At 43.8% G+C, this 144,179-nt stretch overlaps 4 protein-coding genes across 4 annotated transcripts; 2 read left to right on the top strand and 2 right to left on the bottom strand.

Annotated features, from left to right (window-relative positions):
- Positions 1 to 32,908: 32,908 nt before the first annotated feature.
- Positions 32,909 to 57,901, bottom strand: LOC138584555 (uncharacterized). The gene is made up of 11 exons (XM_069656820.1): positions 57,753 to 57,901; positions 57,487 to 57,596; positions 57,228 to 57,378; positions 56,965 to 57,113; positions 55,556 to 55,665; positions 55,295 to 55,418; positions 54,004 to 54,096; positions 53,289 to 53,357; positions 47,387 to 47,440; positions 41,939 to 42,091; positions 32,909 to 33,246 (listed from the first exon to the last, which is right to left on the bottom strand). Exons 1-11 carry the CDS (start codon positions 57,817 to 57,819, stop codon positions 33,064 to 33,066), a joined length of 1,263 nt encoding a protein of 420 aa, XP_069512921.1. The 5' UTR covers positions 57,820 to 57,901; the 3' UTR covers positions 32,909 to 33,063.
- A 432-nt stretch (positions 57,902 to 58,333) lies between these two features.
- Positions 58,334 to 82,887, top strand: mindy3 (MINDY lysine 48 deubiquitinase 3). The gene is made up of 16 exons (XM_069656258.1): positions 58,334 to 58,415; positions 58,881 to 59,207; positions 59,471 to 59,550; positions 59,934 to 59,994; positions 60,083 to 60,289; positions 60,477 to 60,528; positions 61,240 to 61,354; positions 61,494 to 61,567; positions 61,723 to 61,802; positions 62,020 to 62,090; positions 64,644 to 64,724; positions 74,380 to 74,452; positions 77,191 to 77,263; positions 79,640 to 79,727; positions 80,515 to 80,586; positions 81,904 to 82,887. Exons 2-16 carry the CDS (start codon positions 59,114 to 59,116, stop codon positions 82,051 to 82,053), a joined length of 1,371 nt encoding a protein of 456 aa, XP_069512359.1. The 5' UTR covers positions 58,334 to 58,415; positions 58,881 to 59,113; the 3' UTR covers positions 82,054 to 82,887.
- A 2,114-nt stretch (positions 82,888 to 85,001) lies between these two features.
- itga8 (integrin, alpha 8) lies at positions 85,002 to 129,014 on the top strand. Its single transcript, XM_069655580.1, has 30 exons — positions 85,002 to 85,297; positions 85,588 to 85,718; positions 89,180 to 89,280; positions 89,430 to 89,553; positions 90,763 to 90,824; positions 91,228 to 91,273; positions 93,109 to 93,234; positions 93,372 to 93,416; positions 95,514 to 95,557; positions 96,827 to 96,883; positions 97,070 to 97,122; positions 97,211 to 97,416; positions 100,701 to 100,898; positions 105,394 to 105,439; positions 105,535 to 105,642; positions 112,155 to 112,210; positions 112,657 to 112,814; positions 112,908 to 113,039; positions 114,162 to 114,229; positions 114,716 to 114,863; positions 116,689 to 116,778; positions 119,889 to 119,968; positions 120,386 to 120,466; positions 122,319 to 122,424; positions 123,525 to 123,683; positions 126,194 to 126,313; positions 126,412 to 126,525; positions 127,751 to 127,852; positions 127,945 to 128,067; positions 128,150 to 129,014. The coding sequence occupies exons 1-30, from the start codon at positions 85,116 to 85,118 to the stop codon at positions 128,237 to 128,239; spliced, it is 3,156 nt and encodes a 1,051-aa protein (XP_069511681.1). The 5' UTR covers positions 85,002 to 85,115; the 3' UTR covers positions 128,240 to 129,014.
- Positions 129,015 to 130,552: 1,538 nt separating this feature from the next.
- Positions 130,553 to 143,586, bottom strand: LOC138584736 (ataxin-1-like). The gene is made up of 3 exons (XM_069657041.1): positions 143,180 to 143,586; positions 137,405 to 139,485; positions 130,553 to 135,592 (listed from the first exon to the last, which is right to left on the bottom strand). The coding sequence occupies exons 2-3, from the start codon at positions 139,205 to 139,207 to the stop codon at positions 134,903 to 134,905; spliced, it is 2,493 nt and encodes an 830-aa protein (XP_069513142.1). The 5' UTR covers positions 139,208 to 139,485; positions 143,180 to 143,586; the 3' UTR covers positions 130,553 to 134,902.
- Positions 143,587 to 144,179: the final 593 nt, after the last annotated feature.

Here is a 144,179-nt window from a genome sequence, read left to right as displayed (position 1 = left end):
TTTAACAGCAGAACAGCTTCTCTGTGTTGGTCTGAAGCAGACGTTCACAGATATGGGAACTTCAATGACTGTAGTGATTGTTTTAGTTACGTCTCCTCTCACCATTCCTCCTCTACTCTGTTAATCTGGAACCAATCTCGGACCCCATCGGCTATAGTCTGAGACGAGAGATGTAGCCTCTGGGGACAGTGGTGAACGTGCCGGGTGACAAGCGATAAACAACTTCCCATCAAGACTTCCTTTTCCACATGCTGCATTGTTACAGAAAGAGAAAACGTTTTCTTGTTATTTCCTTGTTATTAATGGATCTTACCTTTGCTGAAATTTGAACATCATGATGCAGATTTGTAAAAAGTAAAAATGAAGCTTTGTCAGGTCTGTCCTCAAGAAAAAACTTTTATAATGCTTGTTTGTTGAACGGAGGATCGGATCGATCTGATGCATTGAAGGAAGTCGGGAAATCTGAACGCTGAGCGGCTTTCGTGACACAGCGTCAAAGGCATTCACCACAAGTAAAATTTTTGATCTAAAGCATGCAGATGTCTGTTTATAGAGATTAATAAGAAGCTAATCATCATCAGATCACACTGATGGGAGCCGGGATGTCATTACGGCGTACTACGTTCAGCCTGCTTTTGCTCTCCTCACAGACTGTTTTTCCTGCATACGCCGCAGCCTGCTGATACGTGATTGGTCAATATTACTTGGACTACAAGCGTACTACAAACGGAAACCAGAACACTTGCCGCCCCAGACAATTCACGTCCCTGCCTACAGATTCTGCATTTCTGTTTAGAATCTGTAAATAGAGATTAATCCAGAACAGATCAGCCGCAGGAGCTATATTTCAACAGAGCTGTCAATCATCCTTTTAACAGCATCAAATAACTAATTAAAAATAAACTTCAGAAAAATGAACACTTGGACGTAAATCAGCATGATAATGCTAACTATAATGGGAGAAACCATGTTTGAGAAAAATGTATTTGATGTGTATTTTGATTTTATAGTTTGACTCATGTCCCATCTGTTAACATGGAGGAGGCGGGCTTTATGACCTATACTGCAGCCAGTCAGCAGGGGGCGCTCGAAAGGTTTTGGCTTCACTTTTAGTGAGCTGTCATGTCGTCCATCTTTATATACAGTCTATGGTCAGAACTGATATGAAATGTTTTCATCTCCACATAAGGCTTTCATGTTTTTGCTGTTTCAGCTACATCCTTGACCTTTCACCTTTCCCCTCTGACTGAGAAATAAAGGGATGCAAAGGTCAATGTTATAGGGTCAAGGATTCAGGGAATAGAAAAGGGGTTTAATGAACTATTACCTCATAATGCCTTAGTGTAGTGCTGGTATGTGGGAGTATATCATACAGTGGAATGTGCTTGTACATAGACACAGACAGCGAGGGAAACAAAGAAACACAGAGAGCTCAAGTGGGTCAAAAATCCATGTTTCATTATAATAACTCTGTGTGTGCTCTCATGTGTGCTCACTGGTGCGCTCTCATGTTTATGTATGGCAGCAGATAACACCAGCTAGGACATGCTGATAGCGCGGGGTCGGTCATGCATCAGTAACAATGCATCAAATTATATCAGACTTTACCTCCACCAGCCGCGCGGGCCATGATGCACACACTAATAATTCATGCCGTTTGCTTCGACCAGCGTTCACATCAGCAGCGATGGCAAGAACAACCCGCCGCAATTATCCCCGAGCAGCCGCATTCCTATGTTTAGCAGATTGGAGATGCCAGGCGCTCGGCTAAGCTCTATGCAGATATGCCCTGGCTGCGCGCTGCCAGGATGGCACGATCACAGTGGTCTGCGAGCAGCCTCAAGCTAGCCGCCACGAGGCCTTGGCTACCTCTTTTACATGGGCAGGCTGCCTGTTTCCTCTGTCTGTTTGTGTTTGTATGTTTGGCATGATCGTGTTTCTGCGTGAGTCGACTGTGGGGCCGTCTTACCCTTGCTGTGAGGTATATTCTTACCCTGTGGTACGGGATTAGTCACAAGCCTGAATGGGAAGACATGGAAGCAGCGGGAGGGGAGGAGAATAGAGGGAGAGGATGAGAGAAGACGAGAGGAGGGGAAACCCCCGGAAAGATGAGAAGAACTCTGTGGGAGGATTGTGCGAGTGCATGTGTGCCTGCATGCCACGGGTATTCATCAATTTCCCCAAGATTCCTCCACTTTTTCTCCGCCATAAAACCCGGAGGCATGAAGTAAACAGAAAGTCTGTAAGATCTGCTTCTCTCTGCCTCGTTTTGTTTCTCCCTCTGTCATCCGCCTCTCTCTCTCTTCTCTGCACATGTAGAGGTAGCCATCCTTTTGTGTGTGCGCGTGCAAGTTCTTGGATTACATATGCAAAACATGTCTGTCCCCTGGTAAAGGGGAGTTAACTCGTCTCTCCCAGGTGTCACAAGGATGCATAAAAAGTGTGAGTCATGCACGTCGCAAAGCCAAAATGTGCGAACTTTGTGCGCGTGGCTGGAGGAAGGTGTGTGTGTGTTTGTGTTTATGTGCGAGTATGTGAAAAACAGCAGCGTGTGATTTATGTAAATGAGTGTCATCGGCCGAGGAGGAGGCAGAATTCCCAGGCCTGATGAGTGGCTTAATGATTCATCAGCCTGGCTCAGGCAGGCATCAATAATGGATGACAGAGTGGGTCATGCAGGATTGCTCGCCCCTTGATTAAAGTGCTCCACAGCTAAACGCCTCACTTCCTCCCTCTTCTCACCCTACCTTCTGCGAGGATAAATACAGCAATGTGCCGTACACACACACACACACACATATTTGCACACGTGGTCACATATGCGCTCTTCATCTCTCCCCATACAGCTTTATGTCATCGCACCTCTCACATGCTTAATAAGCTCTCATCCCTTCTTCATCTCCTCACTCTGCTTCTTTGGTCTTAATCCAATCATGGCCAGTGAAAGAGGGAGGGAAAGGGGAGAGAGAAAGAGGGGAAAGACGAGGACGGAGAGCGTGGGAGAAAGGAGAGAAAGGCACAAATGAATGCTTTATAATGTGTCTGTACGGGAGTGGAACCTTTCTCTCAGGAGATAAGACAGCGACATAAATGTTCTTTCTCACACAGAGCGCTGGGACTCATTCTCTCTCTCTCTCTTTAAGCTGTACGTGGGTGTTGGTGTGACAGGACAAATCTCTGTCTATTAGGAGACATAAACCTCTAAACCCCGAGCTACACGGCCATACATACTAATGCAGCCGTACACAGGGCCCGGATAGAAGTTGGGAACGATAGCGAGGACACGGGGAGAAAGAAGGAGAGCAGAGAGATGGAAGGGATGTTGAAAGCAGACGGAGTCCTGGCGGGATTTCAATCCCCGGGACGGCACAGGGTGTTAACTGCTACACAATCTTTGAGCTCAGCGAAACCAGCTTTGGCAAAGTCGGACTGATGTGCAGCACAAAGATTTGTCCGTGTGTGTGTGTGTCCAATGCGTGAGTGCGATTACGTGAGAGCAAACAGTTCACTTCAGCGTCCTCGTCTGTAGTATCATTAGCCACACGCGGCCTCGCTCTCTAATGCGCCACAGAAAAGATCGCTCGCTCTCGTCAGACACGCGGGATGTTGTCACCCCTGACGGCGCAAACGAACCACGCGCGCGCTTCAAAGCTTCAAAAGAAACAGCAATCATAAACGCCTGAAAGAGAGCAATCACTCCTCAATTCAGCGACAACAGCAGCACGTTGCTCTCTCCCCCCCGAGCATCTCCCCCCAAGTTGCCAAGACTTAGGCGAGCGTTAAGAGTCTGGCGTCTAATCTGCAATTGTATTAATCCTGTTCTTTAAATCCGTCACTTCCCAAACTGATTACCTTCATCTTCTTAACTTGTCTCTCACTAATCTGTATCATCACACTGACAGATTACAGTCCCAGTTTGATCACTCTAACAGATAGAGACACAATCCTCTTTCAGGCAGTCAATCAAACAGATCCACCACTGTACGCTTCTGTGTGTTTGGCGTGTGTGCGCGCCAACTTAAACACACTGTACTCCCAATTTATAGACGCAGCATTTTCAAATTGTGTCTGTAATTTAAATGTCAAGAGTGTATGGTCCATGTAATTCCATTTTTCTGCCAGCTGGGAGAGAAAAGCATTTTAATACTGGAGATGACATTTAGCGCGGAGAGGAGAGGAGCTTCTGTAATAGGCACACAGATGGAAGGACACGTAACCGACAAGTGCTTTTAATGCATGGGAGAGGCACACAGACATGAGAGAGGAGCGGCGAATGTATCACAAAAGAAGGGGAAAGAAAATGATGAGAGGTGGTGTGATGGCGGAGGAGAGGGCGAAAGGATAAGAGAGGAGCACATCTCACCAATCAAGCACTCCAAGGCTCTTCTTACGTGGTTTAACCCCTGGCAGCAGCTGCGGAGAGAGCGTCAACAAAAGAGAAGAGTTACTGTTAATGCGTACATGTGGGCATTGCAGAGGATTTCTCCTTGTGTGAACTGAAAGAGAAGAGAAGGAAACCTCCAGCTTTTAGAGAAACAAATGCACGTCCCTGAAGAGCGCATTGAGTGAGCGGTAGGATCATAAAAAGACATTAACACACAAAGAGCAGGCCGCGGTTTGTGGAGCGCTCGGGTATTTTAGGAATTCGCACGCACGCTTTCATGCATTCCTGCTTCTGTCCTGATCCAAACAAACACAAATTTTATCCACAGAGTAGCTGCAAAACAGGGTCATGTTTGCTCAGAATGTTTTTAGATGTCCTCTGCCGTGTCTGCAGCCTCGGTGAATCAGTGAAACTCGTGCAGCACGAGCCGCAGCCTGAGCTCACATTGTATTCAGGAAGAACACCAACGCAGAGAGATTGAGAGGCGAGGAGGAAGGCTGTTGAGAAGTGGATAGATTTTAAATGTGGCCCCCGATAGGATCGATCAATGAAAGAACGCATGAATAACCACGCGTAAACAAGAAGGCCCGGCTGAATGGTGAGAGAGACGGAGAGAATGGAGAGAGGAGGGGAGGACAGATCAGCGGCGGAGGAGCTCCTTGGCCTTGCATCGTGATGGACAGGGAATTAAATGTTGATTGCTTGCTGAGCGATCGTTTGGTCGGGCCTTGTGACTTATCATAGATTTACGATTTTAACAGGAGAGCGCTGCGATTTGTCCGTGCCACAGGCTTCCTGCTGTCGCCGCCACACAAACACAGAACAGTTATTTTGAGGCGTCCAACCACAGCTCCCTCATTACTGTTCACCTTCTTTTATACCTGGATGTGTGTCACATGTTATGTAAGCAGTCAGAATGCTACCCCGTGGCTTTGTCTCTTTTTAACACAACTTTAGGCGCCTCAAAACTTCCTCTATCGCTTCCTCTATCAGCAGCCTGCAGGTGTGTTCAAAGCACATTTACACGTGTACAGAGCATGAAATCAGCAGCACTAACTGCAGGCGTATTTAGACTGTATTTTTGATGCACTTAGATGCACGGATCAAGTGCAGTCTTTCCGCCTCGAGTGTGTTCACATTCGTATTAAGTAAATCACTTAAAAAAGACGGGGCAGAGATCTTAAAGATACAGACAAAGAGGCCGAGATGTTTCTAAAAGGATGTGTTTCTGAGCTGATAAGTGATTGTTTCACGACAGGCCCGACAGAATATCAGCAGGGAAGGACTCAGGCCTCTGCTGATTTCTAAAAAGACTTCAAGCAGTGACTGGTTTCAAAGGATTTGTAAACACAGTTAGATATAATTGTAATAGTTACTTTTGCTTCCCTAGAATTAAGGATTAAGCTGGTTGCAAGTCTGAAACGTGACATTTGGATGTAAATGCCTTTGACTTAAAGGAGCCTGATGTTAACTTGTCATAACTGTATGATGTCTTCTGCAACTCAACAAACAGGTTTTATAGTATGGACGAACTTTGATGATGAGGGTCATAACAGAAACCAGGGAGTTTAAAGACAAGTGCATTTACCAAGCAAGGAGGGTCTGACCACACAGGCTATACAGAGGAAGTGGACGGAGCCAGCATAAACACACAAGCTGTGCCTCCATCCTTCGAAGGACGCGGCCTACGTAGGATAGGCCGAACTTAAATGAGACGGTCTGGTCTACAGAGGATTCCTGTTCGCGTCGCCGTCCTGTCGCCTAGCAACAGGTAGCTAGTTGGCTAACTAGCCAACATAACGTCACCTAACCTATTATTTTAAAGATTATTTGTTTTAAGGTCCCGTTCGTTTTTTTAACATTTGGTAGCTATTCGATTGAGTTGAAACCAAAAACTTACATTTAAAAGTGTATGCCTCGGCCGCCATCTAGTTTGAATTGGCACGTAATGAATCTCGGGGCATCATGGGCCATGAAGGATGCACTCGATGGATCCATCGTGGCCATGGAAAAGAGGACACATTTGTCAGCCGCATCTGAAGGAGCCTTCGACACTCCGCTGCGACGCAACCAGCCTTCAAATACGTCCTGCAAAGGATGCACCTTTTTCAACCAGTGGCGCACCCCCTGCTGGCCATTAGAAAGAATGCAGGTTTAAGACACTTCCGCATCTTCTTATATACAGTCATTGGGTCTAAGAGATTATGCAGTTGAGTTGCATTATGGGAAATTGTGGATCTAGGGACTAAAGATCAGTATATCTCAGCTTCTGCTTGAGCTGTCATTTTCCTGCCAGTCCCCACCGAGTTTATAGAAGTGCGGTGCTAAATCAATTCCCCTTTGAAGGCTGGAAGTTGGCACTTTAACTGATGGACATTGTCCCAATTTCACACTCCATATGCTTGAGTACAGAGCCAACACAATAACAAGAAAAAGATGTATATAAAGGTGGTGGAGGAATAAAGATGTTAAAATCCAGGGAAAACACTCCTTGTTTCAGAAAGGCAACAAAGGGCACGGGGCAAATTAGCAAATCTAATCTCTTCATCATTTATTTATTCAGTTTGTTACCTGCATGCTGCTCCACTCTAAAGGTCACACAGAGATGGAACGTTTTGTAATATTTTGAACCGAACACACAAAGGAATGGAGGCGAGGTAGACAAACACCGGTGATTCATGGTGGAGAGGCAGGTGCTTAAGATAGCGTACAGTTTATACAGAAACACGGTGAGTCATGACACACCTGAGTCTGGATCATTGGAGTACACTTTGTACCGCCATGTACTCTTTTACTCTGAATCATTCTAGCCTGTGTAGTGTCTCCTCCACAGAGCGGGTTGTTGGCAGCGCGTGAGATGACGAAGCTTACTGGTGCTCACACATCTGTGCTTTTGGCTGTAAGGAAACCCTAATGTGCGCATCTACGGTCAGCACAGCTGCGGTTTTGGCTACGGTTGCTCCGTGTACTTCTAACTGGCTTTAATGAACTGGGGCAAACAAAGATATACAAACAGGATCAGATGAGTCCACGCAGACAAAAACACACGCACATCAAATGAGTAAATGGGTGTGTACCTGCCACGGAGAGTTATTAAAGACAGTCAGGGGAGACGCATTAGGGCTGCAAATATCAGCTCATTAGCACTCAGCTATCTGGTTTGGCAGTCTGTCTTTGTGTGTGCGTGCGCGTGTGCAAAAGCGTGTCTGAAGCGGAGATCCACAGGTCATTACAGTAACAAGCATCTTAGCCCTCAGGTCAGCTGTCATTAGCTACAGAAGAATGGCCAGACTCTCACATTGCCAGACCGTGTCCACTCGTGCATGTGTGAACACACGTGTGTCAGAGGGACAGAATCACAGGAGCACTTCAGAGACGGGCGGAGAGGAACACAGAGCGACACATACGTGTAAATACACAGAGACGAGCGAGCGAGCGAGCAAGCGGGAGGCAAACAGATTTGCGGAATTAGTTTTTTTAGCTCAAATGGAATTGTTTCTATTCATTACAGTGGCCAAGTTATGGTGATAATTATAACAGAAGATAATTAAAGGCTTAATTGGGCTTGATAAACAGTTGTGAATTATTTATTGAATTGTTCTCAGAAGGCACAGCAGCAATTAGGAGTTATCTGAATTCATAAACGTCTACCGTTCATGGTTTGTCCCGGTGTCACTCTTCTTTACTCTCCTCTTCTCTTCTCTTCTGTTCTCTTCTTCTGCTGAAGGCCTAAAAACAAACAGACAATCCTTCAGTCAGACATAGTCAGAATATTTGACACATTTGAACATGTCCAAGATTAAATACATTTCTAAATGGGCAGGTCGCCTCCTTATTTGGCAGAAATCTTGTCTTAGAGTCTCCAAGTGTTGCAACACTATGCTCTTTTTTTTGGTAACTTAAATTCTGCACTTTAATATGTGAAAAGTGATATTTAGGCTGGTTTGGTGGCTTGTATTTAAATTTTTTTGACTTCTGGATGTGGTTTGTTTTCAAGCCATTTTCAGGTTTCTACCACATCCACACACACGCTTTTCTTCATGTGCTCTGTATCTTTTTTTATTCTTGTGTGAAACTAATAAACTAAACTAAATAGACTGTACTTATACTTTTCCAGTCTTGGGTGCTGGTTTAGCTGAGCGGTTACATCGTGTGTCCTGTGTACAGAGGCTACAGTCAGAGCGCGCTGACCCCAGGTTCGACTCCCACGCTCTCCTCCTCTGCTTCCGACACTATCCACTGTCCTCTCTCTCTCTCTCTCTCTCTCTCTCTCTCTCTCTCTCTCTCTATCGCTCTCTCTCTAAAGGCATAACATCTCCAGTCAGGATCTGTGCACATTCATTGTCGTGCCCAAGGACACTTCACCATGTGACTGTAGCACTATTTAATTATCTACACAACTAAGCAAACACGTGTGATTCCTCCTCTACACCTGATGCATTGTTTGATATTTCTTTAGCGTGTTAGATAAAAACGATGAAACCATTATACAGGCGATACACTCAGTAGCATGAAACACAGGCAGATGCTTGTTGAAGTCACTTGATACTCACTCAGCAGCGTTCCTCTGTACAAGAATCAATATGTTGATACAACAGTAGGTGTCATAGCAACATGACACAATTACCAGAGCTGCAAAGAAACAAAAGTAAGTCATGAAGTTTGTCCCCGTGCAGGAGAAGCTGATCTCAGTAGACGTTGATATATTTGAAAATAAAGAATCTGTTACTTGTTGTGCTCCTGCTTCAGGCCTCTCTCCCTCTCTCTCTCTCTCTCTCTCTCTCTCTCTCTCTCTCTCTCTCTCTCTCTCTCTCCCTCTCTCTCTCTCTCACTCACTCACTCACGCTGAATGTGATTATGGCCTTTTTTTTTTTTTGCTAAGTTTTGAATTTGATACTGAACCAAGATTGCAATTAAAACTTTGCGTTGCAATTCTGTTAACAATCATCACATCTGATCAGTGCCATCTCATTATGTCCAAAGCCGACAGAGTTAATAGGTCTGAGGAGGCACGCATGCACGCTCTGCTGCAAATAGTCTGTTAAAGGCACAAAGAAAAAAAAGACACATGGGGAAAGAAAAAGTGCACTTTATCTAATTTCCCACACTCGTTTAAAAATAAATACAAAAGCATTTGTTGTATTTCCAGATGAGGATCTCATATTTGGTGTATCTAGCAGTTATCCGATCATGAAGACGAAGGCAAAAGCTTGCTTTTATTCCGCCCCTCTGCTGCTTCTGTCAAATAAAAGGGCCTTTTTCTCCCACAGTGAAATCCCATTTGTTTAATAGTTTTAAAGATCTCCCCTCTGATATACGCCCCGTGCAGCCATCCCGCTCCTTCAACAATAAATACGTCAAATCTAGGAGGCAAAATGCTCTGAAAATGCTGCGTCAGAGTGACTGTACGGGAAAGTGTGCTGGCATCATAAGTCCTCCCTCACACTCTCTCTAGGTTGAGTCCGGCCATCCATGAAAATGCTGTTCAATATTTAATTACAACCAGCGCGAAAGTGACCAGCGAGACGAGTGGAGCAATTTAGCTCAAGTACAGTAAAGGTGGCTGAGCACGTTTTTAATGTAATCGCTGTAATCATAACAAATTATGTCAAACTTGAACAGCAATTAACATCAGCAAGTCACTATACATAAAGTTTACATGCAGATGCTAATTAAAGATGCTGTCTGATCTTTATAAGTGAAAATAAAAATAAGCTGAGTTAGTTATAGCCTTTTCTTCTCTATTTGCTCTTCTTTTTTTCCTCTTCATACTTTAACCAGCACAAAAGTTACTGTGTCGAAATCTAATATCACATCTACACACATTAAAACTAAAATATTAGAGAGCTGTCTTTTAAAGGAAAAGTTAAAGAGAAGGTATTATGCTGTTTCACGCTTTAAGACATATAAAGTTACGATGTTGGATGTCCAAACTAAACGTGGGTGTAGTTTCAAATCTGTAGGTAAAAGTATGTTGGAGTAATCCCCAGGCTTCTCAGCTCAGTCTGCAGGCTGCTGCGAACGCCAGGTTTTCAAACTGTTTTTTCTACACGCTGCACTTTGTGACATCACCAGGCTTTGGAGAGAGCTGGCCAATCAGAAGAAAGTGGGCTTGTAGGGGCGGGGTTTCTTAAAGGGACGGAGCTGACTGAGTTGTTTCAGACTGAGGCTGTATGAGGGCCTGCACAGACCACCATTTTTTTTTATCTGTAACTTATGCTAAGCTACTCCACAGTTATCAGGTTAAATATGAAGCTTGAAAGTAGCATTATACCCCCCCTTTAATTATTTCAAAGATGTGTTCCTTTTGTTTTCTAGTGAGGGTATGATAAAAAACTGAACTACAGATAAAAAGCCAACAGGCCTTTATTTTGAGTAAAAGTAAAAAGGCCAAAAAAGGAAATTGCACATTTCAAACCCATTATGTGTATAATTGTGCTGCAAACTGCTCTTTTGTGTGATTAAAAAGTAGTGTGTCGTATGCTCTGTGACCTATTCACAAGACTTAGTTCTGCTATGTGTCCCCATGTGCGTCTTGAAATAGGGAAAAGGTGTTTCAGGTACTGCGGCTTGGAGTCTGCTGCAGGAGGATTTGGGTCTGGGGGAGTTGATCTCTTTAAATCTTTTTTGAAGCAGATTGAAGGCGTTGGACGGAGATGCATCCGGTTGTAGATGCTTTGATTAATGACTTTCCGCTATGTGACTGAGGATGTGCAGACTTGTGTCTGTAATTGTTTTGTGTGGTATGTCTGAAAAATGTGCTGCAGCCTGTCTTGGCCAGGAAACTGTAAAAGAGATGGATAATGTCAATCAGGCTTTTCCTGGTTAAATACATTTAACATAAATAAATAAAATCTTTTGGGACGCGTTGCTCAGGGCCTGAAAGGCTCCTACATCAGAGTAGATCCATGTTGGTGACATGGAAACATTGTAGCCCTGAGCATATGCTGCATATAATGTGCTGAAACAATAAAAGCATTAATTATGCTAAATAAATGTCTGGTAATGAGTTCTATACAGTTTTATTTACACTTAAACTCAGGCATCATTGATGATGACAAAACTGTATTATGGGATATTCATGCTGCCGTAATGTCTCGTGCTGACATACTGGAGTATTTTATCAGAACTAGTCTGCAGTTTGAGTACTATTGGTTATATAGTAGGGTTTTGGAGATAACAGAATATCCAACATACTTTTTTTATTTTCGAAAAAAAAACAGCATGTAAGTCCAGAAGTTCTGATTCAGCTTGGCCACAAACACGGATTTTGAGGCACGTTCCTGTTTAGCCTGTGAGTGCTTAGTGTTACTGTCCTACTGTGTCAAATCATCAAGTGCTTGAGGGCTCTGATGCCGACTTTTCAACGCCAAATGACGGATTTTCCGTGACTCTGCAGACTTTCCTGTGGAACTTCCCCAGAGTTCATAGCGAACTTGGTGACGTAAACAAACGTCATTGTCCTGACTCGCACTAATGCGGCGTTCCAGACAACTGGGAACTCAAGAACTTTCTGAGTTCCATAGATGAATCTGCTCCGAGTTCACAAGTAGGAACACTGACAATTTTCCTAGACGTAGGTCAGAAAAACTTGACTCTTGAGTTGTCTGGAAGGTAGCATAAAAGTACACAAATGTTCGTACATTGAAGTGGTATTCAATAAAGTTTAAATTAAAAAAACTAAATGTAAACAAAGCAAGCATGGACGTGACATGGATGTGTAAGTGACAACAGTTAAACAATCGTAAAGGATTAAAAATAACACCTTTCTGACTTTTATAGTTTGTTAATATATGTGAATACTGTAAGACACACAATGACATGCTTAGATTCAACGGTGCATCTTGTTTCCAGGCAACGTGTGATGCCATGAAAGTGTGTCCCGTTCCTCATTTTTGTACAGTTCTCCAGCTCTCACGCCCTGGGCGCCTGCCGTCACGTAAGTCCATGAGGGTTCAGTGCTTTGGCTTTAGGGTGGAGATAGGGATCATAATGCCATAATGTCTCGATCTGACAGTCACCTTCCTGTCAAGATGTCAGCAGAGTTAAGTTAAAATGAGGTCAACACATTATGTAAAGGGTCTCTGATTTCCTGTGCAGATCAGCGGATCTAAACGTTAACATCATCAGACAAAGAATTATGTAAAACTCTTAACGTTTTCAAACTCTATGTGAGTCTCTGCACAATATGCTCGCAACTAACAAGGATAAAACTCTGGATTTTATGTGCTGTAAAAGTCAGACAGCCGAGAAACCAGGAGGCCAGCTGAATAGGTACACAGGCAGTGACAGGGTGATTGCATCAGAAAGGTGCCGCCACAGTTCCCTCCTGCAGGACTCACTATGATTTCTCAAAGGACCTATTTTTTCATCCTGAGGATTTTTACATGAGTGTGTCATTAGTTTCCTGTGCGCACATTCTCCAGCACGTGTGTAAAAACTCTTTAAGCGTGACCGGTTCATTCCCACACGAGCTTAAGACACTGAATTACACGCGTGTGTGTCTGAAACTCCGGTTATGGTCCGTAAACACTCTTATTTGTTGGCATAATTTCAGCTATGAAGAGGGATAACATGGCACTTCTCCCACAAATTGAGGATAAGCAGAGAGGAAGGGGGGGGGCAGCATTCACATTCCCCACCTCGCACAAACACTCACACACATAATCATGCAAACAATCACTGTCTATTCAGGGCTGCAGCAGATATCACTTGTGCTTTCTCTGCAAACAGATTTATGCTAGTGAGGTAAATTGAGGTCTAGATTAATTTAGCACTGCTATATCAGGTTGACAGACTGTGTGCGACTGTGCATGCATAAATGTGTGTAGCTTGGGCTGAATGGGATTGTGCAAAGGCGTCTATGCGTTCTGTGTCGGTGCATAAGGTATGAGGTGTGTACAAATGAAGGCTCTCATGTTTGATTCTCGCATTCTGCAGGAAAAATGGAGTCTCGCTTGTCAAGATGCCTCCGACATAAACAAACTCCTGCGTTCACACACACACAGGCGCGTGCGTTGTGCATTCATTTACACCTTTCCTCATGTATTCCTTCCTGTACGTCTTTTCCTTGTTCAAAATAATTACCTTGACAGACTCTGGAGAAGAAAGGGTTAGGGGGGGTAAAAAAAAAAAAAGCAATCGCACACCAAAATAAACACGTACACGCACTGTATAATGAGTGTACGCACTTACACAGCTCCTGTAATCTTGCATAAGCCCAAAGGTTGACAAATACACAGGATTCATTATCCCAATCTCATCACTCACAGGAAGGCCGCTCTCGCTGATTGGATCATTTCCTGGTCGTGACTTAAGCCCGCGAGGCCCGATCGATAACGTGCACACAAACACAGCAACACAAGATCAATGTATATTAGTAACCTTTCTGTTGATTTGGGCTTTAAGAGAGTCCTGTCAGCGTGCTCGTCCCTCTTCTTTACCCGCTTCGACTGCAGAACCCGCGTGTGAAAACTGACGGTACAACAGGGACTCTGTGGTGATAATAAAGCGAAGGCGCTTGTGTGTTTGTGTGTGTCTGCGAGGGCACACAGGGGTCACTTCTCCTCTTTTGCTGCGTTCCTATCCTCCCTCTCTTTTTTTTTTCTTCCTCCCACCTCTGTTCCCGTGTGCAGGCATATTACCGAAGCAAATTGAGGCCAATAGACTCTGTCACTGCATGACCCAGGGCTCACCAAACAGAAAAGGAGCACGCCAGAAAAGAGAGAGGGAAAAAGCCAAATGGAGGGGATAAAACGGGGAGATAAAGAAAAGGGAGTTGGAAGAGGAGGAAAGAAAGACCGGGACAGCAGGAGAGCTGGCGGAGAGAGAGAGGGAGAGAGAGGGGGAAAGAGGCAGGAGATGGACACACGGGGAAGGGAAAGAAACAGAGAGGGAGAGAAGGAGAGAAAGAAGTGACAACCTCAAATTAAATTCCCATCATGTCAGTGTAGAAACAGAATTCAATAGTGTTTATTGGCAGCCCCCAGCCTGAGGGAAATTACATTCTGAAGCAGAGCATGGCATGAATGCACACACACACACAAGCGGGGACACACATCTATTGTATACAACACTGTGCATGTCCTCGGACCAAACCCTCTGGCTGATGTGAGCATGCGGACAAGCGATTTATCCCCCGAGGACCATGTGCCATTTGCTCAGTGCATGTGTGTGTGCATCTGTCAGTCCTTGTGCTATATTTACACACCTTTATACGAGCGTAGGTGTGTGTGTGTGTTTCGGGAACTTTCTCAAATGCACAATTTGGCTGTTTCATAAAAGTCTAAGTTATACACTTTTTATGTCTGTCTGTCTGGCACAATTGCCGCTTTCTCTGCAGTCAAACTCAGACTATTTGCCATTACAGTACAAACGCAGGTTTTTATTATCGTGGATGTATTAAATGTGTCCCCAGGCTCAACTTGCCATGAGCACAGGGCTTCACTGCCTTTGTCCAACCTCCAGCAGCAGCAGAAAAGGCAGCGCGCTTTAATGGGATGCCGTTTAACAGTTTTATGCAGAGCACATGTAGAGGCCATTACCGCTGATGTCTCTGGGATGCAGATTTGCTCTAAATGGCTAACAATCTGCCATTCTTTCAACCCCCTCCTCCTGCTCTCCATCTCTGCCCCGCTAACCCTTTATGTCTCTGTCTCTTCATGCCTCTGTCTCCGCTCTCGCTCTCTCTCTCATTTCTGTCTCTTTCTGCAGGAGCGTGCCGAGAGGGCTTTGGGCTGCTCAGCGGAGGATCTGAAGGCTCTTTTCTACTGCGAGCTGTGTCACAAGCAGTACCTCAGACACCAGGAGTTTGACAACCACATCAATTCCTACGACCATGCGCACAAGCAGGTACATGGGACGCACCTGCACGCAAGCTACACACACACATACCGACATGCAAACACACACACACACTCCTCCTGTCATTGAATTTGGGTGTGTTAGTGATATGTGCGTTGATAGAAAGCTGCTTTAAACGTTCATGTCAATCTGCCCATTGGGTACAGTTTCCCAGCAGGTAACAGTAGGAGTGTGACAGCCACATCATCGCTTACAAGCACACACACAGCGGTTGAGCGCCTCATCTGGAGGCGGAAACACACACAAACACATACAACATATACACACACATACGGCAGCAGTGTTTATACTTTATATTTCCATTTTAACACGGTTAAGTCTTTAAATAATTTACATAAACTTTATCGAGGGAGATTTAAGTCACAGCAGCTGTAAAGTGGTAAAGATAATAAATCAGCCTTAGCTACTTAAATCATAAGACTGATATTCTTTATTTTTCATACTTTTAAGTATATTTTTATTGATAGAGAGGACAGAGGACAGTGTTGGAAACAGGGGAAGAGAGAATGGGGGGTGACACGCAGCAAAGGGCCGAGGGTGGGAGGCGAGCCCAGGGCCGCCACATCGAGGGCTACGGCTCTTCATAGGGCGCCGGTTTAACCGCTGAGCTAAAGCATACTTTTATATTTCTAATGAGACTGCGTTGCTTATTTTTCTGTTTTAATATATGATCCAAATTATCAATCAGTTTTTACTCTGATGCTTTGGCGAAATTGTTCCTAAAACTTGAAACATAGTATTTATAGTAAATACAATTAAGAATCAGTCCTTGTACGTTGTGATTGGATTTTCTTTTGGGGTCACTAATGTGTCATAATAAAAATGCAAAACCAGTTTTATTTGCTCAGAGCTCATTAAAACCAAATATGTAGAAAAACACTCATGTGATAAAGAATGTTTGCACATGGAGCGTGCTCGCTTTAATGACAAAAATACAGAAATCAAAAGTTTCTGTGATGTTAAATGTTTTGGGGGGCCGGGGCGCCGGCTCAGCTCAGCAGTTTAATCTCGCGTCCCATGTACAGAGGCTGCGGCGACCCTTTGCTGCATGTCATCCCCACTCTCTCTTCCCCTGTTTCCCTGATGCTTTCCACTGTCCTCTGTGTGTGTGTGTGTTTTGGGTCAGTTAGGTAAACCTATGAAGCATTATGAACTAAATGATCTTATTTGAGATGAGGTCTGGGAAAGTGCTGCACAGAAAGGACTATCAGCAACAAAAGCACACAGTCATTATGTTTGAAATGTGGAAACAGAAGTTTTCAGCAAAATATTAAAAGCAAATCAGCCGTCATTAAATTATTGAGAACGGTAAATGAAAGGAGAAATAATAAAACAATATAAAGTATACAAGTGTCCTGTCCTTAACCTTAGAGTATAAAAGACAGCAACAAAAACAACAGCAACAAAACAAAAGGGAAAAAAAGCTGTGAAAAATATTTGTCCTTCCTTTAAAAGAGAAATAAATATTCTGTACAAAACAAAACATGGAGCTATTAGTCACAGCTCAAGTATGATTCTATTATTCCGGTTTGGACAAGATGAGGCCAATGGACCATTAGGAAAAGGCCCGGCAGCAGGTTTCCTCCTGCGTTCTGCCTTCACATCCATTTTCATACACAACCTCTGCTGCGGACTAACAAGCTGAAGGTTCTGCTGATAGCACACTCTCCTACAGCTATCTCTTGTCATGCCAAGAGATACACTCACACAGAAAAACATACAGACATGCGGAACACACACTCTCCATCAAACACAGGCAACATCTCGACCGAGCCAAGGCGCTTCCCACTTCAGAACGCCCACACTGTGCAACATGAAATAAACATTAAATAAAACTGTTCCCTCACTGTCATTGTTCTTTGAAAATGAATTGAAGCAACTGCAGGCCAATGTTAATGCTTTGTTTTAGCCAGCGGCAGGCACATGAAATGAGCTGCATGAGGCACTGAGCTGACAGTAGCCACTGGCATTTGCAGGAACACACACACACACACAGACACACACAGACACAGAGGCATGCATGCACACGCAGCCCGCCGCGCAGACAACAGATGAAACTCGAGCTGAAGACAGCGTCCCTGCAGGAGTATTGGCTTTGGAAAATAGAAGCTGATTGCGTTTGCTCTGTCTCCTTTCCTTGTCATCGATTCAGGGATAAACATGTCTGAATGCAGCGCTTTATCAGCATTTACTGCTGATTACAGAAAATGCTCATTGCAACAGAATTACACTCCCTTTTTAAATAAAAAAACAATCAGGCCCAATAGCACGGCCACGCACATGCTACCCAAGAATACATCATCCCTCATTCGCAGGCCCCGGTGGATATGAATCAACTCTGACTCATCCATAGTTGCCTCAGCACCGAGCGCTCCTTAACACATCTAAAGGAATATTGATTGAAGCTTTGACAGACGGATTGAGCTTCACAGCACACAGCGAGACTGGCATGTTGGAGAGCGGGGAGTAATATCGCTTTCCCGCTGTTGGGGACATGACATCATGTTTGAAGACAAAAGTATTCTCACTTTAAAGCGCGAGCGGAAATATCTCTGCTCCGCGTGTGCTCAGCGAAAAATGGTTCAGCGTGCAATATTTTGTTTGGCTCTAAATATAGCTACAGGTTTGCCTGCAGTGGGACCTGTTTTTAAGAGAGAACAATAAGCTGGCAGAGTGCAAACGCAGGAGGAAGGAGGAAGGATTCATCTTCATGTATTCCATCTATTGTAGACCCCTCTCTCTCTCTCTCTGTCATTGCCACGGACAGCTACAGTACAACCACTGATCTTTTCTTCCTCCTCTCTCCTGGCGCTGTCCGCAGCAGTTCATTATGCATGCCTCTCTGCTTGAACATGATTAATATTTCCCATAGAATGACTTTGGCATCAAAAGGCCCTCAAAGCTCCACACACACACACCTACTACACAAGCACCTATACTGTACTGTCATGCATGTTTAAGGAATACAAATTGCAGGCACATACTTAATGCTGTCTCCAGCGCGCTGACAGAGGGATGGTAAGCATCGAGCGATAATGTAAAAAGACACACGATTGTGTTAGACTCAGCAGAGATTAACCTGAGGACTGTCAGCTGCAGCACGAGATCTGAGTGTGAAAGAGAGGGAGTGTATAAATAAATGTGATGTCTGAGGAGCTAATCTGATGTGTGCGCGTGTGTGTGTGTGTGTGTGTGTGTGTGTGTGATACATGCTGTATGGGTGGATCATAGCGTAACATAATCTAAAAGTGTGAGTGGTGTAATCCTGTTGCAATATACACTACAGTATAAGTTCACAAATGTATAAGATAAACAACAAACCCTGAATTCATCAGCAATGGGCGGATTCAGAAATGAGGCAGCTGCCGGGGAGTGAGAGAGAATAAGACGGGAGATAGGAGGGATGGTGGTGCACGATACTGCAGCTATTCCCAAACTCTTTAGTCCCTTCTTAGCCTTCAGACACACACACACACACACACACACACACACACACACACACACACACACACACCTGCCAAGCATGGATAAAGAAGGATTAAAGTGTGACAGAAAAGGAAACCGGAGAATGAGGCATGAATCATTGTTTCCCTGAGAGTATTGGCGCACCTATGGCTTTAGACACACAAATATATACGCATTGCACATTGGCACAACACGGCTAATTGTTTTCTTTTCTGCACTGCGATGCATCTGAGGCCCAGCAGTTTGCTCAATATGAAATCACGTAGTGTTTCCTGCGCTTTTGTTGCAAACACACACACACAATTATTTGGCATATTTCAAAACAAAAATCTCGCCTTCATAACTCGCCTTTAATAGTTTCTTCGCTGATGATAAGTGGCCGTGTCTTTGTCTTTGGTGGCATGTAATTTCAGCATCAGCGAATCAAGGCCTCAAAGGCTTAAAAGCAGATGTCACTGGATCACAACTTCTCTAAAACTGAGTCGTTACAGCCGACGAAGGACTGAATGTTTGAGACATTTGCGTGGAAGGAACATCATCATCATTAAATCACTTGTGTCACTCATCTCGACTGTGTCTGTAATCTGCTATTCACCAGTCTGGTTGTGTTTGCTCTCAAGCTGTGTGTTGGAGGAAAGACACTTTCTTCCAGGCTGAATGGAGTTAATTGGACATGAGCTTTGGAGGAGAACATCTGCAAACGCTGCTGACTGATGTGTGTGGTTTGAAAGACAGCTGCCTGCAGAGAGCTTTCTAACACTAATCTCTGCCTCTCTCTTCTTTTCTTTCCTTGCTACCCCCTGCCCTCCACATACTTTTTTCCCATCTCTCTCTCTCTCTCTCTCTCTCTATCCTGAACATAATTTTCATTTCATGCAGAGATTGAAGGAACTCAAGCACAGGGAGTTTGCTCGTAACGTCGCCTCAAAGTCATGGAAGGACCAACGCAAACAGGAGAAGGCTCTTAGACGTCTGCACCAGCTCGCACAGCTGCAACAGGAAACTCAGCGGTGAGTGACTGTGTGTGTGTGTGTTTGTGTGTGTCACCGTGTCTGTTGAGGCCAGGGGCATGATCCAGAGGGGTTAGAGTGCGTCACATCCAGTCAATGTTTCCAGGATGTGATGGATGCATCCAAAGATGTGAAAGCACTCAGTTGTCCTATGTAGGCCACAGGTGAAGTAAATATAACATGCTGACACATTCTTGCTTGAGTCGATGATTGCTTGGAGAAAGAGATAAAGTTTTGGAGAGGACTTAATAGTAGAACAAAGTTTTCTTTTATAAAAGAAATAAAAATAATAAAAGAAGACAAAATATTACGTTCGCACACCTAAAGCAATCAAAATGACAATACATTACTTAATAATCAACTTGATTGCACTTATTCCCTCTGCAATTAAATGTGTTTTCCTATAATCAGGCGATGTTATGTGCACAGCATTACTATGAGTACCAATATCATACCTCTGCCGTCTTTCTTTCTGTACTTTTTCTGATCCTTTCTTTCTTTTTTACTTTTCTCTCCGTCTTTCTTTCTTCTCCCTCTCATTAGCATACTTATTGTTTGATTAAAATAATCAGGTCGGTTCAATAATCTCCGTAGTATTACAAAATATTATACCCCTGTGTTATGACATACCTAACTACATGTATGTCAGCCTATATATCCATTAAATCTGCTTTAATTAAATTTTAATTCTATGCTATTTCAATTAAAACCTTCTGTATTGGCGTCATCTACATCGCCTGCTATGTGAATGTTTCATACTCAGCACCTCAATTTTCTGCTGCATGAAAAACTAAACCAAAAAAACAAGAGATATATTCATTTAATTTACCTACTAGTACAAATGAAAGTGTACAGACAGATAGAAGTATATTAAATATGGCTTTTTCTATTGTTTGAATCAATTTGTTTGATTTAGCTACTGTAATGAATTTAAAGTAAGAGAACTATTTCCCATTTGATTTAGTGTTTTACCTATATTACTGGGGCACATTTCCATGGTGGCATTAACTCTTAACTTAGTTTATCAATTTAAAGCTGAATTAAATGTTAGCTACATAAGCCATGCTTACGTGACGCCGAGTTAAATCAAAATATTTCCATTCCTTTCTGTCGCAGAGTCTCAGGAAGGACTTACGGACTAAGAAGTGCAGTCAGGGCTGTGAGCCAGCTACAAGATAAAGATGTGGACCAAAGAGACCACGGCCGTGAGGATAAACGTGAACCCCAGAGACCCCTTCCTTCACACCACAGGACTGTTCCTTTCAGACACCAGCCAGACGATCCATACCAATCTCCTACCAGAATACCGCTGTCTACTGCTCCCGCAGAGTCCCCAATAATCACACATGCAGCATCCATTGCAGACCCTCCTGCAGTGACTCACCAGTCTTGCCTGGGATTGTATCCCCAGATGCCTCTCTCTGGGCAGGGGAACGCGGGAGGCAGGCTTGGGGTGTCCTTCTGTTTCTCCCGCAGGGGGCCCAGACTTGAGCCTTCTGCTTCTGTCTTTTCTGACCTGGAGGAAGAGGAGAGAGAAAAGAGGGAACAAATGAAAGAAAGGATAAAGGGAATAATGGAAGATATTGACAGGGAAATTGGGGCAGCAGAAGAGAGGAAACACAGTGAGAGCGAAAAGTCCAACTCCGGCAGTGATGGACTAAGTGACATGGGGCGGATCCCCCGGGATTCTCCCAAAGAAGAAGAGGGAATTGAAAAACGAGACAGAGAGAAAGAAAAGTCTCCTATTTCCACAGAAACCCCTGATAATCAGAACCACAAATCACTGTTCTTGCCATCCAAGTCACAGGTGACCATATGGGGCACAAAAACAGGTACAGAGAGAAAGAAAGAAACAGAAGGGTTGAGAGAGGAGAGTCAATATATGTGGGTGATGGGGAAAGATGGCTCTACCTGTCTAAGATGGCCTGTCAGTTTGCTTAAGTTCACCAAGTCTCAACCAAACATCTGCTACAGCTGCAACCCACTCTGCTCCAATCCCCAACAACAAGATCAACTCACGGAGGATCTGCAGAAGTCACAACAAAATCAGTTGTGTGCTCGCTCAGATGAATCCAGTCCACGTGTGCCAGCTATTCTTACACCAGACTCTCATACCCATTTACAAAGACAGTCAAGACGAGAGCTGAGAGCACACAGGCAGGAAAATGCTGGGGAGAATCTCAAGGCAGAGCCACATATCGATGTTGAGACAGAAGCACACCTGTTCCTTGAACACACAAACCTTGCATCATCAGAAATACAACCAGACAGAGGCAGATGCACGCTAAGTATAGAGAACTGTGCGAGGGCAGCCTCCCATCCATTTGACCCCGCTCATAGTGACAGCTCTGACACAAACTCCCAGAATCCTCAGGGAGGAAGATTAGGGGGTGCGAGAGGGATCAGGGAGAAAGCTATCACAGCCCTGAGCTGTAAATCAGAGTCTGTCATCCAGCCTGGCACACAAGGGACATGCATCAGCCCATCCAGGTGTGAGTGTGGGAGTGAGACAATGTGCGAGTGTGCCAGCGCAGCACAGCCGTACGTGGGTGTCTCAAAAGTGTCGCGCAAAAAGAGAAAGAAAGCCAGAACAAAGAAACACAAGCTGGGGAAGAGGAAGAGGGGAGAGAAGGAAAAAGCGTTGAACAAGCGGCAATCAGTAAGGTGCAAAGTGAGAAGCGTTGTCTCTACTGTCTCCACCGGCAAAGAGAGGGGAGGAGAAGCTGAAGGGAGCTGGGGGAAGCAACAGAGGCAAAGGGAGACGAGGAAGAGGAGGATGCAGAGAGCAGGGAGCAGCTGTCTCCTGGGGAGATGTGAGACTGAGCCAGTATCTGTCTCTGTCAGGAAGAGGGGGCCTCACAGGAGCCACAGCACTGAATCCCAGTCACAGGCAGAGCACTGCAGTGCCTCCTCCCCGCTCAGCAGACACTCAGCAGACAAAAACACCAAGGGGGAGGGAAAGCGAGACAGAGACACAGCGACTTTCCCCTGGCGGTCTCACTTCTCCGTACACTCCTTCTCACCAGGATGTAACTCAAAGCTGTTTTGGGAAAGGGGTCACCATAGCAACCCCAGGAGTTTCATTGACTGCTGTTACCCTGACAACAGCTGTGGTTGCAGCCCGGCGAGAAAGAGAAAACTCCTCCACAGGGACAGGAAATTCATTCATAGTAAGAGGAAGAGTTTGAGGCATGGGGAAGTCTGGGAGGAGGCAGAGAGGGGCAGGAAATTAGGAGGGAGATCTAGTTGCAGAGACAGGAGCCTGATTTCAGAAACAGATCAGTGGGAGTGGATGGGAGGTAGCTTTCCTGGAGGTAGCGAGGAGGGTAGGTCAAGGAGTTGGTGGAGATCGAGATATGGAGCAGTTGAGTGGGATCGGGTGGCAAGGTTTAGTCCAAGTCCTAGCAGGTGGGGCAGGCAAAGCAGACATCCTAGCACAGAAGATATAGACTGGGACAGATGGACATGGGGCAGCAATGACAGCTGGGACGACTGGGGGACACACAGATCCACATCAGGATCATCCAGGACAGGGGCAGACAGCAGAGACACCTCGAGCTGTGTGTGGAAGAGTTCTGGCACCAGACGCTCAAGCTCGAGACACTTCTCAAGCCCCGAGTGGTGGACAAGTATGCAGGCTTACAGCCCCCAGAGTGTGGTCACCGCAAGGGCTAGCAGATGCCACAGCTCGCGATCCTGCAGCCCCTGCAGCAGCACCAGCATGTCAGAGCTCAGCGGGGAGTGGAGCCGGAGTAGTACCTGCTCAGGAGTCTCAGTGGATGGTTTTAGCTCTCGCAGGACTTCCTCAAGAGCTCAGGGACCCTCATCAGAGGAGTTAAAGAAGCAGACTAGCCCCATGTCCTCTTCTTCCAGCCTTACCTCTTGCTCCTTCTCTTATTCATCACCCCACAGGTCCTCTTTAGCTCCCATAATCCAAAGCCTCAAAACAAACCCTTGTGACACAAGTTCCTCTGAACTAAAGGTGCCACATTCACAGTATACCCTTGGCAATGGACCCTCTGCCCAAAGCGGACCAGGTACTACTCTTCCAGGACTATCCCAGAGTAAGCCACCTCCACAGAAACCAGCCAGGATGTTGCTTCTTCCTCTGATAGGGAAACTACCTGCAATCCAGAAAAGGGCTAGGAAGGGAAAAGGGCTACTGGAGAAGACTCCGGAGAAGGATGGAGAGGAGTACGAGGAAGTTAAGGGAAGTGGACTGGATGAGGGAGCAGTTATCAACAGGCAAAAATGTTCTCTGGAAATGGTCGAGTCTCACCCAAATCTCTCACCGTCGCAGATCAGGACAGACAACAAACAAACAGGTGGAGGGACAGTTCCGCCAATCAGCTTTACAGCTGAGGAGATGGACAAATATCGCCTCCTGCAAGAGCAGGCGAGGGAGCACATGCAGAAAGTCCTGGAGCAGACGCAAGAAAGTGCAGAGACGCACACAGGGAAGAACTACCCACACACGACACAGTCAGAGAACTGTGGGACTTCAGAGGAACAATACACACCTGCGCCGTTGCACAACCCTTCTCAGTCTCAAATGCAGTCACTTCATTCAGACACAATGCAAACACAAGCACAGCACCCCCTACACGTCAGTCTCCCTCTTCCACATTTGACCCCACAAGAAAACTTTACTCTTGGAGTCCAAAACCTCACCCCTCTTCCACCATCCCCCCCTCTTTCAAGCCTCCATCATATCATTTTGCAACACACAGCCCTCTCGATGCCCCCCTCCTCCTCCTCTTCCACCTCATCGCCCTCTCCTGCCATCCACCCACACCAGGTTCAGCTCCCTCACCCCCTTTCCGCTCTCCACCCATCCCTGCCCCATCACCACCTTCACCTCTCTCCCTTCTCAATATCCTCCCTCTTTCCTTCCATCTTGCTCTCCCACCATCCCATCCCTCTTCTCCCCCAGTCGCCCACTTTTCACCCGACCCCACTCGCTCCGCTCTCGCCAGTCGCACTGCAACCCTTGAACCCACAGCCTTTCATGGACAGAGCATGGCCAGTGAGGTTTCAACAGAAGGCGTTGTGATTTTTTTACAGAGCAGCTGCCATGTTTATTAATCTTCCTTGGCAACACGGACGAGGGAGAGAGAGAATTTTTAGTTTGGATAAACGCCGGTTATTTGAAATGGGGATGTGTCAGTGCTTTACTAGCCTCAACACCAACTCTTATTCACATGTGCCCTCACACGCATGCACGCACACATGCATGCATACACACAAACAGCCCTACTATTGACTGTTTTCAAATGAAAATATGTTTCTCCATCTAGCCTCTGCTGTGTTGCAGCAGATAGTGAGGAAACATACTTTGATCCTTTGCTTTTTCCTTCATTCCTCATTCAGGCCCACAATAAAGGGCGAGGTGCACCTGCTTTTCAAAGACAAGCTGGGCTTGTGTCATCCTCCCTCTTTCCCTCTGAACCACAGACAGACCAGCTGCCTTTTGAAATCGCCTTCATGCTACGGACAGAGGTCCAAGGAAAAAAAAGGGATAATACTCTCCCCTTATCTCCATTTCATACAGGCAATCTGAGTAAGACTCAGAGATAACTGTGACTTTCAACGTGATCTTCCAGGGACCGAGGGCATAGCACAGTCATTTTAACCTTCCTGTATACTGTATTCATGTGTAATATAGAGGTAATTCTGGACTGACACGCACATACACTCACAGAAGGGAGGACAACAACTACTTTCCATATCTGACAGATGTAAAGACCTGTTTTGTCTCTATAGTGTAAATATTCTGACCGTGGCTGATTATATTAGAATCATGGGAAACAATAAAATAAAAGGTGAATCTAAACTCAAACTGCAGTATGATGTTTATTCCACACTTCAGCTGTACAAACACTTCAAAATTATTCATACTTACATGTGACATCATGGGATCTTTTTACCCGCGCAGTATTTAACAAATCAGTGGCGAGGCAGCAATGGATGAATGAAATCTGTCACATTAAAACTTGGGTGAAAATAAAAAGGGCTTTAATGCTTTTTCTTATTCTGTCTGATTCGTGTTGATCGCGCAACATGTTGCAACATGCTCCCCATAAAGAATTTACGCTGTGTGGTTTACAAGTTTGCCACTCAAAGTCTTTTAAAGGATCTTACAGTAGTGGCTACAAACATTTCATGGTCACAAGTACAAGAACAAAATGTCTACTTGTGACATATTATCAAATGATGCAGAGGGCTTGCAAAGACATTTTGGTAAGGCTATTTTATTTCTTCTTTTGTTTTAAAGAGGATTATTTTTTGCCTTTATTTTAGAGTCAGAAATGTGGAAAGAGAGAGTGGGGGTGATATGCAGAGAAGGGCCGGTGGTTGGAGTTGAAGCCAGGGCTGCTGCATTGGGGGCTGTGCCGCCTCCGACTCAGCGCCCCAGTAAGGCTGTCTTATGTAATAATAAACAAAAAAAATGTAAGACTACTTTTTGGCTTTTACCTTTATTTATAGGACAGCTGAAGAGAGACAGGAAATGTGGGGAGTAGAGAGTAAGGGATGACATGCACCAAATGATCGGCAGACCGAGAGTCGAGCCTGCGATCGGTGCGTCGAGGACTGTAGCCTTCATACATGCGCCGCCCGCTCTACAAACTGAGCCAACCAGCGCCCCATATAAACACATTTTAGATGTTAGAGGAGCATCATTTTGTTTAGAAGTTGTATTTCCTACACTGAAAATAATCTCAAGCTCTTAGATTCATCTTCTGTTGAATATCCCCTTGCAAAGGTACCAATCAACTGTTTCTAAGAGGGTCAGAAGAAAAGGTCACGTCGGCTTTTAATGCATCTAAGTGTAGCAATACTGTGTCAGTTAGATGCTGCCCTTTGAAACGCACTATAATACATTTTATTTTAACGGTTTGCTGTTAAAGCATTCCTTTTTACTGCCAGACAGAAAATATTTTTGCCCTAAAAAAGCACATTTCAATTTAACGTCCAGTTTGATCTTTGCTTCTCTGTGCTGGGGAAGCCTGAAGCCAACAGCCAGACAAGATATCCACTTAGTCTGAGTCAACAGCAGGCAGTGTTGAAATGCAACATGTGCTTTAATATCAGGCATTTATGCTAAAACAAAATATCTTTTTGAATCATTAATGAAATGTAGATGACTGTATGTCTTCCCAAAGGTTACGGTGGTTAGTAACTGTTGCTATGCATCCGTGCCATGTGATTGGTGAACAGTGACTGTATTAAAGGAGCTTGCCAAACAGTCGATCACTGCAGCGGCCGGCACTCGGGGAGCAGAGCACGGAAGAGAACAGAGCGGTATCCAGATGGTCTATGGACTTGGACTACCCAGAGTGCTTTGAGAGATTGGATTGATTTGCCCTCCGTGATATCAGTGATCACAGCCCAGCACACAGGAGGGGGCTGCAGCACGGGGGCGACACGAATACAGACCCAAAAAACAAGGCACAAAACGCGCACTCCCTGTCCTGAGGTGTTGGCTAGAAATATAAGTCAACCCCTGCAGAGATTCGGTAATTAGAGCACAATTCGTCTTTCTCCTCCCCCTGACCCCTGAGCTTGAGTGTGTGTGTGTGTGTGTGTGTGTGTGTGTGTGTCTGTGGCCGTACTTGTGTGTAAAAGTGTGCGAGTTTGAACAAAACAGAGAATCCCTATCTCTCTCTCTCTCCACAGGACGGGAGATCAAACAGACTGTGTGAAATATAGAGCAGCAATAATTAGCAGCTGTTACAGCATCAAACCTCTCTATCTCTACCTCTCCCTCTCTCCAACACACACACACACACACACACACACACACACTCAATTACACACTGTACCGCTCTGCTCTTATCCCAGAGTTTAATTTAGAGATACTCAAAATGCGCTGCGACTTCTTAGTCCTCCAATACTGATAATCTTTATGATTCAAAATCAACCCACTCCAGTTTCCCCCCCCAATTTTCTCTCCACTTCATGAGCACTAAAATCATTCACACGGCCTGAAGGGGGAATGCATGAAAGCAGGCGCACACACAGGCGAGAATCTTAAACATTTACAGAACATGACGAATAAAATGTGATATTCTAAAAGCTAATTTATCCAAAAATATGGGGATGCTTTTTAGTATAACGTGTTTTCTTACCTCAGTTATTCAAACACGGGGGTCATGTTGAAATTAGTAATCACAATATCACTGTACTTCCTGTCAGTGACTGATTAAATCATTACAGCAGCTCTGAGATATTCTCCCCCTGGTGCGCTCATGTTTTGCTGTTGTGTGTGTGTGTGTGTGTGTGTGTGTGTGTGTGTGTGTGTGTGTGTGTGTGTGTGTGTGTGCTCCCATGCCCCTGTGTGTATTCGTGCGCACATGCAGGAGTGCGGTTTGATTTATGATCGAGAAGAAGCTGTTTCCTCACTCAATCGCTCCTGTGAATTAATGAGGTATAAAAACTGAAGCTGGCACTCAGTCAAATACAGCAGCAGCAGTCACACAGAGAGCTGACTGCCGGGGCAGGATCACTTCTATTGGCACCACATTTGATTGTTAGATTGTGGGTATAGATTGCATCGAGCTGAAAAGAGCCCCTCACGGCTACTCAAGCGGTCCATCGACCTAAATTGCAACGCTGTATAAATGAGACACTTCCCATCTCTTGCTCTCTCCCTTTCTTTCTCTGTTATTTTTTTTTTGTGGTCTCGCCTCCTACCCTTCTCTTTGATACAACCAGGTCAGTGGGGCTGCGTTCAACTCCCCCGGCTGTTCTCCGACTGTGTGGAAGAAAAGGCGCCATTACACTCCGTCCTCTCATTTCCACCGCTCATTCAGAGTCTACATCTTTCACATGTTCCAGTGCTGTTGTACGGCGCGGGCTTTAACAGCACAATGTGCTTTTCAGAATTATTACACAAAGGAAGAACCACCCATACCCTTTCTCTCGCTGTGACATTCATTAAAAGTTTTCTTGAGCTGTAGTAAAGTGTGGCACACAGAGCCGGGCTGTTTCACCCCAATTTACATCTTTTGGCTGAATCTCTGTGCCTCTTGGAAAAGTAGTTATACTAACAACAAGAATAATACTGTTACTATTCTACCAAGCAGAATCACATCCAATGGATACAAATGGAAGAAGATTCAAAGGAGATCTGAATGGAGTAGAAGTGAGTGTAAATTATAGCTTCCATCAGCTGAATAGTTACGTGTCCTCTCATTTGATCATAGCGCATTCTGTGTCAGGTTGACGCGTCACTTTGTTAACTTTGTGAGCTTTTGAACTCCCATAAAGGTTCAGTTCAAAGACTAATCTGTCACCACTGAAGCGCCAAGAGACTCTGCTGCGGCTGCAGGTGCGACATATGGAAAGCTAAGTGGCTTCAGGCTGTTTACATCAAAGAGTTATATCACTGTGTATAACCCTGAACCAGAAAGAAGCACTTCTATGCCATAAAAAAAAAGTCTACTTGTGTTTTATGTTTCATTCTATTCACTTAGTGAATGCCTGGCTCTGTTGCTGAGCACAGACTTGTTTATGTGGGACTTGTATTCTGCAGAAATAACTGCGTGAATTCTCTCCTACGATGGATTTAAAGCTTAGAGGAGGAAGTGGGCTCGGTGATACTCTTAAACTTGGCACAGTCGCCCAAGGACATGACACTGTCAGCACATTGCTTACACTCATCTACACACACACAAACACACACACACACACATAGAGGTGTAATAGGGTACAATTTAGCAGGCTGTAATAGTGAGATGTGATGCTCTGTTGTAAGACAGCATGCCTAATTCCCCGGTTATGTTATCTCTGAGAGACAGATGTTCCAAACAAAGATTACTATGCGCACAAACACACAAAACAATAACAAGACGTGCACACACCGAGTGCATGCAGAGATGCATGAGCACATTCAATCCTCAGACAATGGCAGCAGCAGGATGCTCTAAAATAGCCTCATTGACTGAAAACAGCGATCAATGATGAAGACGACTTCTGTGAGTTAATTACAGAAACACAGAAACTTTTACTCATGTATATTCCATATGAAACAATCATATAGATTCTGACCTACGCCATATTGAGCAGAAGGAAAAACATATTTTCCAATCAGCCTAACCATATCACCTTTTAATGATCGCGTCAGGCCCCACAAAGCTGAGCGTTAACCCTTTGTGTCAATTCATCAGCCGCAGAGCTTTACCCGAGGTCGGCCGCCGCTGCATCCATTACCACAGAAATCCATCCTGCGCAGGAAATGGCTCCACTGCAGAGGAGAAAGGTCAGTTGATTCATGGCTCCTCACACAGTGGCTGTCAGGAAAACCCTCGGGTCAGATAACCATCACTCCCATTATGTCGTTAAGTCGCACTTTGAATGCACGGCCACAGCATAAAGAACGTGATGCAGATGAGTGACATGCACTTCCTATCAGTCAAGCTCAGAGTTAGGTCGATTTTGTCCTTGGTCTGCTTTGTGTTCTTTCTGCTTGTCGGAATTTCTGGCCTCCAAACCTCCGAACACAGAGTGTCCATGAGCCGCGTTAAAATAGTGGCTTTTGGATGCTCAAAGTGCACCTTGAAATTTGAGTGTTTGTGCACGACTGCAAGAGGACAATTCAACATGAATGAACGAGTGAATGTGTGCACGAGCAGCAGAACTGCCTCTCAAACTCTGGCCTGATCTCCCTCCTCCTGTTTCCATTTAACTGGTTTCAGCTTTAAGTCTCCAGATTCTGATAATTTCCCCCTTAATCCCTTCAGAGGAGCACCCCGCTTAACTCTCTAATTAAGCCAACAATGCACACAAACACCAACACGGGATAAACAGCACATGCACACACAGCTTGTAGCATTCAGCTATACGATGCACAGACAGTGGTTGCTGTGTGTGTGTGTGTGTGTGTTTCAATGATTAAGTCCCCATCATGATGTTATGACGACACATGCATTTTTTAAGCTGTTAATCCAGGATTATTCTCTCGTTCGCTCATCTCATTACCGTCGATTATTAAAAAAACACATACAGGCACACACACACAAATACTAATTATGGGCTGGTTTCCCTGGCGACTACACACATGCTGCGAGGGTCTCCGGAAATAGCATGACACACAGGTAAAAAAAAAAAAAAAGACAACCCTGCCTAATGTATGCATGCACTCCGGGATTAACCATGCTTGTTTTTGTGCTTGTACCTGTTGGTTTATGGGTATTTAAAGCATCAAAATAGGAAAGATCAAGCCTCGTGAATGTGTGGCGCAGCAATATATCTATACAAGTCTGATTATTCCTGCGCTCTGGCCTCTCAGACAGCCATTTTGGCCTTTCAGAGAGCGATTTTCAGCATGGAGCGGGACAGAATGCGAGTAAACAGCGGGTGTCCTTTCCCTGTGATTGAATGTGTGTCCTTGTGTAGAAACTGCACTCCCGGCTCTCAGCGAGAGAACATATTCCTGCAGAGCTCAAGCTCAGGCACAGGTGAGAGAATGGCGCAGGTTATTTTTTTGAGATCACCTGAGGCTTTGTGTCCACTATGGCCCGCTCGCACTAGGTCAGCTCAGAATAACCAGAAAGGGCTGACCGCCGATGTTCACTCACCCCCTGAGTCATTAATCACACAGCACTGCAGATGAGCCGCGTGGACACACGCTGAAACACACATGAATGTAGAAACACACACACACACACACTGTTGTAATTATGAAGCCAAATGCTGGATGACAGTATCGCTCCGCGGAGTCGGTCCTCGTGACCTGCACTCCTGGTGAATTACCATACACTTAACATCCGACAAGGGAATGTTTCCATGCAAGGCCAGTCCACAAATAACATCACATCATATCACATTAAGCTATCAATATCTGCAGCACACACACACACACAGTATCATGCTGTAGCTTTTCTCCTGAGCTTTATTTTACGCTCCTTAAACACACGCACAATCACACCCCTGTATCTGAACTCCTGTATTCCCCAACAGACCTCTCAGCTCGCAGCTCGGTTGCTATCGAGAGAAGCATCTAAGATAACGCTCCCATTTACCGGTTATGGAATTCTTCAAAGGGGCCACGCAGCAGCGAACGCCTGTGGTGTGTTGTGTTTGTTAACAGGCAGAGAAATACTCAGTGGTGGATGTGGTGGTGCAGCATGCAAGTCACATACAGCAATCCCTCTGCTACAGGTGTCAGGGGAGAAAATGTCAGTTTATGTGGGGGAAAAAAAGAAAAACCTGACAAGCAGCAGAAATATATCAGCGCTTAGGAAAAGTCACAACCGGTACAGTTTTGTAGTTTAAGCTGCTTTTGTTTAAATGTTATGTTTGGGATCAATTCAGAAGCAGAGACGCATTCGTGGACGAGGTATTAGAGGCTTTAATGTCGAAAAATGTATCAAGTACATTTCATTTTTAGACATTTGGCCTGAAGCAGTTTCTCTTGCTGTAAAGGTCCTCAATTCAGAGTTTTATAATCTAACAAAGTAGCTGAATGCGTAGCTACCGTTGAAACTCGACTCCCTCATCTCGCTGTGCTAAATTGTTAAAGACATTAAAGTGAAAAGTAATCGGTTTATTACTGTACCACACCACCGCAAGTAACCCCATCTCTGGGTGTTTGAAAAGGCTGAATTGTGAAAACTAGTTCCAAAAAAAAACAGAAGTCAGAGTTGCCTGTTTCTCCTTCATAAAAAGGCTTTTTTTTGCCTTTGAACAGTGCAGCAGAGAGAGAAACGCACGCTGCATAAGTTAATGTCAAATTCTCTCTATTGTGTCTTGTTGAATCCAATGAGTGAACGAAGAAGGGGGGGAAAAAAGTGGGAGAAAAAACTGAATAGAATAAAATTTGCAGGATTTTTACACAAACACTCTTACATGTCGAGATTATTTTAACTGTTTGTTTGCAGACACCCCACAGCCCTGCAGTCAGGTGTGGACACACTGCTGTTCCTGCTGTATTGAGGAAGAGTTGGAGCCATTAATGTGCTGCCTTTTTTTTTTGTTTGTGTTTGCCTGCTTGCACAAACCATGTGTGGGTGTGTATAAGAAGTAAAAGCATTCAAAGGTGTTTTTCCGTCGCTGCTGGTAAGAAGTAAAGCTCTAAAACTAATTTCTTTCATCAACATCTGTCAAGGAGATTAAGGGGAGCATTACTCAAGTATGCGCTTATTTCACCAAAAGCATTACACAAGAGACTGAGAGGGATGGAGTGGACTGCAGCTTTTAATGTCGATGTTTTTTGTGCATCGCACTTCAAACGTGTGTGAAAGGATAACCACTTAAAAAGGCACTTTAGAGAGAACATTTAAACTACAAGAAGCATGATAGGAGGAAGAGGAATCAGAGTGAAAGCAAAGGAGGCTGAGGTCAGTGTTCCATGGGCGCCGCCGCCGCCGCACCGTCCTCCTCCTCTTCATCACTACAGGGTTCATAATCGTCATCCAGGACGGGGTCTCCCTCCTCTCCCTCCAGTTCTCCTCCCAGCTCGCCGAGCAGCTGTTCCACATGCTCCAACATGGGCTGGTCATCACACCGCAGCTTGCCGTACAGCTGGGGAAGAGGGAAAAAAAAAGAAGACAAAAAAGGATGATGCAAGTGTGTAATATGCTCGTAAGTAGACTGGAAAAAATGGAAATTTTCAATAGAAAGTAGGTTATACAGCAGGAATGTTGGGACCGAACATGAAGTGCAAAATTATACCGCAGAGGCAGCACAAGAAATGAGATATTGTGAGTGAAAAGCTCCTATGTTGTGCGGCTGGAGATAACAGTGCATCACTGCGGAATCAGTAAGCAGCAGCTTGGAGTTGAGGCAAGTGAGCAGCCTTGAGGTTTTTAAGTCTCTAAGTGTCGGTTAGGCCGCCTGAAATATCCAACAGCAGCTGCATTCTGTCAGCGAGGCAGTCACGGCTCGCAAAACGCTGGTAAACACTTTTTGTCTTTCATTTGGCAAATCAGCACATTTGATACACCGTTCAGCCGCACGGCAGACAAAAAGACCATTTATCTTCCTCTTGCTGGTGCAACGTTCATGCGCGCGCACAAATGTATCCTGAAGCACATATGGTTATGTGGCGTACATGCGCACGCACACTCACATAATCAAAGTTGTTATCTCGGTGAAATATGCCGTGAAGGAGCGAGATAAAAAAGTCCTGTTCTCAAAGCAGGCAGCAGATTTATCTCTGTAAAATACTCTGCGCGTGTGTAATTACTGAACTCAAAGTGGAGCTTGGTGATAAAACTACTCGTGCTACCACTAAGGACAGAAAGCAGCGCGTTTCAGCGCGTGCATAATATACAGACTGAGGGGAACTGATGCGGAGATCTATGCTTCTCTGTCTAGAAACAAAACTAGAGAGAAGAAGAGGGCGAGCGGGGAATGGTTGATATGATCTAGGGATGTTCTTCTATTCAGTCTAACAGAGACACACACACACGCAGGCACAGTAACTTGAGCTCATGGACAATAAGCAGCTGAGTGCCATCATTCTCACTAAAAGAGTAACGAGGCCAGAAGAGTGAAGAAGAGTGTGTGTGACTGCTTTGCCCCAGGACCAGTCTCTAAGCAACAGCGGGTCCTGACAGGAGACACGCACTCCCATGGGAACTCATTTGGAGTATAAGAATGTCGTGTGTGTGCGCATGTGTGTATGGGTATATATTTAAGTGGATGCTGTCTCTGCAGGTTGGAGCTCCAGGGAGGTGGAGCGTGACCCAGGGCCAGGCAAAGGGTCTGATACCGGGGGAGAGGTGACCCTGTCAGGCTCCTTAGAGCACCACACACACAAACGTAAGGCAGAGGGAAAATTATTTTATTCTGCCAATGTCACTCAGAAAAAGCTGGGAGATGTTTACCACGGCTTGCATGCTGACTAAAATTAGGGTTTGCTTTACAATAAGCCTGGCTCCATACACATTACAGCCTTGGGTAAGAGCTAGATACGGTCTTGCATATGAAAGAGGAATAATATGAGAGATGCGGTGAATGTCTGCAAAAAAAGAAAAGAAGCATCACGTCGGTGCTGTGATACTGAGTGCTGTTTGGAAACTGCATTTATATGTGGTGATATTTCCAACGAATCAATAGCATAGTGCGTCTGCTTGATAGGATGTGATTATTCATAGCGAGTCTTTCAGCTAGCTACACAAACAGAAGCTATTCTTTACACATTCGCCACCGAGCGCTGCTGAGATCAGCACCGCCGCCGCAAAAACAAAAAAAAAACACACAGGCATTTCTCATTTGCAATAGCCTATGTTTTCTCTTCTCACTTTCACGGCCCAGAGAGCTGCCTGGAGAGGGAGGGCGGGAGGGAGAGAGTGTGTGTGTGTGTGTGTGTGTGAGTGTATAAAATCGTATAACTTTTTCATGGTCCACTTTGCTCTACTTTGAAGCCCTAAGTCACAGCCCAAAGCACACTTGACCACCGCCAGAACAACCCACAAACACAAACAACACATTTTACACGTACACACACACACACACACACACACACACACACACACACACACACACACACACACACACAGAAGGGGGCATGGACACATCTGTCCCGCCGCTATTGTTTTTAGCCGTGCTAGCACCATGGCTCTAGGGAGGGCAATGTCGATCTGTAGGTCAGTGAATGCACCACTTTGGTCCAGACTGAAATACCTCAATAAAAACTGGATGAATTGCTGTGAAATGTAGATAAGTGACCCAGAAAACATGAACACACAGTAAATGAACAGTACAGTTCTACTGTTTTAACCACACAAAAACTTAAAATAAGTCTGTTATTTTCCATAGTATTAAAAGTGTATGACTAGAGTTGTGTAAATCGCTGAAGGGGATCCGCTGAGCCCGCAGTCAATCAGGGTATCTGATGCAACCTGCCTTCTTCCCATTACACACCCTGCAAACCAACCTGTAGTGTGGCGCCCCTCATCACCTGGGTAAAGCGCACATCTCTTTGCAAGAACATAAAATGTAGAAAAATCAATTAACTGTTGAAATAAAAATACAAGAATAAGGCTCCTGGCATCCGAGTCCAATATCTTGAGAAATGTTAGGAGTGCTGCCAAGAAATTTGCTGCAGACATTTCTAGTTTCTTAAGTTAAAATGCTGACAAACTAACTAAGATGTTGAACAAGGTAGAAGTTAAACCTGCTAAACATTGATGTTTTGATGGTTTGATGCTCCTTGTGATCATGTGAGACCTCAGTGCGCATTTTTCCGTTGAAAAGACGTTGAAAACTGGTTCAGAAGTTTTTTCACCGACTTTTCAAAGACGTTTATGTTTCGACCAGATTTCACCTGCTCCTGTCACATGATTCATCACACATTCACACACATATTAACACAGATTTTCAAGTGCATCTCATACCCCTCTCCAAATGAAATTAGCGCGGATTTTTCAGACCCGGGAAGACCCGCTTATAGATGCCGATTTTCTCTCTTCCAGTGAAGTATACTCCTGTCGGCCCCTTTTCTGCTGCGTCACCATCTGACATCACAAACGCGCCCGAAACAGGGTTAGTAAACAGTGAAGATGTTACGGTGGTTAGGTCTTTATTGTATCTATTACTCATTCAGTCTGTTTATCAAACTCTGCACTGATAAATTTGAAACGATGCGCGGACGGAGGCGGGCGGAATTTGTAGCTGAGATGACAAGGAGGCGCAGAAGTTACCGACGGAGCAGAGCATCACGGAAAGGGGGCGGAGATTAGCTCATCGACCTGGGTTTTGTATTGTCATCATTGCAGATCAGAGCCGAGGTGATAATTACCCGCCTCTGAAGGCCGATTGTAGCCTTTCCCACTAAGCACTAAAGCCGGGTGTTAGCAATTTTTTGACCAGTGGGAAAGCGGCTTCATATATACTCAGAGGCTCAAATGATTGTATAAGTGAGCAGTGCATCTCATCACTGTCGGCCACAGAGGTCTCTGAAGACTCGCCAACCTGTCAGGTATTAATGGCGTCCTGATTTCACCCTGTTTTTAACAAAATTTCAAGGTTGAAATCCTGGTTGGTGCTCACTGGGGATTAGTGCCAAACAGAGCTGCTAGCAAAGCAGTAGACTATTTATTCTTATATACAAATGTGATGTTGTTCCTGTTATAAAGCATTTCATTTAAGGCAATATAGTTCCTTATACTGGACAAGGGTCTCTGCCAGTGTTAACACAATGGATGTGAACAGGATCAAAAGTCATTCCTCTCATTATTATTATTATAACAGTAAAAAGCTCCTTGAGTGATGATACAATGCACCACAAATGTGTCCTATAGAATCCGAGTAATTTCTCTTCTGCTTGCAGCGCACATTGTACAGTTCTGTGCCCTTTGCTCCTGCACACACACCTGCTAACTAGCACACTATTAAAAAGTTACACAAACAGAAACTCCAGGTTTCCAAACACACGGAGACACAATGTGGCATAAACCAACAATGCAGCATTCAAAGTTTGACAGTAACATCTCCAGTCCATGGTAGCAGAAATGAATAGGCATATGGAATTCAATACAAAACTGAGTTATGATGGCTTCAGGTGCACAATAGAGTGTAAGTGCTTCTGGAGCTGAATCATGGTCATTATACTGCAGCATGCAGGGTTTTCAGCTCGGTTTAACGAAGAACAGACTCACTCATGAAAAGATAAAAAAACAACAGCATAAATCTGAAGTTTGGCTTTTCTTGCCATATATTTTCTTCATTCCTTTCTTTTATTTTAAACCTGTAAAAGCTTCTCTTAAGTCCAGTCTGCAGTGGATCAAAGGTGTAATATTAAGGCCTAATGTACCCTGTGTACTAAAAGTGATCGTTCTCCTTCATTTCTTGGTATAAAAACCTTTTTTCTACAGCTCACGTGGCAGAATTAAGACGTGCTGATTGTGGGGTGAAGGCCTAATCAATCCATCATTGTTCACCTTTTGTTCCAGATCTATACTTAACTTCCCCTATCATTTCACCTCTTCTTTCCTTTCCTTTCATTGTACCTTCATTCTCCCAGCCTCTCTCTTGAACATTTCCCTCCCCGTGCACTCCGTCGTCGGCTTGCCTTCGCTCACACTCGAACACTCTCACCAAATGACCTTCCTGTCAAGGAGACGGATACCTTTTCAGACTTTTATATCTTTAACTCGAGCGTCCACATACACACACGTGAAGCGCTTTGGCAGAATAGAGCCTAAATTTTTCCATCTTCTACACTTCCCTCTGTAATCCTGCTGTCCCCGTCCCTTTTTTTAGACCAAACAGAGCGCTCCCACTGAGTATCTCTTCATTAGGAAGAGAAAAAATAGATACAAATAATGAAACACTTTTTTCTCTTCGCTTTTAATGTCTCACTCTGTCATACGTACACATATATCCTTCCTGGCAAGGGTGTGACACTGGCTGAGATCAGACCTTATTGTGTGTGAACGCGGCCTGTCGCCTGACGTCTCAAGGGGGCTGACCGCAAACTCACAATCTCACACACGCAGACACACACACAACTTAACACCTCGGTCCTCCGGTCACATCCTTGGTAAGAAACGGCATTAAAATTACATGACAAGCACACCCTGAGCCGACCGTACCCACAATCTGTGCTCATGGGATACCCTTTCAGCCACATCAAATAGTAAAGCTTTTGACCTCTGTTTGCCCTAGCTGCCTTTGTGCACGCTCGTGCATGCGCACACTGGCGTATATAACATCGTCCCCTGTGCATACACTGCAGATCCTTCCTCAATCGCACCCTATCTGGCTGAGACTCAAATTCCATTTCACGTCCGGTTTACTATTGATTTTACCCTCGCCACTATTCACCAGCTACACCCCCTGCACCCACACACACACGCGCATACACACACACACCCCACATCCAATCTGTTCCCCCACTCGGCTCTCCTTTCATTCTTCCACTCCTGCTCCTTTCCTACACTTCTCTCTTGTCCTCTCGACCCATCCATTCTTCCCTATCATTCCTTTTTAGAGCATCTCAGCTGAATGCAGTGCGTGCGTGTGTGTGTGTGTGCGCGCGCGTGCACATGTATCGATCACAGAAGAGATGAATAATGAAGACATATCTTAACAAATAATTAGATATGCAAGTTGGCCCGCACAACCGTAATTAAATATGTGCATCTACATAAGGTGCACCTACGCATTACCGCATGCTTTTTCTCACTGTCTCACACTACACACACACACACACACACACACACACACACACACACACACACACACACACTTAGCAAAGTCATGAAGTATGCAGAGAAGTGGACTGGCGCCAAAACAAGCCGTTGGGCTTTGAGGCCTCATTTCCATGTTGGAGCCCATTTTAACTAGCAGACTGACTCATCGTTAATAATTAACACTCACAGTGGCGCTTAGAAACAAAGCTCTGATATAAACAAGCGAGGATCATAACGCAGAGATGCACACACATATCAGCAGAAGCACAGAGAGGTAGAATTAAGTGCACCACAAGGGGGGTTGCTTTCTCTCCAGATTCCACATCACCTTCTCAAGGTCTTTGTGCGTTTACCGCTCACGTTATTGTGCGCCTGTTGCTTCACTCGCTCCACAAAGAAACAGCTATGTGTTTACTTGTCACGCTCCGACGCCTCACCCAATTCTTATACCAGTTTCACCTTTTCATTCTTTCTCTCAGTGCAAAAATAGCTAAGTACTTAATTCTCCCCATTTCTCAATTCCATTTTTTTTTTTTTTTCATTAACTCAGCACAAAGCTGGCAGCTCAGATCTATACGCGTCCCGTGCCTTTATTTTCCTCTCCTTCTTCCCTTCTCCCTCCTGGCAGCTCCAAGCCCACCTCGCGCCTGTCTCAGTTGTGGACATCCCCGGTGGATGCTGGTTAGACGGGCCTGTCACTACGCTGTTGGCTAGAGAGACAGACATCAATAAATCGCCACTCTGCCGCCCCATACTCGTCTGTAGAGGAGCACGATGGGGCTGGAGAGGAGGAGGTGAAAAGGAGAGGAAAGTAAAAATCATAGGTGGGGCGTGCCATCCCTCAGTCTGCGCTGTCTGATTTACAAGCCTATTGGTTTTTAGACTAACATGAATCACAGCTCCACAGAGGCATCGCTCCCTGACAGAATGACAGAATGAATGAGACACATCACTCCGCGCGTGTGTGTATGCGTGTGTGTGTGTGTGAGGGAGACAGAGAGAGAGAGAGAGGGGGTAATGTGAGAGAGACAGGGGTACATTTAAACCTCTTTGAGATCGCACAAAAAGTCATTTCTGTTACAACAATGGTTGATCCTCGCAGTACTGCATGTTCTCCTTCACTGACAGGAACTGGTTCTTCTGAGTCTCACTCATTGTGACAGTGTTCGGGAGGTAACTGTCTGTCCCCACAGTTAATGTGCTCAATAAGTTCAGTAAAAGTCACATTTCCATTTTAAAAACACTTCAAAGAAACAAATGTCCTAAATTCCATATTTGCCTGCAGCAATAGTAAGTGCATGTTACCAGGAAAATGTTTGCATAATATCCAAATTAAACTAATCTTTCCTATAATATCATGAGATTATTTTTTAACCAATGTATTATCTATGCAGACTTAAACCCTTTTTACTGGTTAAGGTAGCATTTATTTATTTTATAGGATTGCAACTAATAGTTTTCATTATGGAATTTATGATTATTATCCTGTTTGATTCCATTAAGACATGCAAAACAGAAGAAATTATTAAAGGGGTTGTATCTTCTAAATAGGTATTCTCATATTTTGCATGGGTTTCATTTTTGGGTGTTTACTGTTCACAGTGAAAAAGTGAAAACTGCATAATTCCGTGTTTTTCCAGAATCACATTTTTAAAAAGGCCGCCTCTGAAACCGTCCGTTCAAGGCTGATTGAGCGCTCCTAGAGCAGCCATGTTTTCTACAACTTTGGAGTGCGTGTGCGAGCCCACGTGGGGGAGGGGCTACGCGGTAAATCCAAATACTGTCAGCCAATCGTGGCCAAGGTCAAACCTTTGAATGGCAAACAGCTTGTTCGTTTCAGGAGGAAGGAGAGGCTCCGAAAAATAATCAAATTAAAATAAATTTTTTAAAAGGAAACAAACTTTACCAACGTGATTCAAAAACATACATTAGAATAATAGAAAATTGATTGCACAGCTAAAATAGGTCCCCTTTAAGAAAGACCTTATAGAGATTATTGGGAGCTTTAAGTGTCATGTTAAATGTTTTGTTTGGTTCAACCAAAAGTCTAAACCCTTAAAATTATTCAGTCTACTGTAACTAAGTTTGGATAAAACAATTTGACTGTCACATAAATGTAGAGGAGTAACAGATCAAATATCACCCTTTGAAGTTTGGTGCCTTCAATGGAAATATTTACGTCAAGTACAAGTAGATCAAGTTTTTAGTACAGTATTTGAGTGAACATACTTGTTCCACCACTAGCTGTGCACTATTAAAAAATAACCCATATGTAAGGGATGATGTACAGTGAGCAGGTTGTTATCGTGGAAAGGAAGTCGGACAGGGTGAGCAGGACATGTGACCAGGTCTCATTCTAAAGGGGTTCCTCTGCTATAACAACCTGCTCATTATACATTATCGCACTTTTTACACAGCTTTTTACTTACCAAATCAATTATTTGAGACAATATTTTGATTTGGAAATTATTCTATGAATTTAAACATGATTATATTTCTGTTTTCCGTTTAAAAATAGTCTGTTACACAGTGAGAGTTGCGTCCATAGCAACGGTTAACTCTGTAGCCTTCTTTAAATGAGCTAGCTGTTAATACTCACATTAAATTGGACATTTCCACTGATGGCGAAGTAAGACACCGTGAACGGGGCTTGTTTACTTCATGTGCAGTCTTCAGTTTTGTAGATCTGTCTGTTGAAGCCTTCAGTTTTTGCAACGTGTAACCTTTAGTTTAACCTTTATTGCTTTCTCTTTGTCTCTTTTTGCCCCTCTGTAAACAGGCCGACGTCAAATTTACTGGACCTCATTTGGCGGATTTGATATGATCACAGTTAGTCCTCTGGATTGTGCGATAAGAGCTGCATCCCTAGCAACGGTCAGTTCTTCATAGCAACAGTCTGTTATCGAGAAATAACAGACCTCAGAATGGCGTGATTAACTAATCAGAATCAAGTATTTAACAATAACAGTATTAATTATATAGAAGAGATGAAGCACAACATTGCTAAATCTGCTTCATCAGCAGCCTTTAATTGTTATGACTTTTTGATTTTATGTTATCTTGACCTAAATTACCTTCTTGGCATTTGTCAGGTACGATCTGGCCGCCTCCGTCAATGCCTTCCACTCCTCCTTCTCCTCCTCCGTCACTTCTCTTTCCTCCCTCTCCTGCTGCTCCTTTGCTTTTTCCAGCTGGAGGTAGCACACCCAGCCGGAGAGATACCACACCTGGGAGACAGAGAGAAAAAGAGGCGGGTTGGGCGTGCGACACAGACATTCAGACAGAGAGAAAGTGTTGCAGTAAGTCAGCCGTGACGAGGGAAACAGATTTGTAACCCTCACGAAGCATGTCTGCATGAAATTCAACATCCGTCTTTGACAAACCCGTTTCACACATGTGACATGGAATCACACAGACACACACGCCATCCATCACTCACATCATGACTGTCAACGTGATCCAACCCTGACATACAGGATGTTCATGTGAAAGTGAACAAACTCTAGCTTCACCATGAATTTAAATCTGTAACTTGACCATCTTAAACCAATTTATTTCGTAGCTTTCTTTAGCAGAAGATGCAATTACTTCTACAGGCATATACTGAGACATGATAAAATAATGAGAAAAATAACCCTCAGGCGAAGATCTCCACTGCATTTCAAATCATACCTTATGCACACGCTGTGTTTGGACAATATTAGCCCTGCTGTTAAATTAGAGAAGGAAATCTTTATTATTTTATATTCTCTTTATGTAACTGTTCATTTCTTTATTCGTATTTCTCATGTCTTCTCATGTCTTTCTGCCTTGTAATAAACCTTGTAAGGTACAGAGGTAACACAGTCCTGGGGCCTGCCTCAAAAAGCAGGATTAGTGGGCTAACAAGCTTAGTCGGCCTCCACTCTGGTTTTCTGCCTCCACACTGGTGGCTCATTTTTTCCAGCCGTGTACATCATCGTCATCGTCGCGGTAACTCCAGCTCCACATCGCACCTGCTCCAGGGAAGGTTATGTTCAGGGCATTTAATGCAAAAATGTAAAACACCCGCCTCCTCAGGAATGAGCTCTCAGGAGAAAATGCGTCACTACTCCTGTGGCCGTATTTGGATCCTCTTTGATATACAACAACACGAAAGGGAATGTCTGCAGGGTTCCAGGTTTATTACACACTATGGCAAAATAAACAGCATCTATAAATAACAGGTAATTTAGATGACCAGTAATTTAAGAAAATGTTGCATAGTGGAGCCTTTGTGTGGTGTGTTTATTTCACTGCAGCTATTTGTGGGAACGTTAGAAAGACAAAATAAATATGAAATATGTTCAGTGTGACTAAATTGTGCATGCTGCGCTTTGGCAGGCTGTGATAAGACTCAGGATTTACACCAATAAATACGTGATTGTTCCGATTCTACATTCACTTGTCAAGCATCTCCCACCTCTCCAGCAATATCAGGTGTTTTACGATCTTCAGGTTTCTGTCAATTTGTATATTCTGTGATTTTGCGTTTGGCTTGTTCTGTGCACACAGCATCTATTGCATATCTGTCTCTCCTGGGAGACAGTACTTCCTGAGATTTGTTCCATTTCTTTCACTATTAGAGTTTTTTTCCCTCATCAGAATTGAGGATCTAAGGATAAAAGGTATCACAAGGTGCACAGATGGTCTCTGAGGCAAAATGTGATCGGTGATTTTCAGCTGTACAAATTAAACTGAACTTGACTTGACTCTCAATGTTTTGGTAATATCCTGTTTCTTTGTAAATGGACTGTACTTATATAGCGCTTTTCTAGTCTTTGCGACCACTCAAAGCTGCTTTTTACACTACATATCACATTCACCCATTCACACACTGATGGCAGAGGCTGCTACGTAAAGTGCCCAACTGTCAGTCAGATATCACATTCATACCCGTTGCCTATGCCACCGGGAGCAATTTGGGGTTCAGTGTCTTGCCCAAGGACACTTCGACATTTAGCCTGAGGAAGCTGGGGATCGAACCTCCGTCTTTCGATCTTCCGATTGAAGGACGACCGACTCTACCACTGAGCCACAGCCGCTCAATTCTCTCAATTCTCTTTGCAGCTCTGCATCAAAAGGGCCAGAAGGGCTCCTGGTTCGAATCCCTGTTCAGGCGAAGGGGGCCTATCTGTGCAGAGTTCGCATGTTCTCCCCGTGCATGCATGGGTTCCCTCCTGGTACTTCGGCTTCCTCCCACAGTCCCCGCCTCTCACCCAATGACAGCTGGGATTGGCTCCAGCCCCACCGCAACTAGGTATGGGTACTGAAACCCGGTATTAAACAGGCCCCGGGGCTGAATTATGAAATACTGCAGTATTGATAAACTTGCGACGTTATCAGTTCTGCTTTCAGTACTGGAGAAATAAAGAAAATGAATTTCCTGTTTATTATTGCTACAAAAACATTATCTTGCACATTTAATCTCAGCAACAGTTTCTAACTTGCATTAACATTCCTCTGTGATGCATATTCCCAATCCAGAAGAGAGATCTCTCTCGCGGAGCCCGTGTGCGAGGGCGAGGGCAACTCTCACAGCACTCACACACAGACATGTGCTCACGCAAGAAATCCTGCTTGTGGCGATGGTGGAGAGAACAAGTGAGGTTACACTTTATCAGAGTCGATGCCAACAATGCTCATTGCAACAAGTGCAACAACACTTTTGCTTGTAAGGGCGGAAACACGAGTGATCTGTCCAAACATCTGTCTGAAGTGCCTCATAAACAGGCAGAGACATGCGCCTCACTGGACGCTGCTACCCAGGAAACATAGTACACGTGACGAACCGGGTTAACTGATAAGCCCCGCCCACTATCAGCCAGCCAAACTTGTTTTGTATTTCCATCATCACAACTATAGAGAGTCCATAGCGTCTTAATTTTTTTAGTTTTTTCTTTTAAAAAAAATAACAAAAAGAACCAATAAGAATACCGTTAAAGTACCGGATCGTTAGGCAGTATCAATAATAGTAGTAATACTGTTAAAATCTTAAGGATTCCCATCCTTACCCGCGACCCTGAACAGGCGATAGCAATATGTAAATTAAATTACCTGAAGATAACGTTAGTATAATCGTATTTAGGATTTTTGTATTCAAAATCCTGCCATATTTATTCAACAGCTGAATCCGATTACAGATCAAATTGTCATGAATTATAGATCATTATTTTGTGCTGCTGCGCTACGTTTATCATCACATCGTAGCGCAGAAACTATTACATTTCATAACAGACGACAGTTTTACTAACTATTCAAAAACACTCGGCAATAATTTAACCTCCTCTCTTGCAAACGATCAACCCTTTCAGCATGGTGTCAGCACGAGTCTGATACCAGATGAGGGAGATCACTCGGTTCAAGAGAAGAGCATGGAGAGATTGGTGTTAAGGGCCTCTTAACCGACTGACCTTAACGCTGCACTGATGTAAACGCTCCGCAGAAACAGAGAAAGAGAGATTATTTTAAATAATCCTGCCGAGTTCAAACAGCGAGTAGAGGAATAATTCTAACTGTAAATTAGCATGCTGAATCTTTCTTTCCCATAATCACTCTTCTTCTCTCCTACATAATCATAACACTGCTCTCCGCTCGCTCTTCCACCCCTCAAAACAATCACGTTCAACTCTCAGGGAACTTGGAGGTGTGTGCGCGCCTCTCATCTGAGGCCAAAGATCACCCACCCACTGTTCTTTCAAGCACCAAGATACAAATATTAGCTTTATTTATTATTCATGGAGGGCAGAGGCAGGAGGAACCCGCACCTCTGCCAAATCAACCATTTAGCTAACAAACACATCAAGGCATGCCACACTGAATGCAGAATTGCTGCTCAGCATGCTGAGTGGGAGGCTACCCCCTGCAGCCATACTTATCAGAACAACAGCAGCACTGGATAAATGGAGTAATGTTGCAGAACCGGCAGTGTGACATTTTTATCACTGAAACATTTTCTGTGAATGCAGGACCCGGAGAAAGTTCATTCTCATGTATATATGTATGTATGTATATATTCAAAGGAGGAAGAGTGAAATTGGGTCACTTCAATTTAAAATCTCTACTTCCTCACAAAGGAGACCCACTGCCTGCCTTCAAAACAGCAAGAACAAGGCGGGGAAAAGTCTTTACAGATGGTCCAATGTGAAATATTTGTGTGCGCGATAACAATGACTCAAAATTAAAATATGAGAAAGTTGGCTAATTAAGAACTTCAGAGGATCCTCTCTACCCGACCACAACCCCAGACACAGGCGCACATAATAAAATAAACGCGGCGTCTGTCAATCAAATCGCTGGCACTATTGTTGTTTCAAAGTGACGGCACATCTTAGTTCCCATATGGTGCTGCTGAAGGGAGAACAAACGCATCATGAATGAACGGAATACCTTTGAAACAAGATTTGCAAGGAAGCAGCTCCGTTGTTTGTGCAGACTTAACATTTTATAAGAGAGGTTCCAACTTTTGAGATAGGAGAGAGGAAGTAGACGGAGGCGAGAGCTAACAACTTTATGTACCGCACTTAAGAGGGAATAAGACAAAGAGGGAGAGGGAAGAGGGAGGGGGAGAGAGAGAGAGAGCGAAATGTGTCAGTCATACACTTCTACATCCGTCATATGACTCTGATATGATCCGACTAAACACTTTCGGACCATTACAACCTGTGACTTTGTGCGTGTGTGATTGGCTGTAGGCCTGCTCAAATCAAGTGTCACAGCCGAGCGTCTCTGGAGTGAGTTTAAAAGTTCAGACCCCCGATGACTGCTCTCAATCTGTCAGCTGAAGGGTGTGTGTGTGGGAGGCTGAGCCTGAGGGGGGGAGAGGGGGAGAGAGAGACACGGCTGTGCTCTTCTATCTGACACTCAGTCGCACACCTTCACTTCCTCTGCCGCGCTGACACGGGGGATTTGGAGCACAGTGACAGCAAATAGTTCCTACTAAATGCCATTTACGCCACTCTCTAATAGGCATTTAAGTTCTCAGTCATACCCCGCGTGTGTTGACAGCAAGCAACGCAAAGGTGTGTAGACGCTTCATTGTGCACACACACGTAAACAGCGGCGCAGCAGAAGCAACTCGGCGCTCGGGTTGAGGCTTCCGTCTCTCCACAGGGGTGATGAAAGATTTGCCTACAAGTTGGTCAGACACAGCAGCGGCTACTGTATCACGATAATAAGACTGCCCGCAAGGGGGGACACAGAAAGGGGCTTAATCATTTAATCCTGTGCAATGACAAGTAACACACACACAGCTCAGAACACAGAGTCGTTCTGTGTTTCTACAAGCAAGGAGAACAGCTCTTAATGCTGAACCAATCAGAGATGTGTATGTTTTAAAGGTTTGGAACCAGAAGAGAAACAAACATGCTAAAACTAGACATCCAGTAGGAGCAAAACACTCAAAACTAAAAGAAAAAAACATTTAAATATATTGAGATCCACTAATTTGTACGAAATCTCTCTGAACTTTGGCACCTTATCATTTTGAAAACTTCATCACTTACCTGTACGACTTCATCGTCCTCCTCCAGGAGACCCTCCAAGACATCCACCGCCATCTGATGCAAAGACACAGAGAGGGGTTAAAAGATTAATTTAAAATAAGTCATACAAGAAAAAAATCCCCAGTCCACACTCACAGTCTCTTCTCCCATACAGCCAAAATCCATAAACAGACACACGCGTTGTTGTTGCACACGGTGTTGTGCATCTCCCCGGCAGCCCGATCAATCAGAGTGATCAGAGGGTCTGATAAGCGTCTATGAGGCCAGCGTCCCGTATACAGCATCATCGATACCAACAAGGCAACAGACATGGCCGTCGATAGACACACTCGCCAGTGCTTATCGCACAGTCAATAGTCACTTTCTGCCGCTCTGCTCGATCGCCCCGTAATCTATTCACCGACATTAACAGTCAATGCGTCCTCAATATTAGCAGCATTTATTTTTTTGTTCTTCAATATTTCTATTGTCGTACTCGACGCATACATGTCCCAAATATCTAACGACAACAATGACCACAATGAAAAGGAGTCGTGTAGTTTCTAGTGTTCTTTCTTTGGCCTTTTTATGCCTTCATTAAGAGGGAAAGGACAGTGTCGGAAACAGGGGGTGAGAGAGGGCGGGGATGACACGCGGCAAAGGGCCGAGAGAGAGAGTCGAGCTCGGGGCCGCCGTACAGAGGAGCCCCTGTATCTGGGACCGCTAAGCTAAACTGGCGCCCCTTTTTAATGGTATCCTTCATGTTTATTTTAATTGTGCATGAAGATTTTTTGTTGCCAATATGTAATTAAACTGTTGACTAAAATTGCCAAACGAACAAAAAGCATGACAATCCCAAATAACAGCCTGACACATTTTACCATCTCTGCTTTGAGGCCTCAAAGGAGCCGCATGTCAGGTGACCTTTGCCATTGTGCATCACAGTCTGGGTCAGAATCTGTGGGAAGTTTCTATTACAGAAAACAGACCTTGACTAAAGTAGGCTGTGTGTTTGTTTTGCTCTGCTTCTCTCCTTACAGATTCTCTGTGTCAGTGTGTGTGTGTGTGTGTGTGTGTGTGTGTGTGTGTGAACCCCCAGGTGATGATGTATTGATTTTTGTCAACTTCAGGTTGGAGGCGACTGTTAGCCAATCACCCGTGGTGAAGGGCAAGGAAAAAAAAAAAGACATGCACGTACCTGTGCACGCACACACACACATACACACACGACTGCACGCTACAACAAAGCTACACACAACGGTGAGCAAAACAAGCAGCACTTGCTTCTTGTTAAGGCGGTCTTATTAGCTGCAGAGCTTCCTAATTTTTTCCCTCCGCCGCTCTCTGAGCTCTCTTCTCTTTTCATTAAGCCGACGTGCTTCCGGTGGAGATAAAGAGGTCAGTTGGCGGGGTAGATAGAGGGAGCGTCGGGTTAATTGAGAGTATCTCGTTAAGGAGTGTGTGCAGATGTGCATGCCACAGTGTCACTTGATTGATTGCTCGAACAATTATCAGCTGAAAAGCCATTGTCCTTAATTAATTAATAGCTGATTAAAAATACACAAACAAAAACACCTAATCCCAGCTGATGATGAATGGATTCATGCCCAGCGTCAGAATTATCTACTTGACTTTCATTGAATCACAGTGTGACACACACACACACACACACACAAATCAATTCGAGCCAAGCACTAGATATAAGAGATAGGAGTGAAGATCTGTCTGGGTATTAAACAAGTGGTGGAACAGGCAGTTTTGGAGCAACAAAAATAGAACAAGAGATTTCTGGGAGCGCAATGAACCATTATAGCGTCTCCAACTGTACGCCTTCCTAACTACACTGGTCAACCCGGGGGCGGCTGATTAAAGATGCAGGGATTTTAAAGCGCTTCACGCTCTAAACAACAACAACATTAATATTCCTGTGAAGATAAGGGGGAGGGAGGGGGTACTACGAAACAAAAAGGGGGGAAATTGGAGGGGTAGAAAATATCCGAATGAAAAATGCAAAAAGTAGTCAGTGGACAGCAAAGACACACACACACACACACTATGCTCGAAGACACTACGTGCATGCTGTCCTCTTTACTTCTAGACCTGCTAAGGAAAAAAAACTATTGGCGGGAACTCATTTATAATGGTCATCGTGTGCGTGTGCGCGTGTGTGTATGTGTGTGTGTAATCTTCAGGCAATTTTGTTTAACAGAATCATTTTACCGGAGCGCACAGCAGAGACAGGAGAAAGACAAATCACTTTACAAGCGAGGGCAGGCCGTATCTCTAACACACAGAAACCCATACAAAGTCTCTCACACACGCACACACACACACACACAGGGACATGTTCATTTAAGTGAATAAATCCCGGGGATGTCATTGCTAACTGTACTTGCAAGCAACATTGGAAAGTACTCGCTGCGCCCCGTCGGGAGCTAAATTTAAGAAGGGAAATGTTCAATAAATAAGATGAAAACAAACAAGAGTGACATGACATGTAACTAACCATCAGCTGCTGTGACAACGACGCCAAGCAGACACTTTAATGGCCGTCAGGGGAGGGTGTCTGTCTGTCTGCGTGTCTGCTATGTGACAAGTGAATTAGTGGTGGTGATGGGTGGTGATGATGGTAATATGTGTGGGTTTGTGTTTGTGCGTGACAATGAGGAGAATGTGTTCTCTGACGGCCCCGCCGTGGCTACAAAGCAAATAAATGATACTGAAATATTGAAAAGTCAAAGATATTTTATTCACTATTATTCAAAGCAGAAAAAAGCAGCAAATGTTCGTATTGAAGAAGATGGAACTTGAACAGGGTTGATTTTTATTAAATAGACGATTTAAAGATTCTACAAATTGTTGATGTAATTGCCTAAAAGATAAGTTAAAGTAATAATCTCGAAGATTTTCATGTAATTAAATGTCTGTTAAGTCACTATCTATCGCTAAATGAGGTAACACAATGGTGATTGAGCCTATGGCCCACTGATTAAAGCCTTTGCATTTGCAGTATATAGTATTATTACAGACTGGGTGTCTGTGGCGTCATTAACGGAAAAAATCACAGGCAGCGCCCAGTTAGTGACGCGTTTTCCATCAGCCAGCAGTGGTTGGTCTGTCAGAGAGGGTAGGCGGAGCTAAACCTCTACTAGTAATCTACTACGGCTGAACAAACAAAGAAAAGATGGATGACTACAGATACAACTTCAAAAATAAGTGAAAAGCCAAAGAAAAAGAAACAAATTGTACGCTCAGATGAAGGCAAACAGTCTAAACAGTGTGCTCCTGCACTTCCAGTTTATCACCACAGAGAGAACGAAACCGAGATCTTCGAGATTAAAACTTTAACAAATAATTTTACCACTGGTTTAGTCTATTTAATATCTGAAAATTTGTGAAATATGCGAATGTATCTACACTGATTCAATCAAATAGCTTCATTTTTCCAACCAACAGTCCAAAACCCAAAAGAAATTTAATTTACAATTAAAAAAACAAAGAAGAAGCTGCAAATTGTCCCCATTGGTCAGAAACCAGCACATGTTTAGCATATTGGAGTTTTAAATGTCTAAGAACTATTATCAATTTGTCTTCCATATGAACTAATCCATCATTAAGTCCTGGTTTTAGCACCACAGGAAATATCTAACTAATGCACAATGATGTCTCACTTATGCTGCTTTCAAGAACCCCTCATTCTCTCCCACTCAATTTCCTTAACAGCTTCAGAAATCACAAACAAATCTGGTACGCATTCAAGCGTTTCTCCTAAAAACAATCAAAAGGGGGAAAAAAAAAAGACCTTGAAAAACAATTTCTTCAGCTTTTTTCCCGCTTCAAATGAAGCGGCACAGATCCACGTCGTGTCGAAACAGACGACTGAACGGAAGAGCAGCCATTGTGAAACTTTCAAGAATTCATCAACCAGCAGTTTGTTTTTTTTATGCCAATTAATATAGAAAGACTATTATATAATACGAGGCTTTTATCATGAGTCGATGTCATGCTCCTGACCCGTTAAGTATCTCATAAAATAGCCCCTTTTTCATCCAGACTGTCTTTCATGTCGAGCTTTTCATGAGCGCTCAGGTTAAATTGAAAGGGAAGATCTTTTCTCTTTAACCATTTCCAAAGTCATGGCTCGCTTTCCTACTTTTAGTCTCTAAGTATACCATGAGTGCTTAATTAGTGACCACCTCCATTAATGTTATGAGGAGTTTATTTACTGTAACGAAATAAACACTGAAGAAACGAGCGCAGAGGTGCGACTTCAGCTAGAAAAGGTCACAACTTAAATGTGTGAAGTTCCTGTTTTGACTGGCGCCTCGTGAAGTGCTGAGACACATGATAAGATGATACCTACCGCTGACGGCCTTTAGGGAGAAAAATTGCCATTTTCTGTAATTAAATTTGTCCTCGCCGTGCACTACACTGATTTTTTTCCCCCAACAATTAATGAGATAATATCATACACCCAGATAATTTTGCCAATGTAATCACAGTATGACATTTCTATTTTGGCATATGCTTAATTCACTCCAATTCAAGCTCAAAAACAATGAATTTAATGTCCGATGCCAGACTGCATCCATCAGCCAAAGAGCCTAATCTCCAGCAGCGACGAACAAGGGCTTCCTGGCAAAGAGCATCGGCGTTCTTCTGCCACTATTATTAGTTAGAAATAGTTGTATACTCAGTACAGTTGAAGAAAACTGCTTTGTGTTTCTTTGGCAAATATATTAATCAGATTTTCAAAGCTTTGGCTCAGTTTGCACCAAACAAACGATTCAATGGGGGGAAAAAAATAAAGACAAATCGTCAAAAGTCTGGCATCCTGCTTCGAAGGTAGCCTTCAAACTGAGAACTCTTCAGGCTGGAAACACACAACTTTACACAGAGTTTAGAGTTGTTAATAGATTTAAAGTCCACAGGGAGATAAAGTGAGCGCAGAAATGTGTTGGTGTGACAGGGAGGAGAGGAAGGAAACAGGAGAGAGAGGATGTCCCTATCAAATCCGGCTAAGTCCCAGTCGGGGAGAGACGGACAGAAAACAGCTTGCTACTACTCTTCTTCCACCCTTAAGCTCCATTTCCGTCACCAACGTTCACATAGCTGATGGCTGAAAACAAATATGGATGCATGGGCATGGATGTGTTCATGCATGTGTGTGCGCGCAGCAAAATATCCCACAATGTTTGCAGTTTGTGTCTCGGGCTTGATGACACCAACAGGAGGATGAAGACAAACGACATGTCAGAAACTGTGGAGCGAGACGTTGTCATTTTACTGATACACCTGACAGCTCATCTTCCCCCCAACACACACACACAAACACACACAAACACACACACACAGATATAACTGCAGCTGCACAGTTTGGGAAGTGAGAGGGGGAAAAAAAGGACACAGCTCTCATTTCCTGTCAGTGATAACCATAAACCACTCAACAAGAGTGACTACAGATTAATCACTGGATCATAACAGAAGATTGCTGAAGCGCTGTTGGCGTGGCAGTCATCACAGGAAACGACTTCAAGCGTTAATGACTGTGAGGAGTTTCAGCACAGAACTGAAGGCGGTGAGCCGCTGAAATCAAGGACATTAATGCTGGAAATTGACGAGTGATTTAGAAGCGTGCTGCTGTATCACAGATACGGCAGCAATTCATCAGACGACAGCTTCCTTCCCTCCTCCTCCTCCTCCTCTGGTTGCGCCCTTACCCCTGTCCCTCTCTGTAAATACCACTCTTCAATTATTGACACTGAACTCTGGAGGGGATAAAGACCAGGCATGGCCTCCTCACCTTGAGCGCTATTCACTAAAAAAGAAAGCACACAAACACACGCACACACACATACAAATGCCAGGCTGCCCTCCCACTGTCAAACACACAACAGCATGAGTGTACAACACAACATTTTACCTCGTATTCCTCGCACTCGATGAGCAGTTTGGCTGTGGTGATGCGAGGCTCGTACGGGGGGATGACATTCTGGAGGGGGAAAAGGGACAACACAGCTGCCTCTTCAGTGAGTGTTAACACAAGACGCCACAAGCATAGTTCTTCCTTTGTCTGATAATAACACGATCCAATTTCAAGCTACAAACATTCTGCAGCTATGTGGCTGTTAATCACAGCGCGAGTGTCACCGAGCTGAGTTCAGATCAACCTGCTGCTGAAGATAAGAGTCATAACAGCGGTCCGCAGGGACTTTTGTCTCAAATCATCCCCTCAGAACCTCTTTTATCACATTTGCTTCATATTTTAATGTAAACTCGGGAAGCTTTTCTGGTGTCATTTAGAACCCAGCCTAACTCTGACATTATAGCAAATCCTTTCTCTTTTTCAAACCCCCTGTAGTAATGTTCTCTCTTATCCTTCATTCACTTTCCTGGTGCTGCCTTGTGCTTTCATATTTGCTCTCCCTTCACACACGCACAGTTTGTGAAGTATTTTTTTCTCACTATCCCTCATTTCATTATCTCCAACTTTTTATCTCCACTGGTGTCTTTATGTTTGTGCTCAGAGCAAAGCACAGTGTGACAATCCGGTTAGTTGAAAGTGCTATATAAATAAACTGGGATCTTATGAGGGCTGCTCGCTGTCAGAGAAACAACCAAGTACAGCTCAGACTCACCTGCGTGTCTTCTTCTGTGCTCAAAGAAGCCGCACTCTGTTTCTGTGCAGGTAGCCACAGTCCAACACTCTTCATCAGGTACTCTTTGCCTTCCTGGAGAGGTGAAATGAACATGTTAGTAAAGTCATCGCTACATCTGTGATTGTACAACAGAAGCTCTCAACATAAACACAGATTTAGAAAACATATCAACAAGAAGGGAAATCTGATGTTCAAATCTTGACATCAACCACTTTCGATTAAATCTCAATTTTATAATTCTTTCCTTTTTAAATTATTACCAGATTATTTCAAACAAGGCTTTTTGCTAGAAGTGGGATGCTGCTAAGTGTAAGTGGAGCCAGCCTGACCCCTAAAGGTAACAGCAGGTATTACAGCTCTACAGAATCTGTTGTTTTGTCCTCAGTTTGCTGATGTACGCGCATGAAGAATCCTTTTTGACGATAGTTTTGCATGAAATACCTTTAAGATATTCACAGCTGACGCCTTGCTGACACAAAGGATTATTAAAAGATTTTAAGAAAAATTTGAAAAACAAACTAAAACTGGCTTCCCTCACACACTGCACTGGTTACTGTGGATACTTAAGACAAGTTGCTGTGAGCAATCATCCCCATGAAACACAGGAAGAGGGTTGTTAAGTTGAAAATATAAAATGTCAGGCGTGAAATCACCACTTTTCAAGCACTTTCCATCTTTTAACACGAGAGAGCTGCAGATAGAGGAAAATCATGTGTTCCACTCAGCTCAGGGAGCCATTAGTGATTCGGCACATTTTTCACCACTTTGAAATTACTTGCAAAAACAACATAACAGCATTCTTAAGAATTCTCCACATAAGTTTCTTACAAAAAGGTTTCACCTTGAATAACTTCTGCCTGTGATAACGTTGATGAATTAGTGACGATACTTTAAATATCTTTAAAATACGCAACATTTCAGGCTTAAAAAAAAGACATTTGCAAGATTCGTCAGATGTTTTTGCGGCTCATTTTTCAAACTGAGTGAAATAAGCTGCTCTTTTATCTTTTGTTATCAGATGACTGTATGACCTCAGTGATCTGCCCAGTAATTAACATTCCTATCACATGACCCGCATGTGTGCGTGTGTGTTAATGTACGTGTCCATCTGCTGATTAATGGCATACAATTCAATTTGCTCAGAATAATTAACTCAGCAGATTCCCGCTTTAATGTGGTGATAATTCATCCTTACTGTGTGTGTGTGTGTGTGTGTGTGTGTGTGTGTGTGTGTGTGTGTGTGTGTGTGTGTGTGTGTGTGTGGACTGACCTGGTTTCTCTCTGTGCTGAACAGGTAACTAGCCATGAGCTGTAGAGCCTCAGGGTTGTCATAGTGATACTGTAATGCTCTCTCTATGAACTCTTTGCACTTGTCTGCAGCTCCTTCTTCCATGCTACACACCCACACACACACACACACACACACACACACACACACACGCATAGATGGACAAATCTCAACTCATTACCAAAGCAGTAACATGAAATCGGGTTATGACTGTCAGGAGTGTAACTCAATGTGCTCCAGTACCAGAGGTCTGCGAGGTAAATCTCAGCGATGGAGCAGTAGGCTACACTAACGTCCTTTGCTGTGGGGAGCTCAGGGTCCTCATCTGGCAGGGCAGCAGCTCCAGGCTGAGCCTGCTTAAAGAGCAGAGGGCAGATGTCTTACAAAGTGTCAGTAGAACATATACATAGTGTATGTAACCTCATATATTAAGCTTAATAAGTGTAAAGATAGTGACCATGACACGCAGAACTTCCCAGAGATACACAGGGACATCTCACACAGCAGGAGAAGCAATAAATAATATATTTTTTATACTGATTCTTGTGTATACTGTAAGCAGTAAGATACATTTACATCAATACCAAACATGGCATAATGTAGACAAGAAAAGCTCTGCTAAACACCTTAAAGATGAGCCTTTGTGACAATTTATGCTAGAATATTTTTTTCACTTGCTTTACTGTGTTGTATTATTTTGTTGAAAGTTTAATATTACACAATATTATATGGAACATTACTATTATGTACTTTGTATGCTAAAATATTCTCAGACTTTTTACTTTAATAAAGTCTGAAGTAACTTGTAAAAATAAAAAGACCCATGGAATTAAATATTTGGTCTTCTTCTAAAGGTACTTAAAATTAAAATATTTCAAGATGCTATTTTAATCATTCTTGTACACTTTAGGCTACCCAACGACAACTCCCGTCCTACGGCATACTCGATACAAAGCAATTCATAGTGATGTTGTGGAAAAAGATCATATCAAAGTCACTCAAACAATGGCTGACTGAATTGTTCGATGCCATGAAGAGGACCAGATCAAGATTATCAATTTGAAAAAATCTGGCAAATGCTTGAAATGAAAAGGGATGGAGTCAAGTTGTGCAAACTAGAAGAAATAAACAACACTGCTAGAAAGGAAGTAAATGATTCTGTTTACTGTTTATTTGTTTCTGAGGTTAATTTGTGCTGTATACGTAGGCATTTTGTAAATGTTTCGTTTTGGTACTACATTGTTATATTTGACTACCATTATGGCCCTTTTAAAATATGTGTTAAAAGGTATGTGATAACAACATAAAAAAAAATAGAATAATGAGTCACAAGTGCAAATAAAATGACAGTGCTGTTTTTGTAGACATAATAACTTAATAATTATGCGCTGACTCTGTTTACTACCATGTCGTTCATTTAGTGTCGTTCAGTCAAACTGATACTGTCATTGCAATGTGGCATATACTGTATGTGTGCAATCGCTAGATAATGATGTCATACATTGTCCAGCAGCACCCTCTTGTGCAGATAAATCAAATTACACTAACATCAAACCTCAGGTGCTGTGATATTGTAGTATTTCCTCTTATTTGATAAATTATATAACTATAAAGGAAGTGTTTGTATTGGTTGTGTTTGGGGGTGCACTCACTGTGGTCTGTGCTTGTTTTTCCAATGCAGACTGCAGGACTTGTATTCCTCTGGTGTAGAAGTCCACAGCCTCCTGGCCTGAGTGGATTTGTCCCAGGTACATATACTTACTGTGACCTACATCTGGGCTCAGCTCCACTGCACGTAGAAGCGCTTAGAGAGAATTGGTCAAGGAGGCTATGATCGTCTAAAACTGCACTAAAACAGCATGGATATACAAGACTGAAATACAACACAACATCACAGATAAGACCTGCATAAAGGATATTCCCTTAGCTTTCTGTGTGTCTCCTAGTTCAGAGCAGATGTGTCCCAGCATATCTAGAGCACGTAAGTTGGTGGACTCCACATCCAGGGCTCGTTGACAGAAAAGGCCAGCCGTCTCAAAGTCAAAACTATCCATGCATTCCTCCGTCTGTACAACAGATGAGCACATAATATAACAGACTTTAACAGACAAATACATTTCAAAACATGACAGATCTGTGTCATGTCTTTGCTGTGCATATCTTATAAGTCTCACCTTTTCTAGTAGTTGTTGGACAGAGTACTTCTCAGCTGTCTTCTTCTTGGCTTTTTCATGCATTCTAACTTTCATCCTTTCCTGAGGTGTCAATCCAACAATACCTGCATCTGCAGTGATTATATACATGGAGAGCAAGCGTTACTTTTGTCTCATAAAGTAAAGAGTTAAATCAAAGCATAACATGTTATCTAACTTCTGTATGAGAGGTAGACGCTTCATCATGTAAATAACTAGCAAAATAATACACAAATTAACCAAATTACCCCTGTTTGGGCGGTTCTCTTTCCTCTTCGGCTTGCTTTTCTTTTTACCCTTTGCCTGTCCTCCCATTGTGATGAGAAAAACCTTTTATATTTCTTCAATTTGTATCTTCAAAACAGACTTTTGTCAAAGTGTAGAGCTTACACGCGTGGAAAGCAAGTACAGATGATCTGAATAAACACTGCGCATGCTCCAAGACACGACTTCTACGGAAAGTGGTAGTGGACATAATATTAACGGTTCTGAAATACCCCTTTTGACTCAAGAGCAAAGAAATGGAAAAAATATACGTTCCAAAATTGTTAACCATACGTTTTTCACGTATATTAAAATTGTGGATAATCCTTACATTTCCCACCGTACAACTTCTTTCAGCAAGGGGTGGATAATTTAAGGCGGTCTTTAAATGAATTAAACTGTTGTTTGTGGGCGGGTGCTCAATATGACTGACAGGCCTGTAGACCATTGAGGTTAAGCGTGGAAGCTGTACCCCTTGACGCAGCTGGAACTTTCTGGATTTTAACCAATGGACAGTCACGTCGAATGTACGCACTTTTTTCATAATTCCGTTGTAAATAAACGAACGGCAGAGACGCTGGTGATAGTGAAATATCTACTAAAATATATAATCAATACGGAATCTAATTACTCGACTGTGTATTAAGGTAAAAAGGCTTTAACGTTATCTCATCAATGACATACAGTATGAATTCATTCAACATCTATTGTCATCGCTGTAGCCCGTGAAGCAATTGAATGACAAAGCAGAGAAAGATTAGCTGCTAGCACTGAAGCTAATGCTAACTGCTGACATAAACACTTAGCAAGCCAGCTCAGCTCTTTAAACATATCATTGACATCGTTTTTTCGCGACAATGTGCTACTGAAATACCTTACCATATTTCTCCTGTCAGTACTTGTATCATTATCCATTATTTGTAACTGTATGACGTTAACGCAGCTGTTAGCTTTAGCGCTTGTGAAACATTAGAGCGAGTATATAGCGTTTAGCTGATCTATACATTGGTCATTGCCGCCTTAGATATCTAATGAAGTTATCTGTGCTGAAGTCGTGCTCCCTCTTACACTCTAACCATGGCGTATTTTTTTTCTGTTTCACTACTTTTCAGGCTATTGTGGCTACGTTGATGTCATTCCTACCCGCCAGTTTGCTGCCAGCCACTAGAGTCAGACTGTGTCCTGTCACACAGGTAGCTTGTGGCCAATGCCACAGGCTCCACCATCCGTTAGAAGTGGACTATCAACGTAGGAAAGAGTTGGATTCAACAGACTTGTATAGTCCTCTCGTGGCTGTTGGACTGAAGAGGGAGAGCCTGTGGTTTTGCCTGCAGTGAAAGTTGACATGGCGGAGCTAAATAAAGAGGTGGTGGATTTGGTGTGGGGGAGACCCTCCAGTGGAGGAGTTTCTGCCTCCATCTTTCGTAGATGGACCCAAGGTATGATGCTTTGTGTTGTATGGTAATATAGAATATGAGGCTTTTTCAGGAGAGGAAAGACATATATCCCTCATTAGAGGAGTTTGCACATGTGAAGTGGACAGCCAAGTGTATCTGGGTTTAAAGTTTTTCATTTTTAGGTCCTCTCTAGTTGAAGCCCAGATTAGCTTTAAAAAAATCTTGTTCTTGAACACAACATAGTGTCTAGTGTTTGTTACTACTGTCAAAAAACAACATTGATTCAAGGTTTGTGTTTATCACAGGATTTGTTTTTAGTGAGAATGAGCACACAGCACTGGAGCAGTTTGAAGGAGGGCCATGTGCTGTCATTGCACCAGTCCAGGTATGGTCTAGTTTAACTTCCTTGCAATATCACCAGGGTCCAATCTCAGTGTCAACGACGTTACCTATCTTAAAGCACTAACTGTCTTAAGGCCCTGTGCATGGAGGTGCATATAATTGGCATTTTACATGGAGACAATTTTTACACTTGTTCACCAAATGTTCATCAAAGTCAGTGACTTTTATAGGACTTTGCATTGTTGGCCGAGCTTCAATTACTTAGATTACTAAATGTTTGATCATATTAAGATAAAATAAATAAAAATCATAGTCCTATAGTTTGTGAGGGTGGTCTGTGGACAAATATAGCTAAGCAACTGTTGCATATTTAGCAATGGATTATTTTCTTGTAATTTTTGGGACTGATTGTGTGTTTCTTAACAGGCTTTCCTCTTAAAGAACATTCTCTTTAACAGAGAAAGTCCCAATTGGAGGCAAATGTCAGGTAGATTATCAACAAAAATATATTTATATTGTTTCATATAATTTTACCAATTGTTAAATCACGCATTTTAAATGTTTGTCTCTGTTAGAGGAGGAGCAGAAAACAGCACTTTGTTCCACGCTGAGTGAAATCCTGGAGTCTGCTTGCTCCAGCCCAGCAACAGAGTTCTGCCTGGTGACCTGGGCCAAGGGACAGAGCCCACATACTAGCACTCACACTAACCCACAGACACAGTCCCATTCGCAAACACAGGACATGCCAGAGAGCAGCCAGCCACCACAGGAGCAGCAACCCAGTGAGTGCTACGTCTGTAACATTTCTGTGTGAGATTTATGCTCAGGATAAAGCAGCACAAACGTGAATGCTCACTTATTCACCCAACCTTTGTATTACATAGCAGTCGATTTAATAACTTAATGTATGGCAGTGTGGAGTCTTTCTGTGTCTGATACTACAGTCTGTGTCTGTTTTCTTGTGTCTAGCTGCTTTGGCTGTTGAAGACCTTGGCTTTGATCAATTTCACAGTGTGCTGCAGTAAGTGACACTTAATATCCTCACCGCAGCTAACGCCTTGCATCTTAGTAGTATTTACTGTCAGTGCGTAGATAATCACAGATAATCTTGACTTTAAATAACACTGGGTCTCTGGAGGGATCATCCTTGTTTTACAATTGCAGAAAAACAACTTTAAAATAAAGATCTACACATTTCTCAATAGATAGCATCTGGAGGGGAGGGGAGGGGTGCTATTTGATTAATCTAATCTGCAAGAGTTGGCCCTCACGTTGAATTAGCCGGATCGCTCTGCTCACAAGTTGCTGACTCAGCTGTTTCGCTGATTGCCTCATAAAAAGAAACTACCTCTCACTACCTTTCTCACACACATACTCTCTGGCTGTCGCACATGCACAGACTAAATGAATGCAATTCTGCATTCGCCAGAGGAATATTGAAACCTCATCACACAGCATTCTGGCAGCTGAGGCTGCAGTCAGCAAAAACAGCAGTGCAGGCTCACAGTGAAGAAGTGCATGCTAACTAAGACAGACAGTTCCACTTGCGAGCATCCAAGGTGGAGCAGAAGAGGTTAGAGCCTCCGAATGAGCAGATTTTTTTGTCCTGGTGCAGTTGATCGATTTTTGCCCTACAGTGAAAAACAGTTTTTACCTGTCTCACCGAATGCAACAAATCTTCTGCAGTTTGAGTGTTTCACAAATCAACCGCGTATTTGTTTCCTTCTTGCAGTAAGAGGACTGTAATGTCAGTGTCTGGTCTCAGAGAGGAGGTGCTGTCTCTCTACCACACCTGGAGAGGGTGCTGTGGAGTCTTGCTTTTCCTCTACTCTGTCATCCTCACAAAGGTAAAGAAACAAAAAGTGACGGACAGAAAATTGAAATACTGATTGGAAGTCAGTGGAATTTTAATCATTGTTTTTTATGGTTTTAAGATAATGTTTCAGTATTCAAACTCACAAAAATTAAATGGTGCTTCCTGTGCAGGGAATAGAGAATATAAGAAATGAAATCCAGGACACAATGGAGCCGCTCATAGACCCTGTGCATGGCCATGGAAGGTATAAAACCACCTCTCTTTATCAATTATCAGTTAGACTCAGATTGAAGGTTATAAATCACTGCAAGGCCCTTTTTTATGTGTCCTTAAGGTTACATCATGTCTTATGTTTTCTGAGAAACCCTTGATGTCTCTTTTCTTATCTCTTTTTTTCAGCCAGAGCCTGGTGAACCTCCTTGTGACTGGCCATGCTGTATCTAACGTCTGGGATGGAGACAGGGAGTGCTCTGGCATGAGTAAGACTTCCGTGAAGTTACTGCCTACACACACAACAACACACCATGTTCTCATAACAGATTTATGCACATAACTTGTTCACAGAAGTCTGTTTTGTGGCCGCAGATTTAAACCTTATCCACCAGAGGGCAGCGATTCGTGTATCCCACAGCAATGCACAGAAGTTTGACATATTTGAACATATTCTTACTGTTTTTTTGTCTCCCTGTCTTGTAGAACTACACGGTATTCATAAACAGGCATCAGTTGGCTTCCTGACACTTATGGAATCACTACGCTACTGCAAGGTACAGACACATACAGCTTCCTAAAACATTGTGGGAAAGTATAAGCAAACATTGAAAGAATTAAACCTTGTTCAAATCAGTGTTAACTTTGGCAGCTATTTTAGATTTAGTCTTAGTCTTAAGACGCAACATGGTTATTAGTTTTAGTCCCATTTTAGTCATTTTGACCATTTATAGTTTTAGTCTAGTTTTATTCGATTGCAATTCAAAACATTTTAATCCACTTTCAGTCAATAAAAAGTCACATTTTAGTCAAAACGTTTTCTCTCTTTAAACTATTTCAATCAGCCTAATACATGTTCAATCTGCTGTAAAGCACTGTCGTGTCATTAATAATGTCCTGACGATGATCTCCACGGGCAATATAGATCCTCAGCTGAGGTTGTATGTATATGGAAACTTCTGGAACGTAATGTTATGCATGTAAAGCCTTATTTACAGCAGCAGTGTCGGTTTTTACCATCATAACTTTTTATATATTCATCATCACTTCTCATTTAAACAGTCTGACTGAAGCAGACTGCCAAGGATCGCTCCTTTTTGTGCAGAAGAAGCTTTTTTCTGTGAGCGTGCACAGAGCCTGAAGCAGAAAGAGTTAACAGAGAGAGTTCATAACCACCTTTGTGATACCTGTTCTCTCTAACTGGGGCTTCAGGCTTTGTTGAGCCAGCTTACTTAAAGTCGAGGTGAAATGAAAAATGATCCCCGGTAATATTGTGCATCTATTTGACAATATAGGCCAAAAAAAATACAGAAAATCAATTTCAATCAAATCCGATAATTTTTTCTTCCGGTAAAACAAATCCCTCCAATGATATGTCCCGCCTGCACGTCCTGTTTCACTCGGAAATACATCACGATACGGAAGCTAGATACTCTCGAAATGCCGTTTCAGCTCGACTTTAAATAAAGTCTGGGTATGTTGAACTTGTTTCCTAGTAGCACTCCGTTTTGCGTGGATGCCGTCATGTTGTTGTCCACCTGTCCATCACCTGTATGGCTGGGAGGATTCAGAGGGATGTGCACACACCCCTCAACCAATTCAATCATTACAGGAATGCATTGTTTGTATTTTGACAGATTAGATGCACAGTGGGGAAAATATCATGGATTTTAAATGTCCGACAGCCCACCACTAACATTTTAGTCTCATCTCATTAATGAAAACAAAAACATCCGTGTCGTCAGAGTTTGTATTATTAAAGATCAATGTCTCGTCTTTGTCATGAAACAGTGGTTCAACTGTTGTTCATGGTGTTTATGCAGAGGCTTTGATAACTTTCATTTTTCTTTTTTTTTCACTTAAGCACAAAAGTGTTGTGTTTTCCGACTTTTTTAATGCCTTTTTTCATCATTTGTGATGTGGAAACATCAGATTTCCCCACAGTCAGAGCGAGTGTGCCTGTGACCTGCTTACATTCACTTTAAAAATGCCAGCGCACCATGGAGCATATCTCCTGCCTGTCTGCTTACAGTGTTGTCAGCCAAAGAGTCAAACACAGCGGATATAGTAGTTGAGTTTGTACCACCATCTGGTTCAAAAATGCTTCAGCCGATGACAGCGACAGTAACCACCATAGTACAGAGGGTCAGAGCAGCTGACAGACTGCAGTCATGCTGTCCGGCATCATGGTGCCCTCCGTTCCGCTTCAATCAGAGTAAATTTAGTGGTTTGATGATCATTTTGAGACCAATTTGTGATAGTCCACCATCCTGTCTCTGCTGCATATGTGACGCAGATAAAAAAACAGAACTTCATTGATGATACCGACAAAATGCCCTTGATGTCTTCTCGACTGGTGAAACAGCAACTTCAATGAGTCGGCCCTTCTAGGACTGAAAATAAACACACAAACGCTCACTGTTACTTGTGACGCCGAGTTATGGGACATATCCAATATGTGAACACAAACAGCAGTGAGCGCTCCCGTGTGAAAATATGTGTTTGGAGGAAACCGTCCCAGCAGACTGAGTGTAAACTCCTCACTCTCTCTCACTGCACTATTCTGGCACACATGAACTAAAACACATTTACCAAAAATAGGTCACAAAGGCAATTTATAAATGACTTAACACATTGTCATCTTGACTATTCATTTATCGTTGCCAACGTAAGCATTCTTGTAAACGCTGGAGTGTAAGCATGAGCTCTTTAAATAGGCAAAGTTAGCAGCTATAATTAGCAAGTAGATGGTTACCAAAGTAACTGGAGGGCTGTTAAGAGAGATTTAATCAAATCAAATAAGGAAAGATGTATTGTTCTGGTATGGCTCTTAAGTTAAAGCTTGATATGATGCTGCAGTTCAGAAGAACAGGTGACTAGTAAGACGTAAAAATGACTTGATTATTTACACTGATTTGATTACAAAAGACTGTTTGTTGAGGATTCAGAGGATAAACATACTGTGACATGTGATCTCTGTTCAAATATTAATGAACCTTTTGAAAAATGCTTTACTTAAACTTCAAACAGTTTGTGATTTGTGATTAATTTCACTGAAAATAGACAGGCATTGGTTACGCATTCCTGTTATGTGTGTGTGTGTGTTTCAGGTCGGGGCATTCCTCAAGTCTCCAAAATTCCCTATTTGGATCCTTGGCAGTGAAACTCACCTCTCCGTGTTCTTCACAAAGGCAAGTTCCTCACACTCATCCATAAGCTACCAAACACATATTTCACTCACACAGACTCACAGTGTGTAACAAAAGCCAGTCCAAAATATGGAATGTGCTTCACAGATTTAATATAACGCAGGTCAGATATCAACGTGGGGGGAAAAAGGGGGCCGAAAATAAGGGGAGGGTAATGTGAGCGCTGGAGATAGTCATATATGGCCAGAGCTGTTCCTTGGCTTTTCACCTATCCAGCACACTCTTTCCTTCTCCCTCTACCATCTGTGAACAACTAAAAAATGTGTAGTTTATAATGTTTGACCATGATGTAAAGTGCTTCATTAAAGCCTTCATTTACTTCTGCCTACCTTCACTGTCAGGTTAAATTCAACAACACAGACCGCACATTTTTCACTCCTGGCACTTGTTCATAAGCACATGTGTTTTGTCCAAGGAGCAAAGAAACCCCCCAAAAAAGAGCAAAAAGGAGCAACAGGTTCTTTCAGAGTCTTCATGTTTAGACTCCACTGCGTCTCCAGGAAAGAGGAAGAAATTAGACAAAAAGTAATAGCCAACTACTTTGTTTGAAAATAATATAACATGGAACAAGACAACACACTGTTAATGACTTAGACTTAGACTTAGACTCAACTTTATTGATCCCTTTGGGATGACTCCCTCTGGGAAATTCAGTCTCCAGCAGCTTATACAGTACAATACAATAGGAAAGAATCAGCACACAGAGGGTAAAAAATAAAGATCAAAATATATATATCTATCTATATAGATAGATATATATATATATATATATATAGATAGATATATATATATATATATATATATATAAAAAGTACAAAATTAGATAACAAAATATATAAAATATACACTATTAGAAAATATACAAGTAGACAGTGGGTAATTGACCTGGTATTTAGTTCGATTAAACTAAATTAGGTTATTGCACTGTGGTTGAGAGATTATTGCACATTGACAGATTTTTATTGCACATATGACCCTTTGAGAAACTTAAGACTTAAAATGTGGCCAATGTTAGAGGAGATGTGTAGAGATGAAGGAAAACTTTGAGAGGAGTGAGGATCTAGTCTCCTTGATGTTAAAACCATTTCATGTTTTTACCTGCGGTTGGTTGTAATGCGGTACTACAGCCAGACGGCGACTGCAGCGCATCTCAAAGATGTTTGCTAACAGTTCTAAAATAACAAAAGAAGAAGAAAGCATTCGTGCCGGGTGCCGTAAAACGGGTGTGGCGCTGTGAGATTTGGAACCGGAGGAAAATGCAGAGACTTTTGCAGACGAGAAAGACTTCTGTGTGAAACGAAAATGAGGTTAAGTGGAAACTTTGAAGGGTAATATTGAAAGTCTTGAACAATAGGGCTCGGTATCAATAAGGATTTCTCAATTTGATTCGATTCCGCTTCACAAGGTCCTGATTCGATTTCAGTTACAACATCAATGCACCTCTAACCTGGTGTATTATCAACATTTTTAATGTTTACAATAAGAATTGATCCCAAAGAAGCTGCATCATGTACTTTTTATTTAACATGACCAACACACAGAAGTCAACACAATATTAACAATTTTATGAATTAGACAGCTGATTAACTCTTTTTTTCCAGCTTCACATTTTCAGTCTGAACTTCTGGCTCATGGCTTTAATTAAACGAACTGGGCTTGGTGAGATTTGGCCATGAGATCTCATTGTGCAAAGAACATCCTGTAAAACAACATGCCGAAAATACACAATACACACTACTATGGTTGAATAATTCCCAGTGAATATCGAATAGTATTTTTGCTTGAAAGGCGGAACCCTACTTATGATATAGTTATAACCTTGGCTTTAGCATTGTCTGAGTGATTGCTGCTGTTGTTGTTTTGTTTGACCATTCTGTGTCATTGTTCAGTGACAAATCCACCCTTGAGCCATTGCAAAGTACTGAATTAGAAGAGGTAGCTTTTGTGTGAATCAAAATATACTCCTGGAAGCAAAACGGGAATAAATACGCACAACTCTGAGACTTCTTTAAAGGACTCCCAGGTTTCCAAAAAAGTGCCCGCAGTTATCCCGCGGCAGCAACTCTGATACAAACCCTACTTAAAGTCGACCCAGCTGTCGTACCTGTGAGAGAAACTTTGGTATGAATATAGATCATTAGATCATTCTTAGTGTGGATATGTGCATATCCGTACAATCACCCAGCTTGCCCTCAAACAAGACTGCTTATCATCTCCATCACACAACATGTAACATAATACATTGCTTCAGCCTGTGTACTAAAGCTGGCAGGTTTGGTTGTAGCGAATCGATTCTCCTTGCTCGTTTGAAAATGGCACCAGAGAGGAAGAAAAATCCCAGGCAATCATCTCCATCAGAACGCCACACCCTTAATACGCCATTGATTAAAAGCTCTGTTACATGCATTAAGCTCCGGCGAGGCGAGTAGATCATATGTTGGCGCAGTGATGACCCAACGTCTTCATGCATGTGCTGATGACTTACCGATTGCTACAACTCCCCTGGCACCGGTGACATGTTCACATGCACACGCAGACTCTTCCACACACATTCCAGAGCACGGGGGGAACCTAATCCTGATTAGCATTAGTGTTGTGTGTGCGTTTGTGTGTATGTGTGTGTGGCTTCAGGTGGATTGCTTCCTGTAGGGAATGTGATTCCAGCGTTCCCATCTGGATCCATTTGTCCTGCTGGAGACTGCGAACACACATGTACACTTGAACAGTGCACACGCATGCATATGTTCTGACGTACATGGCTGACGCTACACCATGCCGCCTCTGAAGCTTACAGCCCAAGCTGAAGGGGTGAGCTTGAGGCGAAAAGGCACTCTGCTGGTGTCGCTCTGTCCTGAAAGGAAATCTATGTTTAGAGCTGATTAAAAGCACACTGAGATTTCCCAGGCTCTGTGATACTAAAATACACGCTACCTGGTTTTGTAGCTTTTAGCTCCGATATATGGAGCCATCTCCACAAAAGCAGCAAACCTGATCCCTGCCTCTGATGTGTCAGCGGCTCCTTCTGTCTGCCTTTGGGGACGGGTGTGTATTCCCCCGAGTCGCTGTCAGTGTGTGACTGCGGCTTTCAGACCATCAGCTTAATGGCATTAGTGTTTTTATCTAATCTGCCTACACAAAGGCCATTTCACCATCTCTGATCCCTGCCCACAGCACCCCCACAGCCTGCCTCCTCTGTTGTATTAATGTGTGTGTGTGCATGTGAGAAAGAGGCTGAGTGTGTATAATGGCATGTAATGGGATCTGTTTTTGGACAAGAGTTTCTTAGACGCCAGAAGAAGAAGAGAAAGGAAGAAAGACAGATGGAGAGTGAAGGAGAAGAAAGATGGCTGATTGATGTGACATATCATGCAATATGTTTCCTTTTCCTCCTCTCGTCTTTGAAGTTCCTATCCGCTCCAGTGCAGAGTAGGCTGGTTGCCCAAGACAGGATCCCCCTGCGCATCTCAGCCAACCTCTTCAGGTTATTGCTCCCTCATGGGAAGGAAGGAGGAAGAAAGGAAGTGGAAAGGGAAGGATGCACTTTAAAGAGTGGTGCAGCGGTCACTCAGGAAAGATGGGGAGGGGGTGATCCTCTTGTGACATTTCTCATCACTCTTTACTCTCCTTGCAGTGATGAGGTTCACAGGCTGTATGTCCGCATCTCAAGGGAGTTAAATGTGTGTTTTTTTGTGTGTGTATGTGTACAGTAGTCGTGTTCTGGTTCACTGATTTACTAGGAGTGAGAGCAGTCGCTGTGGCGCTCGGTTTCCCCAAAGACTCCAGCTTCTGTCTGCGCACACACGCACGTCCTTCAAGGACTAGTGAGAAGCAGGAATTTAAAGCACAAGTGTGCAGCCACAATTAATGCAGGTCAATTTGACTCAGTGAGGCTTCATTGGCATAACCGCTCTAGATTTACAGTGTTGCCAACGGGGCTTTTTCAGGGCCTTTCCACTGAAGACCACGGCCTTCATGGAAATGGAAGTAGCTCAAGTGTCAAAGCAAATAAGAGAACGGTGAGTTTAGAATGTGTCAGAGAAACGTGTGTGTATTCTCAGTAATTCAATCATGATAATTTTAAAGTAATAATCTTGAAGATTTTCATGTAAATAAATGTCTGTTAAGTCTCTATCTGTCACCACATGAGGTAACACAATAGTGATTGAGCCTATGGCCCACTGATGAAAGCCTTTACAGTTGCAGTATATAGTGTTATTACAGACTGGCGTCTGTGGCGACTTTCACGGAAAAAATCACAAGCGGCGCCCAGTTAGTGACGCGTTTTCCATCAGCCAGCAGTGGTTGGTCTGCCAGAGAGGGTAGGCGGAGCTAAGTGCCGGCTTTTCCAGCCTCTGCAAGTGTTGCGAGTAAACAGTAATCTACTATGGCTGAAGAACAAAGAAAAGATCGATGACTACAGATACAACTTCAAAAATAAGTGAAACTACAAAGAAAAAGAAACAAATTCGACGCTCAGATGAAGGAAAACAGTCTAAAAAGGAAAGCGACCGTCAGCGAGGAAATTCAAGAGTTACAACCGGAGCCAACCGTGGACGTCACACATGCAACACTGTCTGGATATCTGGGAAGTGTGCTCCTGCAATTACCATTTATCGCCATAGGTGCCGCCAAAGAGAACAAAACAGATCTTCGAGATTACAACTTTAATTAGCTTTATCACAGCTCTATACGCACAGTATGAAACCGGTGGATTAAAATCCCCTCATGGACTCAAATGTAGTCGAAAGAGACGAGGAGTGAATGTTTCTACAGAACATAAGACCTTTGTAGTTTCATTTAAAGGGGATTCATTTCTGATTTGGTGTGATCAGAGGGTGCGGGCGACACAAACACAAAATCACAAAGCGGTGTACATTAACAGTCATTAATAATCCCTGTCAGGTCAGACCAAAGGCCATTGTGTCGCGATGAAAAGCTGTCTGTGTCCGTGTGTGTGTGCTGCATTATTCTCCCTTTTCCCCAGCGTGTTGTTTTCTGTTACAGATCCCATCATTACGCTATATAACGATCCTCTGGTGTCTCCTTCTCTTTTCTAGTGAGACATCGTCTTTCTCATTCCAGACAGCTCCATTAATCACTACTTTGTCCTGCCTGTCACACCTGAAATACATACACACACGCACACACCTACAGTAGACAGTGAGTGCAGTCTTTATTTAGCAAAAGAGTGTTCTGTCCTTGTAATCACATGGGACACAGGCTAGTTAAGGTGAACAGAACAAGTACATATACACTCTATATAACCAGTCCTTCCACACACACAGCCTCCTTAGCCTGTCATGTTGTGAGGCTGTCGCTACCTGTTAGGAACAAGGCAGGAGACACTGTCCGAGACCTCTGCTTTGTTGTCTCGAAACCGATCCCCTCAGACGTACTCTGTGGCCACTCAGAGCCTCTCAGCGCACACAATAGCTCTTTGGGTGGACCGGAGGGGAAGAAAGAGTAACTCTAGGAAAGTTCTATGCCTACCTGTCTCTTATGAAGTACCTACCTGAACAAGGAGATAAAGGAAGAAAGGGGAAAGAGAGAATGGAGGAAAATGTCAAGAGTGGAAGGGGAGGAAATGGTCCAACACTGGAGTGCCTACTTAGCACAGGAAAGGGCAAGAATGGAAAAGGAAAAAGGCCTACAGGGGATGAGTTTTCAACCTGAGAGAGCCACGAAGTCTAGTGTGGAGAGAGTAACAGAAGTGCAGATGGCAAGAGATGAAGGTTTAGGAGAGCTTCAACCAAAATGATACAAATGTTAAAGAATTTATGTGGCAGTTGGCTCTTTCTCCCACTGGTCAAAAAACCTGCTAATCCCCGGCTTAATGAGAAACGTTACAATCGGTATTCAGACCCGGGGCAAATGACTCTGCAGTAGACCTGGGACCTAGACCCTGTGTCGGGCGCATTTTTGAGGTCGGACGGTGACGCAGCAGAAAAGAGACCGACAGGAGCGCACTTCACTGGCAATCTGGCCAAATGATAAGAAAAGAAAGCTAACAAACATACTGTAGAGAGCACACAGTTCTGTCAGATTGAATCTTTTTCTATTGGACAAGTTTGGATGTGTCAGTCTTCTTAAATGAAACTGCACAGATTATACATAAACACCAAAGCCTTTCTTGGTCATCTGAAATCGTTGGCTCCTGAACAAGATATGTTCGACTTCAATAAATGTACTCTGCTTTAACTCAGAGCAAATGTTTTGCATTACGTTGTGTATTTACGTCCTTGGGGAGCTGAATCTGTGTGTTGTTCTTGCTTTGTTCCTATGGAGGGTAGCTTGTTGTTGCTCTGTTAAGGTCTGACTGCGGGGACTGGAATGTGCTGCTTGATTTCAAAAGGCACACTGACAAAAGAGCAGGCATCAGTGCATCATTAGACTGTATTTCTGCATGAAAATCAGCACGAAAATGTGGGCGGATTGAGAAAATAACATCTTGTTTTCCTGTAAAAACAAACAAATTTCAGCGGGGGACGGGCCTAATCACTGCACATTCTCTCTCTTACGCAGACACACACATGTACTGTAACACAGTGGGATCGAGACACACACTTGTCTTGCACACACCTTCCCTGTGGAGTCTGTTAGCTCCATGACATGTTTTCCTACTCAGCAGCATCTTCCTCAGGCCTCTAATAAAAACACAGATCAAAGCTAGCCAGGCAGACCTGTCATCACACACACACACACACACACAATCATGTAATATGTCTGTGTTCGTATGTTCATGGTCTTACGCTCACATGAGTCACAGTCTTTTCTGTTCCTTCCTAGCCGTTCATTAGCCTTACATTAGCTCGTGTAGCCGAGCTATGATAGTATGTTTTTCTTTGTTCTGTCTGTTGATGACCACTTACACTCTGTGTTTGTCTTCTGGTAAAGTGTTGACATCCTGTAACTGTGGTTTTACCAGGTGATTTACGCAGACTGTGTCTGAGCTGCTCTGGGAGATAGCTTTGGTTCACAAGGCACATTGGACTTACAACAGGATTGTATATTAGCTTCTCGTCGCTTCACTAGGAAACGATCTGTTTTCTTGGACTGTTTCTTATTGTAAGATAAGTTCAAGTTTCAAATCAGATAACTCATGTCAGTCCCACACAACCACTGATCTTAAGCATTCAGTCCCCCTCTAAGGACCTTTTTCAGCACGTTCGTCCTCCCAGGACAGCAAAATGACCCTTGTCCACCCCTGTAAGTGCTACACAGAAATGTCATGCTAATGACAAATGCACTGTCAGATTTATGGAGCCTGTAATGTTAACACATCAGGACCCTGTTATACTCTGTATGACAGAGCAGCGTGTGAGCGCGTGTTCACCGGCCTGTGCCTGTTTGTCTTTGCATCAGAAGAGTCAGCAGCTGGGAGTCATCTCTTCTCCACGTATCCCCCCTGAACCCCTCTCTCTCCCTCCATCTCTCTGCCTCCTCATCTAAGCCCTGAATACAGCAATAAGTGGACCATGAAACTCTAGCAGCCTGTACAGATCTGAGGCTCAAGCTTTAATAAAGGCCAGCTAAAGGAGATGAGCAGGGTTCATTTGCTTTGCAAAAACACTGTGTGTTTGTCCAGTGCCTTGTTGTCATAAATACTCTCCCTCCCCTCACTCGTAAGGAAGAACAGTGAGAACCCTCTGACTCTCTCCTTCATCCTTTGCATGTGTGTCTGTGTGTGTGTATGATATAGTAGAAAAGTCCTCTATTTCAAATCTATTATACTTTCATCCTCTGTTGGAAGAGTGCTCCTTCATCTCCTCTGAGTTATTTTTCTATTCTTTCACTTCTCTGAATGGTTGTTTATGCAAGATTGTTGCAAGGAATTATCAAACCTTGCAGTCCTCATCATGCTTTGTTTACAGTGTTGCTTATTGGATACTGATGGTTGTCCAGCTTTTTGACTGATGCATAAAATTAGGGCGGCGATTTTGGAAAAAATCTAACATTGCGATAACTTTTTGTTCTGTAACATAAAAAAAATACAGGAAATTCCATCCATTCAAACGGGAATACACACTCTGTGAAAAGCTGCCTAGCGTACCTGAAAGCCTTGATCACCCAGCTGACATTGCGTGTGACTGTAGCAGCAGCATCGCGTACTTGTTTACAGTTTACAGGCAGGTGACAAACAGACTCTGCAACACAGTGGTCAGTTTACTCTGTGCTCTGATAAAGGGCTGCACTAATGTGATATTAAACCTATTTTTTTCTAGAGAGAAGTCGTGGAAAACCAGAAAATTGCGAGTTTTCCTTTTGCACTGAGCATCGATAAAGTAACAGCTTGACGTGTTTCACTTAAAGGAGCAATTCGCCCCTGTGGAGAAAGTTGTACAAACAGCTCGTGGTTTCGCCCATTCTACATTCCTACAACACCCAGCGTGCATTGCGCCCCTCCCTGCGAAAGGAATGGCCCAGCAAGAGACGCTGGAGTGAAATACTTCACTATCGCACGTCCTGCAATGTCACTATTGCACATGCGCACATCGCAATTGCAATTGGTAAAACGGTATATCGCTCAGCCCTAATAAATTATAAGATAAAAGAGGCCATGTGATTTGTCACAGGTCTCTGGCTTCAGAGCAGGTTTTGTAAACTTTACTAGTTCAAACACATCCAAAGGCACAATGCTATACCTGTTCAATATCCACGGACAAAGAGGGAGAGCCATTACCATTATATCCTCCCTGTGGCTGTGACACACCTCTTCCCTGAGCTCTCTCTTTAAGAGCTTTGTGACTTCTTTATTGTTTGACTCTAATTAACATCCCAAGCAGGGATAGCAGTGTACACCTTCAGTTTCTCCTTCCTGGCTTTCACAATGTTTCACTCAGTTCCATATTTGAGAAGTGACAGAAGTAGAAAAATGAAGAGCGTGAAAGAAGATTATTCCAATGTTTGATAAATGTCGGCTCAGGGGGGTTTATTTCTGTTAGATGATCTCACAAGCTTGCTGAGGCCCCTTGTGTAAGGACGTGTTCATCTTATAAATGTGTTCAGTCCAAAGGGGCAGCACCCTCTTGTACATGCAAATCCTCACTCCCTTATTTCTGATCTCCCTGCCAACACTTCTCCTTCCAAACTTAACCAACAAACAAATAGTGTAGAGCTCGTCATAAATCAAGCGCTGTGTATGTAAGGCTCCGTTTCCTGATTGTGTGTTTGGACTGAAAACAAGCCGTCTTACTTTATCAGCAGATCAGTTAATAACCCAGAGGATCCGGTGATTGCACCGGCCCCCTTACACACACAAACATGTGCGATGTACATTAACAGTGCATCACATAGACTGCTGCGATGGGTGGTACTGAACTAGACTTGGACTGCATTTCTTCACTATAGTGTGTCGTACATTAGTCCTGCTAAACCCTGTCGAAAACAATCAAAGTGTGTTAGTAGATCAAGTGCTGCACGCTGCACTCAGCTGTTCTAATGTTTCAGCGCTGATGAAAACACATCCCCTCATAAAGTGATCTAATTCTTCCTCTCCGTGCTGACCTTTCCATCTGTTCACTGTCATACGGGAACACTCCCTCACTTTAATCAGAAATATATGTGCGATCACTTTTAGGTCTTCGTCTTCAATCGCTCACCTTCCTCTCTTTTGTTTCTACTTCCTGTCTCTCTGTAGGAGATGTCCCTGGTTGGCCCAGCGTCTCCAACAGAACAGGCAAGAAGGGTCTTCCAGTCGTTCGATCCTGAAGGTGAGGTACAACAACTGTTTGTGTGTATGGTATAAATAATCATGAGTCATGTCTCCCACCATCCACCCCCTTGAGCTTGTTTTTAAAGACTTTTATTTGCTCATTATTACACCGGTACATGGAAATCTTGGCACGCACATGCACTTTAATCAATCCAAAGTCCCACTTTTACACTAAAGCACAGAGAGAAAACAATCTCCTGGCCCTGTTTTCTTTCTCTCCCCGTCTTCCTGGTTGAGAGGATGCATTTATAACCTCCTCTGCCCTCCCCGCCTCTTCTTTCTTCTTTCTTGTCTCCATTATTTTCTTCTGCAGGCAGAACCAGGGTCTGTTTCTCTCCGCTCGTCTCCTCTGTTGTTGTTTAGGTTGGTGAGATCAGCTCCCCCTTACAGCTGAGTCAACCGTACCGCTCCTTCCCTCTCATCCCTGTGTTTTGCTTAACCTACTTTCTCGTCACTTCCAGGTGACTGGGGTAAAAGGCAAGGGGAAGGACAGAGAGAGGGAGACAGTGACAGTAGACAGTTAAAGAGAAGATGGGGCTGTCATGCTAGAAGTCTGCAGAGTCCTGTAGATATACACCGATCAGCCATAACATTATGACCACCTGCCTTATACTGTGTAGGTCCTTTGCTGCCAAAACAGCCCTGCACTGTCGAGGCATGGACTCCCCTAGGCCTCCAGGTGGGGCCTCCATGGATCGGACTTGTTTGTCCAGCACATCCCACAGATGCTCGATTGGATTGACATCTGGGGAATTTAGAGGCCAAGTCAACACTTTGAACTTGTTGTCGTGCTCCTCAAACTATTCCTGAACCATGTTTGCAGTGTGGCAGGACGCTTTATCCTGCTGAAAGAGGCCACTGCCATTAGGGAATACCTCGGTCTGCAACAATGTTTAGGTAGTAACATCCACATGAATGCAGGACCCAAGGTTTCCCAACAGAACATTGCCCAAAGAATTCTTCTTCTTTCCTCTTCTGTTGGATCCACCACACGGGCCAGCCTTCACACCCAACGCGCATCAATGAGCCTTGGCCGCCCATGAACGTGTCACCTGTTTTCCTCTCTTGGACCCCTTTTGAGATTCTGACCACTGCAGACCGGGAACACCCCACCAGAGTTTTAGAGATGCTCTGATGCTCCCAGTCGTCTCGCCATCACAATCTGGCCCTTGTTGAAGTCGCTCAAATCGTTGCGCTTGCCCATTTTTCCTTCTCTCAACACATCAACTTTGAGGACTAACATGCAGCCTAACATATCCCAATGACAGGTGCCATTATAACGAGATAATCAATGTTATTCATGTTAGTGTCAGTGGCCATAATGTTATGTCTGATTGGTGTTTATAGTGTGAGATATTTTTCTGTTAGACGGCAAGAGAATTTAAATTAAACATTTAGTCGTAACGTCTGTTGTAATTTTCTTGTGCTGTGGAGACGAGCGAGGAGGGAGATAAAACACTCAAGACATGAGCATGCATTATGTTAACACACGCACTAAGAGCATCCATGTTGCAAGACTACGCCGCTGAGTACCAGACTGAATCTATAGACGCAACATGTACCTTCATATTAATGGGTTTTTCATGTGAAATGAAGGATGCTGTTCTCCGTCGCTGTAAACATCATCATTCACGCTGTGGCTTGTTGGAACAGCTCGCTGATGTGTACAGAGCTGTGCTCGTGTGGTGCAATGCGATTGTACAGTAAGATAAATCCTACCAGCTGAAAGTGGTCTCGCTTGATCTCGCAACTACAATGGCAAATATGTAAACTTAACCGTCTATTTTCTCTTGTTCTTCTTCTGTCTTTTTCCCGTTAGACAAAACGCCGCTTTGCACATTCTCAAATCCTCTAATCCTGCCAGAACATTCTGTGGGCCATATGGTCCTCTCTCTCTCACACGCTAGTACAAAGACATACACAGTAGGTGACTTAAATGCTCAAGTATACACACATGCAAAGAGGATGTGCTGTGTGCACTCGTATTCACACTCAGCAGTGTATATACACACATGCCATAGCCGGCAGCACGGTTGAGTGCTGTGTAAAAAGGCCATAAATCTGTCTGTGTCATATGTAGAGTCAGCACAGCTCCCTGTGTTGTGGAATAAGGGCGCCAGACGCATTCACACGCACTGCACTGACTCACCAGACGTACACACACGCACACACAGCCTCAGATTGTTCTTCAATATTTGGTGTTTGTCGTCGTCCCTTTGTGGCGTGTTTGTCTGTGTCTCCACTCGGAGAGAGAGAGAGAGAGCATCTGGCACTGAAAAGGCGAGATTGAGCTGCTTGAGAGCGGACAAGCACAGCGCTCGTCAGTTAATCTTCTTCACAACACGCCGGGGGTTTATGTATCCAAACAACAGGCCACACAGGCACGCATGCCGATGTTTAAGTGAGACAAAACTTTTAAGTGCCCGGACACACACAAAACGTCTTTCAGGGCAAAAACACATGTTAGTGTTTAAGGCTTCTCTATCGCAGGTAAAGCAATCATGACTGCCGTGGAATGTAGGTCAGAGAGAAGGTGTGTGTGCGTCTGTGTGTGTGGTTTTTTGTTGTGTCGGATGAGCTCATTCCCCAGGGCGCGTGATGTAAATATGGCTTGTGCCACATGTGTGTAGGTGAAGGCTTCCCCGAGTTTTCAGCTGAAGCCTGTATTTTATGTTCTGTCCGAGGTCACCCACTGCATCAGCCTCTCTCTATGTCTCTCGCCCTCTCTCTCTCCAGATAATGGCTTCATCCCGGAGTCTCTGCTGGAGGACGTGATGAAAGCCCTTGACCTCGTCTCGGAGCCTGAGTAGTAAGTGCTTGCATGTTCAAGGCTTTGTGTTTGTGTGTGTGTATTTCATCTTGTGTGTGTGTGTGGCACCTGTAGAGCTTCTAAAGTTCTAACTCCTAAGTCACGGCCAGGCCAGGTCAGCCGCCCCGTGCTCATGTTTCACTGCGAGGCTACTATAAACTAAGACCAGAGCAAGCCTGCAATAAAAGCTCAGGAAGAAAGAGAGAAAGAGAGTCAGAAACAGAGACTGGGAGGGAGATCATTAACAGCAGGAAGAGCGAGTGAGAGAGGGAGGAAACGCTTTAAAGTGCCGCTTCAAACAGAAGCACGTTCTCTTCTGAGGAACAATAAGCCCCAACGCTGCAGCCGTGGGCCTGGCCGAGTAACTGGACCACTGATCTGCTCTGCAGATCCCCAGATGGGCGATACATCACAACACAACGCAGCGAACCTGTGGGAAGACTCCCAGTACAAACAAGCGAGTCTCATTCCTTACCACACAACGAGAGAGTTATTGCAGGGATTCCACCGTGTGAGAAAAAACAGTGTTGTGCTTGTGAAATAATGATTAATCGGAGTATCTAGAAGAACTAAATTGAAAACTTTCATCACTCATGGAAGATGGGTGCAAACTGTTTTTAAGTTTCCTGCGACTTAGTACTTTTTACACATCCTGTGACCCATGGCCGTGAGCTGCTGTTTGTGGTTAACCATCACACACTGGCTGTTCTGAGCAAAAGTCAGCCTCCATCTTCAAGGGATTAGTCTCTTGATCATTTGTTGGTTGTGTTTTGGAGAGTTATTGGTGCTCAAGGTCTTAAAAATACGAACTCTTATTTATTGGGATTTCCTTGTGTAATAAACTTGATGGTATAATAAAGTATAATTCCAATTTTTAGAACCATTTTAGTGAACTACCAAAAGAAGACTTGAGGCTATGATTACTGTGGGTTTTAGGTGGTCAAAATGTTGAATACTTAAAGTAACATTCTTGAAGATTTTCATGTAAATAAATGTCTCTATCTATCGCCGAATGAGTTAACACAATGGTGTTTGAGCCTATGGCCCACTGATGAAAGCATTTGCATTAGTGGAAAAAATCACAAGCGGCGCCCAGTTAGTGACACATTTTCCATCAGCCAGCAGTGGTTGGTCTGTCAGAGAGGGTAGGCGGAGCTAAGCGGCTGCTTTTCCGGTCTCTGCAAGTGTTGCGAGTAAACAGTAATCTACTATGGCTGAACAAACAAAGAAAAGATGGATGACTACAGATACAACTTCAAAAAGAAGTGAAAATCCAAAGAAAACTGTCAAAAAAGGAAAGCGAACGTCAGTGAGGAAAATCAAGAGTTACAGCCGTGACAAAGGGATCCAGCTGGAGATGTCTGGTTGGGAAGTGTCCTTCTGCATTTACTCCCGATCCACATTAGATGGCACCCAAGAGAACGAAACTAAAATCTTCAAGCTTGTCAGTTTAACGATACAATCTCTATTATTGTTGTGTTGGATTAGTATCGAAAGGTACCAAAGCTTTGAAACCTGCAGGTAAAAACAACAGAAGTTGAAAGTCAGATTTTCAACCCAAAGCTGCCGCGAGCAAAAGAGAGAGAGCAGCTGTTGTCGAGCGACACAGACAGGAAGTGAAGAGAGCAAGTGCCGTTAATGGAACAGAGAAAAGAAGACATTATTGTTTCGCAGCTGTTACGATATATGCAACAAACTAACTCGCCAAAACCTCCTTAGTCCCGACCTGCAGACTGTTGTCGATTGATGTCTGGAATAGATGTCCCAAACAAAGCAGAATAATAAGAACAATAGAAATGCAGAAGAGGGGCGGATACAGACACATACAGACACACTTCTACTGGATTATGACTTCTGACTCTTTCATGGATTCAGATTGTCGCTCAATAACATATCTGCTGGCTCACTGTCTCCTCTGTGTGCTGTCCTGCAGCTTCTGCTACATGCTACTTGTACAAATCAATAGAAGAAGAAACCATCATTGCCTCCCTTCTTTCTGAGTCTTGGCATAAACCTTGCCTCCCTCCTCGCCTGGTCAGATTGCCCTTTTAAGGCCAGATATTTTTACATGGAGGAATTATGATAACACTGATCTAACACGTAGGAATGTCTGGAAAGAGGTATATTTAGTTGGATCGGGTATTCATGAAAGCATGCACGCACTCACCAAAACACGCATTATGGGTCCAGACTTAGGGATCATAAATTTGACTCCGTTATCATGCACCAAAAAATCACATAGTAAATCTTGTTTTGTGCTGATCTGACAGTCCTCTCTTTTTTTTACTGCATGTTCCTCTCCTCATTTCTGTTTTCCTCTGCTCACTTTCTATTTACTTCCTCTCTATCTCCGTTTCTACGTCTGCTCCCTCTCAGTGTCAGTCTGGTGAAGAGCAAGCTGGATCCGGAGAGTTTGGGCATCATTCTCCTGGCCCCGTTCCTGCTGGAGTTTTTCCCTGATCAGGTATGTGTGTCGGCGTGTGCAGAGGTGAACTTCCACCTGAAAGATACACACCGAGCATCACAAATACCTTCCACAAGTCTTCTAATCCATATCAGAGTTGAAACACATGGAGAAAGTCGTGTACACACACACATGGGCGACACTGATGTCTGTTTCTTAAGCGCATGAGTCGTGCTGTTTTAGCAAATCAAATGTTTTAATGCCAAAAACATTCCTGTGGTGTCTCATGTGAATTGTATGCGTGTGCGTTCAACATCATCTGACGTCGCTTGCCGAGAAGCTTAGAGAGAGCGGTGAGGCGCCTTTTATGAAGGCGAGCGAGCGAGGAAGGGAGAGAGATAGAGGGGAGCTGTGTTAAAGTGATCAGGGCTTTAGGGACCCAGCAGAGGAATGGTCCTGAGCCGCAAAGAAATTATACAACCATTAGCCAACTGGACACACACACACTCAGACACACGTGGGATCGGGGCGAGGGTTAGGGTTTCATATATAGGCGTATAAACACGAGAGGCTGGACACGCTCGCAGACAACACACCCTATTAGCATTCTGCACCTTTGAGTAGAAGTCATAGGAAGTGTTTTGGCTCAGTGTCATTGTAGTGTTGGCTGTTCTCCGGTAATTGGAGTTAGATTTCAGTTAGACACGCACACGCATTTAGATTTAAACAGGCAGGTTTACGTACTAAGCTTTGGTTGCAGGCTTTGACTTTTCTGCCTCCATCTCCGTGTCCTCAGACTCTCTAACAGCAGTCCATGTTTTCACTCTGCTCCACGTCTATGTTTCAGGATTCAGGAATCCCAGACTCATTTCCCATCTACCACTACAACGGGCTTAAGCAGTCCAACCACAACGAGCGGGTAAGACACTCTTTCAGACGCAGGTTTTTCATTGCAATTAATGGTGGAGGTTCCTTTTCGTATTCTCTGTTACTTCTCTTCTTTTCCTATCATCAGTCATACACACACACAGCTGGCCACTCCAAAACAAACAGTAGCGATTGCGAGCCTAATAGCATGTCCATCCATCCAAGAACCCCAGCTTAGCCTCCTATTTCTCCAAGTCGTTTCAGCGCGGAGGCCACTGTCAGCAGGGTAGCAGTGATGAATGGTCGAACACAGGCCTATTAGGCAGGCTTAGTGTGATGGATGATTGTCACTGGAAGCAGTCGGTGGCAAAAACCTGTTACTCAGGAATATCGCTTTCTTCATGTGTCTACTTTGTCTAGTCTGAAAAGCAGCTTTTCCCCCCATACCTCTACCTGAAAATACAAGAATGGCACCACATGTGTGCCCACACAAAAGCACACGCCTACACACACAGACACACACATGTGCACATGGGCGCCTATAAGGTTGTGATGGCATTTCCATTCCCATAGCTCCAGATGGGAAAAACAGACCTGCTGACAACATGCGTCTCTGGCTGGTATATGGTCTATGTGTGTGTCTTATGAGTGGCTCTTGTATCCTAGCACCCATCCCTCACAGCTTTGACTTGATGACAGCTTCAAATAGAGGTAAAGTTTGTCAAAGACGGTAAAAAAACAAGTGCTTACATTTTTGTATCGGGTTTAGTCTGTGTTAAAGGAGCAAGTCTCTCCTGGAAAAAGCCGCTGTCAGTCAAAGCTGGTGTTCTCTGTAATCGATAGAAGCTATAATGTTTGAAATTGGCGCCATAGCTGTGGAGAAAGTTGTACAAACAGCTCTTGTTTTTGCCCATTCTAAATTTCTACATTACCCAGCGTGCATTGCGCCCCTCCCTCTGAAAGGAACGGCCCAGAGAGAGACGCTGGAGTGAAATACTACCGTTTTCCAGTCAAGGCCATTGATCACTGCAGGCAATGGCTCAGAGCGGTATACGACGAGAATATACCGTCTCTAAAATCTTTGGGACGATTTTGAACGAGTCATGACATCGGAGGCGGGTGTCCTAGATTGAGGAAGTGTAGTTTAGCAAGCTCCCTGCCCTCCACCAGATGAAGTGTTTTATGTCGTCTGGCGGAATTTTTTTCAGGGCCCATTGGAGAGGCGGACAGTGTCCTCCAAAGGCAGAGCCAAATTGCACCATTTTTTCCACCATAAGAGCATTAGCTCCCCACAATAGCATGACAGGACTGAGGTTGAAAATCTGTGAACTGGCCCTTTAACTTTACCTGTGTGTGTGTGTGTTCTCAGGTGGAGTACGTGGAGGGGACAGCTTTGGTGCTAGGTTTTGAGGACCCCATGGTTCGGACAGACGACACTCCCGTCAAGCGCTGCCTACAGACCAAGTGGTCCTACATCGAGCTGCTGTGGACCACCGACCGCTCCCCGTCCCTCAACTAGCACTAACACAGTCTGTGTGTCTGTGTATGTGGATGGACCACTTCTACCCACAAACACACACACACACACACACACACACACACCTATCTCTGGCTTCCCCTCTGCACGTTGACCCTGAAAGGTCAGCAGAATGCAACAACTGACACACATGTACGACACAGACAAACTGCACACAAGAGACTGAAACAAACACATTCATGGACTAATGCCTGAGATTCATTCATTCACACATTCCACAAACATGCAAACTCATCTTTTACAGCTCATGCTATTGTCTGTTCACCATGGCTTGTAAATGACACACAGGATGTTGACGATGTGATTATTTAAAAAAGAAAAAAAAAAAAAGCTGAATGACTGTTTATTTTTACAGCTCTGCTCTGTGCCGACTCCTCTGCTACAGTCTCGCAGCAGACAGCTTGACGACACTGTTTAGAGAGCAAACTGGTCCGATTCAACGGCTCGAGTGTGTCACCGTATCGCACGCTGAACCACACGTACAGCCAGTCGACTGTGAAACACTACTGTTAATACAGCTACAGGACTGTTTGAGGGAAAACCTACCAAAGCCTTCCACATATGAGAACACAGACGGACTAACACACACACACACACACACACTATCACACACACAAACTCTGCTAAGCGTTTACAGCGTAAAGGGACCAAGACAAGACAAAGAGAGCTGGAGATGTGAGCAGGAGGTGTCTTCTGTTTTCACTAAGAAAGAGCTGGTTTAGGTGCTCTGTGTGTGTGCGTGCTTCATGCACTACACAAGGATGTTGGCTAAGTGCTCATGTATTTATTGTCACACTCAAAGGTTCTGGAATAAACACTTTTTTTTGTTGAAAAGCTGTGTGGTTTGGTAGATTTAAAATCAAACATGTCCGACTCTGTGTGTGTTTTTCTCATAAATAACCTGACCCTGACATCAGGCTACCTCAGGTTTCAGGATGGCCGGGGTCCGCCTGGATCCCCCTCAACACTAAATCACATACCAACTTGTGTTTCTATCCCCAGAGACTTTAAGACAGTAATTCCCTAAATCTCCAGGACACTGACGGTCACTTAAGTATGTCTCAGCAAACAGAAAATATTCCTCATGTTACGGTCTGCTCATCAAAATACGAAAACATCGCCTTCCTATTCTACATCCTCATATGGAGTGGCGTGTTTGGCATGTTACTACCGTGTCATGTTTTATTTAGTCACCCTTCAACACAAGTGTTGCACTAATGCACTTAATACCATTTAAGTACTTATTCCTGGATCAGAAAAAGACCTCACTGTTGATGCATTTGTGCATGCTTTCTCCTGCATAGGAGCACATGCGTGTTGTAATACAGGCTGGGTGTGTGTCTAATGGATTTGTCTAATGCAGAGAGGATGTGAGCCTAATCTGACACAACACAGTCTCATAAAGAGTTAGTAAAGAGAGCAGGAGAAACACGGGCGCAGTGTGTGGAATATAAAGCACTACTGTGCTGGTGCAATAATCAATCCAGAATGAACTGTGAAGGCAGACTGACATGAGTGAATGTTTTTATTCCTTGAAATGAGATATCTGTGGGAACTTTATAGGATGTAAGACAGGAGAGAAAAAGAGCACTACACTGAAACTGAGCTGCTTTTAAATTGTAGTTACCTGGCGTCATAGCATGGCCAAACCAAAGCCAAGTGGGGCAAAAGAACAGGAATGTGTCCGCCTGCAGCCTCCTCACTCTATCACCATCACCATCTTTCTTTTTTTCATCAATTGAGGGAACACATCTGTCTCCTATGTGCTCATTTTTGTGGATTTTTTCCCCTCTTCATCTCAGATTTACATTGAAGCAGCTGAGGAAGAGCAGGCCCTCTCCCTTACTCTTCTTTCTCTCTCACATAAACTTCACTCTTGCACTTAGTAAGTGAAACAATAAGACATGATTACAACAAGGGATTGATGTGTTGATGGAAAGAAATGCGTTGCAGGAGGAGGGCAGGGCAGGAAGGGGCTGTGGAGGTGAGAAACTTCTCCATCTGGCAGGTCAAGGTTTGAGGTTCCTCTCTCACACACTTTTTACCTCACCTTCTCACCTGCTTCTTATCAACTCTCCTGACAGGAAACACACTCCAGTGCCGTTTTACAACACCGTGGGGCAGTTATCTGGAGTATAATTCAACAATAATGTGCCCATAAAGCTTAGTTAAATAAAAACAAACTCCCCAAGTATGCCGAGCTAAATAAAAAAAACGCCGCTTCTCTCGTCTGTCACCTCTTTAAAACGATTCTTCATTGCAGGATATTATTTTCAGCAAGAGCGAAGTATGTTACCTCTGAGGTTTATGGAGAAAAATTGCCTGGTGTTGAGTGAAACGGCGAGCAGGCCAAAACTTCCTCAACTTGCAGAGCTCGGGAGATTTGTGCTGTAAACCGACATAATAATTACGCAGATAATTACAAGAGATTATTCTCACCGGAAGGAAACGCGGCCCTGTTTTAACTGTATATGGTTGAACAAAGTGCCCAATAAAACACATAAAGTGGTTTAATTTATGGACTACAAATCTTTTCATTCGCGCGCGCATGTGTCTGCTTATACTTTCTGACTGATGTGAGAAGGTGGTTGTAAATCCCACTTCAGTATTATTTATTTTTGCAGGGTGAAGCTCCCAATTCGCCACAGCGAATATATCTGTGCCTTAAAAGGAGCGATGACGCGCCAGCCGGCCCTGCCGCGCGCTCATATGAGCTCTGCGCCTTGTAATGTGTGTGTATGACCGTGTCAGTGTGTGTTTCAGTGTGTGGGCAGGGGGTAAAGTTTTGTGCAGAGGGCGGGGGCGCGGCTGTGCAGTCTAGAAGCTGAGACTCGGGGCAGACCTGGTGGTTTCAGGGTGTCAGGAGGCAGTTTTAGGAGAGCGCAGTGATCCAGTGACAGCCAGTTTGCGGACTTAACCCGGGACAAACCTACCTCACCTGCACGGAGGAGACTCCCTCTCTCTTTCTCTCTCTCTTTTTCTCCCCCTCTCCCGGTTCCCTCTCATTTTTTTGGGACTCGTGCGCAGCTGGCTGTTCTTTGGGGATGGAGCGTGCATGGGACTGTGTTTCCTCCGCGGGGATGTTTATTCTCGGGGTGCTGTCGGCGCTAAATGGAGTTTGGAGTTTTAACCTTTACGCAGAGCACCCAACGGTTTACAGGGGACCCGAGGGAAGTTATTTCGGTTATTCTGTGGACTTCTATCAAGCTACCAGCGACAGCAACACGTGAGTGGCAACATCAGGACTGAAGTTGTCTCAACAGGGTCCTGCAGGAGTTATGATCTAATAGGCATACTTCACTTTAACTCATAAATCTAGTTCAGCCAAGATCAATACAGTAGATTAAAGTTGAAGTGACTTATACGAGGTGAGGCTTCATCATCTCTTTAGCTGCACATACTGCATACCATACTGTCAGATGTCTGCTGAGATTTATGTACAAGCCTACATAATGCACTGAACACTCTCCTGCATGTCTTCTTGCATATACATCTCTTCCTCCATCTCCCCACCAGGTTCAGTGTGTTGGTGGGGGCTCCAAAGGCGAACACCTCCCAGCCTGGCGTTGTGGAGGCTGGAGCCGTCTACTACTGCCCCTGGCCGGGTCTCCCTGACAGCTGCAGGCAGATACCTTTTGACAATTCCAGTGAGTAACCTGAAAGCTTTACCAATCCCTCTCTTTTTCAGGGATCAAAATAAATGTATGCCAGACCCCCCCAGGGGGCCCATGCTGGGTATAAATGTGTTCAATCAGCTCCTGTTACAGGACTTGGAAAGGAAAAACGTAACTGTTTGGACAGACTGTGATACATATGCTCAGTGTGATTGTTTCATGAGGAGAATTTCAGTGAAATGAAATTCAACAAGCGTCCGAGTCGATCCTTTTAAAGTCATAGGTGGCCCCAGATGTTACGCGGAGTTTTGTAACCTGTGTGTCTGGTATGTGTGTGCACATGCCTGAAAAAGAGAGATAAGACATATGGGTCTCATCAGCTGCATCTAACCAAAAAGGTAACTGGTGTAAGTCTACGTCATGTTGATTAAGGTTTTAAGTATATCATCAACTGTCCAATCAGCCTGTGTTTGTGCATCTAATGTCTTTGATGCACGCTTTTCCATCTGAGAAGTAAGTGTGTGCAAGTGGTAGAGAGAGAGAGCAAGTGGGAAAGCAAGAGAGAGAGAGGAGAGGGGGGGTAAACTGTATGCACATGGGAATTTAGTTCCCCTTCCGAAGAAAGGGGATTGGGTGAGGTCTGCTTTTTATTAGATCTTGAAAATTTATCCCTGTCTCGTTTCCCCTCCCCTCCCCTTCCCTCTCTCTGTCTCTCGATCTCCATCAGTCCATTCACTCCATCCATCTCTCTCTTTTTCTGTCTCTTTTTTTGTGAGGTCTTCTATCATCTGTGAGAGGCTGACCTTTTATTCCACAGTTAACCTTGGTGGAGGTGGTTCTGCTCTTTCAGGGATATCTCAGCTGCAAAAAGAGTTCTTATTTATCAGACATGTTTCAGAGAAAGTCGCCAGCGTACATAAAGATGACATTGTAGCAGAGTATCAAATGCTCATGTGCAAAAGAAGAGACATAAAACAAAATAAGGCATTTTTATATGTGGCTAGAGCTGCAGCAGCAAGAGAGGACCGCCATGTTATATATATTACTGTGTCGAGATGAATGAATATAATTGAATGTTGCTGGTCAGCTGCTTGCTGAACAGCGGATGTATCAATGAGCTGCTAATGTGGAGGCATCGACTAACAGCTGATAGCAGATCAGCTGATGCAAGCAGGGTGTCTGTACAGACTGGAAAGTCAACTGTAGAGTACTGGGATTTGTGATATGTGTATAAAAAGTTGACCTTACTTAACAAGCAAGACAACATTGTCCTGCCTGAACTAAAGGAAGCCTGCATGCAGATCTCCCTCAAGTTAATGATAGGCTATTTTAGTCTAAAAGTGGGTTAATTTTAATGTGAAGTGTTCTGGGGCAAAATTTCAGGTTGTTGGGATAAAAGAATAAACACAGAGGAGCTAATCTGTGTGCAGTCGTGTGCATGTGTGTGTATCTAGTCTCATGAATGGGTGGGTATGCAGAAGTTGATTGATGACAGGGGCTACGGTGGATATTTCTAAAGTTACAAAAGACGCTTTATTACAGGTATAAACCAGAAGAAGAGACACACACATGCACAGTGTACAGAATATCAGCACGAGTGGCGAACATCTGTGTGCACTGTTACGGGTTCATATCCATACATCAGCTTCACATGTGCATGAGCATGTGTGTGTGTTTGTGTATGTTTTCAGTGACCTTATGCAGATGTGTCAAGTCATGCCAGTGTAGCATTGGGGTTGTGAACCATGGTGGATGTGGTTACTCATTAAAATAAAGAATCATTACATTAAAGTAAAGGTACCAGGAAATAAAACATGCATGAAGCATAAAATGAATTTATAAGTAAGGGATAATGTATAGTGAGCAGGTTGTTATCGCAGGATGGACTCCAGACTGGGTGAGAGTTCCTCCATGATAACAACCTGCTCACTATACATTATCCCACTTATTACACAGCTTTGTTAATTATTTGACACAATATATTGATTTGGAAATTATTTTATTAATTTATAAATGATTGTCTTTCCGTTTAAAAATAGTCTGTTACAGTCACAGCGAGAGCTGCGTCCCTAGCAACGGTTAACTCTGTAGCCTTCTTAAAGTGAGCTAACCTAGCTGTTATTCACATTAAAACGAGCTAACCTAGCTGTATTTACTCACATTAAATCAAGCTAACCTCCTAGCTGTTTTTACTCACATTAAAACGAGCTAACCTAGCTGTATTTACTCACATTAAATCAAGCTAACCTCCTAGCTGTTTTTACTCACATTAAAACGAGCTAACCTAGCTGTTTTTACTCACATTAAACCGAGCTAACCTCCTAGCTGTTATTACTGTCATTAAATTGAGCTAAGCTAGCTGTTATTACTCACATTAAAACGAGCTAACGTAGCTGTTATTACTCACATTAAAACGAGCTAACCTAGCTGTTTTTACTCACATTAAACCGAGCTAACCTAGCTGTTTTTACTCACATTAAACCGAGCTAACCTAGCTGTTTTTACTCACATTAAAACGAGCTAACGTAGCTGTTATTAGAAAGAAATAACAGACCTTGGAATGCTGTAATTAGCAAATCAGAAACATTAACATAGCCGTGTAATAACTTTATTTATTTAATAAGAGGGCTTCAAGCTGTATCCAGCCCTCTGTCGTGGCCTCAGAGCAGCTAAACAAGGTTCTAAGTCTCTATAAAAGATATTCTTTATTCAGTTTTTTACCCCACATTTAAAAGAAATTCCTTCCAGCATGCAACACAATTTGAAAGTAGGTGAAATCTACTGTGTATGTCTTGTTATAAATTGATTCTTAAAGCGATTTAAAATTAAATAAACCCAATTACACACTCCCTTAGAGACTATGGAAACATTAAGAACTTTAACAGGCAAAAACACCTGCCTTTATGGATTTATTGTCTGCTAGTGTGTGTGTGTGTGTGTGTGTGTGTGTGTGTGTGTGTGTGTGTGTGTGTGTGCATGTGCTAAATGAAGGTGTTTAATGTGGAGGGGTCTGCACGGCTCTAAAGAGACCCAGCTGGTGTTTAATAAAACTGGAAAATATCCACAGAAGAGAAAAGACACACATGAACACATACGCTCACACCAAATCTGACACTTTATTGTGAGTCGGCTGGGAAATGCTCATAATGTGTGTGTACAGGTTTGTGTGTGTGTGTTTGTATGTGTTGAGGCCCCTTTAGAGTTAGTCTCTTAAGTGTTCTAACATTTTATGGGAAAGTCGTTGACTTAAAAAAGGCCCCAGCATCCTGACAAATGTCTGTTTCTGGGGGGCAAATGGTGTTTTGATGTTTGTTACAGGCTTGTTTAAGACGCTGCTGTTTGTTCCTACTTATATAGGACAAATGCTTTCCATTCACACAGACAGAGCGACCGGCCTGGATACACATCACCACAGTCTGTATCAGCTTTTACTGGCACTTTTATGAAATGTCTCTTTCTTCTTCCTCTCTCTCTCTCCCTCTCTCTCGCTCCAGATAACAGAATGATAAAGGTGAACAAAACCAGAGAGCCTCTGGAGTTTAAGTCACACCAGTGGTTTGGAGCATCGATCAGGTCACACAAAGGGAAAGTGGTGGTAAGTGGACATGATGTCAGTTAAAATAAGATACTATACCTGCTTGAAAACTAAAGGTGACACGCATCTAGCCATCTTCTCAAAGTCACAATTTATGTCTGTATTATTTATAAATGTAATGTATGTATTAAGTGTTATTTGTTGTGTAGGCATGTGCTCCTCTCTACCACTGGCGGACAGTGAAGATAAGTGGGGAGAAGGACCCCGTGGGGACCTGCTATGTGGCCGTGCAGAACTTCAGCGCCTACGCAGAGTACTCACCCTGCAGGACCAGTGAGTCACTCTGCAGACCTGCATCCAGCTGTCTCTATCTCCCTTTTACTGGCTTCCATCCTCCCCTCATTTGCTTTTTCTTCTCTCTTTGCTGTCAGCATGAAAATTATTAACCATAGCATTTGGAATTATTTTAACAGACTATACTTTCATCAATGTAATACCGTTTAAAGGGTCAGTTCAAAGGAAACACAACAGATGTCTCCTTACTTTGGAAGTGAGAACTATTTGTTCTTGTTTTGATATATTTTTTCCCAAGCAGCCAAATAAAACCAAAACGGCAGGTGAAAAGTGACTCTAAGCAAAGAGACTCTGTTTAAGATTATCCAGCCTGTTGATTTAAAAGTTGCCAAAGCAACTTGATAGTCTGTCTTTTTAACAGTACCTGTTCTCTCTCTGGTCCTCTTCTTTCTGTCATCGGTTCTGTAAATAGGAATCATGGGATTTTCTTAACCCCCCTCTTCACATCCAACTTTCTTCCCTCTCTCCTGCTTTCTTCCTGTGACCCCTATTACCCTGTACTATAATATGAGGCACCAGCAGAGTGTGATAAGGAGAAGTGGAGCCTATCAGGTGGCACATCATAAACAGAAGATCAAACACAGTGGCTTTATCCACTCCATCATCCGCTCTGCATAAAAACCCCTGCATCGTTCACACTCACATGCACGCGGATTCATTCTTACACTTCCTCTTGTTCTTGGTTTAAGGTTGTTTTTTATGCCAGGTCTGACTAATCAAGGCGAGAATAATGTCAGTGTAAACTACAGCGGGAAATAATGCTCCAGCTTTCTCAGGGCAGGAGAAATATTTCTTCATCATGCGCCTGAGTCCAAATGTTTCGGCCTCCAGGAGCTCTGTTTCATCTCAGACTACCTCTATAACTCAGCCTTTGTTTATGTGCGCGTGTGTGTTACGCATCATTAAGCTTCACCCTAGGGTGCCTCCAAAATGGAGAACAAATTATTATGCTCTCATACGTTTTCTGTGTTCATGCACTTTTAAAACGGTAATTTAAACACCTCAATGGTTCTACATTTATATGTATTCATACTTGTAAATGTGTGTAGTTTGATAGAGTTAATGTTCTCTGCAACATTAGTTCAGCACTTTGTTCCAGAAAATGTATTTTCTTAACTATTACGATGCTGTGTTTGAGTTTGAGCGGCATGTTTTTACTGTTTGTGTGTGTGTTTGTGTGGTTTTCAGATGATCCAGACCCAGAGGGACAGGGCTTCTGCCAGGCTGGCTTCAGTGTGGATTTCACCAAGGTGAAGATAGCAGCAACAATCATACACTATTACCATGACGACCCCCTGCGCGCATCATGTCCCCTCTCAGGCAGAGAGTCTCCCTTCAGAGATTTATGGACACTGGGAAGACGAGAGCCCCTAGAGGAGCCAGCACTCCTGAAATGACCCGTCGCCTCTAAACACAATAGACACACGCTTACACATTCTCACGCTGTATAGTCAGTGTGACCTCTGACCTCTGTCTCATGGTCCAACTCTACCCTCCTGTACAGGAAGCTGTCACTCTCCGCATGTTGTCAACACACATGACAGCAGGAATCACGTGCACACAACATAAATCGTACAACTCTCACACAAACATGCACGCACATAAACAAATTAGTGTCACATGACTAACCCTGAGTAATTGTATTTATTCCAGGAAGGAACGCTGGTGGTAGGAGGACCTGGAAGCTATTACTGGCAAGGTAACTGCAACAACAAACCTGTATCTGCTCTCGCTTTTCAGATGATTTCATAGATGGACTGGTGTTCAAATGAGAAAAGAACGAAGATGAGGTTAGCAGTCAGAAAAGCCCTCCTACACACACACATGGACATGAAATCGCCTGCCAGGTTTGCATTTTTACTACAGAAGTCTTACGTAGGAGAAGGTGGAAAGAAACACGTCACTTTTGTTAAGTCTTTCCCCTGAAGGCTCCTTTACCTCATTCTGCTCTCTGTCTGTTACACTGTAGCAGGAAGTGTGTGTTTGGGTTCTGTAATGAGCTGATCGAGGGGCAATGGAGTGTAGAGGCACTGCCCCTCTGCCCCCTTGATAAAGCACAGAGGGGCTTGGAAAAACTTGAAGAGGCTCAAGGGCAAGCTGCAGGGTTGGGAAAGGTGGGGAGAATTTAGATACTGGGAGAAAAAGAGAGCAGGGAGGACAGTGGGAGTGATGGAGGCTTGTTGCAGAGATGATAGAAACACGCTGCAGCGAGTGGGAGAGAAAGATGAGAAGTAAAGGAGTGAGTCAGACGCAGAGAAAGATGGATCTTGTGCTTGATGAAAGCAGCGCTGAGGTCAGCTAGCTTGCTGGGGTATGCCGAGCTGTAGTCTAAGCAGAGGGATGAAGTGTCTTAATAGGTGTGGACACAGCCGGAGTGTGTCAGAGTTCAGCTGTTGAAGTGTGGCGCTACTCCCCCGTATCCAGGTGTGCGAGAGTGTGTGTCATGTAAATTTAGAGAGGAGACAGTCGCACAAACTCGTTTGTCTTCCCTTTATTTGTAACCCGTCATCTGTCACTCCACAACACTTCATTTGCCTCAAACGGAGACGAAGTAGAGCAAGAGAGTGTGTGTTTTAGGGGGAAAAAGAAAGTGGCTCAGTGACAGATAAACTGCTTGGTGTTTTTTATAATCTGAGGTTAATGTTTGGCATTGCTGCTGTTACATATGGTCAAATAATGAAGGCTCCAGCGTACAAGACCGCACTAGACAGGCTTTACAGACAGCCTAATGGACTGCTCCCTCTCTGTGCCCTCAGCGTGGCAAGGCTGGCTGCCTCCAGTTAAAACACTTCCTCTGAATGTTTATAAAAGCACTCAGCCTAGATTTTATGGTCTCTAATATACAACGATTATCCGCAGCCTTCAGCCTGAGTCATCGTTAAAAGACGTTCTTATATACAATCTTGTCATCGCCGGGTGGAAGGGACACTCGGGATTAACAGCAGAGATTTATGCTTCTGCTGTAACAGCTTGTAACACGGCGTCTCATTAATCAGATAGAGCTTTAATAATGAGTTGATGCAGCGATGTGTTATTCTGGGAGATAAACTCGGAGCGCAGGAGAAGAGGTGGGAAAGGAGTTGGAAGGGAGAGTTCAGAGGGCACATTTTCCTCCCCGTCGGCGCACACACACATTAAGGAGGATTTATGGAAGGTTGAGGGCAGCTGTAGATAAAATCATTTGTTTGTTTGACCTCTTGTTCAACAGCAGAGGAAGGGTGGTGTTTGCCTGTGCTCACCTATAATTCAGATTCCTCACCGCAGAGAGGACAGGCCTTTTCTTGAGGGTGTTTAAAGGAACAATGGGGGATATTTTTCCAGCTATTCCTCTGCCAACGACGTGTTTTAGCTTTCCTCAGGGAGGACTTGGACGTGTCGTTGTGGAGGAGACGCTCCAGCTCCAGCTCCAGCAGGTTGCTTTAGCAGAGGGCAGCGGTGCTCCCTTCAGGGGGTCTGAGCTGACACAGATGTGACTCTCTCACCCTGAGTGTTTGTTTTCCCTATCTGTTTATCTTTGTGTTTGTGTGTGTGCAGGTCAGGTAATGACAGCAGGGATCGCGGAGATCCTGAACGGCTACTCTTTGAAGGCAGTGCTGAGACGCGTTCCAGGAGAGAAACACACCAGAGCTGCTGAGGACACACACGACGACAGCTACCTTGGTAACGTGCATTTACAAAACAAACACACACACTGACATCAATGTTGATCTAAATATAAGTCCTGCATTACACACAGAGTGTCCTGCGCGGAATTAATCTCACCCGCATGTCCTCATGTGCAACCCATTTCCCTGTAGGTTACTCTGTGGCAGTGGGGGAGTTTACAGGAGACTCTGAACAAGGTGAGAAAGCACTCGACTCATTACGACTAACCACATGCAGCACCAGAGGAATCCCTCGCTAACAACATCAAGAGGCCCCCTGCAACACGCTCTGAAACTCTACATGTTTGCAGTCTCTTTATGCTCTCCGGCTGGATGCCAGGACCTCTGCGAGGGGTGTTGCAGGGTGAGCGATAGGGAGCGGACAGCTGTGTGACAGTGTCTTGGTCTGAAGTTGGAGGCAGTAATGAGAACTGTCTCTGTACGTCTGGGTCGCGACCCTTAGGGGACAGGACTTCAGGAACTACTGATAAAGGGATTTCCTCTCCTCCATTTGGTCTGATTAGAATGATTAGCTACAGACGGTGTGGACTTCTTCAGATCGAGAGACGGTCCAGAAAAAGAAAGAAGATTAGGTAGAAAGAGAGACAGGCACGCCACATAGCATCATGTCATAGAGATGTGCAGGTGGAGGAGATGTCATTGAGTTCTATTATGATTACTTGAAAAGTACAATTATTTCTCTCTCTCTCTAATTTTGACCTGTGTCCACTTGTGCCGCTTTTTGCACAGGTAGCGCCCACTACCTCAATTTCAGAGTGCTTCTTGCCGGTGCTTACTGTTGCTAGGTTACGAAAGTTGACTGGTAGCCCTTCCGCTTCTCTCGTTAGTAACCATTAAGGGCCCGATCAGACAGGACGCCCTTTGCAGGCTGTAAAACGCGAGGCGCACTGCACTGCCTTTTTTGTGGAAGTAAACACCCGATCAGACAGAGCGCGTTTTAGCAGCTGGGGGCGGCTTTTTTCCTACTGTTGTTAAGGCAACAACCGAATCATTAGTTGTCATTAACCTAACCATTACATTGTAAACTGACAGAAGGCTTGCCTCTCCTTTCATCCGATTGGACAATGAGAAAAAACGCCCATGACGTTGGGCGCTTTTCTGCTTTGAGTTGAACTTTTTTCAACTCAAGGTGCTCGGAGCGTTTCCTCAAAAACGCGAGGCGCACAGAGCGGAAAAAAGCGAGGCGCTCCGCAAAGCAAAAGCAGCGTGCAAAAAGCGTCCCTCTCATTGAAAACAATGACAAAAAAGCCACCCCCAGTTGCTAAAACGCGTCCTGTCTGATCGGGTCCTTAGTCTGTTTTAATTTGCTCTGTATTTGCTTTAATTCGTGTCCTGACGTTAGCAGCAGCTCTAGACCGACAGCTCTAGACATGCCGTCAGTGAACCCAGGCCCTTATATTCACCCTTTAGGGACTCGCCAGCTGCTTTTTGTTCACGTGTGTTTGCCAGCTCCTGGTGCTTCTGACCGTTCATTCTCATGCCATCGAATGTGCCAGTACCACAAATGAAAAACAAGCAAATTCAACAAAAAAAGCTCTCTCATTAAGAGAAATATGGGGAAAACAAAATAAGTCCAACCACAGTCATGCTACAGCAAATTTAAAACCATTTTTTATGACTTCCTCTTCAGACTCTGTGCTGCCACAATGTTCTGCTGCTCGCTCACAAGCGTGAGACCCTCCTCCCCCAGTGCCACCACGTCTTCCGATTCATAATTTCCTGTCTATCAGAGCCTCTTTAACATTTCGTGGGATCTTTACGGGACAACCTTGCGTTTACATACCCCCATACCAACCCCGCAAAGGCCCTGAACGCCCTCAGGCGCAACACATGTCAGCGAGTCTTTAAGTGAGCATTAAGAGGTTGCACATGCCTGTTGATGTGTTGTGTTGTGGTACCAAGACTTGTTGTGGTCGTGTTCCCCAAACCCTCTTCAGACTGGAGAAGTGGTCGTAACTGGGAGTTCTGAGTGAAGATGAAACTGGGAAGTCCTGGTTTATGGGCTCGTGGTTTAGTCTTTTGCATAGAGCTGGAGAAGGAGGGGGGGGGTATCTGTCTTCTCTCTCTGGGTGGGTTCCTCAGATCGTCCCTTTAAGTTCACAGCACCGCCATCGTCAATCAATACACAAGCAGCGCCTGAGCACCCTATCACTCACAGTGTGCTCAGCGACACTTGGCACTTCTGACAGGGTGGGCTGGGCAGAGGATTTTAGAGTCTGTCTTTCTCACACATACGCACGCGCTAATTTAAGTCTTTGTTTTCTTATTTCCCAGAGGTGATAGCCGGCGTCCCGAGAGGAGCGCAGAACTTTGGATATGTAAGTATGGATCAACATGTACAATGAACACAAAGAACAGGGTAGATTTTGGTAGTAAATCAAGAAAATATCCCTTAATGCTCTGATGAGTATGCAAATAATGTGAATTATATGCTTTGGCCTTCCCATTCATCTGACCCCAACCCAGCTGAACCCCTAGGACCTACTTTTTCAACAGCAACTCTCATCATCAAAATACCAAATTAGGGAATATATTTTGTATATCTCCGGTAAATTTCCAGAAACTTCTAGAAACTGTGCCAAGGACCTTTGAAGCTGTTTTGATGGCTTACGGGGAAACTTTTCCTATACTTTGTCCCCCATACATATAAGCATGACAACTGTTGTCAAGTCGTGCAAATGGTTGTCTACATCGCAACAACAATTACTGTACATGTGTCAATGTGTAAACTGTTGTGTGTCTGATGGGAACACGTCCCCAGGGCTGACTGTGTCAATCCTCCCTAATGACACACGGCTTCCGCTGCATGTGGAGGGCGGTGACCCCACCTAACCCCACTAACCCTTCTCCACACACACCCGACCCCTAACCTTAACCTGCAGTGCAACCGCAGCACTCATCACACTGCGCGCACGCATTGAAAGAGTGTGTGTTTTATGTGTGGATGTTGTAGCTGGTGCGAGAATGCTTCTTCCTGTACAGACAGTGCACATGGGAGGGGGCTCGTAGCTCACAGTAGGGGGGAGTGTAAGGAGGGATGCAGGTAGGCCGGGTGAGCGACCTTGAAGCTGATCAGGTTTCTCCTGTGACCAATCTGACAACTCAGATTCATTATTTGTGTTTACACATCCTCATCTGTCTGTGTGCGTAAGTCTATCCCCGTTTAGTACGTCTTTGAGACATCTGTGATTGGGTCAACGTGTATCCTCCTGCGTGTGTGCGTGTGTGCATGTGTGTGAGCACGTAGCCCCCGGCTGTCTCCATGTGGTTGTTATTTTAGGTCTTATGAAGGAATTCTCAGCCTCCCCCCCTCCATCTCTCCCCGCGACCGGGGTTAGGATGGGGGGAAGGAGAGAAAGATGAGGGGGTAAATGGTAAAGGCAGCAAAAGGATGATTGTGGGGGGGAGGGCAGGGGGGAAAGAGAGGGGTTTCAGTACAATAAAAGCTTTTTTATGCGGTTTCTGACTTTTTTGCTGCATTCTTTGTGTGTCTGTTTGTCAGGCTGCTTGGCTTTGTTTGGAGGACAATGCTTGGTGCTTTATTAGCTATGCCAAATTGAATCTGAAAGTCTTCCTGCTTTTTTTAGGTGGCGATGATCAACTCCACCAACCTGACGTTCATCCAGAACTTCACAGGGGAACAGGTAGGAGGAGCGCATCCCTGTCACGGTCTGTCATGTTGCAGGGCTGCTTATAACTTCTACACTGTGGGCAGCAGCTGACATAGTTTCTTACATTTTTGAATGAATTCAATTAAAATATGGAATGAAAATTAAATTAGATCCAAATCTGGTAACCATATTCATGTTTTATCCCTTTCTGTTCCTCAGATGGCCTCATATTTCGGCTACTCGGTGGCTGTCACTGACCTGAACGGAGATGGGTTAGTAGTAAACTCTCTCGTCACTCTGTAGACACATACACTCTCTCTTTGTATCTCCAAGCATCGACTCTGTGTCTTACCTCCCCAGGACGGACGATGTGCTGGTCGGAGCACCCCTCTACATGGAGAGAGAGATGGAGAGCAAACCCAGAGAGGTGGGGAGGGTGTACCTGTACCTGCAGACGGCCCCGCTCACCTTCTCAGATCCTGTCGCCCTCACCGGCACACACACGTTCGGGCGCTTCGGCACGGCTATAGCACCGCTGGGAGACATCAACCAGGATGGATACAATGGTATGAAAGACAGATAAAAGGGGGGGACGGGAAATGTGGCCAGATGAAATCCATCTGAGGAACTAAAAAATTGCCAGATTAGAGGAACAACAAAAGTGCGTAACCCTCTGTCTTTTGCATGTCTGCCAGTACCCGCTCGGTGTTTCCAGGTCAACCCGGCGACAGACAAATCTTTCTGTGTTTCCCGTCCCTCGTGGACTGTTTTGTCTCAGACTGAGGAAATCCTATCAGATGCTGCTACTTTAGAAACTTAAGGCTCTTCAGCCAATCAGGAAGTGCAGAGATGAAAGGTTGTCTGCGTGAACTTGTTTCCTCCTGTGATGATAAGGGTTAAGGCCGTGTGTGTAAGTATGAGCGAGTGTGTGTGTGTGTGTGTGTGTGTTGGGGTGTATTTTTAACTCCAACGCCAGATGTGCACAGAGATAAAATCATCTGGGAGTTTCTGTCCTGCAGCCCCGGAGTTCATTCTTCTTGGATGTGTTTGTTTTATCCTCACATTGATTGGACACAGACACACACACATGCATGCAGGCTGCAGCCCAAATGCCCCATGAAGCTGAGGCCCTTTGACTGCTCCCTTAAAAATGAATGAAGTGATGCCCATCTGGCCCTCATATGACATCCATCCCACTGATTTGTGGTTTATTTATTCATGGGCAGAGTGCGTTAAAGTGCGTTTGTGTGTGTTCCACCCCTTTAAACCCTTTAACAATCAGATCAATAACCATTGGATCAATACTGAAGCTTTCTCTGGCCAGAAACGTAAATCAAATCCAGCTGTCTGTCAGGATGCGACGGTCTCTGAGGCGCGTTGATGTGTCTTAGAGGAGACGGAGCCTCTCTGCCAGCTGTAGCGACTTGCAGGGAGAAGACTTGATGAGAGTTAATCTAATGAGTCCATGATGAAGTCACCATGGAAACGTTATGATCAGGGTTTTCAGCAGCTTCTTTTTTGCTAATGTCAAACTTGTGCCTTCAAGTATACCTGCGCCCCTATGTGATTATGTGTGCATAATCACTGACAGATCCTCCTCTCAAAGCAGTAAACTCATCCCTCCGCGTGATTCGCCTTAAAGCAGAACCGTACTCACTTCCTGTCATGGTCGTGGCTTTGATGGGTGTCATCTGAAAGCTCACAATTCAGCTAATTCGATTTGCCATGTGGCTCTTTATGTTTTTAATTTCATATCAACCACCATCACTCTCAGATTGTCGGCCTGATTCTATCCGTGAGTAAATCTATAATTTTTGGTCTCAGTGATCACAGCGGGTGTTCCACATTCTGCAGGGCATGTCTGCATTGTGTGTTGAGAAATGCCCATGAGTGACTTTCACATTATTTTTTAAGGAAGATTTTTTTCTACCATATGTACAGCTCAGTTATGTACACATACCCACACATAGATATAAAGACTTGCAGGCCGACAGGCTCATACATACACTTTCGTACACACATGGTTGCATTTATTCTCTCTACCCCACAATCTGCTTCATGTGGAACTGGTTGTTTAGGCTGTGAGAGAGGGGGTCCGGAGACAAACAGGATGTCTAGAGGTGTTTGGACAGTTACAGAACAGAGGGGTACTTTTATGCAGGACAGCGCGATGTTTGGAAGTAAGAGATTGAAGAGTAAACACATAAAAATGAACTTCTCATATCAGGACAGGTGCTTAAAGTATGTTAATTTTTTTCATGTACGATATCGCTTGAATGCAATGCAAACAATGCAATCTTACCACTGAGTAGACCAGAGAGGGCCAACAGAAAAACTAGTCCCCCTATATTTATAGCTGAGTTGAAAGCACCTGCGTGGTTCAATAATGATCCAGGGTCACTAAAGCTTTTTCATGTCTGGCAAAGAAATTGAAAATCGAAGGCTATTTATGGGAAATGTATTTTCCCCTGTTATGCATCACTGTGGACATTGACTAATGGAAGTTTTAATCAATTAGTTGTTCTTTTGGGGCCAAAAATATTTCAATTGTAAATTATACTCTTTGTTGAAATAGCCTTTGTTGAAGGAAAGCAGAAAAACATCAGTATAACATGTGATTTGAAGCTTTGAACGGGAGTTTTTGTGCAAAAAGGTGCTTTGTTGTTCCACCAATTACATGCCTGCATGTCTCAGGGAATTATTAAAGGCCCTATTAGCACCTAGCTTGTCAATCGTCTTCAAACTTTCAGGGTCATACATTAAAAACAACATTTCAATGCAGTCAATGCACCACTCAGGACAACATTTTGATCAAAATCTGATGACAATGACGCCTGTTTTGCTCCTGTTATTGAAACAAAGCAAACTACACCCACGCAGTCCTGATGAATCAGACCTGACCTGATTACCTGACTTTGATTGTTGCATATTATGTCATGAATATTAAAGGATATTCAGAAAGATTTTCAGCTGCTTAAAAGGTTCAAAATCATTTCCTGCCAAGAGATAGATTAGACAACTGATGCCACAATTTAACTGCAGCCAGGAGGCAGTTAGCCTAGCTTAATGACTTAAAGCATAGGGGAATAGCTAGCTAGCACAAAGTTTAAAAAAAATGTCCCTACCAGCAGCTCTAAAGCTCGCTAGTTAGCTAACATGTCATTTACATAACAGGACACAAACACCACACAGATGTGAGCTTGATAGCATGCTGACTTTAGCATGTAGCGTAAAGCCTCAACATCGCAGAGCCATTAGCTTGGCTGTAGGCACTTTGTCTGTTTACATTTCTGGGCGTGTATAAGTCAAGCAATCCTGATATGATACTGTAATTAAGAGGTTTTAGAGGGCACTTTTTGTACTTCTGAATAAAAAGTAAGCTAGCTGTTTCCCCCTGTCTTCAGCCTTTACTCAATGCTAGGCTAACAAGCTGTTGGCTAGAGCTTCATGATTAATGGACAAACATGAGAGAGGTATCAATCTTTTCCTCTAACTCTCGGTAAGAAAATAAATACTTTTTTTCCGTCTCTATGTCTAACTACTCTTTATAGCCCTGATTAGACTTGCTGTCCCTAAGTAACTAAGAATTAGGGCAAAGATCTAAACAGTCTCAGACCAAATGTGAGTGATAGAGAACAGATGAGATTAAAAAATGTTAAAATGAATAAAAGTTAAAAGAGGCCATTGATCATTCTGTCATGGTCCCCACTGTGCAGGTAAATAGAGGTCAAGCTCTTTTCCTTCTCTCTTTCCTTCTACCTGTATGTTTTCCTCTGCTTGTGTCTCTGAGGGCCCTTTACCTCACTGATGTCTAAACCATGCGTTTGTGTGTGCGTGTGTCATCCCTTAGACGTGGCGGTGGGCTGTCCGTTCGGAGGCGAGGAGCGTGGAGGCAGGGTATTGATCTTCAACGGTAACAGAGACGTATCCATGCAAGGCCTGACGCTGAGCCAAGAGCTGAGAGCCGCCTGGACGCCCAGCGGCAGTTTGCCTGGATTTGGATTCACTCTGCGAGGAGGCCAAGACCTGGACAACAATCAGTATCCCGGTAAACATTCACGTCCAACAAGTCAATCCCTCTCCACTCAGCTCCCCGTGTAATAATCAAAATTCCTCTTCGGACTTGCATTCCTTTATTTCTCCACTTTCCTTCCAGCTCCTCTCATTACCGCCTCCCTCCTCTTCACTCTTGACCTCCACATTTCACGGTTCCCCCCGTGCACTCCTCCACTACCATCCCCATGTTTTCCCGTATTGCTTTCCTCAGCTTCTCTGGTAAACTCATCAGTCAGAAGAAGGGGGTATAGGAATGAGTGCCAGTGAACTGCTGCCGCATCCATTCTTTGGAGATTTACAATTCAAGAAGGAGAGAAAACATACAATTGAGAGTAAGAAAAAAGTCTAATAATACATTAACCGCATGTTCTGTCTGCCAGACATACATTCCTCGACTTATTTCCCTAAATCTGTGAGCAGACAAAGCAGCATTCAATCAAATTACACGCAGGCAGCTCCCTAATTTATGTGCCACCTACTTACTTTAGCAGACACCTCCACCTTCTATCTTTACAGGGTGTATTAGAAACCTCACTACAAATCATAAGAAGCCTGGAAAGCGGAGGATTCTTTACGTGAGCGTGAAGCTGTTTATAACCTGAGTTTTTACCTTTAAATAAAATCCATTTGAAGCTAAGCAGGTCTGTAAAACCACTGTTTTACTACCTTATTTTCTCCCTAATTTAGAGCCGCTCGACTTTGAGCAACCCTGGCTTCGTGCTTCGACAGATTAGGCTGAAAAGGAGAATTAGTTTAGTTTTACCTTTTCTTTTCTTTGCCCCTGCTCCCTCCCGCTCTTTTTCCTTTTCTTACCACTGTAATAACAGATTTCTTCATTCCACAAACAGGATATCAAAGGAAACACACACACACACACACGGGAGCACACACAAGTTCACATGTGCGGCTTGTGATCAGTTTCACTGGCGGTGGGAGAGTGTGCGTTGAGCGTGTGCCAGGCTCCAGGTCAAATCAGAGACTCTGAATTAAAAACATTGTGCAGTTAATACGCACACAGAGGAGTTTACAGGTTGAAATGCAGGCTCTTTGGGAGGAGGAAGTGGAGTAGAAACTCATGGGTGGCAGAGCTTTCAGCCAACACACACACACACCGTATAAACACGAACACACACAAACGGTGCAGGGCTTGTGTCGTCTGTCATTAGCGAGCTAGCTGGTGGAAGTGAGACACACATACGCACGGAGTGTCGTTAGCACGGTAGTAAAGTCGCCCTGTTCAAAGGAGGCAGAGATGTTTGATCTGCATTATGAGAGGACTGCACAGGCGTCTGGGAGGCCTGCTAGAGCTGCCACGTGCTCCCATCAATGTAAAATGTCATTAGTCTGCTGCAGGAACAGAGAGAGAGGGAGGGAGGGAGGGAGGGATGGTGATTAAACTCCACTTTTAGAATTAATGGAGCTTTTTCTTAAAGATTATGTCATACGTCCGTGTTTTTACTGGATGGCTTTGGAAATGGAAGGCGGAAAAGATGACAGAAACACCCACGAATAAAGAGATAGTTTGGACTTTGTGAAGTGGGGTTGTATGACGTACCTATTAAAAGTGAGTTAAATAGCTGCAGTAGATGGCGGTCAGTTTGGGCCCTGTTTGGAAAAAGCCACTGGAAGGCCGACACAGAAGCTATTGGCTGTGGATGGAGGTTGGAGCAAACATACTTGCAGCATTCTGCTCCAAACCGCGACCACAGCGGTGCATAACATATCCAGAGGCAATTCTGTTAGTGGTCTGTCATGCATAATACATTGTGTATTGATAAGCACCCTATAATCCCACTTCAAAAATCTGAATGATCCGTTTAAGGTCCACTGCTCAGGTTTGAGTTCAGCCATCTTTGATTGTTAGCCTTGCACAGAAACAGCTCTGAGTTGATGATTCACTGATAGTGTGGAGGCAAAGATGCAGAGTCCGGCTCAGGCTAAAAGCTGGATTTAAGGTGAAGGTCAGCCGCGCATCGGAAGCGGGTCAGATTGCCCCAAGGTGCATTTCAGGTTCAGTCAAGGGGTTAAAGGTCAGAGAGTGTTTTACCTGTCAATCACATAGACTGGCTGAGAGAGCTACAGACACAGAGGCATGTCAGGGGCTGGGATTTGGATGTGTGTGGTGGTGAGGGGTCATTAGGGCGCTCATTTGGTTGGTAAGTAGGTGTAAAATTTATTACCAGACTCCACGTCTAGTCTTAAGTTTAGAGACCATCTTCAGCTTTGACAGAGGAGTCCAAGTTTGTACCTTTTCATGTCTGTTTTTTGCTAGTTTATTTCCTTAGTGTGTTTCCCAAAATGTTTAAACAAAACCTATAAGTCAATACCGAGCATCTCCTCCCCTTTCCCTCCCAGTTTTCAGTCCAAAAATGTAGCGTTATATTTATCTTATATTTCCACACATGCATCCAAGAATTAAGAAGTCCTCCTTTCTCACTCTCAAACCGCCTCCTTTTCCACTGAGCGCCATTGACCTTTGGCATTTCATCAGCGAGGCCAGTCCCCTGCAGCCAAACAGGCAGTCAGGGCAGGCAGCCAGTGACAGCTTGACAGTCTGTCTAAACTCTGGATGGAGGTTGTGTTTTCACAGCCCGGGACGGACACCATCAGCTAAATCAGCTCAGTTACCAACCTTATACCTGCAGCTAGGACCTCCATTAATGATTGGAGTGGGTATGTTCTGGTGTGTGAGGCCATTTGTGTGCGGGTATGGTCTCTGTATACACACATGCTCGCCTCAAATCAGCAGTGGCAGGCGAGCGTTCCCGCGTGTGAGGAAATGGGATTGACATGAAAAGGAAAGAGTGCTGTTATTCGATTTAGCCCTCGGTGCAGCCGTGCGCACACTCACACACTTAACCCCCAAAGGTGCCCTGTCCTCAAATCAGTCTCACGTCGTGCAGCACGTTTTCAGAGCAAAGAAAAAAGATTCAGGATAAGGAGCGCAGACGTCCACTGTGTCAAAAACATACAGTGATGGCAGGAGGGGAGTCGGATTTCCTGGTTACACAACTGCAACAGCGGGATGGACGGAGGAATTCGGTCTGGGAGTCTGTCTCTCTCCCTCTGCTGAAAACACACCTTTCTTCTGATGGCTTTCACAGATTGCGCTTTAAAGGCCAAGTGCACTATCTCCTCCCCTCCCCTTTCCTCCTTCTCCTGCGCTCTTTTCCCCCCCCTTTTTTTGCACCCCTCCGACTGCCCCGCAAAACCTACATCTTGCGTTCTCGTACACACACAGAGCCACGCACTCGCATAGCGACAGAGCTGACCCCAGGGGAAGAGGGACAGGGGCCTAAATGTTTAATGTTGTGGTTTCAGGGGGACTCCGGGACTGCTGCCAAAGGCAGAAACAGATGTGTCTCTCTTAGATTCAATTAGTCCCTTTTTTCTTATACATGCAGGAGAGGAAGACACAACAAATGACGAGCTGAGGCTAAGAGAGTTCCAGCTTAAAGTGCAATTACCTGTTTTTGTCCTCTGATAGATGCTTCTAATGCTTAAAGAAGTTAGCTTTTTAAATGTTAGCTCGCTCACAATTAGCTCATCAACAGGAAATATATTGTCGACAATTTGGATAATAAAGTCAAGATGCTTACAAGCTTCGGCCTCTTAATTAAGAGTTAATAACTGAATAGTTTTTCTGTTATTTATACGCCACATTTAATCAACTAGTTGTGAAAAATAACAACTAATTAATCTATAGTGATTAAGTGATCGTGAAAATAACCCCCCATTTGGAAGTATGAGGTTGTTCTGTCTTTCTCAGGATCACACAGCTCAGTTTAGCTGCATCTGGCAGTGATGCCTTGTATCCATTAAGTGCCTCTCTCTCTTCAGCTTTCACATTGTTTTAATCAGCACTTGTATGTATGTGTGTGTGTGTGTGTGTGTGTGTGTGTGTGTGTGCGGCTTTCATTGGTATGTGTCCCCTTAACCGCAGCCATTAAACCCCGGCTCTATTTTAAACTCTGCGAGCCAATTAAAAGTGTGTGTTCATCACAAAACCCATGAAAACAAATAAAAATCACATATAGATGAGATCTGTTGCTGCTTGCAATTAGGAGCTGTTGGGAAACGCCGTGGAGCCAAATGTGATTGGAGCGATGTGAACTTTCTAATGGCGCAGGAATGCAGCGTGGGGTCCCTGTCTCGCAGCGCACAAACATGCACATGTGAACGCACACATGCATGCACAATGAACTCACAAAGACACACTGTTGTGTTCGTGAATCCAGTCTGAAGTGGGTCATGTGTGAAAGAGGAAAATGAGTGATATCAGAATGTCAGTGCAATGTCACAATCTGTGTGTTAGTGTGTAGCTGTCTGACTGTGTGTGTGTGTGTGTGTGTGTGTGTGTGTGTGTATTAAACATGAGAGGTCTGTGTTTGATGAAGATTGCTGGAGACCTTGAAATCAGTCCCATCTGTTGCATTCTTTGAAGCTCTCCATTTCCCGTCTCTCTCTCTCTCCCTCTCTCTCCGCAGACCTGATCGTGGGGGCGTTCGGTTCAGGCGAGGTGTCTGTGTACAGGTAAGAATGTACAAGAGCTTCTGTCACGTTTTATAATTCTGACTCTTTTTGCATGTCGGGTTGTGTTACGCGTGTGTGTTTCTGTGTGTTTTTAGGTCTCGAGCTGTCGTGTCTGTGGAGGCTTCGATGATCCTGACTCCAAGAATCCTGAACCCAGATGACAGACAGTGTCACCTGCCCGAGACAGATATAATGGTCACCTGGTAAGAAGAGCATGCTTAGAGCAAGATATCCTCTTGTCCGAATTCCATAGTAGTGTGTATATAAACCACACATTGCCAATGATTGACTCCTGGACGTGGAGCCCAGAAATAAATCTACACCTCCGCCTTCCTTAGAAATCACGAAACAATGAGCTACAGTTACAGAGTTATTAAGGCCTGTATGAAGGAATTATAATCATCAAAGTTGATCACCTTTTTCAAATATAAAAGAATCTAGAGGGGGAAAAAAACATCTAGTTTTTCTTGTTTTAGTTTTGAAATCTCATACCTGTCCGGCATCTTAAAGGGATAGTTCAGATTTTTTGTACAGGGGTTGTATGAAGTGTTAGGAAAAGTTAGTGTACAGTATTACCTAACTATGTGTGCTATATGTGCAGCTCTGGACTGGGTTTGCAGCAGAGCATATTTTAGCCACTTAACGATAGGGGTGGGACAAACTATCGATACATGAATATATCATCGTCCTGATTCATGCAATACAATTATCGCTAGGCTAGCACCAGGTATACATATGTAATATACAAATATATGGCGATCGAAACAGATTTCCCTGCGATTTTTACTCACTGCGTCACTACTTCACGACTCCTCGCGGTGGACCTGACACGACTGAGGGTAACGTGAACGGAAGTTAATTGGACTGAAAGAGATAGACAGCAGGATAACGTCGGACAGTGGTGAAAAGAGGTTGAGAGATGCATCAGCCACTTTCAAATCCAAAGTCCTCATTTGTGTTAGCAGTTGTTCTGTTGTTCTGTAAATGTAATTTACAGACTGAAGACACGTACATTGTTTCATCTCAGTTTCTGACAAAATGCAGAGAATAAATACATTAATCCTGCACTTCACCTTTTTAGGGGCATTTTGTATTTTTCAGTTAATCACATATTGTGATGAATCATTATATGATTGTCTTGCAATATATCAATATCCGCAGTTGGCTGATAATATCGTTATCGTGGGCCACGTATCGTATCGAGACTTACCCTGTGATTCCCACTCCTACTTAATGAATGTTACCGCTGAATAACCTCACACGGTTAACTTGCTAATGTTCAGTCTTATATTGATTCATATTTTATTATTATTTATTTTCCTCATAGCAAGTCGTCTTTTAGGAAAGAGATTGTAATCTCAAAGAGACATTTCAGAAGTTAAAAAGGGAGATTTTAAAAAAGGGAAAAAAGCAAACAAAAAATGTGCGTCATAATGCAGATCGTTAACCAACCGGCAAACGCTGACTTTTAAACACAACAGACTGACAATTAAACAAGCAAAACGTTTCCCGAAGATTTCATACTAGATTTCTTTTCCAAAATGTTCCAGCTCTCCAAAACAGTCCAATATTTGTTGTAATTTCTTCCAGCTGCGTGTATCTCCTCAACTTCCGTTTGGCACTGCCGTGAAGGACAATAGCATCCATCAACCCCCGAGTCTAAGTCCAGCCAGTAATGAAAAAAGAGGATACTCAGTTTAATAACTTTTCCAGCTCTAACGCTCCATACGCCCAGTTTTAATTTATTTTTGGTTTGGAGTTTGGACACAGAGCTTGTGTGTGTGAAATAAAGCTAAAGGGATCAAAGTGCTAAACAAACATGAGCCCACTGCTGCTCTGAAACCCGGAGCCGGACCACAAATCTCACTGCTTATACTGTATCATAAAAAGGTAAGCAGTATAAAGGATACACACTCACAAATCTCACACATACTGACAGATGTGACAAATAATTCACCCACATGCTCCAGACTTCTGCCTTGAGCCAAGGTCTGTTTGTCTGTGTGACTAATGCAATAATTTAGAGGCGCACTAAAGCAGCGTACTCAGTAACCTGGAGAGTGGGATTTATGAGACTCTGTGATTAATTTGATACTGCATGATTCTATTTAGATTATATTATTGTTCCTGTGGGTGGCAGGCTGGCTTTGAACAGCCTGGGAGTAAGTTTACTTGCGGGGAAGGGGTCTTAAAGTTCCTGCTGCTTCACCGCAGTCTATTGTTGGTCCTGACTTATTGGAGCTGGAACCGCTGTGTGACTGTTTGGACGGGAGAAGTGCGGTCGGCCAGTTGCCATCGCGGTGTCCGTGTGTGCGCGCGGTGGTGTGTGAGTGTTGGCAGTGAGTGGAAAGGGAACAGGGTTTGGGTCGGATTGACAGAGAGCACTAAACTGTGGAATTCTGTCAAAACATAACTCAGCTTATTTAAATAAACCGCCATAAAGTTTTGGTCGGCGGTATGGAATCAGATAGGACACACACACATGCAGAGAGTCACACAGCAGCTAGTACGATTCAGGGACGTCTCTTGTGCTGAAGCCTTCGGACATTCTAGCTGTTCCTCTGGGCTGAGAGCAGCAGAGAGGCATGATGGGAGGTCGCCCCAGTTTGTGTCATATATTACTATTACATCTGAGTCAAAGGGTTAAGCTTCAGATTTTCTGAAAAATAATTACCCAGCAATCTCTCACAAACCCAGAGGGTCCGCTGACCGCTGCGCTGAATGTATTTCCAGAATCCTTAAAGACTCTTTTAGCGGTCTGGATGATAAAATATGCTGTCCAAGTTCTCTAGGCATTTTAAACCCTTAATACCGACAATGGAGTTGTGCTTCTTTTTCCTAATCCAAACAAAGATGGTAGCCAGACATCTCACTTTGGGAACATAAACCAAAAATCAAACATTTTATTCATTTTTGTTCGCACAAATTCATCTTTGTTTTCCAATATTTACACACAAACTTACATTTTTTACATGTCACAAACTTTCTTTCTAGCGCAGCACACAGACTTTTTCAAGTTTTTAAGAATGCAGCAAATACCTTTGAACAGCAGTATGTGTTGAATGGCAATACTCAGTATTCTGATATTTACATTCAATCACACTACTAATGTAAAAGAGGTCATATTAGTTCTAAAAAGGTGAGAATTATAACGCAACTCATAGGTTCCACTCAGCTGTACTGAGTTATAGCAAGTTTCAGCGACAGAAGACAGTCGTTGCCTTCAAAGTACATCCTTAAAATCTGACCTAGCTACGTGCCTTGCACTAGCAGACAAAGTTAGCGGCTAGCTGATGATGAGCTGACGATAGCAGGAGTTTTCTCGGGAGTTGGTGGAGACCAAAAACAGAGATCAAATGAGAGTGAATATTGGACTTACATTCATCAGGTGTACAGAAACACAACTTCAAGGGAATGCTTGCCCTTTTGGACGTGTGACTAAGCAGCTGTTAGCAAAAGTGGGTGTCACATCAACTTTAGGCCAAGTCTACACGTACATGGGTATTTTTCAAAACGTAGCTTTTTCTCTGCGTCTTGGCCTTTCATCCACACACCAACACCGTTTTAGGTCACTAAAAACGGATCTTTTGTAAAAACTCCAGGACAGGGTGAAGACTTTTAGAAACTCCGTTTCCACGGAGACGGGTAGACGGAGTAAACAGTGTTTTTGGCTCATGTCGTCAGGCTGTTACCTCCTTTGTAAAGCGTCACAAATGAGGCCGCAGACGTGACAAAAACAGTGATGCTTCTAACCTTTCTAAAAGGACCTTTGACATGTTTACATGTACATATGTGTACAGTTATTCGTCCACTATATTGAGGAACTGAGTAGTCCAGATGCACTATGGAGGTCACTGCGCTCCACTTCGCTATCAGACGACACATATGATTCCCCCTTTCAGACTTTTGATTGTCCGCGACTTTCTTCTTCTTCTTTGCATCACTGGGTTATATCGCCGCCTGTTGGTGTGGCATTCTCATGACAGCATTTCTGTTGTGTTTTTGCGTTTTCGTTTGGACTGCGATTTTTTTATAACCGTGCTTTTGTGGCCTTTTTTTTTTGTTTTTTTGTAAATGAAGGAGGGAAAAAAATACCTGTGTACGTATAGACATGGCCTTAGACGTGATAATGTGTCAACGTTGTGTTCACAGCTTGTTTCTGCTGCCAAAAAAAATCATCTTTGCTGGTTTAAGCAACATTTTTTAGTTTTCTGTAAAGAATCTCATTCTGGAAAAATCACTTGGTTAGCGCTGTGACTCTGATGTAGTGGTGATACATGAGGGTTAATAACTGGCGCTGGATGGGAGGATGAAGGAGTGGCGGATAAAGAGGGACACCTTCATTAAGACCAGTCTTAAATTCAGCGCTCTTACTCATTAAGCAGACCCGGGGTAGCAGGGAAAAGGTTTTATGTGTGCATGTTTGCCGGAAGAACCGGCCAGCAGTGTGTAGGGTGGAGGAGCACAGATGCATTCTGGGGGAAAATTACATACAGTAATGACTAGCCATGCGCCTGAGCTGTTGTCAGTAAAATGGGGGTCATTTCCGCACTACACACACTTTAGTCTGACACACAGTGCTTATTAGAGCCACACTTGAGCACACCCACCTTAAACACACACACACGCTTACATGCAACGCATATTAAACACACATGAAACCACCTGTGGAGGTCAGACTGACTTATGGGAGCAACGTTGAAAATAGAAACCTGCACTTTATCCAACATACACAAATAAACTCACATCTGCATCGCACACATTGTAAAAGCAGGAGAGCTAGCTTATCATCATTGTGTCATCTAATGGGGAGCCTAATTATTAACAAACACACGAGCATCAACTACATCTGGTTGTTGGACGTTAAGGTTTGTGAACTGAAACTAAACAAACGATAATCACATGAAGACGTTTACATCATCATGCCTCAAACCGCTGAGTCGTCAGGAGTCTGTAAGCATCCTTAGATTAGTGGTTATTAATAGTGCGGCGCTCGCTGTGTGGGAGTCACTTTCCTGTTCTTGATTAAAGAAGTGATAACACACTTACACATATATTCATACCCACATAAATACAGGAAATGCAGAGTTTCCCAGTCTCCCATGTCTGTTTGTCTAATTGAGAGTCTCGCAGGAATACCAGCGGTATTTCCCTCTGACCCCTCGAGTACATGCAGAAAAATGCCTTGCGTATTTAGTTAGATGTATAGATTAATATGTAGTTTTTATGATTTCACATGCATGCAAAAAAAGAAACATGGTCGAAATGTCTGCCAAGAATGATCATTGAATCATTCATTGAAAGAGCAAAGTAGTTTTGGTGTGCGGTTATGTTTCTTCCCCAAAAAGTCACCGCTATGACTAGCAACTCATTTTGGGTGTGCATTGACAACACTCATAACTCATGCTGATGATGTATACTAATGTGAGCAGCCTGTACTGGCTTACAAGAAATAAACTAAATCCAGACCACAAGGTGTACATTCTTAAATATAGCTACAAAAGTATGAAAGTAAATATCAATTCACACAACTTGTATAATCAAATATTCAGACCTTTTTGTCCACAACAAAGATAAACAATTTACAAACATCATGATGGAACTGTAACCTACAAGAGAAATCACAGTCAAGAAGAGTTAATTACTCCATCTTGTCTTTATCCAGCCTCCAAACTTATGAGACAAAGTAAGCTAGCTGTAAAACATCAAAACTATTTCTACTTTGGATCATCCGTACTTTAGAATATTTCAGAGGCATCATTTCATTTGGAACCTCTCAGTTAGTTTTCGATTGGGCAGCCAGTTATGAACGGGCAGCCCAGAATGCCTCTGGATACTACCCGTCAGAATAATGAAACATGTGACATAGTGGTAGTTAGCTCGGCTAGGTAGCTAGCACCAACATCCAATTCAAATGGCTTCAAGTTCAACATAATACAAAGACATCTGGCATGACGTGATTTAGTAGCCAATGTCATTGGGCGAGGGGCGGGGAACACCCTCGACTGATCGCCAGTCAATCACAGGGCTGACACACAGAGACAGACAACCTTTCAGAATCAGAATAAGAAATACTTTGTTTATCCCCGGGGGGAGTTTGGGCGTTACAGTTGCTCTGATACGAGAGGAGCATGAAGAAATAAATAGCATAAAAATAGAAGTATCACATACTGTATATATTTATGTGTCACGCTCACATTCACCCCTACGGGCCCTTTGGAGTCACCAGTGAACCTAACGATTATGTCTTTGGACTGTGGGAGGAGGCCGGAGTACCCGGAGGGAACCCACGCATGCATAGGGAGAACATACAAACTCCACACAGAAAGGCCCACTATGTCCAAACCAGGATTCACACCAGGAACCTTCTAGCTGTGAGGCGACAGCGCTAGCCGCTGTGCAGCCCTCTCCCAGTTTGTTTAATACTAATCTGAAAGCTCAGTGGCAGCCATCTTGGTCCTTCAAAAAGATTGCCAAAACAGTGCTCTTCTGCACAATAAGTAATCGCGCCAAACCAGCCCCTTAGTATATCAACAGTTGTGATTGGCCCGACCTAAAACATTAGCTTGCTTAATTATTTAGTTTCCAGGATGGGGTTTATTAGCAACTGAGTTAGAACAGCAGTCCTCAAATTTGCAGGACTTACAGTTCCTGTGTCAGCAGACAGCAAGGGTGTTTAACAGAATCTTCTCACTCTCTCTTCTTCCTCCTCCAGTCTGAGGGTGGACGCGTGTGCAGCCATGACCGGATTGGGGATCCCCAGCTCTGTAGGTAAGCAGCTGTGCACATTGTGGAGGGATGAATGAGAGCGGGAGGAGGCTGGAGGGAATAGCACAAAGGGTGGGACAGTAGTCAGAGCTGGCTTCTGCGTACATTTCCTTCTCCGCCACACCCATCAGAACGGAGAACAAAAACAGGTGGGGGCATGGAAACAGCAATCAGGTAGACAGACAGACAGTTGGGATGTAAAGTACATTGTTTCCACTGTCTAATTATTCTCTGTAGAGTAAAACTCCTTCATATAGCTCCTTACTTCCTAACTAATGATGGAAAATCATACACACACATGCAGCACATCACGTAGCTGGACCATGTGGACTCAGTTAAGGAGTATCTGACTTGCTGTGTTGCCTTGTTCACTCTCATTTTCACTACATGCATGCTTTCCTCTCACTACTCCTTCCATCTCCTCCTCTGCATCATCACCTTCTGTCCAGACCTGAGAGCTGAGCTGCAGCTGGATTGGTTAAAAGGCACCAGAGGCGGAGTCAAGAGAGTGTTATTCCTGGACACCCAGCTGCCTCAGCACACCGGGCTCCTAACGCTGAGTCACCATCGCCCACGTGCGTGCCTGAGCTACACCATTTACCTAAAGGTAAGTAATGATGTGCATCTTACAGAGGAATCAGATATACGAGTGTCAAGTAATCATTTCAACTGACTGCGCCTCGCTCTGTTTCGCTCTCAGGAGGAGGATGAGTTCAGGGACAAGTTGACCCCCATCTCACTGGCTCTGAACTACAGCTTGGCTCCACCCAGTCACGGCCAAAGCCTCCCACCTGTGCTCAACCATTACAGCAGCACCTTCCTTCAAGAGCATGTTAGTATATGAACTGTTTACACACTCTTATATGCGGTAAAATATCATCTTCCTTTCTTGCCACATTATACATTTTCTGCTTTGGTGTTTTTGGTAAACACAACTATTGGAAGTTTCTTCCATGTTTTCCCAGTTAAAATGTGTCGTTTTGGTACTTTTCCCATATGTGAATGAACGGTTAAAGGATGCAGGCTGTCATACGCTGAACAAATTTAAAGGCCCCTCGAGGTACTGAGGCTTGACTTGTGATATTGGTATGAAAATCACAGACTTGTCTTGATTAGACTAAGTCCAACTATGAGCGAAAAACACTAAATTTAAAACCCAAATCCAGCAGGATGTTATATTTCCATCAGTTCTTCTTAAATGAAAGTGCTTACCTTTGACAAAGAAAGCCTTAATTTTGCCTTTTCATTGAATAGTTCAGAAGAAAATGGCTGTAAAACCATTTTCAAACAGTTTTGCTACAGTACTCAACTATTCGGAAATCCTAAAGCCAATGCACATGTCAGCTGCTAGTTAGTACACATGTATAGGCAATGCAGAGGAATAAAAAATCATCCAAAATCTAAGAAGTGAGTCTATGTGAAACACATTGGTTGTTCTTCCACTTAAAGAAAGTCTTACCTTAATCATTTTAAAGAATAGTAGACATGAGTGTTTGTCGTGCAGCAAACTTTGCACTTGAGGATTGTGGATCATGAGATCATGTTACCTTATTAAAGCCTTGCCCTAATTCATTGGTGTTTCTGAAGGAGTGTTTGCTTGGTTATTACCATCAGCCGGCCAGAACTTTGGTTTAAAGCTGGACATTGCGCGTGTTATTTGTGAGATATTACACCCACAAATGCGGACACTTAGAGTAAGAGAAGGAGAACATGTTTTATAACAAAACCACAAATTAAAGTAACAAAATTCAACCTCAGACAAAATCTGGGCACAGCAAATCAACCTATAAAACTTATTCTGTTGACCTGGACAGCACAACTCTCTGTATGAATACAACAGCTGCATCCTGATGTGTCCCAGTTATGTTTGCTTCTATTTTTGGTTTCACGATGAAGTCCAGAGTACCTAAAAACTCATCACCACCCCCTCCCTCCCTGCTCCTCTTCCTCTCAGGCCTACATCCTCCTGGACTGCGGTGACGACAATGTCTGTATCCCCGACCTCCAGCTCTCTGCCACCATGTAAGACTGACACGGCCACGCCCTCTGACCTCAAGCTGTAAACACTCAACACGTCACACGACCAAACACACACACACATGCACACACACACACACAGGCAAACCAAAGAAAAGTGTCTGTTATTCCTCAAACAATGAGAAAGGTTTACACTGAAGCGGCGCACATTATGGATCCATTCACCATATGGTGAGTGTATGTGAATTAGCCTGTACGCTCTATAGTGTTTCCAGCTGTTCGATATTTCCATGGCAGCGTTATCCAAACATCCTGTCACCGTCCACTGACTGACACACACACTCACACACACAAACACACATTGCTGGGGTCAGGGGTATTGCATTCCAAAAGGCAGGGTAGATTAAACACGGACAGATTATAAATGTTGTTAAGATGTTCTGAGAGCTGCTGCAAACTGATTAATTTTCCGTGTCCTTCACATGACCGAAATAATTTCTTCTCTGTTCTTTAAATAAAACACACACGCAGGGATCGCTCAGAGCTTGTGATCGGAGATGATAATCTGGTCATGCTGACCATCACAGCGGTGAACAGAGGAGAGGGAGCGTACGAGACAGAGCTCCACACGCTGATACCACCAGAGGCTGACTACATCGGAGTGGAGCGCAGGGTGGAGGTAAATAAACACACTTTATACATACATTTCTGTGAGACCAGTTATTCTTTGTCGTTCATATACTGGTACCAGTATTTTAAATGCCTCCAATACTGCCTTAAATGCTGGACCGAGTAATAGCAAGTACGCATGTCTAACTATACTACAATGTAAGAGCCCCATAAAAAATGCATGTTCTCTGGCAGCCAATGAGTACTACTGTTTAAGAGCAGTGAAGAAGAACTGATTTGGGATTAACCTGCGCTCACAGCGCTTTCAGTTGAAAATCGTTCAACTTTTGCAACACCGCAGCGCTCGTCAATGTCACTTCTTCCTCACCGACTAATCAACATCAAGAAGGGGCGGGACTTCAGCTATCAACTTTGTCAACAACAACAGCGGAGGAGAAGCCTATCGTATCGTTTTTTTTCAAGGCTACAATTTCCAGGTCAAGAGCTGCTAACACCAGGACACGATTGTTTTTATGTATTCTTTGTAAAATTTCAAATATTAAAGGAGCAATTCGCCACTGTCAGTCAAATCTGGTGTTCTCTGTAATCAATAGACGCACTAATATTTGAAATTAGCGCCACAGCTGTGGAGAAAGTTGCACAAACAGCTCGTGGTTTTGCCCATTCTACATTCTTACAACACCCAGCGTGCATTGCGCCCCTTCCCCCTTATAGGAACGGCTCAGCGAGAGACGCTGGAGTGAAATACTACTGTTTTCCAGTCAAGGACATTGATCGCTGCAGGCAATGGCTCAGAGCGGTACAGAATCCGAAATATGACGAGAATATACTGGTGTATCGTCTAAAAACTGTTCAGGTCTGCAGTCTAGATTTCAAACCTGACGATTTTGAACGAGACATGACATCGGAGGCGGCGTCCTAGATTGAGGAAGTGTAGTTCAGCGAGCTCCCTGGCCTTTTCCAGGGTTTTCCAGGGCCCATTGGAGAAGCGGATCGCGGCTTCCAATAATAGCATGATAGGACTGAGGTTGAAAATAGGCGAACTGGCCCTTTAAGCATACAGAACATTTAAATCACTATTGAGCAAAAGTGCCGCCAGACAACTTTCGTAACCTAGCAACAGTAAACTCCAGTGAGAAGCACTCTGAAATTATGTGGTGGTGGGCGCTGCCAGCGCAAAGAGCAGCATTAGAGGACACAGGCCCTAAGTAGTATACAGCTGTCAAATTATAATAATGACAAATATATTTAATCGCACTGGTTTCAGATCAGTACTTGGTGTCATGCCGTACACAAGATAAGGTCACATACTCAGTGTTACAAAGAAGTGATGGTATCAGATCTTCACAGATTGAGGCAGTTGTCTCATTGTGATTGAAGCATGTGCCAGTGAGGAAGTGAGCTATTTGAGGCTGCAGTTACACCACGACATCACATCCTGTTGTGTCTCTGTGGTGTGTTTGTTGGGTGTGATTAAGGCGAGGCTATCGGCCGGGTACGCTTTACTGGCAACAGCCCAAAAGTCCCTATTATGATTTACAGGCTGCATTAGTGACCACGGAAATGGATAGGGTCAACTGCTATGTGCGTGTGTGTGTGTGTGTCTTGGTGTGCGCGCTAATGAGTGTGTAATGGGGCTGTTTGATTGATGAGGTTGTTGCTGTCAGAGCATTCATCACTCCTCCTCTGCTGCCTTCCCTCCCTCTGTCTCTCTTTCACTCCCTCGCTCCCTCACCCTTTGATGGTGCCATACTTCCCTCCGTTGTTCTTTTCTTTCCCCTCTTGACTCTCAGCGCTCCTATTTGTCACTTTCATCCACGTTTGATTCATCATCCCACTCACTGTCTTTCTCTCTCTTTCTCTCCCCTCTGTAGTCGCTGTCCCAGCTGAACTGCGAGTACAAGATGGTCAACGAGTCAAGGATGGTGGTGTGTGACCTCGGGAACCCGATGGTGGCGATCGAGGTGAGTTCTTACACACAAAAGTACGCACGCACTTCAACATCCCCTTTAAACGTCCATGCCAAGCAGCTACGACTGTTACTCCTCAGGTTTAACTCACTCTGATTGATGGTTTCCAATGATTACTGATCATCGCCTTGACCCCCATTTTGCACACTTTGACTCCCTAAACTAAACCGCACACCCTTTTTGTGAGCGTGTGTCTAGTGTGTAGTAATAATTCGCTTAGCTCTTGGATGGCTGACACATGCAGGAAGCCGAGGCTTTGCAAAGTAAAGAGTGGTCCCTTCCTACATGAAATCCCACCACATATGTGTGCCACAAAGCATGTCACATGTGCTTCAGTGTGTGTGTGCATGTGTGTGTGATAAAGTGTATTGTGAATGTCGAGTTCTTGTTAAGGTGTCAAGGCCGGCACAGAGGTGCGTTCAGGCTCTGGAGGTGACACACGGCATTCTGATAAATCAATTATGTGGTCATGTTTCACTGTTGGGGGAGGAGAGCAAAACAAGGCATGTGAAAGGGACAAGGCATGCGTATACTTGTGTGTGTGTGTGTGTGTGTGTGTGTGTGTGTGTGTGTGTGTGTGTGCGCTCCCCAGCCGTCCAGATGTTTCCCATATTTAACTCTCCCATTGCCCCGCTGGACGTCCGGGAATCCATGAGCTTATACAGAACATACCTCCATGTACCCCATACAGACTCTGGTTATATTGTGCAACTAAATAGTTCTCATCACTGGAGTTCATTCCTCGTGCCGCATGACACAGCTGTAGAGCCTCACTGAGGGCGAGCAGTGCAGGAGGCACATGCCTGAAGGAAAGCTGTTCCGCCTCAGTGTTTGCACCTCTCTGCATCTGATTAATTGTTTTCATTATAGTTAAACAAGCTTTGGTTGACATTAAACAGAATTCAGCGTATTTTGCTCGAGCTTTGTTTGGAATCGATGGCTTTTAGTGGCATCTTGATCATATTGTTTCCATGTCTCACAAAAGTCTACAGTTTTAATAATTGATTCAGTTGAAAACTACTAATTGTTTACAAACATCTTATCAATATTAATATTTTGATTTTGTTTGTTAACATTAATTTAGCTATGGAACGTGTGTTTACTTATCAGTTATGATTTGAGTGATTAATAATGAATGCTTGATAGACAGGTGACTGCAGCGCCCTATGATTTATCAGGTGGGCTGGTGTTCCCAGGTGGGCAGTTATACAGTTTTAGGCTGCTGCTAAAGCACCAAATGTTTATTGTTAATTAAGTCTGATCGCACGGTGACGCACCGGCCTTCGTCTGCTCCGATAAGACCGATCCTTTTGTTTGATGTGTGGATCTTGGAAAATAAACAAGCAAAAATTAAAAGGAAAAGTTGTGGCTCATTGGTAAATAGTAAGTGGCCTCCACTTACATAGCGCTTTTATAGTCTTGTGACCACTCAAAGCTGCTTTTCACTACATGTCACTTTCACCCATTCACACACTGATGGCAGAGGCTGCTACCTAAAGTGCCCAACTGTCAATCAGTCATCACAGTCACACACCGGGAGAGTTTGGGGTTCAGTGTCTTGCCCAAGGACACTTTGACATGTAGACTGAGGGAGCTGGGGTTCGAACCACCAACCTTCCAACTAAAGGACGACTGACTCTACCATTGAGCCACAGCCGTCCCGGGTGCTTCAGGTCAAATACTAACACATATCTCTGTTGGAACCATCTAAAAAAGAGGAAAGAATCAGCATCCAGAGACAGAATAATGCCTTCACACTGACTCCAAACTGCAAATCTGTTTAGTTGGATTCCAGTTTTATCTTTGTGAAGTCATAATAACATAATTAATTTAGTTAATGAAAATGTTTTATTGATAATAGTGTGACATTTCTGTCATATCCCACAGCTCTGCATACTCTACATTAGTCTTCTGTTTTAAAGAATATCAAACAACCGCAGGTGGCAGTTAAAAGCAGTAGTTTATCACCTCTTTCAGCAAGGCTGCAGTGGTCGGTTGAGTAACATTCATCCAAATGGAAACCAATCGTGACAACCATGCATGGCTGCAAGAAGTATTGCACTGACTTTTTAAACTTCTAAAACCGCCGCTTCAGCATAAACTACTTCTCTCAGCATTGTTCTAAAGAATCACCATTTTCCCAAAAAGTGGCTGAATGCACGTCTCGTGGTTTATCTTTGTAGCTTTAAAGCAGAGCGTTTGGTCACATTGCGGCAAAATGATAATTATTTGGGATAAACTGAGCGTACACATGGACAGAAATTGCACTAGTGCGTTGAGAACGTTTTTGTGGATGTTTTGATTTCGCCACTCAATGTTCACTCCATTGTAACCAAGATAAATTGAAGCTGACCACAGCGGCTGGTCTCGCAAAGCTACAAACCTTTAACAGCCACTTTTCAAAACAGGGCGTGCTGCCCGAAAAGATTTAAAGAGGCACAGCCGACTTCTTCCCCTCCGTCTGTGACCCCGTGTATCGCAGCTGATAGTGACGTCTTCTCTCTGAACGACTCATTTGGTGTCTGTCTCTTTAGATCTCCGCTGCCTGTCTCCTCTCCCCCAATCTCTCTCTCTAATGCGTCCCATAAAGACGACCTGACTTTGTAGTCACGCACCCCACCCTCACCCACACCATCACCCCCTCGCAGGCCGGCCTCATGAAGTGTCAGTGCGAGTCTGCATGCTGTCATTTGCCCTTTCTGGACCATGTTTTTGACCTGTTGTTCAGTGGAGCTCATGCGTGCGCACACACACTGTCGTACAGTTACAAGAACTAAATCCTTCACGTGTTTTAAGTTAGCCCTGAGGAGAGGGGATTTAAACTGGGGAGAGACATGGACCTTAACTGGAGCTGTCTGGATCTTCTCAGAGCACACACACACACACACACACCTTCTGCCTGCAGTATGTAACACACAAGAGGATGTAGTTAACAAGGATTTTACTGTCTATTACTGGACACTTTAAACCTGATGAAGCCTTTGATGTACACATGCATCTTATTTCTGTCACTTCTCTTCAGCTGTCCTCCTCTCTCTCTCTCCGTCACATGTTTTTCATACGTTCTCTCTCTTCCTTGCCTTTTTCTCCACACTCTCGCCCAGCTGTCTGTCGGTTTGAGGTTTTCCGTCCAAAGGCTGGATGATGCCGGACCCAAGATCAGCTTCGAGCTACAGATCCACAGGTGACACACCCACCAGCTCTCACGCATACCCCCCCAAACTCAAAGACACAGCAACACAAAGGGCTGTTTGTCCGTCTTGTGAGCCATGTAAATAAGTTCTGTGTCTGTCCTTATCCCGTCGCCGTCTGCGGTTTGATGAAACCAACCACAGGGACAGAAGGAAACCGATGGCCTGAGGGAGCTCCAGAGAGGAGACGACACAACATGTTTACTGTGTGCTGTATTTCATTGATTTGGATGCATCACATCACTAGACACAGACCGATAAATACTCTTTAAATACCACTGCCTGAGAAGCTCTTATTGTGTCACAGCCTCCTGTTACATGTCCCAAATGGATGCAGAATTTAGAGACTATTCTCAGTGTGATGAGTCTTTCTTTATTTGCATTTTAACTTCCTGTTAATCTCTCCGCAGCTCCAACAAAGATAACTCCAACAGCAACCCGGTCACCCTGAACCTGTCCATCGTTGCCCAAGCTCATCTTGATTTACGAGGGTGAGTCAAGCGTCCCCGCATGTTAGAGCTTCCGCTCCGAGAAACACTGACAAGCTGTTTGTTGCCGTGTCTGCGTCACAAAGAAGCAATTGATCTGGTTTCAGCATAAACTCTTTTTTCACTGTTTGCAGGATGCTACTGCCCCTTTTTTGTAAAGCCTGTTTATATACAGATGGAAAACACATCTCTAGAACTACATCTGAACTAATCAGGAGCACATGTGATACTTGTGATCGTTTGACATGTCCGGGGATGCCCGTATGCCTGATGATACACACACAAATATGCACAGGCTTCAAAGGTTGGAGCCTTGCGTGGCGTTGTTTGGGTGTGTTCACTTGTACATACAAACAGAAGAGGAGCTGGGATGAGAGGGACGGGGACACATGAGCTCATGTGTTTGTTATAGGGGGAAGAATCACCCGGGTTACTTACGTGAAACGATACGCGATAATATCATGATACAGCGATAATTGATATATTGCAAGACAATCATATAATGATACATCACGATATCTGATTAAGTCAAGAAAACAAAATGCCACTAAAAATGTAAAGTGCAGGACTGATGGATTTATTCACTGCAGTTTGGTGTCCGTTTCACAGAATTTGATACAAACTGAGATGAAACAATGTTTGTGTTCTACAGTAGTTTGTACTGTCGCACTGTGCTGCCTCTGCTGTGTCCATAGAGCGTTTAAAATGTAGCATTTTTATATCTAAATCTCAATTGTTTAATACATTGCTACAGGTGGTATTTGTTCACAACGAATGAGACTGCATCGACATCAGATTAGAAAGTCTGTAGTCCCTTAGCTTCACTAGCTGAAATGCAGGCTCATTTACTGGAGTGCATTATATTCAGACGTGTTTCTAAGTATCTACATTAATGTGAAGATATTAGAAACAGATCTGAGTGTAACACCATCTTTAACTTGGACCTTAATAATAAAACATACAATTGAAGTTCCATTTACAACAATGTAAAGCAAATGAGCAGTTTAAATGTATAATCTTGAGGATCTCAGTTTTGTTCTTTATGGCAGCACCTTTGGTGTTAAACAGTAATTGCAGGAGGACACTTCCCAATTTAACCAGACGTCCATGTTTCGCTCCCTTTGTTACGGTTGTAACTCTTGATTTTCCTCGCTGACAGTCGCTTTCCTTTTTAGACTGTTTGCCTTCATCTGAGCGTCAAATTTGTTTCTTTTCTTTGGATTTTCACTTATTTTTGAAGTTGTATCTGTAGTCATCCATCTTTTCTTTGTTTGTTCAGCCATAGTAGATTACTGTTTACTCGCAGAAAAGCAGCCGCTTAGCTCCGCCTACCCTCTCTGGCAGACCAACCACTGCTGGCTGATGGAAAACGCGTCACTAACTGGGCGCCGCTTGTGATTTTTTCTGCAAATGTCGCCACAGGCACCCAGTCCATAATAATACTATATAGTACAAGTACAAAGGCTTTAACCAGTGGGCCAGATATTTATTTAAATAAAAATCTTCGAGATTATATCTTTAAACAACGTTAAAATAGAATTTATGGCAGATAAGTGTGCCTATAATGTCCACAGAGTGTATACTTTTTATTTATTGATATACTCACTGCCCATGTGTACATAAGTACAGGCTTCTGTTGACTGGGTTACCCAAATCAATTATGGATGTTCATATGAATTTGCACTATGTGTCTAATTGTGAAAGATACAACCTGTCGGATTGGTGTTGGCTTTTTACGCAGCAAAAAAAGGCCCACATCAGACAGCCCGACAGTAGCCCTCTGCCACAGCTTGAGCCGACAACTTAACAACTTGTACATGCGTCAGTGTCATCGAGCTCTTTCTCCTCTCTTCAGGGTGTCTCATCCCTCTCAGGTGGTGCTGCCATTCCCAAACTGGGAACCCAAGGAGAAGCCTGTCAAGGAGGACGAAGTGGGACCACAGGTTACACACATCTATGAGGTAAATGCAGGCCCCACATCGAAGCACGGCCACACAGCTAAATCTCAGAGATGAGGAGTGGAAAAGTAGACGCCTCTGTTGCTTTGTTGTTGTTGTTGCTGGTCACATGTCTCTGCAGTGACTGTTAAGATGAAAAGAGCAGAAAAATAGGTAAGGGAAGTTGTAAACGAGGGTAGAGCACGAGGGGGGCTCTGTAAGGTGAAGTAAACAGTAACACACACGGTAAAAACAGTAGCTCTATAAAGAATTGGGTTCTGGCTGATCAAAGGTCTGCAGCTCTGGAGTAATTACTCCTGTGAAGGCGGGAAAAAGAGAGAAGTGGGGGGGTTTAGAGGAGGGAGTAGGGGTCAAGGTAAGGAGGAAGGAAGGGAGGAGGGAAGGATTGTTCTTAGGACTGAACACGGTGTAATGAGGAATAATCATTGAGAGAGAAAAACAAGGTCAAACAGAGGTACAGACAGACAGACAGAAGGAGGGAGAACAGCAGACAGACTGGCGACAGTTTACAAAAGGCGCATGTGCATGTGTGCGTCCGTGCGCTCTGCATGTGATTTCTTTTTGTTTTAAAGGGACAGCTGCTCCATTGAAGCCGAGCGCAGCGGCAGCGTCTGGCCTGTCCTACAGCTGATAATGATTTTCATTTGCGGTACTTTTCCCAGTTGGCAGCTGCTTCCAGTTAGAGAGGACAGAGTCTTTTTTTCCTCTTGCAGAATTCCTGCCCTGCAGCGCAAGGATCATGTCCTGTTTGGATGACTTGCTTCAGTGTTAATGATCAAGTGTGTGTGTGTGTGTGGGTGAGAAAAAGAGAGGGAGAGAAGACAGGTTTGGGGGGGGGAATGAGGATTTATTAAATTGATGGTTCGTTTAAGCTCATAATTCATTTAATTTTGATGTGCAATGATGAGCCAGGTGATGGCGGAGGTATTTCAATCCCCGGCGACTGAAGGTTGTTATAGTAAAAGTTCACTTAAACAGATGTCCTGTGTCATCATCCCTCAGTTATGATAACCTGATTAAAGCCTCAGTCACTTGAGACCGACTAATACGACAGAAGAAAGCACAATACTGACAACCTCCTGTTATTTTTCTGTTCCTTGCAGCTCCATAACGCCGGCCCCAGCAGAATTCAGGACGCTGAGCTCCAGGTCGGCTGGCCTTCCCGTTTCCGTGACGAGAACCTGCTGTATGCCATGGAGATTGAAACTGAAGGACCAATTAGCTGCCGGACGAACACCAGCCTCAACCCACTCGGCCTTGAGGTAACATTACAATATGAACACGTACACGCTTATGCATGCTGACAAATACTCACAGACTAATTTAAAGACACAAACATGTAATTATGCCTGTAGTGAGAACGAAGGCTTCAGAGTATCTCTAACTTCTAATTTAACTTTCATAAAACAAAACAAACCCAGACCTGCAACAGACTTAAATTTTTCATAATGCTAGCGGCTCATTTTTCCAACCATTTCCATCATTTATACCTGCTTATTTAAAACGTAATTGTACCCGCTGCCTTGGCTGCTTTCCATCTGCTCTGCCAGTTGGCTCCAAACAAAGGGGGCTGCTGAATTATGCTTATTAGCAGACCTGGAATATTTTCCAATATCTAACATACAATCTGTCGAGTAATTCAAGAGGAAAACATGCAGTTATTTCAACAAGTTCAGAATTATGTTAGAAAGTGAAATGCTACAAGCTGTATTCATATATGTGAAAAATAAAATGAGACACAGCAAGAGGTTAAAGGTCAGATTCTTTTTCTCTTTTTACTCCTGATTTTAGACGACACTGATACACTGGATAAGCAGACACTTATACTAAATACATGTGTGGGGTGTCATGCAATTTTTTTCTAGATTCCTGTCATTGAATAGCTGCCCAACCAATGATATTGAAAATCAGATAGTTTTAGTGATTTGTGTCATGTGTAAAGTAGTTCAGACTCTGATCCCAGCCTCAGAAATGCCTCCGATACAGCCTAAAATGCTTTATCGGGTATCAGCAAGTAAGCCAGTCAACCAACACTGATCTGATACCATGATTAATTAGCCCTCCAATAAATCAACTTGTTTCTTCTCTAAAACAATTTCCTACACAGCTATAATATATATTATGGCTGCTGTTTGCTGATTTAAAGCCGAAAAGAAGATCTGAATTATTATAGGTGAATTATTATAGATACATAGAGTACTCTAATAATCCCAGAGGGGAAATTGGGTTGAAGTAGCAGCTTATGGCATTAAACATTACCATAAAAGAATAAGACACAAACAATGACACAAGTAAAAACTAAAACAAGAGCAGCAGGGTGCAGACAGGGTCTCAATGTGGCGATAGCAAACAACCACAGTGCGTTGCTAAGAGTGTACCATTAGTCATATCTTCTAAAATGTCAGCATTGTTTTCTCTTGACACATATTAAGACTGTATCTTATTTTGTTATTTTAAGTGAACATAATAAAAGTTAGGATTCCTTCAGCGTACTGAGCCAGGCCATACATCAGTGATACCAATCATGTCACATACAGGGTTAGTGGTACACAGCTGTTTATAATGATAAGGAAAATATGGTATTGGATCATCTCAGGCCATGTGCAGTCTTAGTGTTTACAGATGATCTGAGTAATATAGCTGTAAACTGAAGACCAGTTGGGCTCTGGTTACGTGTGACAGGCATCACTGATGTCACTGTTAAAAATGTAATAAACAATGGGGCGCTGGTTTAGATCAGTCAGTAGAGCAGGCGCCCCATGTACAGAGGTCCTCATCGCACTGATCGCAGACTCGCAGGCTCGACTCCAGGTCTGCACTCTCTCCTCCCCACACTTCCTGTCTATCTTCAGCTATCTTATTAAATAAAGGCAAAAGCCAAAAGAAAATATCTTGAAAAAAACTTAAAAGAACAAATCTGAAAATAGATGAAAGGCAACATTAAGTTAAACCTTTGTTTTACAGTAACACATTTGGTCACATCTCACTATTGGCTATAACACCCTTACTGTCATCTGCAGCCTGTTTCTGCAGTTCCATCACTGCTTCCCATTAAGCTGGAAGGAAAGGAGACAACTGTTGTTGCTTTGCTGCACTTTCAAAAATAGTTGGCTATTCTCACAGGCGCCGTCCAAACCAAGACTCCCCAGTGAGAACAATTAAAATATATAGTTTTGTCTCGAGGACGTTCACGTTTCTTCCGTCTCAGTGGTTGTCTGTCTGTTGCTGTTTTAGAGCTACAATCAGGACATAAAGTCTCTTTAAAATCAAATCTTGACAAAACACCTTTTTATTAGGTGGATTCGATCTTAATGTCAAACTTGTTTCCTCAGGTGGTGATTTTGGTTTATTTTATTGCATCTCTTAGCATTTAAAATCTCAGTTTATGAGCCGTCTCCGTCTTCAGGTTCACCATCTCCTTCTCTTTGGCTGTCTGGGCTGCATCAGAGCCCATGTGCACTACAGACCATATTTAACCACCAATATGTGATAATCATGATCCGCCTGATAACTCACCTTAAAAGACCCAAACACATGCTGGAAAACAAATGTTTCAAAATAGGACTCTGAGCAGTGGATAAACTTTATTCATGAAGGTCAAATCTGATATTTTACAGCTCAGCTGTGATAGAAAACATGAAAGCTTAACTTGCTAAATTATATGAGATAAATCAGATCAGATGTCTGTTTGAAGGATGAAGTCTTTTCATCATCTTCTCCTGTCACTTAGAGCATTTCTTGAAGTCAAACTCTCTCTCCCTGTCCGTCTCAGATTTCCTCTGTCCAGGACACTCCTGAATTGCTGGGCTTCTTGAGGAACACCAGCGCTCCTTCTCCTCGCCGCCACAAACGAGCTGTTACTGCCACTCAGAGCTACAGTGATAAAACTTTGGTGAGCCTCACAAACATGAACACCGTCTCAATAAAACAGAGTAAACCAAATGATGATTCATGTGCGTGTAATGTCTCTCTGTGTGTGTTTCTCTGCAGAACTGCACCAACATCTCCTGTCTGAGGATCACGTGTGTGGTCGGTCGGCTCGATCGAGGGCACAGCGCCGTGGTGAAGGTCCGTTCAAGACTCTGGGCACAAACTTTCCTGCAGGTCAGAGCCAACTTTTTATTTGTCACTTTACTTCCTTCTTGGGTTCATCTCTTTTTTATCATAGTGCTTGAATACCAACTAAATACGGTTTACAGTTCATTCCTGACCTCTGAAACAGTAGGGCTGAGAGGTCAATTTAGTAGACATTGTGGAGCTATTGATCATATCATATGGTCTTCATCAGCAGATGGAGCTTACTCTGTTGTCATGTAATTTATCATAATCACACAACTGCCATTTTCTTTCGTGTCATGCTCGAGTGGGAAGCTAACGGGATCCTTAAATGTTGCTGTAGACGGCTGTATTCCAGGTTTACATTTCTTATAATCATAGGGAATCCAACAAATCACTGTGATTTATTTACTTTTCGATTTATTAGAACCTTTAAGGCAATACAAAGTTTAAATTTGGAGGGACATCAGGTTATATTTCAAGTTAAAACAACATATTTGATACTTCATTAAGGACAAACAGCCTCAAGTCTTGCTAACGCTAACTCATCCCTAGCTAACAGTACTCTTAGCTAGCTTACCTTACATTAGCCAGGAATTTACTCCTACCTATCATATCCTGTTACACATTTGTAATGTTAGCTAAGAAGTGCTAAAATGCTAATGTAAGCTGTGGGTTATATTTTAAGTTAAAACAACATATTTGATACTTTATAAGGAAACAGCCTCAACCCTCAAATGCTAACCCATTCCTAGCTAACAGCTAACCTTACATTAGTCAGGAACTTATGCCTTTTCTATCATATCTTGTAACACATTTAAACTGTAATGTTAGCTGGGAAGTGGTTAAATGCTGTTAGCTGTTGTCTCATGGTAGATATTGAACTCGTTTTTTACTTGAAATATGGCCCAGTGTTCCTCTAGATTTTAAGTATCCATTGTCCTTTCAGTTGCTGATCGATTAGAAGGTGGTGAAATGATAGCAATTTATTGATTCTTTGTGTTATATTACAGACTTAATACTTTATTGATCCCCAGAGGGGAATTTTGGTATACAGCAGTAAAACATTAGAACAGCCTTTGATCTTTCCACCCTGCGTGTGACATCAGAGGAAAATGACTGACATGTAAATATAGCCAAATGTAGAAGTCCAAATGTTTAAAATGCCTTCTTGTCAATATTGGCTTCAAACTAAACTTTTAACTTAAATAACATCATGAAATTTTGGTATAAGGTGGCACTGTTCAAATAATAATGTTCATGTGTCTTACAGCGGCGTAATGACCCCTACATCCTCAACTCTACTGTGTCCTTTATGGTCACAGCCATGCCTTACCGCGTCCAACCCGCCGTCCTGCCGCAACATACAACCTCGGTAAGATGTCAGGCAGTAACAGGAGTGTGTGAGCTTGGGTCAGTGCTGAACATGAAAATAGACATGTTACTGTATCTGTCTGTATCCTGCAGATGGGGACCCTGGTGTTATGGGGGACTCCTGATGTGTCGTTTGCTGTTCCTCTTTGGGTCATCATCCTGGCCATACTGCTGGGGCTGCTGGTGCTGGCCATGCTAACATTAGCCATGTGGAAGGTACACAAACACACCATACACCATGTTTAGCATTCCTTAGTTTAATTCAATTAGACACTAACGGTTAATGTGATTTCCTCAGTGTGGTTTCTTTGACCGGGCCCGACCGCCAGCTGACGATGACGTCTCAGACCAGGAGCAGCTGACGTCTGATCAAACAGGGGACGCTTAAGACGAAACAGCTCCTGATTGGAGGACTGTGGTTTGGGAGGGATGAGCACCTTCTGAGAAACTTAAATCAGATCTGAGATCTGTAATAGTAGGACCATTCCGGTCTTCTGCCTCTTCAGTAATGAAAGTTACTGAAAGGACAGAGTGAAGACTGCAGCGCCACACAGACTGGGACCAAAGAGCGCGGTTCAAACCCGACAGAGAGGGACCAAAACACTTCTTACAGGCTCAATCACACACACATGTCCGTTGTTTATCCGCCGAGATGAAGAGCAGAGCTGAAGACAGAATTTGTGAAGACAATGCTTTTCAATGTTTCTGTAACTGAACATTTTTGTGTGTCCGTGTAAGTGAGGCACAAAGAGACTTGAGATCAATGCACAAGTGCCTCTGTAAGTATGTGTGCGTATGTGTGTAGGTACTGTACATATGTGTGTGTTTATTAGGTGCCTCTTGCGTCAACCGTGCATTCGAAGTTCTTTCCCTCCCTCAGATTTAATTTATCATAGTTTTATTCAGACAGACCTGTTTGTACACAGATTTATCACACACACACACACATACAGATCCATAAACACAAAGGCACAAAGGTACAAAGGTGGTGTGTATATTTATGAATGTATGTGCAATATTTGGGCGTTGCGTGATACTGAAGCTTGTTTACACTGGCATTATTTTAATAGAGCTTAATGTTTCTGTTGTTTATGTATATAAATGATTAATTGGTATGTCAGATTTTGTAATGCTGAACAATAAAAGCATCTGCTTTGAGTGTTTTACAGTGAAGGCCCATGACATAAATGGAGCATAGTAGACAAATAGCAAATAACTAACTTATTATTGTCCTGATAAAATGACTTTTATCTTTGAAGCAACAGATCATATCTCCACAGCTGGATGTCTGCCCCGCTACTTCAAGGCCTGCGTGTGTCTGTGACTTTTGTTTTTTTTCTAAAGTTGATAAGACTTCAAAATCGAGCTGCAAAGATAAACGAGCGATACAACAAACACTGTAGACGGTCTGTATATCACTGCCGCAATGTATAGCATTATACAGTGTGTTTAATTTTGGGATTTGTTTGTCTGATGTTGCATTTTCATGCGCGGGCAGGCAGAACAAAGGGCATCAAAACCCTACAAACTTTTAATGTGTCATGTTCGAGTCGTTTTTGTTCTTTCATATCAAGTGTGACGTTTAACACAATAAAAGTTTGATCATTCATTCTCATCCATTTCTGTGTATTAGGTTACCTTCAGATTGGTTCCTTACTTCCAGTGGCTCCTAACCAAGAATACTAATGTCACTTATTTTAACAATCAGCCCAGAAACCTGACTTTTCTGTCTTTCATAATATTTTCATAAAGCGTCCAAGGCTGCTGTTTCCACCTCAGAGGAAGGACACAGCTCCCCCTGTTGGCTCAAACGAGAAATAACACCTGAATGACAGTTTCCTGAGGAGACGTCTGAGACCGGACAGCGCCCTCTTGTGTTGATGACTTGAACAAAACTGGCGATTCATCAAAAGTCAAGGCAAGTTTGGAAGAGTCAGGGGAGATACGTTGTCTTTCTAGCTTCAAATGTATGTGTTGGGTATGTTATTGTAACATCTGTAGAGTGTATCAGATCCAAGCAGGTACATTCACATTTATAATTTGTTTGCAGCAGCAGGAAGCAACATCGGGTTTTCTAGGGGCATGAAATGTGCATGAATAAATGCATATGTGGACCAGACTGTTGAAGATATTAGATTGGTCTTTGATATTTGTATAACTGCATAAATTAAAAACACCATTTGTCATTTACGAGTCATTAAACTGCAAATCCCATTGTTCTTCATTAGTCGTGTAGCAAGAGAAACCAGATCCTTTTGAAACACAAAGCATGTGTTTGTTTTACTTTCCACTGAATGCCTGTGTGCGTGTTCTCAGTACAAACATGCACAATGGGCAGCCAGACTAACGACATTCAGGCCCTGACCTTTAACGTTGCACTTCATCCATCATATTTACATTAATTTAATATGTATCTTAGCTAGCAAAAGCCAGAAGAGCAAAGGCAACATTGTTTATTTAAAAGCAAAAGATCTATCACCTCTCAAGCTGTTCCTGTCTCGGTGCTGACATGTTTTCAGAAGATGAAATACTCTCGCAGGAAATATCGAAGCATCAGAGCGGAGGTGAAGATATAATCAGGCATACCTCGAGTGGAAACATTTATCAAAGTCACACAACTGACAAACCTCGTACTCACATGCAAAGAACGGCCAAAACACACTCTGTCATTTTCACAATAAGAGACACGCTGCACGTTTCTTTAGACTCTTTATTTTTTTAATATATTTGATCAAATGTAAAATCAAACATTTGAAGTAAAGATTTAACAGTTTCTGACTAGCAAACCTCAACACCATCAAAATAAGGGAACATTATTGATACTTACTACAGACTGTACGCAGGACATAGTGTATCTAAGCTGAGATTTATCTGACAAACACCCCAATTACAAAATCCTTTTTTTAAAAGTCTTTTACTCCTGTAAGTTCCTGTTTTTCTGAGCTGGTGCAAAAGAAAATCTCTTAGGTGAAGCAGTAACCTGTATTTCTGTCAAATGATGATGATGTGTTTTAGAAATTAAACTTTACTTCAAAGGTCTGTACATGGGGATCAGTGTTTATCCTCTCCATGGCAACACGGTCATACCAACATTATAATGGAAGACTTTGGCTATTTACAAATCGCTGAGATGCTGCACTGTTAGTGTACAGTTTATCTCAGACATGCTGTACATTACTTCTGTGTAATAGTTTAACTAAAACACCCCCACCCCCAACCCCAACCCCGTATGACAAAGTGCAATTCCATAGATCACCACAAGATGGCGCTTGTAAGCTGTGTTCAACATTATTTAGAAATGGTCTGATTTAGAGATCCAGTAAGCAAAAGGGGTTTATTATTATTATTATTATTATTATTATTGTCATTATTACTAAGATGATTAATTTAATGCCTCTGTTGAAGAGTGTTTGCATTTGTTTTGCCTGACTCCTGGTCTTAGGACGAACAGGGCGTGTACAAACTGTGAGTTATTGAAATATCAATGTTGCAGGACAACATTGAACTTCATTTCTGTCAGTACACTGAGAGTTTGTTAACTTTGTGTAACTGTATTTCTTCAAACTGAGCTGAGGTCTAATAAGCCAGAATAACTTTTTGGATGCACAGGAATTTTTTGGGGAAATGCCCTTTTTTTTTTTTGTTGCAGAAAGTTAGATTGATACCACTTTTTGTCTGTATGTTAAATATGAACCTACCACCTGCCAACAGCTAGCTTAGCTTAGCTTAGCATAAAGCCTGGAAACAGAGAAATACCGCATGGAAACATTTTTCTACCGTAGCATATAAGAAAATATATCCAAGAAAAAAGTAATTCATCCAAGATTTAAGTTGTGTATTTACATGAAAAAAAGAAACTTGGATATTTTCTGAGAATAAATTGGTTAATTTATGAGGGAAAAATGTAATTATTTTCTTAGATTGCAGTCATAATTCACCACAAAAAAAGAATACTATAAAAAAAATTGTCTGTCTTTTTTCCTATCTTTCATCAAGGAAAGACTATTTGTTTCCCATTTTCCAGTCTTTATGCTAAGCTAAGCTAACTGACCACAAACATATAAAAGTGCAACAATCTTCTCATCTGCTCACTAGAAATAAAGCAATGAAGGATATTTTCCCCAATGTCAAATCAGGCCATAAATAAAGTTACATTTCATAGATTTGTCCGTGTTATGTGTTAGAAAAAAAAAAGAAACAGGCCAGGCTCAAAGACAACGTGATGAAACAGTACTGTACGTTGTAACAGTGAAGAATATAAGACCACATCATTTAGAGAAGAACAGTCACCGGGCAGTGTTTAGCCTGAGCAGTCAAACACAAACAGAAGAGAACAGTCTGGTTACCGGGGTTACAATAAACACCTTTCAGAAGTTATAAAAGGTTAATGGCTATTATGATAAACTGCAGTTCATATTCACACGTACTGTATGTAACAGTGTGCAAGTCAAAAAGTGAAAATCTGAAGAGGCCAAATTATGTTCCCAAAGAGCTGTAGCACATTCATGAACATCAGATCGATACCTGAACGGACAGAAACGAGAGCTTGAGATTGGTGAGTTAATGGAATGATTGAAGAAGGAGGCGCTGTGGCACATACAGTACATAGGCTACATAAGGGTTAAAATATCTATACACACACTGTACACTCTCTAGGATACAATTTACTGTACATGATCAACACTAGCTGGCTCGTTAGCTCTACAACTCTCTCTCTCTTTCTCTCTATAGCTCTGTCTGTCATCAAAAATAAACTTCAGATAGCTTGCCCCGTGTGTGTTTACATTCCCTGCCCCCGGCATGTTGCGTTTCCCCCTCATTGAAAAACCTGCAGGACACGATGCAATGAGAAACAGTCAGCTGATTATTCTTATTATATCTGACAGCCACCGCCACACACCTGCTGGATGCTTCATCAAAGTGCTGCTGCTCGAACCCACACATTCACATGTGACTGTGGACATGCACACACACCACACACACATACACACACATACAGATACAGACACACACTGTTCCTGAGTATGAACTATAGGATATTTGTTGGCTCTAATCTAAGAAAGAAATGACGTGTTTCAATCAAGCAGCATCACTCTGATTGACAGGTACGCCCAAAAAACATGTGCTGCTGTGACTTTGTATATTTAAGGCCTTAGTTTCTGTAAAGAAAGCAACAGGAATGGGAAGGTATATTTTTTAGTCATAAAGTAGATATTATACCATGTTTAACTTATGGTGTGTTTGCATTTTAAGTTGCTTTAACCAATATGTTTATACAAACAACGCGACCTTTGACCTTTCTCAAAGGTGCAGCTGTTCTCTGTAGAAAGGCTCTGATAAAACTCATTTATAAACCACCCACGCAGCAGCAGACAGCAGACAGAAGTAAGCAACTAGATGGTCATCATGACTGATGGATTGCTTGATTGACGCACTCATTATTGTGATGCAGAATTCAACAACTAAAGGGCCTGTTGTTTATCCCACAGAAGCAGTTTTGAGACGAGAGCAGAGATAAAAGTTTGATGAAATACATTTTCATTCATCAGATACTTGAAACATGACACCAAAGTATATGTTGATGTTGCTTTGTGTCTTCTGAACGTGAAGTTATGCAATTGTTGGATTTAACATTTGCCATATGAAATGTGATAATAAAGCGGGCGAAAAAATCCATCACTGCAGTTAGCCAATTTAACTATGGTTCATATTGCACTATTGCAACTGCAGATTAACTAGCAAATATGTGAATTTATTAGATAAAAATATCTTAGAGATTTAAGTGCTGAACAAAGGAACCAGGGTTAACACTTGCTTAAACTAGTGTCAATTGTCGTAAGAAGGAATCGTCATACTTTGCAAAAATAAACCTGAAATGAAATTTGACTGAGGAACTTTAAGATATAATCTTGTAGATTTTCATTTAAATGTGTAAGCCACTGTCTATCGGCGAATGAGGTAACACAATGGTGATTGAGCCTATGGCCCACTGATGAAGCCTTTGCATTTGCAGTATATATAAATATTACAGACTGGGTGTCTGTGGCGATATTCGTGGAAAAAATCACAAGCGGCGCCCAGTTAGTGACGCATTTTCCATCACCTAGCAGTGGTTGGTCTGCCAGAGAGGGTAGGCGGAGCTAAGCGGCTGCTTTTCCGGTCTCTGTAAGTGTTGCGAGTAAACAGTAATCTACTATGGCTGAACAAACAAAGAAAAGATCGAAGACTACAGATACAACTTACAAATAGTTCTGGGCATACCCGTCACTGGCAAAAACAACAGCCCACGCTCGACCTATGAATTCATGTGGAGTACAAACGTAGGGATTTACATTCAGGCCTTTTAAGTGTTGATATTTGCAGGTTGGATTGAGAACTGAGGTCACAGCTACAGCCACACAGACACACCTTAATCCTGCGCTCTGTCCAACAGGTAAAACACACACAGGCACACACACGGAGACAAGTGGCACAGAGTCGACTGATGTAGTCCACACATCTGTAATGGTATGATAAAAGGAGAAGTAAAATAAAACTCGAGACCTCATTAGATACACAAGGCAGCAGAGATCACAGCCGTCATTGAAACACCACAGATTTCATTTTGACTTCAACCGCTCACTAACATCACTACAATTAATAATGTGCCCACTTTCCTCACTGCGACACCGGGGTCTGTGCTTGTCCATGTGATTACAGGAATGACTGACTGGTCTGCATCCAGCAGGGTTAAGCCACGTGATGAGGGAAATCCAGCTTATGATATGATACACTCGCGTCCAATGTCCCTCAGGTGTCTGACTATCACTCATACTCAACATTCACGCTGCATTCATTTTTGCTTTCAGCATTGATTGCACTGATCTCATGTGTGATACCACTTGTGAAAGTGCTCTACTGTACTTCATCGTAGACATCAGACTTGTGTGAAAAAAGAAACCATGTAAATACTGTGTAAACTCCTATATTACAGTAGTCTGGATAGAGAGAAAAACGGGGGATAAACACAAAGCAAACCACAGGTAATCAAAAAAACGTCCTCAAAAGACTCTCAACAGTCTACTCTTCTGTTCAAGCACCTTTCCCTCCCCGTACTGGAGTGGCCCTCTATGCTGATTTTAACTTCCTGAGGGATGAAGGAAGGTTTGGGCAGAGTCAGAGGAGGCTCCTCCTCCGCTCTCTCAGTCTGGTCTCGCTCTGGAGCCGACCAGCGTCTCTTGCGGGATGTGGGTCTCTCTGGATCACCACATTGTGTTTTGGTAAGAGCAGCCATGTCTGTTTTCAGTGACTCCTGCCTTACTTCTCCCGAGACTGGCAGCATCGGTCCACTTCCGTAGATCCCCTCCCCTTGTCCTGGAACTAATCCCAATCCTGGGGGTAGCTCTAGTCCCGGTCCTGGTCCAGTAACCTGCTCTCTCTCCAGCCTGTCTGCACTGGAAGCCTTCATGAGTAGGCCGCTGTTGCGACCCGTCGCGTTCGGACTCATACTGTTTCTTACAGTGACGTCCACGTTGTGACAGGAGTCAGAGAGGTGGCCAGTCTTCATCTTGGTCCCAAAAGTCTGGCTGTCAGTTACTGAACCGTTCCTCAAGCCGCGGAGGGTCAGAGACACGCACACGTCACCCACACACAGCTTAGCGCAGGACAGCTCAAACAGCTGGGTGGTCCTGTCCGGGCAGCAGGATGACCAGCCCTGGCCGAAGACAAAGAAGGGATACTCCACCAGCACCTCCACACACACCTGGAGAAGAGCACAGGAACAGCACACACTGTTAGAGTTTAGCTGGATACAGACTTTCTTTTGTTTACGGAGGATTTACAGAAGAGGTACCAGTATGAACACATTCGTATGAGATAAGGCATCTTAGAAAATATGTTGTTTGCCTGAGTGTTTGTAGAACAACCAGACATTGTGACACTTAAGGGGAGTTATCAACAGGCAGATCTAAATCCCCTCTGGTTGCTTCAACAAATCAGAGCAACACAAACATGCTAAATAAAGTCAGGCTGCTGGGCTTGGTAACTCGTCAAACATCGATTTTGAAGCTTCTAAATCAACATCATTTGCAGACGTTAGGACATTACTCAGTAAGTAACATGAACTAATGTTTCATACTGACACGAGTTCTCTTTGTTGTCTATAAAAATGCCTCATTTGCTTTAAATTAGTTAAATGGTGGTAACTGCCTCGACCTGAATCCGGCTGGATGGAAATCTGTTTGAACCAAACGCGAAAAAAAACCAGCCAGTTCAAAGGTGTTCGGGGTGTGAATGATGGTGGTTGAATTCCATTAAGCAAGTACCTTTCCAACGTATCTCCAAAGAATATTACAGCTGTAAAAACGTTAATTAGATTAGCTACCATTTCCAACACTGTTGCACCAAGTGGGGCGGCTGTGGCTCAGTCAGTCGTCTCTCAATCGGAAGGTTGGGGGTTCGATCCCTGACTGCTACAGTCACATGTAGAAGAGTCCTTGGGCAAGACATTGAACCCCAAATTGCTCCCGGTGGCATAGCCATCGGGTATAAATGGGCATAGATGTGATTGGAGATTGGCCTCTGTCACCAGTGTGTGAATGGGTGAATGTGACATGTAGTGTAAAAGCAGCTCTGAGTGACTAGAAAAGTGCTATATAAGTGCAGTCCATTTACCATAAGTGTACCTCTCTCTTCTCTATTTTCATAATAAACATTGTTCAAATTTGTACATTTGTCTTTAAATTGTTATTTAATATTTTCCTGTTTGTCTTGGTCAATATTTTGTTAACAATTCACAGTTACATAACTATCCAACGAGGCTGATCATCTCCATGTCCCTTTGAATTAAACTTCTTTTGGCTTCTTTTAGTTGTCAGTCAAATATTTGGGAGTTATTTTGTGGAATGAAAATGTTAATTTAATCAAACCCTTTGTATCACTGTGTACGTACAAAGAGATGTTCTGCTGTCAAAACATAATGTGGAGCAGTATGACACTAAAGATGTGGTTTGTTATTGCATTGTACGGCAACATCCCCTTGTTGTTTTGTTAAATTCTTTTTATGTGAAACTAATAAACATAATCTGCTTCAGACTCAGGTCCTCACTGTTCATATTAAAAACATTTCACTCCTTACTGAGGCTCTTATTGGAATGGAGCCATAGTTACTGTTGTTTACACCTTCACTTCTCCTGTTGAAGTTGAAACGTCACCTGTGTGAAGCTTGTACTGGTTACGTCCATTTTAGAGCCTGATAATTCAGCACAGCAAAAACCTTTTAGTCAGTCACAGCTGCATCAGTATCACTTCATATTTCTGTCAATAAATGACAACAAATTGCAGCACAGAAGTGCCAAAGATTAGAAATAATTTCACCATTGATAACCAAAGCGTGAGGCGAGCCCAGCCCTTCTCATCACTAGTGGATCCTGTGATTTTCTATCGATTTAAAGGTGTGTTACTATCCCAAATGTTTTTTGGTAATGCTGTTTGATATCACTGGGGGGCGCCAAAGGGGGGCACTTTAAAATTGAGCTCATGATTAATTAAAAATGATGAAAGAGGAATAACTTGCCTGGGCTTTGAGCTCTCCCACAGAGAACTGTATGACCACAGCATTAGGACTCTGCCCGCTGTCGATACGTTCAACTGTGCTGGAGTCGATCTTCAGCTCGCTGCTAATCTCTGCACTCTGGATGAAGTCCTCCGTCTTCAGATCCTCCACGCGCTTCAGCTCCCCATCGGCCAGCTGGATGATGGAGCCTCTCATGAAGAATGGAGGAAGCGCCACGGGGGACGAGGACGAGGAGATGGATGGGGAGGCTTGGATGGAAACGGGGGCAGGAGTCGGGACAGGAGCAGGAGTTGGGGAGGGAGCCGCCACCACTGTGGGAGGCGGGATTGAGGGCGGCGGGGCTGGCAGCACTGGTGCATGTGCGACAGCAGGGGGAGGGTGGTTTCCATCTGGTCCGAGCGCCTCGCACTTGGACAGGGCTGTCGCCAGATAGGCGTGCGGCATGGCGGTGGATATTTGAGGGGTAGTGGTCGCAGTCAGGGCGCTGACAGAACGGCTAACCTCAACTTCTGTGACGTTATTGGTGCCACTGACCGGGATGAGCAGGGACTGGCCGCTGGGGATGACCAGGTGCTGGGGCAGCGTTGCGTGGTAGCTGACAGCATGCTGATTTGTATTTGTGATGTAACCAATGATGGGTGGCTGTGTGGACGAATAGAGACTGGCTGGCAGCTCCTCAGAGGGCAGAGTGGTCTGGATGACTGTATGAGGAGCCACAGACTTAACCATCTCTGACTGAGCGAGGGAGGTGAAAGAAGAAGATCTAGACACTGGTTTCCCCAAACAGATGCCTCCTTTCTCAGTCTGGAGCAAGGAGATCTTATTGGAGCCAGCATCTCGCTCAGCTCCATGGTTGGGCTGGGCCACCAGCACCAAGGATGTCTGGAGTCCTGCAGGGTTTTGGCCATAGTCTGCAGGTAGGAGGATATGTCTGGCTTCATAGCTCTGTACGTGCTGATGGTTGGCTGCATGATGGTGAGTTTTAGTCTGTTTGACCAACTCCAATTCCCCGTTCAGACCTTTAGCATGCCCATCTGGTTTCTTTCCCACTGACCCATCTGCATACTGAACCACCAGCTGGGAGGGAGCGAGGGTGAGCGTTTGAGGAAGGACGGCTGTGTGAGGGTGCAGCTGGAGGTGGCCCGTGGGTGAAGTGACTGCATTTCCGCTGACAGTCAGAGGAGTTCTGCTGTCCAGATGAATGTACTGGCTGGTGACTTGGGGAGAGCTTGGGAGTGACACAGGAGTAAGTTCTGTGGGAGAGAGGCCTATTTGAAACTGCTGCTCCCCTTTGGTATTGGGGGAGATGAGGGCAGTGGTGTAGCCGTCCAGGTGGGAACGCTGTCCTATGGCAGAGCTGTTCGGTGCAGAGCTAGCATTCGTGGAGATGATGTGAGAGGAGATGTAGCCGGCATAGGGCCCAGAGCTTATGAACTGAACGTTGGGTCCCAGCTGAGCAAACTGGATAGTTCCGGCCTGCTGGGGAAGAGCTGTGGGGTAAACTGCGGGCAGAGAGGCCAGGGGCACGGCAGACAGAGGAGTGGCTGAGGACGGGATAGAGTTTGAAGGGGAAGAGGACGAGGTGGAGGATATAGGACATCTGGGGCTCTCTGCATCCCTAGATCTGCAGCGTTCGCTGGCTACGCTTGCCAGCCACGCTAGGTTCTCTGTGTGGGGACTGTCAGCTATCACTGCGGCCGGAGGTGTTGCTGTGGCCACTGCAACTGGCCTCTGCTCCAGAGCCAGGATCTCCCGCTTCTTAGGAGGCAGGCATCCATTACTCCGCTCCTGGTTGGACTTCATTGCTCCAGCGTTGTTTCAATATTCCCAGGTTGTATTTCTAACTTCTTCCGGCTATGTCTTCCTCTCTCTCTCTCTCTTTCCTCCACGTGGTGGTGATTCACGGGGGGCCGGCCTCTCTGTGTGCTGTGCGGCTCGCGCTGTCTTTGCGTTCACTGGTGGACAGCTCCTGATCTCAGGTAAGAGAAGATGGAGTCACTCCAGCTCACAGAATGAGCTCCAACGACTTCATGAGGAATCATCTCTGACTGCTCCACCGTTTCCACGATGTCCGCAGGAATCTGAAGGCAGAGAGAAGCTCAGATCAGACACTCTGGTGACATAAAATTTAATTTAAAAGTCTAAATCACATGCTGTCTTTGGTGAAACATATTCACATAATGTTTCTGCATCGCTGCAAATGGAAAATAGCACACAAGCAAAATATTTCACTATTAAAAATATCCCTGCTTTCATGGTTGTGAAGGTGTTGTTCTTCATATTGCCACAAGGTGGTATCTGGTGCAACTACTGCACCTGATTTGTGTTTTTCTACACTTGGCACTTGACATGTAAGCCATTCTGTGTACGTTTCTCCAAGATCAACCCCTTTTAGATGCAGAAGAGGATCTACGTGGACTTATCTGTCAAAGAGCAGCCAGATATTCTGTGCATAATGATGTATGACATGCAGGAAAGTACAGTGCAGTGTTGTGTGTCATCATTTACATAACGTGGAAAAGGCTGTTTCATGTTTCCAACACCAGGCAGGAGTTTCCTGAACTGAGTTGTTTGTGTGTGTGTGTGTGTGTGTGTGTGTGTGTGTGTGTGTGTGTGTGTGTGTGGTTGCAGGGTTAGTGTATGAGTGTTGCTGTTGGCTGTTATCTTGCTCAAGGCTCTAGGGTAAGAAAGCAGAGCAGAGTGAAAGGATAACAGCACCGAGTAGCAGCCTCAGAGGAGCTTGTGCTTTTGTCTTTGTTTTAACACTACCCGGCCCTGTGTTGAGTCAGTGGGGCTACTGTAAATATAACAACCACCTCCAAACAGGAACTCTGGGTCAGTGGGCACTTCAGTAAAATGAAGTGAAAACAATACGGGTGGAAATTTGATTATGGAACATTCTGCAAGAAGCGTAAATGGGCCTTTGTCGCAATCAATGAAGTGCTTCAAAATGTTTTAACAAAGGCTTTCCGCTGAACCCGGTTGGAGTGGCGTTTCAAAGTTCAAGGGAATGCTAAGTGGACGACAAACAATGAATGAGTAGGCTCTCTTAGGGTTTGGTTTGGAGAAAGGCAGGTTGAATGAGCGCTGTAACAAGCTAATTATTCTCGGTTAGTGGAACTTGCGCTGTGTAGAAGAGGTGGGTCAGCGAGAGGAACAGAACTATGTCAACAGGTCACAGCAGCAGCTTGACATTATCTATGTTCGACTGGAGGCCGACCCCATCATACAGTCTCACATGCTATAGATTTGTTTGTAAGCACGCTGAAAGCTAAAACATGCACACACAAGAAAACACAAACCATATGCAGTGCATTGATTAATGCAACACCGACATGCAGCTTTTTCACACTTATTTTTCTCAGATTGGCTGTTCTTTCCTGCAGGCTTATCTGTGGGTCATTGCACAGCACTCTGAGTTGTTCATTAGCCAGAGGCACCACAGAGATGGAGTGTATGACACACACTCTCACACATCCATCCATTCAGTTTTCTCCCCTTAAATTCCATTCAGAGGACTCGGGCTAATTGCTAAATTGTATTTTTATACTATAGAGGAGATTGGCTGCAGCAGGCAGCCACAGACACGTTACATAAAGACGGAGAGGGGAAAAAAACACAGGAGGCGACCTTGGTCAGTTCTATTTAGATGCATCTACCTCCAACGCTAGCTCTGACAAGGTCACTGCATTCGAAAGCAGCGAAAACCTCGTGCAATATGCAATTTATCTAACCATAAAGCCCGGTAGATCCACCAGATGTAACAAAGGAGGAGAGCAGCAGAGCTGGAGAGAAACAGAAAGAGGAGAGCGAGGGGGAGGAGAGGGAGAGAGGAAATGTAAGATGACAGATAGAACTGTGTAGAAGGAGGAAAGGGAGTAAAAGGGGGAGGGAGGGGGGGGAGAAGATTAGGAGTGAGAAAGAGGGAGAGAGAATGGGGAATGGGGAATGGGGAGAAGAAGATAGAGTGCTGCCTCTCCTGACCCACATTGAGCAGCGCCTGCAGCATCAGAGCGCCATAGCCCCCGCCTCGCTGAGAGATCCCCGATCAGCAACACAGCCACCGCTACAGCCCGAGCTACACTGTGCAGCATCGCTCAGTGGCAACAACCCCACCTCAGCTACACCGTGTCAACACTGTCATGACATCACATCTGAAGCACGAGTATGATCACAGCAGCATAGGTAGAAAAAGCAAACATGCTCTGATTTCCAGCAGCCACACAACACACCGTTACTGTCAAAAAATACAACAGGATGCTCTTAAAGAAGGTGTCGTTCCTCTCCTCATATGACCTGTGCACGGCACTATCTGCACATGGTTACACACACAGCTCAGCAGCCAAAAGCCTCTCTCGATTTTCCAGCCTATTATTAGAACAGTGACACCAACAAACATACGGCCTATGTGATACTGAGAACAAAGGCAAGCCTTCAAGACATGACACACTAAGCCAGACAACACTGGGAGCCCTGAGTCAGTCCCCTGGCCCAGGACTGTCACCTCTGAGACATGTATGGAGGGATGACAACAGAGAGCGAGATGGAGGGGAGGTGCTGCTCTCTCTTTTTCACTCATCACACTGATGCTTTTCAGCTCAGACGGAGTGATAGAGCCAGCTCCGCATGTGATCCTCTTTGGTACTCCCACGTAAAAAAAGCTGCACAAACCATAGAAATAGGTTTGCGTAGCGATGTGTGTCAGCCGTCAGCGTGCGCGCAGGAGCCCAGATGAGATGTTTTTTTCATTCAACCTCCTCTCTGTTGTCTCCAGGTGAGAGACCCCCCCAGCGGAGTTACATCTCCTCTCTCTTACGCAGCAGTTGCCAGCTCCTCCAGTCCCCCACCTCCTCCTCTCCTTCCGCCTGATCTTCTCTCGTGCTCCCAGACCTACTATTTACTCCTCGCATTGATCCACGGCTTCATAGCAATAACATTTCTCTGCAGCAGGATGATGCAGGGAGGCGATGGAAAGGCAACACAATTACTTAGTGACAGTGTCCTGAGATGTTGCTTTTATGTAAAATATTCATAGAAAAAGCTAATGCAAGGTCCCCCGGGTGATAAACCTGTTGTCAATAATGCTATGCATCATGTTTCACCTGCCAGACCAGTCATAGATACACAGTGAATATCCTGTACAGCAAATGGCTATATATAGAAAACAAAAACATCATTATCAATCTGAGCACTGGCATGAAACAGAGGGGGGAGGTACTATGGAAGACAATATGTACGTATATGTGTGAGTCGCTGCATATAAATAGGACCTCCCCTCAAGCCTCTTTCATACATAGCAGCTTTAACCAAAGAGCAGATCAATACAGTCTACGGCTTTATCTAATACCCAAAAGAGCCATTTTACTGCCCCTTCTCGGTACAAACGTGGTGCCTGTGCCTTTAAGAGGCGGACCGACCGTGTGGCAGACTAAAGCAGACAGTAAGAACAGGCAGCGGGTTAAGGCTGTTTGTCTTCACAATGACTCCAGAGTTCTGCATCACCGCTCGACACACACAGCGATCACACAGCATACGAGCGGAGATGTGTATACAGGCGTAGGAGACTCTACGACACAACAGGGTCAATGCTTTTGAATGCTACAACTGTGACTCTGGACAAACGCTGTGACTGTAGCCTCTGGGGGCTTCAGAATGACAGTGAGATGAGCGTAGTAGCAGGGCATAAAATACTACTGTGCCACAAATCAAGAAGAAAAGAGACTAACCATCCCCCCCTCCTCCCCTCCTCTGGTTAGAGTACTAAGAATAGCTCACCAGTCTCTCCACAGCCACTGCTTGCAGAGCATGTCCAAGGATTCTTCCTGCCTCTCAGTGTGTGTGTGTGTATGTGTGTTGGAGACGTGTTTCCTAGGACTCCTCTTCCTGAATCTCTCCTTTGTGCTGCTCTCCTCTCCTGAAGCCTGTGCTGTTGCTGCTCCAGTTCTGCCCTCCTCTCTCTCTCTCTCTCTCTCTCTGGACTCTCCGGTTTGGAGGCTACGCTGCCCCTGCAACGGGCTGACGGTGAAGGAAGTTCCCCACTGCTGAAGCAAACACCAAGTCCTGCGTTCAAGGCTGCTCCAACGTGTGTTATGCAAGGCCACCAGACCGCCAGCTCCCTCTCTGCCTGGCTGCTTCTCTCTCTCTCACTCTCTCTCTCTGTGTTTCTGCCTCTCTCCCTTTCCCTCTCTACCTCCCTCCTCTTTCTTTCTCTCTCTCAGTACTCCACTGACACAGCTCCTCCCCCAGCCAGCCTCATCAGCCGCATCAGGTATTCATTCAAAAAAACACACTCTACTTGGCTTAGCGCCCAGACTACGCTCACACAGCGAGGGAAGGAGGGGGAGGGAGCAACAGACGGAGGGTGAGGGAGGGAGAGAGAGAGAGAGCTGGAGATTCAGAGAGGCTTTGCTCAGACAGTCATACTGCATGAATGTGAATAACTGTGGGATATTACACATGCAGAGACACTAACACATATGCACAAACACAAACCGACAGAGGATTAAATTGTTCAGTGTGTTAGCACATCAAAGCTGTTTAATGCACTGTTCATTTTCATATGCACTTTCCCAGTGGAGACAAAATCTCCTTCTAATCTGCCCTCTGAGCTGCCCTGCAATTATGATCTATTCAGCTGCAAAGTGACTCGAAGTTGCCTGTCACTATCCCCCCTCCAGGTTTCCCCAGGCCTCCCCAATCTCTTCCCCAGAGATATATCCCTCAGTGCAGGCAGGCAGCGCTGATAAACACCCCGCCGCCCAGCCACTTGGCAGTG

The sequence above is a fragment of the Semicossyphus pulcher genome, unplaced genomic scaffold, assembly GCF_022749685.1.
Source record: "Semicossyphus pulcher isolate SPU_LCO1_2020_fin unplaced genomic scaffold, fSemPul1.0.p SCAF_9, whole genome shotgun sequence".
NCBI lineage: Eukaryota > Metazoa > Chordata > Actinopteri > Labriformes > Labridae > Semicossyphus > Semicossyphus pulcher.
The sequence above is the reverse complement of the archived record's forward strand: the minus strand, read 5'-3'. Positions and strand labels throughout refer to the sequence as shown.

Excerpts from the sequence above, each read along its gene's own strand:
- LOC138584555 (XM_069656820.1), bottom strand. The coding sequence starts at position 57,819 with ATGGGAGGACAGGCAAAGGGTAAAAAGAAAAGCAAGCCGAAGAGGAAA. Across the intron at positions 53,358-54,003 it reads GCACAGAAGAAGACACGCAG|AATGTCATCCCCCCGTACGA; the intron begins GTGAGTCTGAGC and ends TTCCCCCTCCAG. Across the intron at positions 33,247-41,938 it reads ACCTGACAAATGCCAAGAAG|CTGTACGGCAAGCTGCGGTG; the intron begins GTAATTTAGGTC and ends CCTCTTCCCCAG.
- mindy3 (XM_069656258.1), top strand. The coding sequence starts at position 59,114 with ATGGCGGAGCTAAATAAAGAGGTGGTGGATTTGGTGTGGGGGAGACCC. Across the intron at positions 59,551-59,933 it reads CTGTCATTGCACCAGTCCAG|GCTTTCCTCTTAAAGAACAT; the intron begins GTATGGTCTAGT and ends GTTTCTTAACAG. Across the intron at positions 74,453-77,190 it reads CCAGTCGTTCGATCCTGAAG|ATAATGGCTTCATCCCGGAG; the intron begins GTGAGGTACAAC and ends CTCTCTCTCCAG.
- itga8 (XM_069655580.1), top strand. The coding sequence starts at position 85,116 with ATGGAGCGTGCATGGGACTGTGTTTCCTCCGCGGGGATGTTTATTCTC. Across the intron at positions 93,235-93,371 it reads ACACGACGACAGCTACCTTG|GTTACTCTGTGGCAGTGGGG; the intron begins GTAACGTGCATT and ends ATTTCCCTGTAG. Across the intron at positions 114,230-114,715 it reads CTCCAGCTCTCTGCCACCAT|GGATCGCTCAGAGCTTGTGA; the intron begins GTAAGACTGACA and ends ACACACACGCAG.
- LOC138584736 (XM_069657041.1), bottom strand. The coding sequence starts at position 139,207 with ATGAAGTCCAACCAGGAGCGGAGTAATGGATGCCTGCCTCCTAAGAAG. Across the intron at positions 135,593-137,404 it reads TGGGAGAGCTCAAAGCCCAG|GTGTGTGTGGAGGTGCTGGT; the intron begins GCAAGTTATTCC and ends GCTCTTCTCCAG.